Source organism: Phoca vitulina, unplaced genomic scaffold (assembly GCF_004348235.1).
Source record: "Phoca vitulina isolate PV1807 unplaced genomic scaffold, GSC_HSeal_1.0 scaffold7, whole genome shotgun sequence".
NCBI lineage: Eukaryota > Metazoa > Chordata > Mammalia > Carnivora > Phocidae > Phoca > Phoca vitulina.
This window is the reverse complement of record NW_022589710.1, coordinates 14,916,415-15,034,873: the sequence shown is the minus strand read 5'-3', so window position 1 is coordinate 15,034,873 and position 118,459 is coordinate 14,916,415. Positions and strand designations below refer to the sequence as shown.

Below are 118,459 nucleotides of genomic sequence, written 5' to 3'. Positions count from 1 at the left end.
TGAAACAAATAATACATTATATGCTAAAAAAAAAAAAAAAAAGATAGTAGGAAGGCAAAAATGAAGGGGGGGAAACCATGAGAGACTACGGACTCTGAGAAACAAACTGAGGGTTCTAGAGGGGAGGGGAGTGGGGGGATGGGTTAGCCTGGTGATGGGTATTAAAGAAGGCACGTATTGAATGGAGCACTGGGTGTTATATGCAAACAATGAATCATGGAACACTACATCAAAAACTAATGATGTAATGTATGGTGATTAACATAACATAATAAAATTAAATTAAATATATATATATATATGTTTTTGTTTTGAGCTGTAAAGAATGAGAAGTTGTTTTGCTGCATTAGACCCATAATAGGTCACTATAACGATGGCTACCCAGTTGGGCTATTTATGTACCTTTCCAGATTTGTTCTACCTCACCATCCTGGGCCTCTGGTATCTTGTTCAAGGAGAATCCAGCCACCCCACCAGTCCCATCTCCTCATCTCCTAACACTACTGCCTGTCTCCAGGCAAGCTTCCATGTGGCTTCATTGAAGCTACCACAGCAACAGCCACAGTGGCTCCTTTCACTGCATCTAGGTTCAGATGAAGCTAGGCTGGCTCCTTTTTGTCATTCAAGTGTCAAAGTATTCTCTCTCTCTTCTCTCTCTCTCCCTTTCTCTTTTATTTTCATCATAACACATACCAGTACTTGTTCATGTGAGTTCCATGACAACAGGAATTTTATGTCTTGTTCAATACTGTATCCCAGTACCTAGAACAGTGCTCACAATACAAGAGGAGCTCTACAAATGTTTGGTGAATAAATAAAGAAGGGCATTTCCCCACTGGGTTTGGTCACAAAGAGGTGACGAGTGACCTTAGCAATTTTAATAGAATTCTAATGAAGAAGCCTAATTGAAGAGGGTGAGAAGTGAGAAAATGGACAGAGTGTAGTTCTATAGAGAAACATAACTGTGGATGGAGGATTGCTGGAAGGGCAGGTGGATACAGAGACTCTTTAAAGATGAGCAAATGAGGATATTTAAATGCTGGTGGAAGGGGAAGAATTCAAGAATCAGACACTTCTCTACTGTGTTCTTATCCAATCATTCACTCATTCTCCTGGGCTTAGGAAACTAAGTGAAACTAATAAAATGACCAGCATGCACTCTTCAGGAAAAGTGCATGCTGTGGGAAATAGTTTCAATAACCAACATATTTGTGTGACAGCGCCATTTTTTGAGCTCAGTGAAGTGAATAAACAAGCTGAACTTTTTGTCATTAGCCTTCAATAGGATAGCAGTTTTCCAGACAAATTCAATCTTTTCTGACTCTCAAAAAGCAATTTTATGTTGAAAGGGCTCTATATTCAAGAGAGAGACTTTTAATATTAAGCCTGAGACCCGAGGAGACTACAATGGCTAACATGATGAATAAAAAATAAAAATAATAATTGTTTCCTCTTGTAAAATACTTACTTTAGGTAGTAGGAGTAAAAGCAACTAAATATAAAAGCCTTTCAATGTTGATTATTTTCAAATCTTTCATCAACTCCACACAATATGGTAATTTTTAAAGTGGTCAAATTTTGCCCTTTTATTCTTCCAAAGGAAGCTCTACCGATTCAGATAAAATTTCTTAAATAAGATAAAATTTTCATAGTGTAACACAATCATCTTAAGTGAGCCCTTTAAGTAGTCATTTCAGAGAAGACAGTGGATATAAGTGATATATCAGTAAAAGCACTCAGTTCCATACTTTAAATATATGATTCTGTTAATAAAAGTAATACAAGTAAGAAGGCAAACCAAGAATATGCCCCTGATTCCTATCCCTGCCTAAAATATACCCAGATTTTTTTAATATTTTATTTTAAAAAAATAAAAAATCCATAGGCAGTCTAGAGAATAAGAACAAATACACTTAATGTATCAGAAATAACAAAGAAGCCTTAAAAGACAGAAGGCAGGTGGAGTTGGAAGTATGAAGGAAAGCATGGTCCCAACAAAGAAAATACAGAAGCTGAAATAAGATGAAGAAATGCCATGGGTACTCCAAACTCTGAAGTGGCAAGCACTGATACGAGAAGAAGGCCTGGAAACTACTCAGGTTATTGTTAGGAGAACCACATTTAGTGCAGCCAGGTGGATCAGCAACTCTGGGGCAGATTGCTCTATGGTGGTCACAAATCTTTCCCTTCCCTGCATTCACACCCCTGCAATGTGACGTTGCAGCTCCATCAAGAAGTAGAATCTCTCATTCCTTGAATCTGGGTTGGCCATTTGACTTGCTTTGGCCAATGGGACATTAGCAAATATGATGCAGGCAAGGCTTGAAAGTCTTTTTCTGTTGTTTAGAACGTAGAACTGAGACAACCATGTGAACAAGCCCCAGCTGGCTTGCTAAAGAAAGAGTGGTTTCATGGAGGAGAACCAAGGAGTCCAACCAACTACTGGACATATAAGTGAGACCATCTGAGACCAGCCAGCCTCAAACTAACCCACCAACTGACAGCAGAAGAGCAGAATCACAGAACCACCTGCTGGTCACAGATGCATAAACAAGAACAGCAGAGAAAAGCAGAGGTAGCCAAGACCAGTTGAGCTACCTAGCAGAGCCACAAAATTGTCAGTTAATAAACCGTGCTATTAAGTCACTAAGTTTTAGAGGGGTTTTTGGTGGTGTTACAGCCATAGATGACTGATACAAACTCCCCTTCTACTACTGCACCATGCAAAACACAGCAAAACCATCTGTCTCTGGCAAGGATAGTTAATGTGAATGCATACCTTGCCAAGGGAAGTCAAGGCACCTTATGGCTGGCAACATCTATGAGAAAACAGGGAATGTTACAGAATACAGGCCACTGGCTCACCCTTCCCCACAATAACTGAAGTAAGCTGTGGTAAACAGAAGCAGCATTCACTGGTTGTCCACAACACTCTTAAATACAAAGATAAGCACAACCAAGAATCATGAAAATATTTAAGGAAACGGGCACCTGGGTGGCTCAACTGACTAAGTGTCTGTCTTCAGCTCTGGTCATGATCTCAGGGTCCTAGGATTGCGCCCCATGTCAGGCTCCCTGCTCAGCAGGGAGTCTGCTCCTCCCTCTCCCTCTTCACCTCCCCAATGCTCCTGTTCCCTCTCTCTGGCTCTCTTGCTCAAATAAATAAATAACATCTTTTTTTTTTAATTTGATTATGTTATGTTAGTCACCATACACACATCATTAGTTTTTGATGTGATCCACGATCCATTGTTTTTGTATAACACCCAGTGCTCCATGCAGCACGTACCCTCCTTAATACCCATCACTGGGCTAACCAATCCCCCCACCCGCTCCCCTCTAAAACCCTGTTTGTTTCTCAGAGTCCATAGTCTCTCATGGTTCATCTCTCCCTCCAATTCTCCCCCACCCTCATTTTTCCCTTCCTTCTCCTAGTGTCTTCCATGCTATTCCTTATGTTCCACAAATAAGTGAAACCATATGATAATTGACTTTCTCTGCTTGACTTATTTCACGTAGCATAATCTCCTCCAGTCCCATCCATATTGATGTAAAAGTTGGGTATTCATCCTTTCTGATGGCTGAGTAATATTCCATTGTATATATGGACCACATCTTCTTTATCCATTCATCTGTTGAAGGGCATCTCGGCTCTTTCCAGAGTTTGGCTATTGTGGACATTGCTGTTCTGAACATGGGGTGCATATGGCCCTTCTTTACACTACATCTGTGTCTTTGGGGTAAATACCCAGGAGTGCAATTGCTGGGTCATAGGGTAGCTCTATTTTTAAATTTTTGAGGCACCTCCACACTGTTTTCCAAAGTGGCTGTACCAACTTGCATTCCCACCAACAGTGTAAGAGGGTTCCCCTTTCTCCACAACCTCTCCAACATTTGTTGTTTCTTTCCCTGTCCATTTTTGCCATTCTAACTGGTGTAAGGTGGTATCTCAGTGTGGTTTTGATTTGGATTTCCCTGATGGCTAATGATGATGAACATTTTTTCATGTGTCTGTTAGCCATTTGTATGTCTTCTTCAGAGAAGTGTCTTTTCATATCTTCTGCCCACTTTTTGACTCGATTATTTGTTTTTTGGGTGTTGAGTTTGAGAAGTTCTATATAGATCTTGGATACCAGCCCTTTATCTGTAGTGTCATTTGCAAATATCTTCTCCCATTCTGTGGGTTGCCTCTTTGTTTTGTTGACTGTTTCCTTTGCTGTGCAGAAGCTTTTTGTCTTGATGAAGTCCCAAAAGTTCATTTTTGCTTTTGTTTCACTAGTTTTTGGAGATGTATCTTGAAAGAAGTTGCTGTGGGCGATGTCAAAGAGGTTACTGCCTCTGTTCTCCTCTAGGATTTTGATGGAGTCCTGTCTCACATTGAGGTCTTTCATCCACTTTGAGTTTATCTTTGTGAATGGTGTTAGAAAATGGTCGAGTTTCATTTTTCTGCATGTGGCTGTCCAATTTTCCCAGCACCAATTATTGAAGAGACTGTCTTTTTTCCATTGCATGTTTTTTCCTGCTTTGTCAAAGATTATTTGACCGTAGAGTTGAGGGTCCATATCTGGGTTCTCTATTCTGTTCCATTGGTCTATATGTCTGTTTTTGTGCCAGTACCATGCTGTCTTGGTGATCACAGCTTTGTAATATAGCTTGAAATCGGGCAACGTGATGCCCCCAGCTGTTTTTCTTTTTCAACATTTCCTTGGCGATTCAGGGTCTTTTCTGATTCCATACAAATTTTAGGATTGTTTGTTCCAGCACTTTGAAAAATGTCATTGGAATTTTGATCGGGATGGCATTGAAGGTATAGATTGCTCTGGGTAGCATAGACATTTTAACAAGGTTTATTCTTCTGATCCATGAGCATGGAATATTTTTCCATCTTTTTGTGTCTTCTTCAATTTGTTTCATGAGTGTTTTGTAGTTCCTAGAGTATAGATCCTTTACCTCTTTGGTTAGATTTATTCCGAGGTATCTTATGGTTTTTGGTGCTATTGTAAATGGAATCGTTTCTCTAATTTCTCTTTCTACAGTTGCATTGTTAGTGTATAAGAAAGCAACTGATTTCTGTGCATTGATTTTGTATCCCGCCACATTACTGAATTGCTGTATGAGTTCTAGTAATTTGGGGGTGGAGTCTTTTGGGTTTTCCACATAAAGTATCACGTCGTCTGCGAAAAGAGAGAGTTTGACTTCTTCTTTGCCAATTTGAATACCTTTTATTTCTTTTTGTTGTCTGCTTGCTGTTGCTAGGACTTCTAGTACTATGTTGAACAATAGTGGCGAGAGTGGGCATCCTTGACGTGTTCCTGATCTTAAGGGAAAAGCTCTCAGCTTTTCCCCATTGAGGATGATATTCGCTGTGGGTTTTTCATAGATGGATTTTATGAACTTGAATAATGTTCCCTCTATCCCTATACTCTGAAGAGTTTTAATCAGGAAAGGATGTTGTATTTTGTCAAATGCTTTTTCTGCATCAATTGGGAGGATCATATGGTTCTTGTCCTTTCTTTTATTAATGTGATGTATCACATTGATTGATTTGCAAATGTTGAACCACCATTGCATCCCGGGGATAAATCCCACTTGGTCGTGGTGGATGATCCTCTTAATGTATTGTTGGAACTTATTAGCTAGGATTTTGTTGAGGATTTTGGAATCCATATTCATGAGGGGTATTGGTCTGAAATTGTCCTTTTTGATGGGGTCTTTGCCTGGTTTGGGGATTAAGGTAATGCTGGCCTCAGAGAATGAGTTTGGAAGTTTTCCTTCTGTTTCTATTTTTTGAAACAGCTTCAGTAGAATAGGTATTATTTCTTCTTTGAATGTTTGGTAGAATTCCCCAGGGAATCCATCAGGCCCTGGACTCTTGTTTTTTGGGAGGTTTTTGATCACTGCTTCAAACTCGTTACTGGTTATTGGCCTATTCAGGTTGTCAATTTCTTCCTATTTCAGTCTTGGCAGCTTATATTTCCAGGAAGGCCTCCATTTCATCCAGATTGCTCAGTTTATTGGCATATAGTTGTTGATAATAATTTCTAATAATTGTTTCTATTTCCTTGGTGTTAGTCGTGGTCTCTCCCCTTTCATTCATAATTTTATTAATTTGGGTCCTTTCTCTTTTCTTTTGGATAAGTCTGGCCAGTGGTTTATCGATCTTATTAATTCTTTCAAAGAACCAACTTCTAGTTTCATTGATCTGATCTACTGTGTTTCTGGTTTCTAATTCATTGATTTCTGCTCTAATTTTAATTATTTCTCTTCTAATGCGTGACTTAGGCATCGTTTGTTGCTTTTTCTCTAGTTCTTTAAGGTGTAGGGTTAGTTGGTGAATTCGGGATTTTTCTATTTTTTTGAGTGAGGCTTGGATGGCTATGTATTTCCCCCTTAGGACTGCCTTTGCAGTATCCCATCGGTTTTGGACTGATGTGTTTTCATTCTCATTGATTTCCATGAATTGTTTAAGTTCTTCTTTGATTTCTTGGTTGACCCAAACATTCTTGAGCAGAGTGGTCTTTAGCTTCCAAGTGTTTGAATTTCTGCCAAATTTTTTCTTGTGATTGAGTTCCAGTTTTAAAGCATTGTGGTCTGAGAATATGCAGGGAATAATCTCAATCTTTTGGTATCGGTTGAGACCTGATTTGTGAACCAGTATGTGGTCTATTCTGGAGAAAGTTCCATGTGTGCTCGAGAAGAATGAGTATTCTGTTGTTTTAGGGTCGAATGTTCTGTAAATATCTATGAGGTCCACCTGGTCCAATGGATCATTCAAAGCTCTTGTTTCCTTGTTGATTTTCTGCTTAGATGATCTGTCCATTGCTGAGAGTGGAGTATTGAGGTCTCCTACAATTAACGTATTGTTATCAATATGACTCTTTATTTTGGTTAAGAGTTGGCTTATGTAGATGGCTCCTCCCATGTTGGGGGCATAGATATTTACAATTGTTAGATCTTCTTGTTGGATAGACCCTTTAAGAATGATATAGTGTCCTTCTGTGTCTCTTATTACAGATTTTAGTGTAAAATCTAATTTGTCTGATATAAGAATTGCCATCCCAGCTTTCCTTTGAGGTCCGCTGGCATGGAAGATGGATCTCCATCCCTTCACTTTCAGTCTGGATGTATCTTTAGGTTCAAAATGAGTCTCTTGTAGGCAGCATATGGATGGGTCCTGTCTTTTTATCCAATCTGCAGCCCTGTGCCATTTTATGGGAGCATTTAGGCCATACACGTTGAGAGTGATTATTGAAAGATATGAATTTATTGTCATCATATTGCCTGTGAAGACGTTTTTATAGATTGTCCCTGTAAATTTCTGTTGTATATCACTCTTGGGGTCTTTCTCCTCTTATAGAACCCCCCTTAATATTTCTTGCAGGGCTGGCTTAGTGGTCACATATTCTTTCAGTTTCTGCCCGTCGTGGAAGCTCTGCATCTCTCCATCCATTTTAAATGAAAGCCTTGCCGGATAAAGTATTCTTGGCTGCATGTTCTTCTCATTTAGTACCCTGAGTATGTCTTGCCAGGCCTTTCTGGCTTGCCAGGTCTCTGTGGATAGGTCTGATGTTATTCTGATGTTCCTCCCTCTGTACGTAAGGAATCTCTTCCCCCTGACTGCCCTTAAGATGGTTTCCTTGGTTCTAAGATTTGCAAGTTTTACTATTACATGCCGGGGTGTTGGCCTGTTTTCCTTCATCTTGGGAGGGGTCCTCTCTGCCTCTAGGATGCGAATGTTTGTTTCATTCCCCAGATGAGGGAAGTTCTCAGCTACGATTTGCTCAAATATATCTTCTAGTCCTCTGTCTCTCTCCACCCCCTCCGAGATTCCAATAATTCTGACATTGGAACGTTTCATGGTGTCACTTATTTCTCTGATTCTATGTTCATGGATTCTGAGTTGTTTTTCTCTGGCCTCCTCTTTTCCCTTTTTATCTATTAACTGGTCTTCTAGGGCATTAATTCATTCTTCTGCCTCGCTTATCCTAGCTGTTAGATTATCTAGATTAGCTTGGAGCTCACTGATAGCATTTTTAAGTTCTGCCAGTTCAGCTTTCATTTCTGCCCTTAGAGACTCTATGTTGCCATTAATTGATTTCTCCATTCTAGCCATTGTCTTCACAATTGCTAGCCTGAATTCCATCTCTGACATCTTGGTTATATCTGCATCCATTTGTAAATCTACAGCATAAGTCATAATCTCTGAGTCTTTTCTATTTTGGGGGCTCCTCCTCCTAGTCATTCTGTTGATGGGTGTTTGAGGGAATGTATAAAGTCCAAATTATTGACCAGAACCCAAGCAAGATGCACCTGTTTTCTTGGGACCTTAGGGTTGCTGGCCTCTTGTTTTCCCAGCCTGTCTTCTGGGGGAGGGGCCTGCCACGCTGTTACTCAGGCAACCCTGTTTGGGCGGAGTTGCCCTGCCCCCTGTGGCGGAGGATGGGCTCAGCAGGAATCAGTTTTTGGGGCTTTTGTTCTCTGGTGGCTTTCCCTGGTGGCTTTCCGTGTCTGTTCCATGAGTCAGAGCAGAAGAGACCATTTCCAACCCTCTGCCTCAGAGCAGACAGACCGCAGCCTGTTCTTCAGTGAGCTCTCCAGGCCACACTGTCTCCGTTTCTGTCTGTGCTGCTATAAACTGCAGCGTCCTGGGTTGTGTACCCCTCCGCAGCGCCCCCAGTCCTGCTTCCAGGGGCAGAGGCACGTCTCTGCCCTTTGTGCTTCTAAAACCGCCAGCTGCTCCAGTTTGCCCACGCGACCCCGCCGCTCCAGGTTTCTGCCCAGGGCCTGCCCTAAAGTCCTTTCCCTGCCGCTACCGGTCTGCGAGTCTGTGCCCCGTCCCTAGCACGTGAGGCTGTCGCTCACCGGCAGTGTAGGATCCCCACAGCCAGGCACCCTCCTGCTGCCGTTTATCCTCCAATATCTGCCCACGGAAACACGGCTCCCCGCTTCGTACCTTGAAACCAACCGCTTGTGATATTGTTTGTAGAGATCCAGATCTTCTTACATCTCAGGCTGGTTTCGTGGGTGCTCAGAGTGGTCTGGTAGATATCCAGCTCAATTCCGGGGACCAGTTGAAATAGGGTCCCCTACTCCTCCGCCATCTTTCCTCTCCCCAGATGTTTCCAATTAGGTGCAGTGAGTAGGTGTACAATGCAGCAAAAGATGACCCTGCCAGATCTCAAGGAGCTCCCAGCCAGCAAGATGGGGCACCCTGCTCCAGAAGCTAAATAAAATCTTTTTAAAAAATTAAGGAAAAACAACACATAAAAGAGAAGCACTAAATAACAGAAGAAATAAGAACACATGAACTCAGTAAGAATAAATATTAGAGGGAACATAAATTTTAAAGAAATTTAATTAATAATTTTAGTGAAATAAGAAAAGACATACTATCCATGAAACAAGATCAGGCTATGAAACAGAACAAGCTAAGATCTGACAAATGAAAAATATGATTGTCAAAATAAAAACTCAATAGATGGGCTGCAGATAATAGCTATACTTGTGGTGAGCATATCATAATGCAGAGCTGTTAAATCACTGATGTTGTACACTTGAAACTAATGTAACATTGTGTGTCAACTATACTTCAACAAAAAACAACAACAACAAATAATAGATGGGCTGGGAAAAAAATGAATGAACACAGCTGAAAATTAATGATTCCCAAACTGTACCCCAAAAGGAACAAAAAGATGAAATATATAAAAAAATTTAAATCAGATAATACTAGTATCTAATGTTAAATTTCCTGATTTTAATTGATTGTAATATGATCATAAATGAGAATATCTTTGCTCTTAGGAAATTCACACTAAGGTGTTTAGGGATAATAGAGAAGCAACTCTGTGATTTATTCTCAAATGCTTTCCAAATATATATATATACATATACAGAGAGAGAAATGATGAAGCAAATGTGGCAAGAGGTTAACAGTTTCTAAATCGAGTACACAAGTTCCTTGTACTGTTCTTACAATGTTCCTATCAATTTGAAATTATTTCCAAATAAATTATATAAAAACTGTAAACTACATGGAGAATAAATCCAGAAGATCCAGCCTCATCTATCAAAGCTCCATAAGAAATGACCAGAAAGAAAGGAACAGAGAAAAGAACCAAAAAAATGATGGAAGATACACTCTTGTAGCTGAAAAAAGACCCTGACCTTAAAACTGAAGGACCAAAGAAGATGAATGAAAAAGGTCTCATACCTGGACACATTTTTATATAATTTTAAACCACCAAGGATAAAGTCAAAAAGGTAAAAGGTTTGACAGGAAAGATGGGGCAGGGTGGGGGAGGTTGTTATTTACTGAAAAAAAGAAATCAGACTAGTATCACATGTCACGCCAACTCTAGATTCAAGAAGATACTGGAGAAATATCTTTGAAGTTCTAGTGAAAATTAGTTTGAACCTGAAAATTTTTTTCAGTCAAAATATTATTCAAATATGAAGGCAAAATAAATTTATTTTCAGAGATAACATAAAGAAATGTTATCTCCTATAAGCCCTCTACAAACAATATGTGGTATATCAAAACATCATATTGTACATTTTAAATATACATAACTTTTATTTGTCCTCAGTAAAGCTGGGGTAGGGGTCAATATGTGAATGCCAGAAAAACAAACAAAAACAATCTAAGAAAGGGTAAAAAGAAAAAAAACCCACACACACAATGATGAGCAATGAAATCAATAAAACATTAGCTAAATAAATTTTACTATTAAAATAATAATGATCTGGAACTATTATCTCAGATGATCTCAGCATGGGAAGGAGATACCAGGAGGAGGTGGTAGAATGAAGCAGAATATTGAGGTCCCTGCCTTGTTCAGAAAGGACTTACTTACTGGTTTATTTTAGATATTGATAAAAAAAAAAAAATGTTTAAATATATGCCTTAAAAAGTAAAGGTTAATAACCTCTAGAGTCCAAAGGAATAGAACGTATAATTTCCTAACCATAAGAAGGGGAAAACAGAACATAAATATTTCGATCAAAACAAGAGCAGAAAATTGGGAAGATGAAAAAAATCATAATTTGGAAGTATATAAAACATACATTACAAAGTAACATTGCAAGAATAATCCCAAACATATCAACAATGATAATAAATGGCAAGTTAGGTACTCTATTGCTCTATTAAAAGTAGAAAATCATACTGCATTATTAAACCCAGCTATAAGCTGTCTATCCCAGATATATCCCAAACCAAATGACTCAGAATAAAAATAAGTAGATATTAAATGTTTTTAAAAAATAAAGTACACCCCATATGAATTCACTCATATGTGAAATTTAAGAAACAAAACAGATGAACATATGGAAAGGGAAATAAAAACAGAGAGAGGAAAACAAACCACTCTTTTTTTAATTCTTTATTTAAATCCAATTTAGTTAACATATACTATATTATTAGTTTCAGGGGTAGAATTTAGTGATTCATCAGTTGCATATAACAGTGCTCATTACATCAAGTACCCTCCTTATTGCCCATCACCCAATTACCCCTTCACCCCCCCACCTCCCCTCCAGCAACCCTCAGTTTGTTTCCTAGAGTTCAGCATCTCTTATGGTTTGCCTTCCTCTCTATTTTCATCTTATTTTATTTTTCCTTCCCATCCCCTACGTTCATCTATTTTGTTTCTTAAATTCCACATATGAGTGAAATCATATGGTATTTGTCTTTCTCTGATTGACTTATCTCACTTATCATAATACCCTCAAGTTCAATCTATGTCATTGCAAATGGCAAAGATTTCATTCTTTTTGATGGCTGAGTAATACTCCATTGTGTGTATATATATACCACCTCTTCTTTACCCACTCATCTGTTGATGGACATCTGGGCTCTTTCCATATTTTGGCTATTGCAGATATTGCTGTTATAAACATTGGGGTGCATGTGCCCCTTTGAATCACTATGTTTGTATACTTTGGATAAATACCTAGTAGTGCAATTTCTGGGTCATAGGGTAGCTCTATTTTTAGCTTTTTGAGACTCTTAACGATAGAGGACAAACAGAAAGTTGATGGAGGATGTGGGTGCGGGATGGGCTAGATGGGTGATAGGGATTAAGGAGGGCACTTGTTATAAGTATTGGGTGTTATATATAAGTGATGAACCACTGAATTCTACTCCTGAAACCAATATTGCACTGTATGTTAACTAACTAGAATTTAAATAAAAATTTGAAGAGAAAAAAAGTAAAGTACACCCAAAACTAATTTTTCAATTATACCTCAATTTAAAAATTAAAAATTTGGGGCCCCTGGGTGGCTCAGTCGTTAAGCGGCTGCCTTTGCCTCAGGTCAGGTCATGATCCCAGAGTCCTGGGATCGAGCCCCACATCAGGCTCCCTGCTCTGCCAGAAGCCTGCTTCTCCCTCTCCCACTCCCCCTGCTTGTGTTCCGTCTCTCGCTGTGTCTCTCTCTGTCAAATAAATAAAATCTTTTTAAAAAATAAAAATTTTAAATTTAAACAATTCAAAATAAAAAGAGTAATCAGACATATTATAATTAAAGTTCAAAATATCAAGTGAATATATATACATATAATTAGGATGTTTCATATGATAAAGCATACAGTTAAGATATATCATGAAATTAGGCATAGTCTTAAAATATATAAAGTCTGATAGAAATGCAAAAATAAATCTATAATCACAATAGACTATAACATTCTTCTCTCAATTCATGACAAATAAAGTACACAAAAATACTAGAGATATAGAAATTTTTAATAAAACAACTTTGATTTGAACAAACAAGGCCTGATCAAATTGATATGCAGAAAAGGACTATAGCATGATCTGCTTACTAAGTCATGCTGACCAGAATTTTAAAAATGATCTTAGAATTCATATAATTCTACTTCAAATATATTTCTGGCATTGAGGGCTGTTCCAAATCAATCACTCATATCACTGTTGGACAAATATTATAAAGCTCCATATTGTGAGGTCTTGGTGATAGCACCTCCTGAAAGTTAACAAGCACATAAGGAAAGAGGAAAGGCTTGGGTTTGAAGGAATGTTATAAAACAGCAACAGATGGTAAAGCCATCTTTGACACAGAAAATTGGAAAACCAATCCATTTAAAGTAGGAAGTATAACACATACCCTGTATTTATTACTAAGTTTAAAATGTTAAACTATAAAATGGTATGACCTTTTAAAGTCGTGGGCTCATTGAAAACTCTGACATTTGTAAGCACAGCATCTGTTACAAGCCATTCACTTCTTTCCCTTACTATTGCACGCACAAATAACTGTATTACTTTGCTCAGCAAATTTGATTTAACCCAAAGTTGAATGAGTTAAAGTGATACTAATCCATGTTGCAAAATAATTTCTAAAGAAAAAAGCCTGATTTGATGAGTAAAATCCTTGTAAGAGAAAAAAAAAAAACTAAAACTAAGACCAGACTTGTAAAAATTGCTCATTTCTTTTCTTTGGCCACAATTCACCTTCCAAAATTGTTCTTTACACAATTATTAGGGTGTCTGAGTCCTACCCAAACATCTCTTATGAGAAAAACAGAGTTGATGGTGACCCTAAAAGATATCACACAAAGTTATCAATTTATTCTACCAAATATTGTCCCCAAGATCAAAAAAGAACCTTGTGTGTCTACAGGCCAACACTATAAATGTTAAAACATTTGAGTGAGGTAAGAGTAGACAAATTTTAGATTGAAAGGAAGACTCTCAAGCATTGACAAGTAATAACATAAACCTACATATACCTCAGGATGTGTTTACAGTAATGGATATAGCACATCTTTGATAACCATTTACAAAGATTTGTTTTAATTATGCAACATAGGGGTGCCTGGGTGGCTCAGTCAGTTAAGCATCTGCCTTCGGCCCAGGTCATGATCCCAGGGTCCTGGGATCAAGCCCCGCATTGGGCTCCCTGCTCAGGGGGGAGCGTGCTTCTCCCTCTCCCTCTAATCCTTCTCCCCACTTGTGCTCTCTCTCTCTGTCTCAACTAAATAAATAAAATCTTTAAAAACAAAACAAAACAAAAACTATGCAACATAATATAAGCGGTTACTTTATTCATTTCCTGGGACTCCTATACCACAAATTGAGTGGCTTAAACAGAAATTTGTGATCTCAAAGTCTGGAGGCTAGAAGTCTAGTTCAAGGTGTCCATGGGGTTGTTTCCATCTGAAGGCTGTGAGGAACAATCTGTTCCATACCTGTCACCTAATTTTTAGTGATTTCCTGGAAATCTTTGCTGTCCCTTGGTTTGTAACATACCACCCCAACATCTACTTTTATGTTCACATGATATCCCTCCCTGTGTGTCTATCTCTATGTCCAAATTTCCCCTTTTTATAAGGACACCAGTCATATTGGATTAAAGTCTATCCTAACGACATCATTTTAACTTAATTACCTCTGTAAGGACCCTATCTCCAATAAGATCACAGTCAGAGGTACTTGGGGTTAGGACTCCAATGTATCTTTTTTTGGAAATGACACAATTTAACCCATAACAGTTACCTTAAGGTAAGTAGTAAATACACCTTTATTAGCATAATCACACAATGACCTTGGCAGTGAGAAACAGAAGCAATAAATAACTATTCATAATTTACTAATTCCAAAAGACCATACCCTATAATCTGAACTCTTCCCTGCTTTCAATGCATCCATAGATGAATTCCATACAAACACCCTATTTCCACTAGTCCCAAATGCAGGTATCCTACTTGTAGTAAGTCTGGAGGAAAGACCCTACTCTTCCCTTGGCCTCCTCATTACATATACACATGTATGCATCCACACACACATATGCACAGAAAGCCTATTTGGTAGCCTATTATCTGAACACAAATAATCTCTTTTTAAAAAATTTAAGTATCAAAAAATATGATATTTGTACTGTGTAGGCAAATAGTTAATTGGAATTTAAGGAACCCAAAGATGAGCCTGTTTTCCCCTAAAATAAATTGATACAGCAAAAGTGCAGGTCAGGATAAACTAAACATGAAAATAAATGAATTTCTAAACATGTTATTTAATAGTACAATAGAATAAGAGATCATTATTAATAGACAATAGATCCTATATTCTAAATAATTATTTTGCTTTAAAATATTATTTCTAGGAATATGGTGAACTATAAGGCTACTGGCTCTCCTTTCATAGAAACACTGACTTAAAAATATATGTACCAGAATACTTATGTAAGAACTCTAGAGGTAAAAAAGCTACAGCATCCAAGCTACTGGAAAACTAAGAAGAGATTCCAGTGACAGGAGTAGGAAAAATTATACCATTTGGCACACCTGTCCATGTCCCTTGCCCCATGCAGCATAGTACAGAGCATCCAGGAGGAAACTCCATACCAGAGCTCCTTCCTCAGCATGGAAATATGAAGTACACTCCACATTCAAAATTCTGCCTTGTATAAAGGCTTCTGTCATGGTGTCTGTCTTAGTTGACTCTGAGTGCTGACAAGACCAGACCAGAGTTCAGAAGCTGCTGAAAACATTCAAGCTATAGTTCCACAGGCACATGCCAGGAAGAGCAAGAGATCAGAAAAAGTTTCAAAGGTCAGAACTTCTAACCCGGCTGATTGGCAAAGGTATTCCCCTGTACAAAGCCAGTACACAAAGACTGAGAGAGGTGATTGTTTTTTCAAATGTCCAAATCCAATAAGAAATTACAAGGCATACAAAGAAACAGAGAATCATAGCCCAATCAAAGGTACAAAAGAATATACCAGAAACCAATCCTAAAGAAATGCAGATCAAGAGCTGCCTGACAAAGAATTTAAAATATCAAAATAGATGTTCAGTTAACTAAAAAAGAACACAGACAACTAAATGAAATCAAGAAAATAGGGGTGCCTGGGTGGCTCAGTCGTTAAGCATCTGCCTTCGGCTCAGGTCATGGTCCCGGGGTCCTGGGATCGAGCCTCACATCGGGCTCCCTGCTCGGCGGGAAGCCTGCTTCTCCCTCTCCTACTCTCCCTGCTTGTGTTCCCTCTCTTGCTGTGTCTCTCTCTGTCAAATAAATAAAATCGTCAAAAAAAAAAGAAATCAAGAAAATAATGCATGAACAAAATAAGAACATAAACAAAGAAACAGAAACTATAAAAAAAAAAGAACCAAACACAAATTCTAGAGCTGGAAAATACAATAACTAAACTGAAAATTTCATTAGTGGACTTGAACAGCATACTTGATCAGGTGAAAAAATCAAAGAATTTAGACAAGCCATTTCAAATCATCAATTCCAAGAAACAAAAAGAAAAGAGAATGAAAAAAAAAAAAAAGTGAAGAGAGCCTAACAAACTGATAGAACACTAACAAGCAGATAAGCATATATATTATAGAAATCTTTGGAGGAGAAAAAAGAAAGAGGCAAATAGCTTATTTGAAAAAATAATGGGCCAAACTTCCCAAATCTGAAGAAAGAAATGGACACACAAATTTTAAAATCTCAAAAAACTCTAACTAGAATAAATCCAAAAAGAACCACACAAAGACATATTATAACCAAACTGTCTAAAGTAAAAGACCAAAAGATAATCTTGGAAGCTGCAAAAGAAGGTACAAGAGACAATCTTGGAAGCTGCTCGTTCTCTCATTCTCTCTGTCAAATAAATAAAAATAATCTTAAAAAAAAAATAAGGAGAGATATTAACTTATTGTGATGATCATTTCACAATGTATACAAATATTGGATCATAATGCTGTACACCTGAAACTAATACAATATTATATGGCAAATAGATTTCAATTTTATTTTTTAAAAGATTTTATTTATTTGAGAGACAGCACTAGCAGTGGGGAGGGGCAGAGGGAGAGGGAGAAGCAGACTCCCCACTAAGCAGGGAGCCCAATGTGGGGCTCAATCCCAGGAGACTGGGATCATGACCTGATGCCAAGGCAGATGCTTAACCTAATGAGCCACCTAGGTGCCCCTCAAATACATCTCAATTTTAAAGAAAGAAGATATTAAGATGTTCCTAAACAAAAGCTGAGGGAATTCATTACCAATAAACCTGTTTGACAAGAAATGCTAAAGGGAGTTATTCAAGTTGAAACATATGGACAATAGACAGTAACACAAAGCCATATGAAATAAACAAGATTCTCCAGTAAAGGTAAATATATGGACTAATACAGTAGCCTGACCTATTGTAATTTTGGAGCATAGAGTTTAAAGGACAAAAACATTTTTTTTAACCATAAGTCTATGTCAATGAGTATATAATATATAAAGATGTGATTTGTGACAATAACAAAAAAGGGGGGTGGAACAGTAAAGGCTATTTGTATGTAATTGAAGTTGTTATCAGTTTAAAATAGAAGCTATAACTTTAAGATTTTTTATATAATTGGAATGGTGATCACAAAGAAAATACCTATAAAATATACACCAGAGGAAATGAGAAAGGAATCAAAACACATCATTACCAAAGTCAGTGAAACACAGGAAGAAAGACAGGAAAGAAGAGGAAAAAAATGTACAAGATATACAAAAAACCGGGACGCTTAGTTGGCTACTTAGTTGACTTAGTTGGTTAAGCCTCTGACTCTTGATTTCTGCTCAGGTTATGATCTCAGTGTCCTGAGATCAAGCCTGCTTAATAATCTCTCTTTCCAAGGCGCCCGGGTGGCTCAGTTGGTTAAGCAACTGCCTCAGATCATGATCCCGGAGTTCCAGCATCAAGCCCTGCATCGGGCTCCCTGCTCAGCGAGGAGTCTGCTTTTCCCTCTGCCCTTCACCCCGCTCATGCTCTCTCTCTTCTCTCTCAAATAAATAAATAAAATCTTTAAAAAATAATAATAATAATCTCTCTTTCCCTTTCCCTCTCCGCTTTCCTCTCTTCTCCTCCAAATAAACAAAAAAGATACACAGAAAACAATTAACAAAATTAGCAATATTAAATCTTTCCTTATCAGTAATTAATGTAAATGGATTAAATTCCTATCAAATGACATAAATTGGCTGAATGGATTTTTTTTTTTTAAAGATTTTATTTATTTATTTGACAGAGAGAGAGACAGTGAGAGCAGGAACACAAGCAGGGGGAGTGGGAGCGGGAGAAGCAGGCTTCCTGCTGAGCAGGGAGCCCGATGTGGGACTCGATCCCAGGACCCTGGGATCATGACCTGAGCCGAAGGCAGACGCTTAACGACTGAGCCACCCAGGTGCCCCTGAATGGATTTTTTTAAAAGATCCAATTATATACTGATTACAAGAGACTCTTTATTTTTTTATTTAAATTCAATTAACCAACATATAGTACATCATTAGTTCAATATAATGTACTATATGTAGAGTTCAAGAATTCATCAGTTGCATATAACACCCAGTGCTCATCACATCACGTGCCCTCCTTAATGAGCATCACCCAGTTACCCCATCCCCCCACCCACCTCCCCTCCAGCAACCCTCAATTTGTTTCCTATAGTTAAGAGTCTCTCATTGTCTCCCTCTCTGATAACTTCCCATTCAGTTTTTCCTCCCTTCCTCTATGATCTTCTGCACTGTTTCTTATATTCCACATATGAGTGAAACCATATAATTGTCTTTATCTGATTGGCTTATTTCACTCAGCATAATACCCTCCAGTTCCATCCATGTCAATGTAAATGGTAAGTATTCATCCTTTCTGATGGTTGAGTAATATTCCATTGTATATATATACCACATCTTCTTTATCCATTCATCTGTGAATGGACATCTTGGCTCTTTCCATAGTTTGGCTATTGTGGACATTGCTGCTATAAACATCAGGATGCATGTGCCACTTCGGATCATTACATTTTTAACAAGAGACTCATTTTAGATACAAAGACATTCATAAGCTGAAAGTGAAAGGATTAAAAAAAATCCATGCAAATGGCAACCAAAAGAAAGCAGGAGTGCCTATACTAACATCAGACAAAACAGACTTTAAATCAAAGCTGTTAACAAGAGACCAAGAATGACATTATACAAAAGTTGACCAAGAAGATATAACAATTCTAAATATTTATGCACCAAATCTCAGAGCTCCTAAATGTATAAAGCAAAGACAGATTGAAGGGAGAATACAAAGCAATACCCCACTTTCAATAATGTATAGAACCACCAGACAGAAAATCAATAAGGAAACATTGGACTTATAATACATGTTATAACAGATGAATCTAGGATACATAAAGAACATTCCATCCAACAGCAGCAGAATACATATTCTCAAGTGAACAGAGATCCTTCTCCAGGATAGACCATAGTAGGCCACAAAACAAGTCTTAACAAATTCAAGAAGATTGTAATCATACAAGTATCTTTTTCAATCATAATGAAATTAAACTAGAAATCAATAGCACAAGGAAAACTGGAAAATCCACATATACGGAAATTAACACATTCTTAAGCAACCAGTGAGTCAAAGAAGAAATCACAAGGGAAATTAGAAAATACCTTTACACAAATGAAAAAGCAAAACTTATGAGATGCAGTGAATGCAGTGCTAAAGTTTATAGATGTAAATGCATGCATTAAAAAAAGAAATATCTCAAATCAACAACCTAGTTTAAACACCTCAAGAAATTAGAAAAAGAAGAACAAACTAAACCCAAAATCAGCAGAAGGAAGAATAAAATAAAGTTTGGAGCAGACATAAACAAAATAAAAGAATAGAAAAACAAAGGACAAAATCAACAAAAGAGCTGGTTTTAAAAATAATTAACAAAATTGACAGATTATTAGCTAGATTAATAAAAGAGGAGACTCAAATAACTAAAATCATAAGCAAAAGAGGAACATTAACACAGATGCCATGGAAACAAAAAGGATTATAAGAGAATACTATGAAAAATTGTACTCTAAGAAACTGAATAACCTAGGCCAAATTAATGAATTCCTAGAAACACAACCCACCAAAACTGAATCATGAAGAAACAGAAAATGTGAACAGACAAGTAATGAGTAAAGAGATCAAATTGGTAATTAAGAAGTCCAAAAAGTCAAAGACCAGATGACTTTACTGGCGGATTCTACCAAACATTTAAGAATTAACACCATTTTGGGTGCCTGGGTGGCTCAGTCGTTAAGTGTCTGCCTTCAGCTGAGGTCATGATCCCAGGGTCCTGGGATTGAGCCCCATGTTGGGCTCCCTGCTCAGTGGAGAGCCTGCTTCTCCCTCTCTCTCTGCCTGCTGCTCTGCCTACTTGTGCTCTCTATCTCTCTGTCAAATAAATAAATAAAATCTTAAAAAAAAAAAAAGAATTAACACCATTTTTATTCAGCATGGTACTGGAAGTCCTGACCAGAGCAATTAGGCAAGAAAAAGAAATACAAGAAGTAAAACTCTCACTTGCATTTGCAGATGACATGATTATTATATATAGAAAACCCTAAAGACTCCACCAAAAAGCTGGTAAAACTAACAAATGAATTCAGTAAAGTTTTGGATACAAAATTAATTAACAAAAGTCTGCTGCATTCCTATACACTAGTAATGAATTATCAGAATGAAAAATTTAGGGGCGTCTGGGTGGCTCAGTCATTAAGCATCTGCCTTCGGCTCAGGTCATGGTCCCAGGGTCCTGGGATTGAGCCCCGCATCGGGCTCCCTGATCAGCGGGAAGCCTGCTTCTCCCTCCCCCTCTTCCCCTGCTTGTGTTCCCTCTCTCGCTGTGTCTCTCTCTGTCAAATAAATAAAATCTTTAAAAAAAATAATGAAAAATTTAGAAAACAATCCCATTTATGATTACATCAAAAAGAATAAAATATCCAGAAATAAATATAACCAAGGAGATAAAAAACCTCTACACTGAAAACTGTAAGACATTAAGAAAAAAAACTGAAGACACAAATAGATGAAAACACATTCTGTGCTCATGAATTGGAAAATTAATATTTTAAAATGTCCATACAATCCAAAGCAATCTATAGATTCAATTGCAATTCCTATCAAAATTCCAATGGCATTTTTCACGGAACTAGAACAAACAATCCTAAAATTTGTGTAGAACCATAAGAGACCCCAAATAGCCAAAGCAATCTTGAGAAAGAAGAACAATGTTGGAGGCATTATACTCACTGATTTCAAACTACATTACAAAGCGATAATGTTATGATATTGGCACAAAAACAGACACATAGATCAACAGAATAGAAAAGAGAGCCCAGAAATAAACCCATGCATATATGGTCAACCAATTTATGACAAAAACCAAGAAAACACAAGAGGAAAGGAAAAGTCTCTTTAATAAGTGGTGCTGGAAAACCGGACAAGCCACATGCAAAAGAATAAAACTGGATCACTGTCTTATACCATACACAAAAATTAACTCAAAACAGATTAAAGACTTCAGTGTAAGACCTGAAATCATAAAGCTCCTAGAAGAAAACATATGCAGTTGGTAAGCTCCTTGACATTGGTCTTGGCAATGATTTTTTTGGATTTGACACCCAACAGTTCAGTGTTCCTGGAACATGTGTGGATAGGAGTGGTTGGTGAGAAAGAAAACTGTGCAGAAGATATATCACTGAGGACCTTATGATCCTATGTTTGGGTTTTAATCCACAATTGAAAGAGAACTGCAGAAGGGTTTTAAGCAAGAGAGTTTTGCATTTTACGACAATAATTCTGGTGGCAATAGGAAAGGTGAATTGAGATGGAAGATGTCAAGAATGGAAACTGTTGTCTCCAAAATAGATGGTGCAAGTCTGAACTTGGGCAGTGGGAAAGCAGTGAATGGGATGGTTTTCAGAGATATATATGAGACAGGAGTTGATGGCTGTGGAATATGAGACAGAAAGGAAAAATAAGGATGAACTTCAGGTTTCTCTAAAGGAAAAAGAAAAAAAATTGGCTCAAAAGGAAAAAGGCACAAAAGTGAGAGAAACCTGCTAAAGAAGGAATCAATTCTCTTGCCCCATCCCCAAAAGAACTTTTTCTTTTCCCTAATATCATTGAAACAAATTTCAACACAGACACTTTAATTATAAAGCTGAAAAACCTAGAACATTATAATCTAATCATATATATCTTTACTAAGTTTTTACTGACTTTTAAATAAGCAGTTAGATAAAACTACTAAGTCTTCCACATCTAGGCTTATATGTGCCTAAAGGAATCATACAGACTTCACTTTTCTTGAGCAATTAGGAAAGGTTTCCACTTTTAAATGGAAAGGAAAATCTAATTTGAGAATATTTTCTTTCCTCAAGTAGCAGTCAAGCACATAATTATTTTTTAAGTGATGATAGAAAAGCCAGTCACATTATCTTCATGGTAACCATCTCTCAGGCTTACAACACAACCACATCCCAACTGGATGTTCACAATCTCTGAAAGGATGCTGCCCTCTTCAGCATCTACCGTCCTTCTAAAGAAACTTATGCAAAGGACCTGAGTGGCCAAGTGATGAGAAGAACAAACACAGCTGTCCAAATTATAGCAAAGTAATCCACTTTTATGTAATTGAGGCAAGAGAATTTTCCTATTCAAGTATCAAGATAATTATCAAATCTCAGCTTTAATTGTCCCAGTGAAGAACTGGTCTGAAAAAACAAGCTCTTAGAAATTCAGAAAGCAGTTTCCTATACATTTTGTAACTTGAAGAGGGGTACTTTGCAATCCAAGTAGCACTTTCTACAACAGAGTAGAAGAACGTTAGGAGGAATAACAACGAACAACAACGAACAAGGAAGGCATGGTTTCTGGTCAGAAAGCAATCAGGAATAAACAGAGTATGTCCCATTCTTCATTTAATTGGATATAGAAAAGAACATAGACAAGACTTATTACATAGACACAAGTAAAGAGAAATAATATTATAATAATATTCTGAACACTGGATCTGAAATTAATTGGACAAGGTGGAGAAACTTTGCAGGCAAGTGGAAACACTGTGAAATCCTCTCCCATCTCCCTTTACGACTTGGATTATGACCATTTTAAAGCAGAAAGGTCTAAATTCCCAGATTTAGAGGTGCTTTTTTGATCTAGCTTAGTGAATAAGGACATTGCTTTTCTTAGTCTAGCTTAATGTTTGATGACATCCCTGCTTTCCCCCCACATCCTTTTTCAGTTTAGCCTTTCGCAGCCCTGAAAAGGACCTAGATTCCCTTCAGGCTTGCAAATTCTAAACACCATGTGATCCTCAGAACTTTTTTCCACTGCCCGGCATCCAGGCATCCTTGCCAACAATTCCGCCATCTCCTTTGGGAAACTTGCTCTTTCACGGGGTACAGTCTTGGTGGAACTGTAATCAATGCGTCCTACTCTCAACCTTTGATGAAATTCAAAGAAGTCCCTGAAGAGTCCCTCTGAGAGGTGAGATTCTTCTTCTACCTACCACCCCATTATTACATAGACACAAGTAAAGAGAAATAATATTATAATAATATTCTGAACACTGGATCTGAAATTAATTGGACAAGGTGGAGAAACTTTGCAGGCAAGTGGAAACACTGTGAAATCCTTTGCAGCCTTTCAGATTCCCTATCCTAGTTCTTCAATCTCCCATACATTTACTTTAGTTATAGCACCATGTTTCTGAGCTGGGTTCTCCACACTTTCCGTCAATCCTGGGGACTGAGATCCTTCCCAACCAAAAAAAGCTCTTTTGCTTAAGGTGACTAAAATTGGTTTCTTCTACTTGCAACTCAAACACAGTGACAGGTTCATAACATTGGAAATACTGTTTATCATTTTTAAACTTTTCTATTCAATCTAAACTAAACCCAGAACACAATTTGGGTTATAGAAGAGACTCAATGGTAATAACCTGGAATGCATAGAAGGTAGTGTTGCAAGACATTACCACACTTCCAAAGATCTCTCTATAAAATACATCTTCCTTAACAGCAAATATTCAAGCAGATTGAAGAGGATCAGAAAACCCAATGATAGTGGGGCTTCCCAATTAGATGAAACTGTTGTTTATCTTCCCAGCATTAAATTATACCTAAGTCTCTCAACATCTGATAAACTTAAATTATCCTTAAGCCTCCTAGGCAGAGTTTCTACACTTAATTTCCCTTAGCCTTTTCCTGGCAGCTTTTACTTGTCTTCCCTAAGCATCTCAGGGGATGGTCTCAACAGGCAGGGCAGAGCATCCCTCAGAAACCCAGCCGAGTTTTATCAACTGGCAAGAGCATATACCCTTTTTCAATTAACTCACATCCCTTATAGATTAATAATAATTCACTCTGAGCAGGTGTACTGTGTTTTTATTACACAATATTTCCATCACTGTGCAGCTGCACAATCCTTAGATGCCCCAGACTAGAGCCAGGGTTCTCCTACCAGCAGGCTTCACTATGTCTCACTCTAGGTGAAAGGCAGAAATCAGGAAGAAAAAAAGAGTACAATTGTTAATATCCTTCTTCCACATTAATAGGAATCAAAATTTTAACTAAAATTTAAAAGAATAAGAAATAGCAGTGAAACAAACAAAATAAACCATTTGAAGAACTAAAGTCATTACAACATTTAAATAATGAGAGGGGAAATGAAGAAGAGAAAAAGTAAATAAATTATATCTTTTCATTGGAAGTTAAAATTTGTATTAGTGTTCTATTTCTGCATGACAACTTCTTACAAATTTATCAGTTTAAAACAACACAAATTTATTATCTCACAATTTTCTGTGGATCAGGAGTCTGGGCACAGGTTAGCTGGATCCTCTGCTCTGGATCTCATCAGGCTGAAACCAAGGTGTCAGCCAGGGCTGCAATCACATCTGAGGCTTGGAGCCCTTTTCCAAACTCTCTAACGGTTGACAAAATTCATCATCTTGCAGTTTGACTGAAGTCCCCGATTTCTTGCTTCTGTCAGCCAGCGTTTGCTTTCCACAGCTAGGTCCTAGCCAGATGGCCCTCTTCTCTCAAAATATGACCGCTTTCTTCTTCAAGTCTGGTAGGAGAATTTTTTTTTGAAAGGCCTGGTCCCTTTTTAAAGTGCTCATCTGAATAGGTCACCCAGGATAATCTTTGCATTAACTAAAAGTCAACTGACTAATAACCTAATCATTAGAGTAACAGCCCATAATGTTCACAGGCATAACCAACTCTCAAGGGAAAAGGACTATACAAGGCATGCAAACCATGGAGAGAATCTTTGAAGCCATGTTAGAATTCTGCCAAGCACAACAGTCACGATCTAAAGTAGGTAAATCAAAATACAGAGGAACAAGCATACTTATATTTAGACATTTTACAACTAAAAAAAACAGAGTTAAACATAGGCTGCTTTTGAGAAATGGGGATCTGGGCAGGAAGAAAAACTGTTGCTTTTTATCAAATGCTTTTATGTAAAGCATATTTGATTTTTTGAACCCTATACATACATTATCCCAATAAAGGCAAAGGAAAAGGAAAAGGGAAGTTCATTAACAAATTATATGGTTTATTTTTACTTTGTGTGTCATCTAAAGCTGTGAACATCCCTAACTTCTTGACATAACTCTTTCTTGTTTTTCCTAAATTTCATACCTATTGTTTCTTTTCATTTTATTTTATATTACACAAGAAATAATGCTATTGTTGAAAATTAGAAACCACAGATGGGGCAGACTCATTTTCCTCTACTCCTCTTAGGTGTTCAAGTTACTCTGAATTGACTCTAGACTTATTTTCTTAATCCTCCTTTTACTCTCCTTGGATGACTTCATCCATTCCTATGGCTTCAAGTATCTTCTCTGTGCTGATGGTTCTCAAATATATACTTAGAGCCTTGACCTCCCTACCTCCCTCTTGAGTTCCACACACATATTTTTAATTTTCCTAGATGTCACCAACTACTTAATGCACTAGCATCTCAAATCTATTAAGTCGAAAATTTATTATTTGCTACCACTAAGCCTTCTCCTCATATTTCCTCTATCAGTTGATAGTGTAACCATTCACTCAGTCTTTCAAACTATAAATTTGTCATCTGTCACACTTGCCTATTCCTCACCATTCATGGTCACCAGTCCTCTTGACTATATATCCGACTTGTTCCACATGTGACACTGTCTCACCATCACCACTGCCACTCCTTGGCCAACCCTCATTTTTCTTATTTCCATCTACCAATACATTTCCTTCTAATCTATCCTCTATGCCCCCAGGCTCATTTTCCTAAAATGGTTTTCCTAAAACTACTTGCTGATTGGAAACTTTCCTTCTCCCTAATTTCCTTCATAATAAAGCCCAACCCAAATTTCATCCTCATCTTCATTAGCTCCTCATCTCTCCCCTGATGCTCCTTCACACCACTCTCCCATGCAAACACAATCTATCTTCTAGCCATACTGAATTTCTCACCATTGATAAATATACCATGTTCCTTTATAATTACTTAATTCTACACATGTAATCTTCTCTGCCTAAAATGTTCTAGCCTTGTATCCATCAACTCTTGGTCCTCCCTTGTCCTCCTCCCTCTCACCTTCTTGCACACTTCTTCCTAGAGCAAACTTCTCACCATTTTATGAATACATAAATACATACTCTTTGAGAATCCTGTGTCTTTTCACTATTTTTCCTACTACATGGGATGCATTTATCAAACTCCTACTCATTTTTCAAGACCCAGCTCAAATTCTGCCACCTCTAGCAGAGTTTTCCTCATCTCCTCACAGAAAAACTTATTCCCTTAACTCACAACATACAACTTTTAATATGATTACTGTGTTTTTCATTATTATCTCATTTATTATCTTCCTCATTCAATGAAGACCATCTTCAGAACACATAACCTCTATTATTTCTAGCTATATCATTAGTACCAAGTACAATTCCTAGCACATACATCACTTTATAAAACAAAATTAATTTGTACATATATGGCCAGTTGATTTATGAAAAAGGAGACAACATGGTGCATATCCATCTGAAAAAGTGAATCTTGTCCTTACCTCACACCATATGCAAAAATTGATTCTACATGAATTATAAAGCTAAATGTGATTTAAAAATAAAGTTTCCAAGATAAATTTGGAATACATCTCTTTTTTTAAGATTTTATTTTTAAGAAATCCCCACACCCAATGTGGGGCTTGAACTCACAACTCTGAGATCAAGAGTGGCATGCTCTACTGACTGAGCAAGGCAGGCGCCCCTGAATTACATCTTTATGACCTCAGAGCAAGCAAAGATTTCTTAAACAGGATACGGAATGTGTTAATCATAAAAGAAATGATTGTTAAATTGAACTACATAAAAATTAAGACCTTCCAGGGGCACCTGGGTGGCTCCCAGTTGGTCAAGGGGCTGCCTTCGGCCCAGGTCATGATTCCAGGGTCCTGGGATCGAGACTCACGTTGGGCTCCCTGCCGAGCGGGGAGCCTGCTTCTCCCTCTCCCTCTACCTGCCACTCCCCCTGCTTGTACTCTCTCTAATAAAAATAAAAAATCTTTAAAAAAAAATTAAGACCTTCCACTCATCAAAAGACACAACTAAGAAAATGAAAAGACAAGTCACAGAGTGGAAAAGATATTGGCAACACATCCACCTAACAAAGAATTTGCACAACTACAAATTAATTTCTCATAAAAAGAAAACAGACAACCAATAGGAAAAAATATGAGCAAATGATTCACATAAGAATAGCCTATATAGATATGAAAAGGTATTCAATTTCATTAGTCATCAGAGAAATGCAAATCAAACTCACAAATGAGATATCAACCTGTAAATGTTACCTTATAAGGAAAAAAGGTCATTGCAGATATGATGAAGTTAAGGAGCTTGAGATGGAAAGATCATCCTGGATTATCCAGGTGGACCCTAAATGCCATTACATGTATCCTTAAAAGAGGGAAACTTGAGGGGCGCGGGGGTGGCTCAGTCATTAAGCGTCTGCCTTCCGCTCGGGTCATGATTCCGGGGTCCTGGGATCTGGCCCCGTGTGGGGCTCCCTGCTCAGCCGGGGGCCTGCTTCTCCCTCTCTCACTCCCTTGCTTGTGATCCTTCTCTCGCTGTGTCTCTCTCTGTCAAATAAATAAATAAAATCTTAAAAAAAAAAAAAGAGGGAGACTTGCCTACACACAGAAAAGAAGGATATAAAGACAGAGCAGAGAGAGATTTGAAGATGCTGACCCTGAAGATTAGAGTGATGTGGCTGCAAGCCAGAGAATCCTGACAGCCAACAGAAGCTCGAAGAGGCAAAGAATGTATTCTCTCCTAGAACTTCCAGAGGGAGTGTGTCACCCTGCCAACACCTTAATTTCAGCCCAGTGATAAATATTTTGGACTTCAGGCCTCCAGAATTGTAAGAGAATAAACTTCTGATGTTTCCAGCCACCAAGTTTGTGGTAATTTATTACAACAGCTGTAAGAAAATAATACAAGTACTAAATATCAACCCCATCTCAATTTAGCAAAACAAACACTGAAAATTGTGAAATAGCTCTAGAAATAATACCCTTTTTTCAAATTTGTCCAGTAAGTGTATCTTCCCAATTTCCCAACTGATTGTGGCATCTTACGTAACATAGAGATATTCACAGCAAGTGGCAAGATATGACAAATATGGAATATAATGATACATGGTACATCACAAGGATCTTAAAACATATGTTGCAATGTTTCTAGTCCCAAAGTATCTTTTGTCTGTTAAGGGCTGGGCTTTAATACTACTTAAAACTTCAAATGGTGTTAAATATGAAATGTAGCTTGTAGCTCAAAAAACAGACTGAGGGTTCTAGAGGGGAGGGGGGTGGGGAGATGGGTTAGCCTGGTGATGGGTATTAAAGAGGGCACGTATTGAATGGAGCACTGGGTGTTACACGCAAACAATGAATCATGGAACACTACATCAAAAACTAATGATGTAGTGTATGGTGATTAACATAACATAATAAAATTTTTAAAATTCAAAGAGTATAAAGGGCACTTATTTAATTGATTAAGGATTATTTAAAATGCAAGTATACAGGGACACACTGAGATTTCAGAAGGTTCTCAAATAAAACTTAAGTGCCTTATAGTAATTCATTAATCCACTTATCTTCATATGAATGCTTCCGCTAATTATAGCATATTGTATTCTCAATGAATATATCCCAATTCACCCAAAAGATTAATGTTTTATTCAATGCATACTTATCAAGTATGAATATATACAAAGCAATGTGCTACTTGCTGATGTTGGGAGGTAGAGGAGTAAGCCACAGCTAACAAAAACTTTTCAGTGCTGATTTCGACTGTAGAGAAGAAACTATAAGCAATAAAATAAACCCACAGGAAAATAAAAAATACAAGTAACTATATTTATTACAAGATTGTTTTTCTAAGTGCTATATGAGTTTTAGGTAAAAAGGTTAGAGTTTAGAAAAAGGAGAAATTTCTATACAGCTAGGGTGGGCAGAGGGAGAAGGCAATGAAAATGGTTCACAGAAAAGGTAGCCCTTGAATGATCAATCATGTCAAGATGAACAGTCCCAGTGGCGAGAACAGCATACACAAGTACAGAGGTGACAAAGTGCCGTGTGTCCAAATTACTGTACAGAGATCACTTTGCCTAGGACATAACTTTGCAGAAAAAAAAAGATAGATAGGAAACAAATAGGAAAAGCCTTAAATGCCGGCTAAGGTGGCTGAATTTTGTCTATTAGCCAGGAAAACCCACAAGAAGTTCTAAAGCAAAAGAATGATAAGGAAGAGAAGTTGGGGGGAAATGATTCATGTTCTAGCTCTGCCACTTACACTAATCTCAGGCAAAATTACTTGTCCTCCTGGAGCTGTCTTTGTTGCTATAAATGGAGATAACTGAAATAGTGACCTTGTAGGATTGCTGTGAAAGTCAAAAGTAAATAAGGAATGTCACAATACTATATAAACTTTAAAACAGGTAAATAAAAGGTATAAAATACAAAATTCATGCTTACATTGATAATCCAAGTAGAGTTAGTAAGGGCCTGAGAATCCGTTTGGAATCTAGGGACCAGGCATATCTTAGAGCCTGCCAAAATTATTCAAACTATCCAATCCTAAACTTGCTCCGCTGCTTGCTCTGTCTTTCCCATTTCTTCCCACAAAAACAATAATGGCTCTAGCCCATGCTTTCCCTTCACACTTTCTGCATCCTGACAGCAGCCCCACTGCCACCATCCTTCCCCATATGGCCCTGCATAGCACTGAATGCCTCTTCCTCTTGCAAACTGTAACAAACTATTTTTTCAGTGACAACCTTCTCTCATCTATTGGCCTCACTACATTTGAATTTAAAAATTCTGGGTATATTTATAAACAGCCATGGAAGTTTTATGAGAAAAATATTCAGGGAAGGGGGTTAGGGAATGCTGGGTGGTCAGAATGGTCAGGAAAAAGTCTTTCTGATAAGGAGATATCTGCTCAGAAGCCTGTTTTGCATCTCAGTTACAGCATTTTTTATTTGAGCCTCACTAGTTTTTAGTTCTTTTATCTCTGCAGTAAGGGATTCTCTAGTGTCTTCTATGCTTTTCTCAAGCCCAGATAGTATCCTTATGATTATTGATTAAATTCTGGTTCAGACATCTTACTTGTATCTGTATTGATTAAATCCCTGGCTGTGACTTCTTCTTGTTCTTTCTTTTGGGGTGAATTCCTCCATCTTGTCATTTTGCCTGGGTTACTGTTTTTTATGTGTGATTAAGAAAGCCTGTTGTATTCCTGCCCCTGAGAGTAATGGTTATATTAAAAAGAGATAAAAAGAGATTTAAAAAAAAAAGGAAGCTAGATCCTAGGTCTGTTTTGGTCTGCTTGTTAAAAGAAGCTAGATCCAAAAAACAAAAGAAAACAAAAAAGCTGGATCCTATTTCCCTTAGAGCTGAAGCTTTGCAGTACTCTATGATCAGTAGATGTGGTGCATGCAAAGGGTTTGTGCTGGTCTTCTGGGGGAGAGATCTGCTGAGCTGATTCTCAGGCGGACTTGCTCTAGTGGATATGTATTTGCAGGGTGCAGTGGGGTGGGACTTGGGGTAAGTGACTCCAGTCTCCACAGGGAGGTGCTACGTTACTCTCTGAGGCTCCCTGGTCATTGCTGATGGACAGTGGGGAAAATGGCATCATCCCGCTCTCTCCTCCCTGGAGCAAAGAGTTTGAGCCCACCACTCTTTAGGAAGCCCTCACAGAAGAGCAATCACCCCTCTTGTGTCCCAGGCTTCCATCAGATCCCTGCCTTCACCCTATGTCCCACCTGTCTGCCTGCCAGGTGGCACAGTACTCTTGTGTTTTTTCTCAGTTGTGCAGTTTGGTTTCAAAATCAAATTTTATGGACCCATGCCACATAGACCTGCACTGATCCTCTGGGGAAGGGTCTTGCTGCACTTTTGCCATTTGCCAGTTTGTCCCAGAAAAGCAGTCACACAGCCGAGCAGTGGTTCAGAGTCTATGGCAAAGCACAGCAATAAGCTGGCACCAAGGCTTGCTGCCCTCAGCTGGTGTCTTTGTTCCTGTGGTAGGGAATGGGCAGCATGTTGGCGCTGCCAGGTCTTCTGTCCCCGGAGAGGCCGTGCCACCACTCCCAAATGCACTCCAAGAAAGGGTACTCTTTCTCCCCATGCAACCCAGGAGATTCTCAGACCATGCTGCCTGCTCCCGGGTCTCTGCCCTCCTTCCCTGCAAAAGCACCATTTAGCCCACCAGGCACGACCCCATGACTCAGACTTCTAAAACTTCAGACTTTGCACTCTACTGCTTATAATAACTTGAGGTAGGCAGCCCCTCTCCTTTTCCCAGTCAATGGTTTGGGGGAAGTTTTTAATTCTCTGCCTGCTGCTTCACTTTCTCTCTCTCTCACTCCTCTCTCTACAATCAAGTCTCCCTCCCCTCCACAGCACCTGTAGTTTTTCTCCCCCAAATCAACTCTCTGCAGTCCCTATCTTCCACGAAGTGGTTGTTTTTCTACTTGTGGATGTGCAGTTTTCTCAGTCCTCAGACTGATTTCTTGGGTGTTCAAAATGATTTGATATTTATCTAGCTGGGTTCAAGGAACGAGCCAAGTGCAGGGTCCCCCTACTCCTCTGACATCTTAACTCCTTTCCAATCACCCCTTTTGACAAATGTACTTCATTCACTAAGTGCTTACTGTGTATCAGGCAATACTAAGCATTGAGGATAGAGATATGTATAACACTGAACTGAAAAAAATCATAATCTAGTAATCAAAACAATAACAAAGTGCTCAGTGCATGCAATAATAGAAAAATATATGCAGTAATGAAATGGTCAGGAAGATATAAATATCTTGGAAGGGTGAGAGTAGACAAAAGCTTCACAAGAAAGTGGAACTATATCTGTTTGTTGTTAGTGTATAGAAAAGCAATTAAGTTTTGTATTTTGATTTTGCATCATTCAACTTTATAAAATCCGTTTGTTCTAATGGTTTCAGACTGGATCTTTAGGTTTCCTATATATGTCATCCACAAAAAAAGACTACTTGTCCCTTTTCAATTTGGATTATTTTATTTCTTTTTCTAGTCTAATTGTTCTAGCTACGAATTCCAGTACTATGTTGAATAAAAAGCAACAAGAGTGGGTACCCTTGTTTTGCTCCCAATCTTAGAGGAAAAATTTTCAGCTTTTTACTATTTATATTAGCTTTAGAGCTTGTCATATATGATCTTTGTTATGTTGAGGTATCTCCCCGCTACACCTAGTGTGTTGAGTTTTTATGGTGAAAGGATGTTGAATTTTATAAAATGATTTTTCTGCATCTATTGAGATGTCATAGGAGTTTTATCCTTCATTTTTAAAGTGGTGTATGACATTATTTGTGGATGTGGAACCATCACTGCATCCACAGAGTAAGTCCCACTTGATCACAGTGTATAATGCTTTTACTGTATTGTTGAATTTAGTTTGCTAACATTTCATTGAGGATTTTTCATCTACACTGATCAGAGATAATAGCCTGTAATATTCTTTTATTGTAGTGTCAAGATCTAGCTTTGATATCAGGTAATACTGACCTATTAAAATGAGTTTGGAAGTGTTCCCCCCCACCCCTATTTTTTTGGAAGAGTTTGAGAAGGATGGGTATTAATTCTTTAAATGTTTGGTAGAATTCACCAGTAAACCATCTGGTCCTGAACTTTTCTTTGCTGAGAGGCTTTGGATTACTGCCTCAATTTCCTTTTAGTAATTGTTCTACTCAGATTTTCTATTTCTTCATGATTCAGTATTGATAGGTTGTATGTTTCTATGAATTTATCTGTTTATCCATTTCTTTCAATTTGTTGGGGTAAAACTGTTGGTAGTGTTCTCTTATGATCCTTTGTATTTCTGTGTATCAGTTGTTAGGTCTTCTCTTTCATTTCTGATTTTCAATCTTTTTTTCTTGATGAGTACAGCTAAAGGTTTGTCTATCTTTTCAAAAGTCAGCTCTTACTTACAGTGATCTTTTCTATCATGTTGTCAGTCTCTGTTTCATATATTTCCACTCTAATATTTGTTATTTCCATCCTTCTACTAACTTTGGGCTTAGTTTGTTCTGGTTCCTTGAGGTATAAAAGTAGGCTGTTTGAGATCTTTTTCCTTAATGTAGACATTTATCAGTACGTCTCGCTTAGAACTACTTTTGTGGTATCCCATAAGTTTTGGTATATTGTTTCCTTTTTCATTGTCTCAAGATACTTTTATTTCTCCTTTAATTTCTTTCACCCATTTGTTCTTCAGAATCATGCTGTAATATCCAAATACTTGTAAATTTTTCAATCTTCTCATTGTGATTGATTCCTACTTTCATACTACTGTGGCCAAAAAAGATGCTTGATATGATTTTAATCTTCTTAAATGTATTGAGACTTGTTTGTTGCCTAATGTGATCTATCATGGAGAGTGTTCCAAGTGCACTTGAAAATGTGGATTCTGTTGCTTTGGATAAAATGTCCTGTATATGTCTGTTAGGTCCATCTGGTCTAATATGTCATTTAAATCTAAGTTTCCTTATTGATTTTCTGTCTGGACAATCTATTGTTGAAAGAGGGATGTTGAAGTCCCCTTCTATTATTGTACTGCTATTTCTCCCTTCAGATCTGTTAATATTTGCTTTACACATTTAGGTACTCCTATACTAGGTGCATATTATTTACAGATGTTATATCCTCTCGATGAATTGGCTCCTTTATCATTATAATATTGACTTTTCTCTCCCAGTTTGACAGAGTGGTCTCATGTAGATGAAGCTTGTCAATCAGTTCAGCCCAGCCTCCTGTCTCTCAAACTTTTATGACTGCCCAAGCCATCACCTCTGTTCTTAGTGGCTCCCAGTATGGGTATGCAAGACCCATCTGTGTCACAAGGGGGAGGATTATAGTCAGCACTTAGATGCAGGCTAATTACAACCTTGACCTTCAGGCAGCAACTATAAAAGTATGTAGTTCAGCCCCTTTCAGGGAGAACCTGGGTAATGGGCATTTTTGCCTGCCCTCTGTGTGCCAAGCACAGGTTTATAGCCAGAGAGGGGTATTTCTGTACCCATGTAAAAACTGCTTGTTTGCTATAATCCTATGGGATTCATGCATGCAACCCTGTTGGCTATCAGAGCTAGGTGGCTTGGGGGCCCATCCCTCAGGCTGTAGCCACAAAAGCTGGGGGTCCATACATGTGTACAAGCTTCTTCAAGAGAGATCTTGGCCACTAAGTTTAAGGCTGTGGAAATTTCCAACAGCTTCCCCAGTCTTTAGAGGATATCACAGCCAGTCACTAGATACATGCTAAATTAATAAGCCAGACCCTCAGGGCACCTGGGTGGCTCAGTCCTGGGATCAGCCCTGCATCGGGCTCCCTGCTCAGTGGGGAGTCTGCTTCTCCCTCTCCCTCTGCCCACCCCCCCACCCACCCCTGCTGGTGCACACCCTCTCTCAAATAAATAAAATCTTAAAAAAAAAAAAGCCAGACCCTCAAACAACAGCATGTATACAGTCAGACCCTTTTCAGGGAAAGACTAGAAGATGGGTGTTTTTTCCTGCTCCCTCTACTCTGAGCCTAGGGAGACAGTTGTGTCAAGCGGTCACACACCCATTAAGAACTGCTTCTTTGTATGCAATAGTCTTGTGGGTCTTGTAGAGGTAAGCCCTGTTGGCTTTCAGATCTAGATGTCTTGCCTCTGCTGGTTTCTGCACATTAGATATAAAAGCCACCTCTCCCAATTTGACAGAGTGGTCTCAGGCAGATGAACTTCATTAATCAGTTTAGCCCAAGCTCCTGGTAATCTCTCAAACCTTTATGATTATCCAAGCCACCACCTTTGTTCTTAGCGGCTCTCAGCAGGCAAGGGTGTGCAAGATCCATCTGTGTCACAAAGAGGAGGATTGCAGTCAGTCTCTCAGTTGGGAGTCGTAAGTTGGGGTGCTAGATGTGCAGTCCAAAATCTTTGTTCCCCAAAGAGAAGCTGGGATTTGGGGGTTCCCTCTCAATTTTATGACACTCTACAGGGATATGATTTGTGGTGAGTGTGTCTCAGCCCTTCCAACCCACTAGGTATTTTCTCTTCCGCCCAACGTGTGGAGTTGGCTCAGCTAGTTTTTGGATTTCTTCCAGAGGGTACTTCTCTCAGTGTAGCTGTACATTTGGTGCATCCATGAAAGGAAGGATGGTTCAGGAGCCTCCTATATGGCCACCTTGGTCAAATCTCCAAATGCTGGCTATTTCTACTAGACACTGTGGAATGGCTCATTCAGTACATGTTCTAACACCTTCTTCTAGTACTGGGGCTAAAAAGCTTAAAAACTATTGCCCAATCTCTTGCACTTAGGGTTCTAGATTTCATTTAAGTTCCTACAATCAGATGTTAACCTTGACTTCGGCATCCACTTGCATTGATGACTTGAAACAGCAGTGGCATAGTCTGGGACGGCAGCTTTAAGTGCAGCTTCCTAAGTTGGCAGGCTATTTTTTTGTTCATAGCAGAAACACTGGAGCTGATAGTTGTGGTAGTGTCTTTCTGCTTTACCGCATCCCAATTGTGGCAAACGCAACAATCCCTCTTCAGCCAATGTGGGTCTGGGAACCATTCCTGGAAGCTCAACCTACAGTCTGTAAACCATTTAATACTCCATCATGAATCTCTTTCTGCTTAAACAGTTAAGAGTGAATTTTTATTCTCCACAACTGAACACTGACCAAAATACTACTGTTATTTCTTCAGGAGAAAATTTCCATCTGGAAGAAAATGATTTGTGACCAAGATGGCAATTCAGAGACAGAATTCATTAGATACTTGACTTTAAGTCAGTGAAGTGGGAACCACACTCATAAACAAAGAATGGCAAGCAATGGTTTGTAATGTGCTTTGGCGGGCATTTGGGGTATTGAAATTTGGTGTAGCTTTTAAAAGTATATCTGAATTCCTTGACTATAACTTAGTTTAATAAAAAAAAAAAATGCTACTGTTTTTTTGCTATATATTCCTTCTTATAAGCATGTATCAGGATTGTTCCATATAAAAAATCTTCAAGGAGCAGTAACTACTCATCTGCATGCACCGGCAGAACCTGGAAAGGTCAAGCACTGGGTCTGAACTCTCAATAGGAAGCATAAGAGAACTCAGAATCCAGGTCTCTTTATTGCTGGGACTTCAAAGCTGTTCTGTCTGAATTTAGCTGCCCTTCTTTCTTCACCTCTGTGCCCGTGAAAGGCTCTCAGTATCACATCCTCTACCTTTAACCCTACTTCAGTAGTGATTGATGAACAGCTGAGGAAGATGTGTGACACTTTCTGTGGCTTTGACTTCATGATCATTTTCTAGGTGAACAAGCTATAGCTATAAAATAGACCCAGTAAATTTTTGTAGCAGATAGTCTGGAGACAACAAGTATTTATTGAGTGCCAAAGTATAAAGCATTCCAGGTAGTTGAGATGATAGATGATAGATAGATAGATAGATAGATAGATAGATAGATAGATAGATATAGATAATATAAATATAAATATAAATAAATAAAACAAACACATCTAGTTCTTGCTCTTAACTAACAGACACTGACCATTTTGTTTCTGTTTCTGCTTACTTATAATGTCACTGTGATGGAAATGAAACAAAAGGCACAGATGCAGACCTTAATCTGAGATGTGTTTCTGTGTTACACATATAAAATAAAACTCAGCTAAAATCTCTTTTACTGTAATTTCCTCCCAATAATTTATGCAGACCTGAAAAAGTCTACAGAGTTTAACCATTTTATACTCCCTATGTGTGGAAAAACTAACAACCAAATAAATCCTCTATGGAAATTTTCTGTATCTTGACAGGGGTTTGGGCAACCCTGGCTTTTGCATGAGTCAAATTTTATCTAATGGTACACTTAAGATTTGGGTATCACTGTGACATAAATTTTATACCCCCCCCCACACACAAATTGAAAATAAATATTAAACTCCAGTTAATTACATGCATGCTAAAATGTCTAGGAATGAAGTATACTTATACCTGAACTTAACTTTGAAATGCATCAAAAAATAAAATGGATGGGTAGAAGGCAAATATAACACCATGTTAAGAATCATAGAATCTAAGTAAACAGATTCTTTCAACAACTCTTTCAAATTTTCTTTATGTTGAAAATTTTCATGAAAGTTTCGTAGGGGGGGAGGGAATGGTCCCCTACAGCAGACCAATCACAATTTGCAAATTGGTACCAATCCTGGGACCACACTGAGTTGTACAAATAACCCTGTGAAAAAATAAAACAGGGGCGCCTGGGTGGCTCAGTCGTTAAGCGTCTGCCTTCGGCTCAGGTCATGATCCCAGCGTCCTGGGATCGAGCCCCACATCGGGCTCTCTGCTCCGCGGGAAGCCTGCTTCTCCCTCTCCCATTCCCCCTGCTTGTGTTCCCTCTCTCGCTGTGTCTCTCTCTGTCAAATAAATAAATAAAATCTTTAAAAAAAATAAAAAAAATAAAAAAAAATAAAACAGCAGCAGAAAATAATACAAATATGACAGATCATGGAAAGAATGGATTTATTTTCTAGGCATATGGAAAATGGAGGGAGGAGGAAAGAACATAAGAAGTTCATTTAATAACACCCTGCTAAAGAAAAACCTGCAACCACCAGCTGAAAACCCTGATGGAAGTTCTTACAAAAATATCTGCAGGGTGTTTTTTAAAGTATTTTTATTACACTTGAAAACAGAAAGATTGTTTTGCTTTCTACTTCAGGGTCATAAACTGCCACTACTAAAGGAGGGGGATCGCACTGAGTGAAGGGCCCTCTACTGTAGAGCACCTTGGTAGGTTTGGAGGTAGGGGTAAGATAGGGAGAGAAAAGGTGGGAGAGGGAAAGGAAAAGGAACAGAGAAATATGACGGAGATGAGAAATATGAAAAGATGAAGGAGAGAGGGAAAAGAATTTGAAGTTCCAGGGCCAAGAAGAGAAAAAGAGGAACCCACTAGATGAAGTCTGAAACAAATGAATTCAGTAAAACCACATGGTGGTGGGTGGCCAAAGGACATTCTGAAACCTGAGAAGCTGCCTGATTCATTTGAGGTTGTTTGCATTGCTGCTATATAAATTCCGCTTGCTATCCTTTCTTCCAAATCTTCACTAAAGGCTCTTAAACTCATGAATGTTTAATGTGAATAGGCTTTTAGGCAGGGAGTTCAGTTTTGTTTCTGGGTCAATGGAGTGCAGAAATCTTGAGGAGAGCTTCAGATTCCCACAGGCCTTGGAATGAGAGGTGTCTAAGTCAATTTTACAGAAATCTCTAGGGCTCAGGATGAATGGGAAGGAGGGAGAGCAGACATTGGTTTATTCAAGGAAAAGCTGGCCTGCAGAGAAAAAAAAAAACTCAAACCCACTTTTTCTCATCCATTTTTAACCCAGAATACCCTCATTACCAGGTTTGGAAATTCAGGAGTCAGTAACTTTTGGTGATCGTCTTTTTTTCATGGGGCAACACTGCCACCTACTGGTAATTGTAAAAAAAAATTTTTTTTTTTTTTTTAATTTTATTTTATTACGTTATGTTAGTCACCATACATCATTAGTTTTTGATGTAGTGTTCCATGATTCATTGTTTGCGAATAACACCCAGTGCTCCATTCAATACATGCCCTCCTTAATACCCATCACCAGGCTAACCCATCTCCCCACCCCCCTCCCCTCTAAAACCCTCAGTTTGTTTCTCAGAGTCCATAGTCTCTCATGGTTCATCTCCCCCTCCGATTCTCCCCCCCTTCATTTTTCCCTTCCTACTATCTTCTTCTTCTTCTTTTTTTTTTTTTAACATATAATGTATTATTTGTTTCAGAGGTACAGGTCTGTGATTCAACAGTCTTACACAATTCACAGCGCTCACCATAGCACATACCTTCCCCAATGTCCATCACCCAGCCACCCCATCCCTCCCACCCCCACCACTCCAGCAACCCTCAGTTTGTTTCCTGAGATTAAGAATTATAAGGAATTCTTAATCTCAAAAAAATATTTTATAATAGTTTTAAACTTGCAAACAGAGAACTGGGGAACTTTTGTTTTTCATTTACTGACAAACTCCTCCTTTGTGATGGAACCCAAACTTGAATAAGGTTCTTTGTCCTCAAAGACTTTATATTATCTAATGGAAAACTTAATAAAAACACCTTCTTACCTTTAAGGATTCAGGCATCATTTCATCAGGATAATCTTTCTTGACAGCAGGTTCCCACCCTTCTGAGGGAGAAAAGGACTACTCTCCTTCCCTTGGGCTCTACTCCATCCTGTACACATTTCTTTTTTAACACATACTATATACTACTGTACTTATTTTATCACAATTGTCTGTCTCCCAGATCAGACCATAAGCTCCTTAAAATTCAGGTACTGTATCCTTTCCACATTTATATTCCCAGCACCTAGAACAGAACCTGCACCTTATAGCTAATAAATATATGATAAATGAATAAATTAATGACAATCAAAAAGCACAGGCAAGGTAAGTAGCACTCTATAAAACTTTTATTAATTAAAAACAATTTTAAATAAATATTTGAACTCCAGATGTGCACATTATGTACTTGTGTATGTGGTATCTTTTACCTTGTCCAAAAAAACTACATTTTACAAAATCCATATACATGAAATTAACAGAATAAAGAACATAAAGTTACCTTATCAGACAACTTTCCCATCAGTCTATAATCCATAAACTCTTTTTTTTTTTTTTTTTTTTAAGATTTTATTCATTTATTTGACAGAGAGAGAGACAGCGAGAGAGGGAACACAAGCAGGGGGAGTAGGAGAGGGAGAAGCAGGCTTCCCGCGGAGCAGGGAGCCCGATGCAGGGCCCGATCCCAGGACCCTGGAATCACGACCTGAGCCGAAGGCAGACGCTTAACGACTGAGCCACCCAGGCGCCCCTATAATCCATAAGCTCTTAATTATCATAGGATAATCTAAAATAAGACACTACTGGGCTCTGTCATCAGCTCTTAAGAGAACCAAGTTAAGAAGAAACATTCAGAGTAAATAAATTTTATCTGATAATGAGTCAGCACTGCTAAGGTATAAAGCAATCTGAAACATGCTCTATATGAATTATCCATATTAATTACATAACCCAGGATCACAGAGTTGAGTTTGAGATCTATTAAGATCCTCCTATCAATTCTAGGGAACTCCAGAGCACCCAAGTCTCTCCCTGGAAATTAATTTCCCTATGGGGAAAGATAATTGGCCCTTGACTGAGCCTCCTGAGTCTGAATAAGAACTAAAGAACTCTCTCCTTCAGAATTCTCTGGGAACACATTTCCAGGGAACATGGCCACTCACCTTCAGTCAAGATAGGGACAAACAGGGGCGCCTGGGTGGCTCAGTCGTTAAGCGCCTGCCTTCGGCTCAGGTCATGATCCCAGGGTCCTGGGATCAAGCCCCGCATCGGGCTCCCTGCTCAGCGGGGAGCCTGCTTCTCCCTCTCCCACTCCCCCTGCTTGTGTTCCCTCTCTGTGTCTCTCTCTGTCAAATAAATAAATAAAAAATCTTTCAAAAAAAAAAAAAGGGTCAAAGAATATGCAAAAGAAGTGGCAGGGGGCCAAGCCTTATGACACAGCCCTGTTTCACAATGTTTCACAGGGTTCTGCACACATGCATTGTCAAGCAGATAACCTGGACACCTTATTACACTAAGCAAAATCTCATGCAAATTTCTTCATGTTCTTCCCATTTGCTTCAGATTTTCTACTTTCCATCCATTCTTCTTTCCTTCTTGTCTTCCTAAGGTTGATCTCATCCTTTCCCAGTTAAGTTTTGAGACCTTAATTCATAAACCATCTCTTTAGCCTTCCTCCATTTCCTCCACCAGGTCTCCCTACATACTGAAACACCAAATCTCTTCCGTCTTGAAGGAAGAGAGGCCCCATGAGTCCTGTTTCTGAAGACCCCAGTGACATATCTTAATCTCTTCTTCCCTTCACTGTCAACCTTCATAAAAGACTTTACTTGCTGCCACAATTCTCTTCTCCCTCTTATAGTACAATTCCTTGAGATCTGAGTTTTTGCAGATTCATGTGTTGGTACTTTACCCAAAATTACCAATAACCTCCAAGTTGTCATATTCAGTTACTCCTACTCGATTTCTGAAGCCTTTGACAATGATTATTGCTCTTTACTGACACATACTTCTCCCACTTTTCTGCACTCCATTCTCTTCCTCCTTCTCCAGATCAGTTCTTCTCAGTTTCCTTCCCTGGAACTTCCTCTGCCTTCTACCTTTAAAATAGAGGGTAAAAGATGTACTAAGCAGTTTAATCCTCATCTTGTTCTCACATGACATATTCTTAGGGATTTCACCTATTATTTCTGTCCTTCATTGATTTGATAAAGATCTATTAAAGGTCAACCATGTGACAAGTACTTTCCTTAGAGCTTGTGATTTAGCAATGAACAAGAACTAACAAGATCCCCATTATCATCCACTGATACTCTAGTGTGCATGTTTGTTGGAAGGGAAGGGTGGGTAGTGACAGATACTGAACAAATTAAAAAGCAAATGAGTAAGAAAGTATCAAAATACATTTCTAAGCCTGTCAGAAAAAGCGTCTCAGTTTAGTTCCCAAGGTTGGCATAGATCAGCCCCAGAACATCTAGCTAGGGAGCTTGCCAGTTGAGGTTTCTGAGTATGGGAGAGGATCACAGCTCAAAGTGAGTCCACTTAAGCTGAGCTGACTCTAACTTCTGGCCAGCTCTCTAACACTAGAGGCCATGTCAGCCAAGAAACATCACTAGGCTCTGACAAAACTGCAGGAGAGGAGTCCCAAGTGTTGACAGGGAGAGCAGCAACCAACAAAGGACATCGCCACGGCAACATTGGGAGCCTTGAGACAATATGTGAATCTGAGAACCCTGACTTCTTCAAGCAATAAGATCACAGAAGTCACCCCTCCATCACATACCAAGATGCTATCTTAAAGTGACAGGCTAACAGACCCCAAGCAGTTATATTAAGACATAAGCATTGCTGAAAGGAAATTTTAAAATTCTTACATAAGCCTAAGTTTTAAACCTGATTAAAACAATTTCCTTGTATTTTTTGCTGCTGTTGTTTAATTTGCTCCCTCATACTCCCATTCTCCCAGTAAGCAGCTGGTTGAGGACAGTAAATGGTATATTAGAGCAGTGATAGCACATAAACTCCTCCCTGCAGTTGAGTTTTGAAATGGCTATGTAGACTTATGACATGGCTACATGTTTGTTTCTAATTCTGACCTGCTTGAGTTCCAGACCAGGATCTTTATAGTCTGGTGGTCCAAAACAAAATGTCTCTCTCCCACCTACAGACCAACTTCTTCCTAAATCCCTCCCATCATTAAAATGGATTTCTGATCCTCCTAATCAGATTGAAAACTCTGAAGTCTCCAAACTGTCGCAAACCTAACCTGAAACACTGCTCAGATATGCTTATTTATATATTCACTGGCACTCTGCTAACTCAGGACTTCTTTAACTGTCATCTAAAATATTACAGTCTCTTAACTGGTTTTCCTGGGGACAGGGTATGAAGACTGGCGTGTGGGAGTGGACACAAAGTATGAGGATCTTTATGTCACATATTAATACTACACTAGAGAACACCTACCAAAAAAGAGGCACGAAACAACCAAGTATACAGAATACTAACCACCAAAATCATGTAGCTTCTGCCACTGTCACCTTAGTGCTGGTATAATGGACAAAGTAGCCATGGCGGCAGGCTCCAACAGTATGGGTTCCTTCTCACCAAGGCTGATCTAGCCAATTATTACTGCAGATTATCCAACATGCCAGTAACAGAGACCAAAGCTGAGCCCCTAATATGGCACACTGCCTCAAAGAGATCAACCAGACACTTAGTACAAATTGATTACATTGAACCCTTTTCACTCTGGAAGGAAGTGATTCACCTGACAAGAATCAACACATATTAGTAGTATGGATTTGCCTTAGCATCACTTCCTGAGAGCTAACAACATTTCAGGTCCACTTTAACTATATCCTATGTAACATTACTTCAGACCAAGGGATCCTCTTTATAGCAAAGGATATAAGCAAAGACCATGGGATCCACCAGTCCTATCACATACTGCAACATTCAGAAGCTGCCAGCCTATGAGCAATGGAAGAGCATTCTAAAGGCATGACTGAAGCACTCTTTTGGAGATACCATGTGGATAGTATCCACTCTCCTCCAAGATGCAGTTAAACTCTAAATCAATAACCATTATATATGCTGCTGCATCTGTAATAAGTAAAATACACACAGCCATGAAACAAAGAGGGGGAAAGTAGGAATGGCCTCATTTGCCATCATTCCCAGTGACCCATTTAGCAATTTATATGTCCCTTCCCAGCAATGCTAGGTTCTATGAACCTACAGGTCCTGTTCCTGTTCTTACCAAGGGACACAGCCCATTAAACTTTAAGTTACAACTGCCACCTTGGCACTTCAATCACCTTGGGCCAAGAGACCAGAGGGCAAGGAAAGAAGTCACCAATCTGGGAGGAGTAACTGACTTTAGTCATCAGGAAGAGATAGGACTTCTATATTTTTATCAGCCAGGGAAATATATTTTTATCACCCAGATGATAAACATGTTTGTCATAAGAAGAATATATATGAAAGGTGTCTCTTCATACTCCTTTGCCTAATTTTGACAACAAATGGACAAATACAACAGCCACAGTCTGGAGACTATGGTTAGCATGATGACTAGGCCTCAGAACCTCTCAGACATAAGGGACTCAGTGACCTCAGGTAATCTGCCTAGACCAGCAGAGGTGTAAGCCAAAGGTAAGGGGAAATCTAGAATTGGTATCAAAAGGATATAATGAATTATTAGTTGTGGCCCCAAGACCAGGGGTATCAAGAAAAACTGGAGTTAAGGAGTTAAGTCCTACTTACCTACCACTCCTATTTCCAGAAAGAGATCGACCATAATCCTAGAGGAGCTATTCCCAGATGGGATAAACTTATCATATGAAGCAAACAGATGATAATGGAAATTGTCAGGATGCACTATCCAGGACTTTCTTAAGGACCGAGGCACTCTTCCCCAGGTATGAAAATACTGTATGCAGCAGCTCACAACTGGCATCTCCCCAGGAACTGTCCTCGATTGAAGGGAGCTTCCTCACCTGAGGGTATGCCCCCTTTCCAGAGGAAGCCCACATCAAATAAATGGACCATGAGAGGTACAAGAGTCAGCCCCCTTGCCTCAATTCAGAAGAACTCTGAAGAGCCATCTCAGGTCCAGAGTTCCACATTTAGAAGATGAACTGCATCACAGTTCAACTTCTCTCTCTCTTCCAATCCTGCCTTATTCACTCCCTTATGGGTGGGAATTCTTCCCAAAGTACTCCCCAGTAGATCTTCTGCATGCACTCTCTGTCCTTTTGACATGTTCCCATTCATCTTTGAGCAACTCCTTGCTTCCTGGCATGTTAAAACAATGCAGGCTCACCTTCTACCTTTCCTGCCCTGGAATTAGTCATTTCTAAAGAAGTAGTATTCCTGAATTAGAAGAGAAAGACTGTAAGAGAAATTGGTGAATCTAGTTAAAAGCCTTTCAAATCTCTATTTGAAAAATCTTCACATTGAAAGCTGGAGAAATCCGAATGCTTCTTTAGAACTTAACAGTAAGCATTTTCCATTTGTCATTATTCAATGAGACTGAACCATGTATATACTGTCAACTTTATTGCTTACACTATTTCCTCTCTTTTTTATCTTCTCATATCCTACAGTTACTATTCACTTTTGTTAGAGTATTTCCTCAAGACTTCTCTAATCTCTGAACCTTGCACATCTGTAAAAATCTTTCTCCCTGACAAGTAACTGACAGTTTAGCCTACTATAGGACTCACGGGGTATAATTCTCTCACTATTCCATTCATATTATCCTAACAGCTTCTAGTCTCCAAAGCTGCATACAGGAAACTCAATCTCAGTCTGAATTTTTTTCCTTTGCAAGTAACATGGTTTTTTTAAATCTAGAATCCAATAAGATTTTATCATTATCCTTGGAGTTTGAAAATTTTATAGGCATATCATATCAGTTTTTCTCATTAGCCCTAATTAAAACTCAGGTTGGGGTGAGGTAATGGGGTACCCTTCAAGATGCAAACTTAGGTCTTTCTTCTGATACAAGGTCTATTTTCTCTTTTTTTTTTTTTTAGTTTTTTAGTTTTTGTGGAACTCCTAATATTATATCTCTTGGATCTATCAAGTCTGTCTTCTCTCATTATTTCTTTTTAATTTAGGTTTTTGGGGATTTTATTTTTAACAGAGTTACACATGTGCATCATTTAAAACTTTACAAGACTTGTTATAGAAAACATCAGGCCCCAACATTTCAAATCCCCCATGTTCTCTAAAACTTGTGTAAACCTCTTCTCAATACATGCAAACCCATTAGGTATTTTACTAATTTCATCTTCTTAAAGAAGTCTCTCCTTGAGTTTTCTGACCTGTTTCAGTCTAAATTGGTTTATTTTCAGGCCTGCTGCACAGCTGTCATTTGGTATCTCTCTTCACCAACACTCAGTAAATTCCTTTGCCTCTCTTTTCTGTTAGATCCTATTTCTTAAATTTTGTTTTCTTCTCCCTTGGCTTACATCATTATTTTGATAATGCACAAGTTCCAGTAATTTCCATAGAAACAGTATATGAAAATTGAGCTTTTAAGTCAATGTCTTTGTCCTAATTCATTTTTTTTTTTTTTTTGTATGTATTTGTTCTTAGTTTTTAGATATTTCTTCCTCTTGATTTTTCCAACCCACTAATTCAGGCATATCTCCACAGTTAAACTCATCTACTTGAGTGGCCATGGGGTGCCCATATTAAACATTATTTCAGAGTGTATCTGTGAGAGCTGTTTCCAGAGATTAGCATTTGAATTGGTGGACTCAGTGGATTGCCTTTCTCAGTGTGGATGGATTTCATCCAATCTGTTGAGGGTCTAAACAGAATAAAAGATGGAGGAAGGAGGAATTTGCTCCTTTTTTCCTGCTTCATCATTTGAGCTGAGACCTCTTATCTCATCTCCTGACCCTGGACTGGGATTTATACCACTGGCTCCTCTGGTCCTCAGGCCTTCGATTTGGAATGGATTACTCCACTGGCTTTCTAGGGCCTCCAGCTTCAGACAACAGATTGTGGGAATTCTCTGTTTCTCTGGAGAACCTTGACTATGACAGATTCTGGAACCAAGAGTGGGGTGCTGCTGTAACAAATGCCTAAAAATGTGGAAGTGGCTTTGGTACTGGAAAATGGGTAGTGGCTGAAAAGGTTTAGAGATGCATGCTCAAAATATGAGCATTAAAGGGTAATTCTAGTGAGGACCCAGAAAGAAAAGAGGAGAGCCAGAGAGAAAACCCCAATCATCTTAGAAAATACTTAAATAATCCTGAACGGAATGCTGATAAAAATATGGACCACAAAGCCCACTATGATTAGGTTTCAGATGGAAATCAGGAATATGTTATTGGAAACCGAAGAAAAGATGATCCTTATTATAAAGTGACAAAGAACTTGGCTGAACTGTGTTCATGTTTTAGTGTTTTGTGGAAGGCAGAACTTGCAAGCAATGGAACTGGATATTTAGCTGAGGAGATCTCTAAGCAAAGTATTGAAGGAGTGGCCTGGTTCGTCCTGACCACTTACAGTAAAATGTGAGAAGAGAGAAATGATTGGAAGACAGAATTATTAATTAAGCAAAAAAAAAAAAAAAAGGAACTAGAACTTAAAGATTTGGAAAATTTTCAGCCTATCCATACTGCAAAAAATGAAAACGTATTTTTGGAAAAGGATACTAAAAGTATAGCAAAGTGACCATTTGATAAGGAGATTAATACCTAAACCACAGACCTAAAACATCCATCTCAACAGAAGCCAGATGTTGTTCTTTAAGACAAGGAAAGACTACCACCACCACCCACCATCAGGGTAGATCAGAAATCATCAGAGCTCCCACTGCCGTCACAGGCCCAGAGTGCAAGAACTCAGGGGACAGAATGGTTTCAAAGGGTGAGGCTGCCTTTCTTATAGCAGTCTAAACTAAAACAATATGCAATCTTACTTCACTCAATGAGAGAATTTACATTTTAATTTGTTCATAGTTTTATAAAAATTTCCATAAAGCAATCTATAACAAATATTTAAAAGTAAGTATATTACAGGCCATAGTCACTGATCATAATTCAATAATACTAGAAATAATTTTTAAATGGTTTGAAACATCTTAAGACTTGAAAATTAACTTGATCAAAGAGGAAAAATCACAAACTCCCTAGAAATTAATGAAAAGGTAAGTACATAAAAATGTACAGAACACAGCAAAAGCCATACTTAGATAAAAACTGTTTCCCTAAACCCTTTCATTATGAAGACAAATGACTACAACTGCAGGTATGTTACATTTATCTTAAGGTTTAAAAAAAAAAAGGCACAAAATTAACCAAAAGAAAATATAAAGAGTGAATGAATAAAAATAACAGATATAATTGGTGATACAGGAAAAAGTAGGAGAATTGATAATTCCAAAAGATTTTTTTTTAACTGCCTAAAGATATAAAGCAAAACAAATATTAGCAAGACTGGGAATAGAAGAAATGTATGATTTCCTAGAAAATAACAAATAGCCCAAATTAAACTAAGTAGAAAAGCCAAACTGACTAATTACCAATGAAGAGACTGGAAAGGTGACCATTATTTTTTTAATTAATTAATTAATTTATAAAGATTTTATTTATTTGAGAGAGAGAAAGAGACAGGTGCAGCACACGCCCAAGCTGTGGGAAGAGCAGAGGGAGAGGGACAAGCAGACTCCACGCTGAGCACAGAGCCTGATGTGGGGGCTCAATCCCATGACCCGAGATCATGACCTGAGCCAAAATCAAGAGTCCGACGGTAAACTGACTGAGCCACCCAGGTGACTATTATTATTATTATTTTTTTTTTTTTAGAAACAGGGATCCCTTTTAACACCATTTTAAAAGCTACTTTTTTTTATTTTTTTTAATTAACATATACTGTATTATTTGTTTCAGGGGTATAGGTCTGTGATTCATCAGTCTTACACAACACCCTGAGCGTGACAACACATACTCTCCCTAATGTCTATCAACCAGCCACCCCATCCCTCCCACACCCCTCCACTCCAGCAACCCTCAGTTTGTTTCCTGAGATTAAGAGTCTCTTATGGTTTGTCTCCCCCTCTGGTTTCGTCTTGTTTCATTTTTCCCTCCCTTCCCCTATTATTTTAAATAACACAGCCAAAAAACCTTTAAATCTGAGTTCTAACAATTAAGGAACAAATAATTACAATGTTATTTAAATTATTCCATACCAAATAAAAGATGAAATGTTTCCCAATTCATTTCATGAAACCAGCAAAACCTTATTACCAAAACTTAATTAAAAAACAAACTCTGAAACTATATACCTTCCTAATTATTTCAGTTACTATGGCTATATGAAAAAAAAAAAATAACCCTAATACTTACTGACCAAGACACCACTTACTTTGCTCATGAATCTGCAATTTAAAGAGGCCTCAGAGAAGATAGTTTGTCTCTGCTCCACTTAGTATCAACTGGGGTGGTTCAAAGGCTGGGGACTGAAATTAAATAAAGGCTCATTCACTAACACATCCGGTGGCTGATGCGGTCAGATGAAACCTTGGCTGGTTTCACATAGCTTCTCTATGTGGCCTAGGCTTCCTTACACTATGGTGGCTAGGTTCCAAAGGTAAGCATTTTTTTTTTATTATTATTATGTTATGTTAATCACCATACATTACGTCATTAGTTTTTGATGTAGTGTTCCATGATTCACTGTTTGCGTATAACACCCAGTGCTCCATGCAGTACGTGCCCTCTTTAATACCCATCACCAGGCTAACCCATCCCCCCACCCCCCTCCCCTCTAGAACCCTCAGTTTGTTTCTCAGAGTCCATAGTCTCTCATGGTTCGTCTCCCGAGAGAGCCAGCCAGAAACAGTACCATCTTTTATGACCTAGCCTTGTCAGTCATACAGTATCAGATCCTCCACATTCCATTAATCAGTTCGAAGGCCAGCCCAGGTTCAAGAGGAGAGGAAATAAACTCAGTTTCTAAGTGGCATGGTTCTAGAAGAACATGTACGACTACAAATATTGTTGAAACCAATTTTCAAAAATACTATATGCTACAGTCCACCTTCTGGTCACAGCAGTTCACATCCCTCCACATGCAAAAATATATATACTTGTTCCCTCCCCCAATACCCACAACTATCAGGCTCAGGCTTGAGGTCCAGGTATGGATTAACTTCTTGGGTACAGTTCCTTAAATATAGCCCCTTGAGTACAGCTCCTCTTGATCTGAAGAACTATAAACAAAAAAGATAAGTTATCTTTCTCCACAAACATGAATACACAATAATGGAGCAGGCATAGGTCCATTAAAAGTTTAAGACCCAGCTGGGCATATGCTGCTAGTTCCTCAACTAAGGAATGAACCATGTGACTCATGTCTCCCCATTCTGGGCTGTAATTAGCTATGTTCTTGGCATGCTTCTTGATTGTACAACTTTGAGATCCAAAGGCCTTTTTTTCATTTTGTATTGTCTCTGTGCCTTTCAGTCTAAATTGATATAATCCTTTTAAAAACTATGTGGATCATGAGAATGAGAAAACAAGCCACAGACTCAGAGAAAATATTTGCAAAGACTCATCTGATAAAGGACTATTACCTAAAATACACAAAGAATTCTTAAAACTCAACAGTAAGACAATGAACAACCAGATTAAAAACTGGGCAAAAGATCTGCATAAAGACCTACCAAAGAAGATATACAGATGGCAAATAAGCATATAAAAAGATGCTAAACATCATATGTTACTAGGAAAATGCAACTACTATGCACCTACTAGAATGGCCAAAATCCAGAAAACTAACAACACTGAATGCTGGTGAGGATATGAAGTAACAGGACATCTCATTCATTGCTGGTGAAAATGGAAAATGGTACAGAAACTTTGGAAGACAATTTGGCAGTTTCTTACAAAACTAAACATACTCTTATAATACAATACAGCCATCACACTCCTTGGTATTAACCTAAAAGGCTTGAAAATTTATATCCACACAAAAACCACCCTGGGAACAACCAAGAGGTCCTTCAGTAGGTGAATGGATAAACCATGCAGACAATAGAGTATTACTCAGTGTTTAAAAGAAACGAGCTATCAAACCATGGAAAGACAGGGAAGAACTTTAAATGCATATTATTACTAAGTGAAAGAAGCCAATCTGACAAGGCTATTAATACTGTATGACTACAACTGTATGACACTCTAAAAAAGGCAAAACTATGCAAAGAGTAAAGATTAGTTTGTCAGGGGCTGGGGGGAGGACTGGATGAATAAGCAGAGCATAGAAGATTTTTAGGGCAGTAAGAATATTCTGTATGATACTGTAATGGTGGATATATGTCATTATACATTTGTCCAAGCCCACAGAACATACACCAAGAGTGAATCCTATTGTAAACTATGGGCCAGGAGTGATAAAGATGTGTCAATGCAGGCTCACTGATTTTAACAAATGTACCATACCAGCGTATGAGAGGGACAAAGAATATGGGAACTCTGTGCTTTCTGCTCGATTTTGTTCTGAACCTAAAACTGCTCTAAAAAGTCTTTTTTTTTTTTTAAACTGTATGGATTTCTTATGAATCAATTCATAATCCACTCCATTAGACAAAAGCCACACCCATAAATTTCAAAATAACTCCTTGAGCTTCCTATAAGATCCTGAGGGACAGTGCTCTTAAAATTCTTAGAGAACCTTTTGTTTAATAAAGAAGATCTATGAAGCACTGCAGGTCCTCAGGTCCTTAAAGAGAATACTGTCTTTGTGAAGCATGACATTAAATTTCCTAAGGCCTCAAAAAAGAGTTTTATAATCATTCCCTTGGCTTCATTGTTAAATGACAATACTCTAGATTTGATCTCTTCCTGACAATACTCTAGATTTGATCTCTTTTCATTAGACTTTTCTTTTTTCTTTTTTTCTTTTTAAGTTTTTTTTTTTTCCATTAGACTTTTCTTAATTTGAGAATTGTCTGCCATCTGGAGAAACTAGAAAAGAGAGTTTTATTTTTGAACTCAGTAAGTTCTGGTTCCTTTATATTTAACAATTCTCTCCTTAGTTTATCTTTCTTACTCCAATCAGACTACTTTAACAAAATGCCAGAGTGGCTTATAAACAACGAAAATTTATTTCTCACAGTTCCAGAGGCTAGAAGCCCAAGATCAGGGTGCCAAAACGACTGGGTTCTGAAGACCCTCTCTTACACTGCAAACTGCCTAACTGTCACTGTATTCTCTCATGGTGGAAGGGGCTTGTCAGCTTTGTGGGGTCTCTTTTATAAAAGCACTACTCCCATTTATGAGGGCTCCAGCCTCATGACCCTAAGCACCTCCCCAAAGGCCCCAACTGCTAATATCATCACATGGGCATTAAGATTTAACCTAAGAATTTTGGAGGACACAACCATTCATACCATAATACTCTCTTCTATCACATTTTACTATAAGCAGCAAGAAACAGCCAGAAAATACCCCCTGGAAATACCTTTATCATGCAATTCATTGTCATCATGCAAACCATTTCCTATTTTCCACATTACCATAGGTGACAATGTTGCTGAACTTTCTGCTATTACATATCAAGGATCTTTTCACTAACTTCAAATTATATTTTTTCACTTTCCTTTAAACCTTCACTGACTTCCTCAAGGGCTATCAGGTTTCCACCAACCATCTTTTCAAAACCCTCCCATCTTCCGCCCACTGTCTAGTCCTAATTTGGCTTCAGCTACTGCTATATTTTTAGGTTTCTGTTACATGGCACCCCACTTCCAAATACCAGAATTATTTCAGTTTCTATAACTGCATAACGAATTACCCCAAAATTTAGGGATTTAAAAGAATATTATTTATTTTGTTCAAGAATCTGCAATTTGGGCAGGGCTTTCTGCTCCACTCAAAGGAGATATAAACAACAACAAAGAATTATAGATGCTTATAACAGATGTTAGTGTATATATGAGGGGCACAAAGGATTAGTGGTTAATTCCATCTGGGAAATCACAGAAAAAGTAACCTTGAGCCAAAGTTGGGTGCTGACATGAAGAGGAGAAGTAATATCAAACAGGGGATCATATACAAAAAAACTGCAAGTGTATTGATATAAATAAGTCCATTGAGGAAAGAGAACAGAAAGGAAAGAACTAGTAAGAGGTGAGGCTAAAAAGGAAGGCTGGGAACAGACAATGTTTTTATAGGAGTAAGCAAGAGGCCTGGGATCAAATCAGCTCTAACACTACCAGAAGCTACACCATGGGGAGTAGCTGCTACTGGGAACTATTGGGAACTGTGAAGAACTGCAGCTGCTAAAGAAAGGCCCCTAAGTTATAAGAAAGAATGCCAGGAAGTGCTGTCATGGAGAGAGGTTGTCAAAAGATACCACTTTAGTGGTACCTGATAGAAAAGCTACCAGGAAGAAAAGCAAGAAATGTCTTCAGCTGAACAGCCACAAGGTCAGGCTGGAGTTCCCTATGCATTCTGTATTTCTAATTCAAACACCCAACCTTTTCCTTAGAGAGAAAGAAGGCTGCTCCCACTATTTACTTAATAGGCAGAGGTAGTAGTGACTATGAGAATTTCAATACAACTTCTCTCCAAAAAGTCAACAGAAACTCAGTGAGGCCTACAGTTATTTATACAGACTGGATTATTCTCTCAGGTTCATGATGAAAAGCATAAACCTGGAAAAGAAGGTGGTATTTCTCTCTCCCTCTCTTCCCTTTCTCTCTCTCTCTGTCTCTCCATGTATGCACATGAATCTCTCTTTAACCTATTAGATTTCTTTTTTTTAATAGGAACTCTGTGCTATTTTATTTTTTTCATAACCACACATTAATAGCTTACTTCAAAGCCACCAGAAGCCAACAGCATGAACCTTATACTAAATCCTGGCTGTCTAGTACATGTTTTCTCTTAAAAGTGAAGTTTTTATTTGGCAGTGGCACTTTTTGGAATAGAAGTGAGAACAACATTTAAGAAAAGATTATTACTCTATAAAATAAGCACTATCTTAGTGAGCCTTCCTTTCCAGACAGATACAAAATCTAACTGCACTCCCTGTGCCTAAAGGAGTCATGACAGCAACAGAAGATCCTGTCAGTTCTTATAGCTCAAGTGGACAAGAATTATAGTGGAAACTTCAAATAGAATCACTGGTGCAACAACTGTATCCACTAAGATAAGGATTTCAAGTAGATATGTATAGAGAATGGAAGCAGGAAAAATTGTCTCACGTTAAACTGACAAACCAGAGCACTACTCCCCATAACCTAAACCTCACTTATACTTAAAAACAAGCTTATACAAAACTTACGTAGAATCTAATCAGATTAAAAAAAAAAAAATTTCTTTTTTTTTAAGATCTGGATTCAGGCAGCTCTAGCAGAAGTTGCTGGATCTCTATTTTACTGTTTCAATACAGATATGACTCAGTTATTTATCTGTGTTTTTCTGATTTCTGCTCCTGTAACCAACAGCCTTATTGTTGTACTTCTGTTAAAAAAAAAAAAAATCACCCTCAACAAAGTTGAGATGGAGTACATAGCTCAACATCATAAAGGCCATATACGAAAGACCCACAGCTCCACAGCTAACATCACCCTCAACGGGGGCAAACCTGAGAGCTTTTCCTCTATGGTCAGGAACAAGACAGGGATGTCCACTCTCACCATTACTATTTAACATATACTAGAAGTCCTAGCCTCAGCAATCAGATAACAATAAAAGGCATCCGAATCAGCAAGGAAGAAGTCAAACTTTCACTATTCACAGATGACATGATACTCTATGTAGAAAATCCAGAAGATTCCACCAAAAAATTGATAGAACTGATACACGAATTTAGCAGAGTCACAGGATATAAAATCGATGTACAGAAATCTGTTGCATTTCTATACACCATTAATGAAGCAGCAGAAAATGAAATCAAGGAATCAATCCCATTTACAGTTTCACCAAAAAACAGTAAGATACCTAGAAATAAACCTAACTTGAGAGGTAAAAGATTTGTACTCTGAAAACTATAGAACGCTTATGAAAGAAATTGGACACAAAAAAATGGGAAATAATTCCACGTTCATGGACTGGAAGAACAAACATTGTTTTGTTTTGTTTTTAAGATTTTATTTACTTATTTGACAGAGATAGACACAGCGAGAGAAGGAACACAAGCAAGGGGAGTGAGAGAAGGAGAAGCAGGCTTCCTGCTGAGCAGGGAGCCTGATGCAGGACTTGATCCCAGGACCCTGGGACCACAACCTGAGCCGAAGGCAGACGCTTAATGACTGAGCCACCCAAGCGCCCCAGAACAAACATTGTTAAAATTTCTAAACTACCCAATCAAACCTTTAATGCAATCCCTATCAAAATACCACCAGCATTTTTCACAGAGCTACAGCAAACAATCCTAAAATTTGTACAGAACCACAAAAGACCCTGAATAGCCAAAGCAATCTTGGAAAAACAAAACTGGAGGCAACACAATTCCGGACTTCAAGCTCTGTTACAAAGTTGTAGTAATCAAGACAGTATGATACCGGCACAAACACAGACACATAGATCAATGAACAGAATAGAGAATCGAGAAATGGACCCACAACTATATGGCCAACTCATCTTCCACAAAGCAGGAAAGAATATCCAATGGAAAAAAGACAGTCTCTTCAACAAATGGTGTTGAGAAAAGTGGACAGCAACATGCAGAAGAATGAATCTAGACCACTTTCTTACACAATACACAAAAATAAATTCAAAATGGAAGAAAGACCGGATGCCTGGGTGGCTCAGTTGGTTAAGCGTCTGCCTTTGGCTCAGGTCACAATCCCAGGGTCCTGGAATCGAGTCCCACATCAGGCTCCTTGCTCGTGGGGAGACTGCTTCTCTCTGCCTGCCACTCCCCCTGCTTGTGCTCTCTACCTCTGACAAAAAAAATAAAATCTTTTTTTAAAAAAATGGATGAAAGACCTAAATGTGAGACAGGAAACCATTAAAATCCTAGAGGAGAACACAGGCAACAACTTCTTTGACTCAGCCAAAGCAACTTCTTACTAGAACTAAAAGGCAGCCTATGGAATGGGAGAAAATATATGCAAGTGCAAATATCTGATAAAGGTTAGTATCTAAAATCTGTAATGAGCTTATCAAACTCAACACCCAGAAAACAAATAATCCAGTTAAGGAATGGCCAGAAGACATCTCCAAAGAAGACATCCAGATGGCTAACAGACACATGAAAAAATGCTCTCAACATCACTCATCATCAGGGAAATAAAAATCAAAACCACAATGAGATACCACCTCACACCTGTTAGAATGGCTAAAATTAACAACACAGGAAACAACAGGTGTTGGCGAGGATACAGAGAAAGGGGAACCCTCTTACACTGTTGGTGGGAATGCAAACTAGTGCAGCCACTCTGGAGAACAGTTTGGAGGTTCCTCTAAAAGTTAAACATAGAATCATCTTAGGACCCAGCAATTGTACTACTAGATATTTACCCAAAGGATACAAAACTATGGATTTGAATGGGCACATGCACCCTGATGTTTATAGCAGCATTAACAACAATAGCCAAATTATGGAAAGAGTCCAAATGTCCATCAACTGATGAACCGATAAAGAAGACGTGCTCTCTCTCTATATATATATGTGTATGTGTGTATACATATATAATGGAATATTACTTAGCCATCCAAAAGAATGAAATCTTGCCATTTGCAACGGTGTGGATGAAGGTAGAGAGTATTATACTAAGCAAAATAAGTCAGTCAGAAAAAGACAAATACCATATGATTTCATTTCTATGAGGAATTTAGGAACAAAACAGATGAACATAGGGGAAGGGAATAAAAAAAAGAGAGGGAAGCAAACCATAAGAGACTCTTAATTACAGGGGCACCTGGGTGGCTCAATCGTTAAGCGCCTGCCTTCAGCTCGGGTCATGATCCCAGGGTCCTGGGATCGAGCCCCGCATCGGGCTCCCTGCTCCGCGGGAAGCTGCTTCTCCCTCTCGCACTCCCCCTGCTTGTGTTCCCTCTCTCGCTGTGTCTCTCTCTGTCAAATAAATAAATAAAATCTTCAAAAAAAAAAAAAAAAGACTCTTAATTACAGAGAACAAACTGAGGGTTACCGGAGGGGAGGTGGGTGGGGGGATGGGCTAAATGCGTGAGGGCACTTGTTGTGTTGAGCACTGGGTATTACATTTAAGTGATGAATCACTAAACTCTACTCCTAAAACCAATATTACACTATATGTTAACTAACTAGAATTTAAATAAAAATATGAAAAAAAAATCAAAGAAAGAAAGAATCTCATGGACCAGCAACTAGGTCAGGGCCCCTATGAGGGCAGTGCCTTCATGGCTGCATCTTGTAGGCTCCTGACCTGGCTACAGCTGCAGTGAGGAACACTGGATCCAACAATCACCAAGCAGCTATAAATGAGTTGGCAGTTATATGGAACTGCACAGAGCCACCATATACCAGGAACTGCCTAGAACTGCTTCCATGGCAGAGACCGTAACCATAACAAGTTCTACACAAACAGAGCAGTATCCCTCTTTAGAATTTCCAGGCACTAATATATTCTCTTCTCAGCTCTAAGACCTCAGCCCCAAATCAGAGGAAACAGGAAAGTCCCACTTACCAACTTACTGCATTAGTCTCCTCTGAAATTTACATAAAATTATCTTTTAATTATTTATGTAGTAGTTCTATTTAACAGCCTTTTTAAAATGGAAATCTTTGGATAAAATCTTGTAGACTGCTGGGCAGCACAAATCCTTATATTCTTTTGATGTACGCAGTAGTTTCTTTACCCCAAAATTGTCCCTGGAAAAATCCTAATACACCTAAAAGGACTCACATTCCACTCCAAAATAAATAAGCAAAAAGTTCCCCATTCTATCCAAAAGAAAATAAACGAAGATATTTTTCCTTTGTTCAGCTAAAAACCTTTTGAAGGTCTTCTAGCTGCAACAGAGCTACAATAGTTACCATTTGGACTAGATGATTAGAATCTTGCATAATCTATTCTCAGGAGTGAACAAATATATTTTGGTTATTGACAAAAGGATAGACAAGCAGAAAAATAAAAGCAATTGTGTTTGGCTAGTGGTCTGGGTAGGAGGAGGTTGGGAGAAAAAAGGAGAACATTGCAAACTACAGCATTAGACACCTACTACAAAGCACACTCTCCATCACCCAGCTTAAAGATTCTCAAAAAAAAATCTATTTTCTGCAAAATCTTCCTAAGACACCTCACAGAACTGCAATACTCATTTTGGAGGCAAGTGGTCTAACAATAAAGAAACAAGAAAAGGGAAACTACACAACTCCTAGAAGAAAACATAGGGGAAAAGCTCCTTGATATTGGTTTTGGAAATGATTTTATATCACACCAAAAGTATAAGCAACAAAAGAAAAATAAATAAGTGGGACAACTTCAAACTAAAAATTTCTGCACAGCAAAAGAAACAATCAACAAAATAAAAAGGCAACCTACAGAATGCAAGAAAATATCTGCAAACCACGTATCGGTAATGGGTTACTATTAAAATATACACACAAGGAACTCATACAACACAATAGCAAAAAATAATCCAATTTAAAAAATGGGCAGAGGACCTTAAGAGAAATTTTTCCAAAGAAGACATAACAAATGGCCAACAGGTATATGAAGAGATGCTCAACATCACTAATCATCAGCGAAATGCAAATCAAAACCACAATGAGGTAACTAACACCTCACACCTGTTAGAATGGCTAGTAACAAAAAGACAAAAATTTTGGCAAGGATGTGGAGAAAAGGGAAGACTTGTACACTCTTTGTGATAACGTAAACTGGTGTGGCCACCCTGGAAAATGGTATGGAAGTTCCTCAAAAAATTAAAAACAGAAATATCATACAATCTAGCAACTCCACTTCTGACTGTTTATCTGAAGAAAACAAAAACATTCATTTGAAAAGATATATACACACCTATGTTTACTGTGGCATTGTTTACAACAGTAAAAATATGGAAGCAACCTAAGTGTCCATCAAAAGATGAATGGATAAAGAAGATGGGGTAAATATACATATACAATGGAATATTACTCAGCATAAAAAAAGAATGACATCAGGGCGGGGCGCCTGGGTGGCTCAGTCGGTTAAGCAACTGCCTTCGGCTCAGGTCATGATCTTGGAGTCCCGGGATCGAGTCCCGCATCGGTCTCCCTGCTCGGTGAGGAGTCTGCTTCTCCCACTGACCCTACCTCCTCTCATGCTCTCTCTCTCTCACTCTCTCTCTCTCAAATAAATAAAATCTTAAAAAAAAAAAAAAAAAAAAAAAGAATGACATCTTGCCATTTGTGACAACATGGATGGACCTAGAAGGTATTACACTAAGTGAAATAAGTCAGACAGAAAAAGGCAAATACCATATGATTTCACTTATATGTGGAATCTTAAAAAAAAGGGGGGGAGGCAAACAAACAGAACAGAAACAGACTCATAAATACAGAGAACAAACTGGGGGTTGCTAGATTGGAGGGGTGTAGGGAATTGGCAAACAGGTGAAGGAGATCAAGAGATACAAACTTCCATTTATAAAATAAATCACAGAGATGAAAAGTACAGCATACGGAGTATAGTCAATAATATTTTAATAATGTTGTAGGGTGACAGATGGTGACTACACTTATTGTGAGCACTGAGTAACATATATAAATGTCGAATCACTACTGCTTCCTGAAACTAATATTGTATGTCACTTATACATATCCAATTACATATATATATATATATACACACACACACACACACACACACACACAAACGTGCACACACACACAACAGAATATTATTCAGCCATGAGAAGGAAATCCTGCCATTTACTACAACATGGATGGATCTTGAGGGCATTATACTAAATGACATAAGTCAGACAGAGAAAGACAAATACTATATAACCTCACTACATATGGTATCTGAAAAAAGGCAAGCTAATAGAAACAGAGTAGAACGGTGGTGGGCAGGTGCCATAAGGGGCTGCAAGGTGGGGGAAATGGGAAGATGCTGGTCAAAGGTACAAACTTCAGTTATAAGATGAATAAGTTCTGATGATCTAATGTACAGTATGGTGACTATAGTTAAAAATATCATATTATATATTTGAAAACTGCTACAAGAATAGATCTTAAGGAGCACCTGGGTGGCTCAGTCGGTTAAGCATCCGCCTTCAGCTCAGGTCATGATCCCGGAGACCTGGGACTGACCCCACATCAGGCTCCCTGCTTGGCTGGGCATCTGCTTCTCCTTCTCCCTCTGCTCCTCCCCTCCGCTCACGCGCACACACATGCTCTCTCAAATAAATAAAATCTTTAAAAAAAAAAGAATATATCTTAAATGTTCTCACCAACAGACACAAAAACAGTGATTATGTGAGGTGATAAAGGTGTTAACTAACCCTATTGTGGTAGTCCTTTCACAATATATATCTGTATCAAATCACCACACCGTACACCTTAACCTTACACAATGTTATATGTCAATTGTACTTCAATAAAGTGGGAAAAAAAGAAAATGATTAATAGAAAAACAGGTGTCTATAACACACAAATAATGAGCAATTAAAAATATCCATTAATTTTACAAATTTATCCACCTATGTAAAACCTATGTTTGCCTTCACTGACTAAACATTAATTTAGAAGAATATGATCTTTTTTTTATTTTTTTTGAAGATTTTATTTATTTATTTGACAAACACAGAGAGAGAGAGAGCAGTAGCAGCAGAGGGAGAGGGAGAAGCAGTCTCCCCGCTAAGCAGGGAGCCTGATGTGGGACTCGATCCCAGGACCGTGGGATCATGACCTGAGCCAAAGGCAGACGCTTAACCGACTGAGCCACCCAGGCGTCCCTAGAAGAATATCATCTTAACTGTAGGTCCTTAAATGAGTTCAAAACCATGCCATATTAGAAACTGTCTCACACATTTATACATTTCTCAGATCTCAACAATAATAGCATTTCCTTGTAGGCTACAGTAAGAATTATGATCTTCACCTTGAGGGTCACAAAAAGTTATTGACACTTTTTAAAGAGAAGAGGATGTGATCAGATTTGCATTATAAAAGGAAGACCCCAGTTGTAGTATGGAGAATTAACTTCTGATATGTGTAGGGGTGGAGGGGGGGGCTACAAGGGGTAGATGAATGATGCTATTGTAAAAATTGGTTAAAATATTATTGCAATGGTACATGAGTAGAATCTTGGATAATAATCTATGTCCAGATTATTATTATGCTAGTGTGGTAGCAGCAGGAAAAAAAAAAAAAAAAAGGATGAATTGCAGAGTAGTTAGAAAGTAAAACTGACAGGACTTGGCTTTGCATAGCATACAGGGAATGAGGGTGAGGGAGCTCTCAAAGACAGACAGTTGACCCTTAAACAAAATGGTTTCAACTGTGCAAGTCCACCTACATGCGGAATTTTTTTACAGCACAGTAATGTAAATGTATTTTCTCTTCCTTATGATTTTCTTAATAACATTTTCTTTTCTCTACCTTACTGTATTATAAGAATATAATATATAATACATATAACATACAAACTATGTGTTAATCAACTGTTTATGTTACCAGTAAGGCTTCCAGTCAACAGCAGGCTATTAGTAAAGTTTTGGGAGAGTCAAGAGTTATATGCAGATTTTCAACTTTTCAGGGTCAGCACCTCTAACCCCCACATTGTTCAAGGGTCAACTGTATACAGTTTATATAGATACATACATACATACACACACACACACACACACACAAAGGAAACTATAAAACTTTATTTTCAAAAGTAAATTTTTAAATATATAGTGTAATATATCAATTCCTTAGAAAAGATGGCTGAACATAATTCTCTACCTCTCTTTGAATTAATACCCTTTGCAATATGACTTCATAGCTCTTCCCATCAAAAGGTATAGTCTATTCCCTTATTCCCTGAATCTAAGCTGGCTTTTTCACTTGTTTTGCCAAGAGTCCAACAGAAGTGACACTAAGTTCTAAGCCAGTTTTAAGTCTGTATTTCAGAAGTCCTTGCAATTCTGCTACCTTGCTTAGATCCCTGAAACTGTCATGTGAATAAGTTTAGATTAGCCTGCTCAGGATGAGAGAGACATAAGGCCCAACTGCCCCCAATGCCTCAGCCAAGAGTTCATCACTCTCATAAACACAGCCATCTAGTTAAACAGCTGAACAGAAATGCATGAGGGAGCCAGGCTGAGACCAAAACCATCCAGTTGATCCCAGCCTAATCTCCTGATCCACAAGATGGTGAGCTAAGTAAATGGTTGCTGTTTTAAGCCACTAAGCTTCGCTAAACCTTAGGAAGTTTCCTATACAACAAAAGACAACCAATAAATCTATCTAAGCTTTTCAGAGATTTATACCGGCCAGCTAGCTAGATTTAGTGATTGACTGAGTGATAACAACCAGAGTAAAGTCAAAGAGCAATGAAGGAACACTGAGAGCAGCCAGGCCCCTGCCTATACATCCTAAACTAAGCTTTCCAGTTGATGTAACTCACCCACAGAGACAGAGCCCTCAGTCAGCCTTCCACTCAGAAAGGAAACCTATCAGAAGTATATCTATTTATTCAATAACAGAGAAAACTCACATCAGCTTCCAGTAATCATCAATGTATTCTTTATTCTTAAAAACAAGTTTGAAGAATTTCCAAACATATGAAGAAAACTGGGAGCAGGGAAGGAAAAAAAAAAAAAAAAAAGAAAGAAAAAGAAACTAATTTCAGAGATCATTCTCAAAGATTATTAGTCCCAAAGAATATTCAGGAAGAAGACAATGTAAAAAAATTCTAACTAGTATCTTTACAGAATTTTAAGATAATGTATCTATAAAACATGAACAGGATGCCATAGAAACAAAGAACACTAAAGGAACAGAGTTCTTTGAAAATAAATATGACTGCTGAAAACATTTTTCAAAAGAAGGACTGAAAAATAAAGACAAGGACATTTCCTAAAACATACAGCAAAAAGAGAGAAAAATACAGAAGAACAAATGATACAAGAAATGGAGAATAAATTAAGAGATTCAACATCAGACTAAGAGAAGTTCCAGAGAAAGAAAAGCAAGAAAATATAGAGGAAATAATCAATATGAGACAGGAACCCATCAAAATCCTAGAGGAGAACACAGGCAGCAATCTCGTTGACCTTGGCCACAGCAGCTTCTTATTAGACACATCTCCAGAAGCAAGGAAAACAAAAGCAAAAATGAACTATTGGGACTTCATTAAGATAAAAAGCTTTTGCACAGCAAAGGAAACAATCAACAAAACTAAAAGGCAACCTATGGAATGGGAGAAAATATTGGCAAATTACATATCAGATAAAGGGATAGTATCCAAAAATCTATAAAGAACTTATCAAACTCAACACACAAAAAACAAAAAATCCAGTCAAGAGATGGGCAGAAGACATGAACAGACATTTCTCCAAAGAAGATATACAAATGGCTAACAGACAAATGAAAAAAATAAGATCAATATCTAGACATATTCTTTAGATTTCTGAGCATAAGTTGTATAAGGAAAATATCTTAAAACCTCCCAGAAAGGCAAGAAATAAACAGGCATCAAGCTTCTCAGTAACAGCACGAAATTCTAGAAGGCAATATGGCATGTCTTTAAAGTTCTGAAGGAAAAATGTTTCGAATTTAAAATTCTATATCCACAGGTCCATCAAGTATAAGGATCAAAAAAAAAAAAACATTTTCAGACACTTAAGAACCATAAAATTTGTTACCAGGCAATGTTCTGAAGATACTGAAAATGTTATTCAGTAAAATGAAGTGAGAAACAAAGAAAACACTGGATCTAAGAAATAGAAGATCTACCCCAGGATCATAGCAAAGAAACAAAAAATCCAGAATGATAACTCTGCAGCCAACCTAGAGAGTAACAGATCCCAAGTGGATCAGAAAGACAAAAGGCTCTAAAAGGACTGTCACCAAGAAGAAAGTAGATTCTATAACCCAGTATGACAGAGAAGGCAGATAATTTTCAGAATGAAGGTTTCTTATTCTTTTGTTAATCAGAAGAAAAAACAGTTAAGTCCTAACTCTAAAAGGAAAAACAATACATAAGAAAGTCAAGGTTCAATTATAAAGAAAATTAAAATATTACATAATTTTGAGAAATTTACATAGAAGAAAAAATAATCCATTTACCTTGATCCCAGAAGCATTATCCTCAGGGTGATGACTCTGGACACAGACAAAGAAATACAATCACAATATATACTATTTGGTTCTGTATTATATAATCATAATAAGTTAAACAGTTAAAAGTTGTTTAATGGTTTTAACTTTTAGAATAAATTGAAAGCATGGAAGAGTTAACTACAATTACAGAAAAATTTTAACACTAATAGAAATTACTCATATAGTACTTATTATGTACCAAGTCATATTTTAAATGTTTTACATATATTAAATTATTTAAGCATCATAATAATCTTGTGAAATAAATACCACTATTATCCCCATTTTACAGCTGAGGAAAGTGAGGCACAAAGAGATTGAATAACTTGCCAGTTCATACAGTAGGATGTTCTATGGCCTGGATTTGAAGGCAGCCTGGCTCTAATGTTTACATTCTTAACCACAATGTTATATTGCCTTCTTTAAATAGAATACAACTATTATCAACTGATAATTTTAAAGTAAATAGATATCTGACAGAAGTTAAAAGGCAGAAAGGAGGTAAAAGAGTTGAAGTAAAGGGTATAAGTGATAATATCCTCACTTTATAAAATGAGAAATAAGAGATACTGTTAATAGTTAATGGAACATGAAATAGAGTTTTAGGTATACTGGAATTGCAAAGATAGACAAAATAACATCAATAATATATAACTATATAAAATTTGAAGTAGCACAAGGGTAGCGTAAATGAACTAAATCCTCATCTTTAATGGCAGGTCATCAACAGTTACTGCCTTAGATGATGAATCAAGAAACAGTGATGTAAGTATATTATTTTAAATTATAGAGGCATTCATTAGAGGACAACAATAATTAAAACCTGCTTGCAGCATTTCAGACAGGCTAGTATAGTACAGCATTTAAAAGTATAAGCTTGGGACGCCTGGCTTCAGCTCAGGTCACATTCCCAGCTTCCTGGGATCGAGTCCCACATTGGGCTCCCTGCTCAGTGGGAAGTCTGCTTCTCCCCCTGCCTGCTGCTCCCCCCTGTGCTCACCCGCGCGCTCTCTCTCTCTCTCTGACAAATAAATAAAATCTTTAAAAATTTTTTTTAATAAAAATAAATAAATAATAAAAGTATAAACTCTGGGGGTGCCTGGGCAGCTCAGGCGGTTAAGCGTCTGCCTTTGGCTCAGGTCATGATCCCAGGGTCCTGGGATCAACCCGCATGGGGCTCCCTGCTCTGCAGGCAGTCTGCCTCTCCCTCTCGCTCTGCCCTTGCTCGTGCTCACTCGTGTGTGCATGCTCTCTCTCTCTCTCTCTCAAATATATAGAAAAATAAATAAAATCTTTAAAAAAAAAAAGAAGTATAAGCTCTGGATCAAAACTTCCTGGGATCAAAACCCAACTCCTCTACTTAGTATTAATAGCATTACTGAAGAAGGTTACTCACTCTTCTCGATTTCCTTATCTGAAAATGGCTAATTCATTTGGATATTACGGTTAAAAGAGTTAATACTTGTAGAGCATTAAAACTGACTAGCCCATGTAAGTAAGTCCTAAATAAAGATTAGGTAGCAGCTATGAATTAGAAGAAAGAACACAACACATGAATGAACAAAGATGCTCACACAAGTTTAAATTTAGTTTCCAATTACTTAGCCTAATATCCAAAATCTTATCAGTAGTGAGACGGACACTCAGAGCAGGCATAGATGTAGAATATCTCAGCACTGCTTCCACTGGCCTCGAGAGTCCTGCACTACCAGCAGGAGGGCAAGGTAGGGTCTGGCAATATCTGACAAGGCGAATTGTTATGGTTCTACTTCTCTTTTAAATTCAGGGCTTACATCATCATTTTGGGAAGAACCACCCCTAACAAGCCATATCCTTTAATGGGAAGAAATTACAAACATCTGGGTTCCTGCTGGTTCTTGAGCCAAATCCAGTGCCGATAAGGCCGCAACTTTATTTAAGAGGAGAAAACAGAATCAATATCCAGATGTTCCCAAACATCCTTGCTTCCTCCAAGTTTCTAGTGTTTGGAAAAACTGTTTCTCCACAGATTGCCTCTGAGGAGTAGAACTGGGATTCTGATCTCTGTAGAAAACATTGAAAATCATGGCCCCTGTGATATATCTCATTAGCTCACTAGGAAAAAAGGACACATATAAAAATATGACGAACTTTACAACACAGACAAGATAAAGGGAATGGAATAAAAGATACAGAATTTTACAAAATAAAACTGAGTAAAGAGAAGTCAAAGCATTCTAAGTAAAAGGAATACAATGAGCAAAAATAGGAAAGCAACAATGCAAAAGGAGAGCTTAGGCAACATAGGTACTTCAGTTTGACTGAAAGAAAAGATTTATATGAAAATACACTGTGAAAGGCCATGGAGAACCTGCAGCCTTTGTGTGTATGCAACAAGCAGAGTTATGAAGGAGTAAGGTATTTCAAAATGTTTAATCTTTCTTTCTACACTTATCTCTCTAGATGACTCAAATGGTCTCATAATCTTAAATATTATCTCTACGCTGATGACTTCCAGACCTCCTTCCTGAACTTCAGTCTAGTATACCCACATGAACCTAGACAGTCTTACTCAGCATGGATGTCAAGCAGGCATCACAAACTTAGCACATGCCAAGCTTAACTCCCGAAAATCCCCTGCCAAACCTGCTCCTCTCAGAGCCACCTACATTCCCAATTAATGGCAATTCCATCCTTTAGCTGCTCAGGCCAAAGACGTTCAAATGATCCTTGACTCTTCTTTTCCTTTTGTACCTCACATCCAATCCATCAGAAAATTATGTTGGCTCTACTTCAAATATTCCCAAACCAGAATACCTCTCACTACTCCCACTGCTATCACTGAGGTCTGGGCCACCGTTATCTCTGACCAGGATTGATGTCAAAGATCCTAACTGATCTCCCTATCTCCCCTTGCTCCTCAATATGGGTACCACAATGATTCTGTTAACATGTAAGTCAGATGATTTCACTTGTATGTTTCATTAAGAGTAAAACCACACTCCTAATACTGTGACCTACAGTCTGTGTCTTCCCACTCAAATCTCTCTCCCCTTGATTCCTACTACTAATCTTCCACTCTGCTCCTCCCCAGTATTCAAACATGCCAGGCACACCTGTACCTTGAGGTCCTTTGCACCTGCTGTTCCCTTTGCCTGGAACACTCCTTCCCCAGATATTCCCTCCCCACTCAATTCAAGTCCCTATTCGAATGCCACCTTTACAGAAGGGCCTTCATGGCCACTTTATCCAAAATGTCAACCTTTCACCCTTGATACTCCCTTCATACTCCATCATTTTTTTTTTCTCCTTTGCAGTTATCACCATTTAACACACTATATATTTTGCTTACTTGTCATTCTTCTATCCTTACTAGACCAGGAGTCATACATATCTATTTGTTTTGTTTGTTGATTACTCTATCCTTAGCACCTAAAAGAGTCCTTGACACATAATAAGCACTCAATAAATATTTGTTAAATGAATGAAAGAACATGACAATACTGTATAAAATACATTATAAGGAAAAGAAATTATAGTTAGAATACCATATTCTCAAAAACATTTGTTGATTACCAACCATGATGCAAGTCTTTTGTGGGATACAAAGATGAAAAAGACAATGATGAGAAAGAGACACAATCAACTATAATCCAAAATAGCTTTTTACAACTTCCATGTGAAACTTACAGAGAAAGTGGTATGGATGGAAGTGGAGGGAATTATGCTAAGTGAAGTAAGTCAAGCAGAGAAAGACAAGTATCATATGATTTCACTCATATGTGGAACATAAGCAATAGCACAGACGACCATAGAGGAAGGGAGGGAAATCTGAAGGGGGAGAAATCGGAGAGGGAGATGAACCATGAGAGACTATGGGCCCGGGAAACAAACTGAGGGTTTCAGAGGGGAGGGGGTAACAGGGTGATGGGTACTAAGGAGGGCACATGTTGTGATGAGCACTGGGTGTTATACACAACTAATGAATCACTGAACACTACATCAAAAACTACTGATGTGCTATACAGTGGCTAACTGAACATAATTTTAAAAAGATACTATTCATATTAACAATGAAAAAAAGAAAGTGGTATAAAAACTCAAGAGAAAATTCTATTGCTAGGAAACTACTGCACTAATACAAGCATCAGGTGACCAGGCACTATACTAGATAGAGTGCAGTAACAATGGAAAAGAGTCAGATGTGATAATGATCATAACAACGGACAGAAATAGTAGGATTTGGTGACTAGCTGAATAGGGAAAGACATGACCACTAAGTGTCAAGCTTAGATAATATAAAGAATAGCGGTGCCATTTAGAAAGAAGGAAGGAAGGAAGGAAGGAAGGAAGGAAGGAAGGAAGGAAGGAAAGAAAGAAAGGAAAAGAAAAGAAAAGAAAAAGAAAGAAAGAAAAAGAAAGAGAAAGAGAGAAAAGAAAAGAAAAAAATAAATAAAAGGAGGGATGGGGGAGGAAAGGAGGGGGAGAGAAAGGAAAGGAAAGAAAAAGAGAAAAAAGAAAAGAGGAGGTTTAAAGTGGATGGAAAAATGTTAAGTCCAACGTTAGACACATTTTGTTTGAGGTAATAGCAGACCATACAAGAGAAAATTTCAGGACACAGTTCTAGATTCAGAGCTGTAACTCAGGGTTAAGAAATACAGACTTAAAAGTTATTTTCCCACAGAGAGATAACTGAACTTTCTGAAAAAGGTAAGATTTCTAAGCAAAAGACTAAAGGCAAAAGCCATGGGAAATAGGCAAACTTACAGACAGGGGGAGGAAGAGGTACAAATGAACATGACAGAGAAAAACTTGAGAGGAAGAAATAAAACCAGGACATCTCACTATATATATATATGCCACAGCTATAAAAATTTATCCTGGCTTTTAAAAAATAACAAGTTACCATCTATTTTCATATTTAATAATTTTGCAAATATGTTCATTAGGTACTCAAAATCTCAGATGAAATCAAAGCAGTATTTCAGTTCAATTTTGTCTTCAGAATTGTCAGACTAGTGCAATGAGACATTTTCCTGGTAACCTCTGAAACAAAAAAAAACAGTTGTACTTTTGCACATGTAATGGAGCGTGGATGTAAGATAAAGAATATGATACAAGACTGTCACCTAGGAAACCACTTAATATCATGGCAAATTGCTCAGCTTTATAATGTAATTCAACCTTGCTCTGTATCTGCCCCAGTTCTATATATAAAAAGTATTCAATATATATTCATTTATACCGACAGCAAACAGGACAACAAAACAGAGAAATAGGTAAATTTTAAATAATTAGTGAGGGGAAAGAAGGGAAATGGGAAGCCACTGTTTAATGGGTATAGAGTTTCAGTTTGAAAAAATGAAAAAGTTCTAGAGATGGGTGGTGGTGACAGTTGTACAATGTGACTATACCTACTGCCGCTCAACTATACACTTAAAATGGTAAATTTTATGTTATATATATTTTTCTACAGTTAAAAAAGTAACTAGTTCAGCTCATATTTTGTGCTATAAGCTAAATGTTAATTCTCCAGGAGAATATAGTTATATCAATATTTTTTTAATCCTATGTCTCTGAATTCATAACTATAATTCAGCAATGAGGAGAAAAAGCTTTGATCCAAGATGAAACTGACAAAGGAAAATAGAGAACAAGATGAAAACAGGTTTTTTTAGCATTTTTACTTTTTTTATTTTAATTTTTTTTTTTTTAAAGATTGTATTTATTTGACAGAGACAGAGACAGACACAGCGAGAGAGGGAACACAAGCAGGAGGAGTGGGAGACGGAGAAGCAGGCTCCCCGCGGAGCAGGGAGCCCGACGTGGGGCTTGATCCCAGAACCCTGGGATCATGACCTGAGCCAAAGGCAGATGCTTAATGACTGAGCCACCCACGCACCCCTAATTTTTATTTTTTAAGTAAACTCTACGTACACTGTGGGGCTTGAACTCAAGACCCCAAGATCAAAAGTTGCGTGCTCCACTGAATGTGCCAGCCAGGCACACCAAAAACAGTTTTTTTTAATTCAAAATAATTTTTATGAATTATTCTTCCTTATTTTGCTTACTTAGCTTCATATTAAAGCTAGAATAAATTTGGCAACAACATACCAATAAGCCAACCATCTAAGTTCTTAAAGGCTGAATTAAAAAGAAATGTTTCAAAGAGGCAAAATTTAAAATGTACTCACTACTACTAGTGCCATGAGAAATCAGCAACAGACATATGGGAATGAATGATCTTTAGCATACAATAGCTCAAGCAGTCACCAAATAAACAGGAAATGCTCATGGTATCTAGTATCTGGTCAGCTCTCTGTGTGTGCACTTGATTTTTAACTCTGCCGGGGCTCTTCTCCCTCGCACCTCCTCTGTGGTACAAATCATATCAGCACATCTCCTCCATTTATAGTCTAAAACCTTGTTATCCCTCGTAGAAATGATGCAACGCTTTACAACCATCCAAATCCTATTCCCCTTCAAGAAGAAATCTCATCTTCTTCATGAAATCTTCTACCAATCCAAAATACACTGATCTCTTCATTGCTAAATTCTCATATCCTTTGTAGTCTAAATTAGTACTTCCTGAACTATCTGTAGTAAGATGCCATTTTTAAAAATTTTCTAATCCATTTTGGACTGATACTTTCATAAAATGAAATTACCAGGAATTTTTTAAACCTGGAAAATAGAAGTAAAAATTTTTTATTATAAATTCAATAGACATAAAATTACTGTCAAATTTCTTTTTTTAAAGATTTTATTTATTTAGTAAGATAAGAGCGTGCATACAGACAAGTGCGGGGATGGGCAGAGGGAGGGAGGGGGAGAGAGAGAAAGAATCTAAAGCAGACTCCGTGCTGAGTGCAGAACCAGATGCAGGGCTCAATCCTAGGATCCTAAGATCATGACCTGAGCAGAAATCAAGAGTGAGACAACCGACTGAGTCACCCAAGCTCCCACTGTCAAATTTCTATAAATGTTTCTAAAGCTAATTCTCAACTTCCACACTTATATTCCAGCACAGTGATAACAGTTAGTGCACCAGTGGTCTGCAGTCTGCACTTCGAGTAGCACTGATTTAAACAACTCTGGGCTTCAGTCAATGAATCTTTATTATATACTTAGCATAAACTCTTCACTATGCTAAATACTGGAGGGTAATCAAAGAGGTACATACCATAGGCTTTTTCTCTAAAACCATAATTTCTCCTCTATTTTGTGGGAAAGAACAAGTGTGAATCAATGATAAATAATACACATAAATAAGTTTTGTTTCTGTTCAAAGGAAAAGATCACTGAAGTCTGGAGTAGTGAAGACAGTACACTTTAAAAAAAAAGTGAATGGGGCACCTGGGTGGCTCAGTCATTAAGCGTCTGCCTTCGACTCAGGTCATGATCCCAGGGTCCTGGGATCGAGCCCCGCATCAGGCTCCCTGCTCCACGGGAAGCCTGCTTCTCTCTCTCCCACTCCCCCACTTGTGTTCCCTCTCTCCCTGTGTCTCTCTCTGTCAAATAAATAAAATCTTTAAAAAAAAAAAAGTGAAACCTTAAGCCAGCATCTCTATTTAAATAGGACTCAGATATGAAAAAGATGGTAACTCCAGAGAGTGGAGATTACATGTACAAAGGCACAGAAATGAGAATCAATCTTCTATGTTGATAACACAATGAACTGAACAGCTCTCACTAGAAAGTCAGGTATTGACAGGCAGGGAACTGAAAGCCAGGCAGAGTTTACATAGGGAAAACTAAGCAATGCATCAAAGTTTCTCAAGAAGTACCACAACAGAATTAGTGTTCTAGAAAGGTAAGCCATTAGTGGTATCAAAGTTGGAATAGAGCAGGTAGAAATTCTTCACTTGCAGGGATCATATATCATACTTTTTTACATATCCTATAGAACGTAGAGAAGTGCTCAGCCCCTGGTGGATAGTAAATGCATCTCCCTTAAGCAGCACATATCACAAAATATTTAAAATTCTACTAGAAGTACTAATTGAAGATATTCCATCTTTACTTCACCTGACTCCTGAAGATTAAAATAAAAAACAATGGGGGCGCCTGGGTGGCTCAGTCGTTAAGCGTCTGCCTTCGGCTCAGGTCATGATCTCAGGGTCCTGGGATCGAGCCCCGCACTGGGCTCCCTGCTCCGCCGGAAGCCTGCTTCTCCCTCTCCCACTCCCCCTGCTTGTGTTCCCTCTCTCGCTGTGTCTCTCTCTGTCAAATAAATAAAATCTTTAAAAAAAATAAAATAAAATAAAATAAAAAACAATGTATAGATACTTAAGCCTGTATAACAGTAAAGAGAACTCAGCTTGGAAAGAGTTGGTCATTGGCCAGAAAGAGATTTCAACAAGTTTCTGAGAGACAAAAAGTAGACAGGAGTATACTGACAACTTAAACAGAACATAATATACTAGGAGGAAGTTGCAACTGAGCTGATAGCTGACCTGCTCACTGAAAGCCCAGAGAGATTCTAAGCTCAGAGACACGTTGTTTCCTAAGGAATATTAGGAAAGGGGTGAGAAGAGTGGCTAAGAACAGAGATTAATTGAAGATCTCAATATAGAAAAATTGTACCAATCAAATATACTACCTACCCTCCTCTTCCACCTCCACTCACAAAGCATACAAGGAGCCTAATATTTACCCCCGGCCAAAAACAGTAAGAGTCTAATTATTCTTTGCAGCAAAGATGGCCATCTGTTGACCAAAATTCATACATCTCCTCTTACAGTATAAAGTTGTCCCTAAGAAGTAACTGCTTAGCCAAAAACAGCATCTCTCAGACCCTCCTGCATGTAGGCAGGCACACGTGACTAAATTTAGCCGATGGAAGGTAAGGAGAAATAATGTCATTTCCTTACCAAAGCAATCAAGTGCCTTCTCCATTCTTTCCCCCTTCCACTAGGAGACAGAGAATCACAAGGCATTTTAAGGATGGCAGAACCACAAGACAAGAAGGAATTCTCAGCAGGCAGAGAAAAGCTACCTGCTGAAAGGAAGGCCCTCACTGGACCATTACACAAGTGAAAAACTATTTTATTAAAACATGGAAATTTTCAGGTTTCTTTTAGCAACTAGTAGCCTTATTAATTAGAGCCCTTCTCTTAAAAGGAAAAAAGAAAAAAATATCACCATAAAAATTAACTTTACACTATGGTTTTAGTGACTCAGAGACAGGCGTTCCTCTTTGTGGCATCTGGAAGACCAGCAGCCTGACAGCTTTCTGTACACCCACACTAAAGGAAAGACTGCCAACTGGCATGCCCCACCATACATACATATTAAGATGACAAACTAGGCAACTGGAATGGGAGTGACATGAATAATTAGGACCAAGAGGTCAGATGTGGTAGACTGAATTGTTCTTGTACCTTATCCTATAAGGCTATAGGCAACCAAATCATGCTTTCAGTATTCTGCCTTGAAATTTCCTTGCCCAATGCTAACTTCATTAGTTACATCTGCTACCTTCTATGTTACTATAGACAACAATTTTATAAAATGTTTTGCTACTACATAATACAGTTTACCATTTTTTCCAGCCTTCTCTAATAGTTTTCTTGTTGATCACCACCCAGTCCCAAAACAAATGACATATTTTAAATTTCTGTTACAGCAACACCCTACTTCTAGGTACCCATTTTTATATTAATCAGTTTTTTTATGCAAAATAAGCAGGCACAAAATCTCAGTAGCATACATAAAATAAGCATATATTTCTCACTTAGAAATAAATTCTTCAGGTGAATTGAGGCAGCTCTGTTTCAGGCTGTCAGTCAAGTTGACATCCTCTCCATGTCTCTCCATCTGGGGCTCAATGGTGGCCAAAAGATGACTGGGACATGTTTTATTATACAAAGGTTGGAAACCCCCAAATTAGAAACATTTAATGCCTCTTAAGGCCTACATTCAAAACTGGTGCACTGTCACTTCCTACATTCTCTTAGACAAAGCAAGCTGTAAGAGCAAGCCTAAAATCATTAAAAGGGGTATGGGGGAAATTATACTTTTCCCATGACAGTAGATGAGAGAGGAGTAACTGCTGAACAGTTACCTAATCTGCCATAATCTACCCTCCTGTATACAAAAGACTGTGATGCTGTGCAGCAAAAGCTGATTAATCTAAGAACCAAGAGAAAAACTAAACTCGTAATTAACTATCCAAATATTAGTAGGAAGATTAGGAGAGATGGGGGAGTAATTAATTGAACTAAGTCTTCATCTTTTATAAAATGGAGTAGATAGATGATATTTAAAGTTAATCAATCAAGGAATGCAGGAAAAGCATGTAACTTAAAATTACCTAAAGAAAAAAAAATTTAAAAAAAAATTACCTAAAGAACAAAATACCCAAATAGTTTAAAATGTTTGTTTCTGGGAGTAGGCCTCACAGCGGCAGACAAGGAATGAGAAACTGTTGTTTTTCATCAAAAGTATTTTTTGTTGTTATTACCATGTATTACTTCAGTTAAAAATAATTATGAATTTTCTAAATTTCTAATTTTCTAAAAAATTAGAAACTTCTTGCTTAAAGGCTAGATTTTAGAGATGTTAAAATCTTCCTGTATATAAAGTAAATACCATGGAAGAAACTGTATCCTTCAAGTGAATGGAAAACTTATTGTATTTTATTTGTGGTGTAAAAGAATGAGTTCCCCCCACCCCACTCCTCCCCTATTAACATTCAACATATGTGAAGAAGTAGTTCATATTCCTAAAGAATCCAGTTAAGAGCTGACAAATTTTTATATTTAGAAATCTGATATCATTGTGGCTTTTAAAAATTCTTAATTTGAAAAAAAGTTACTTATAAAATTTAATACGTGATATGCCACTACCCGCAATATAAGGAATTGGCACAAATACAATCCACTGAAGAATGTATTATACATACAACAAAAGGAAAGTAGAAAACAAGCACTAATATACTGTATCATTTAGACAATAATTAACTCAGACTAGGGACAGAAAATATAGGTCATTCAGGTCAAGAATTCCAACCATGGCAGATGTCACAATCAAACATGGCACTCTTCCCAGTAGAACAAGAGAATAGTCTCAAAATCCAAAATCCTCAACATAGTACTCCTCAGCCTCTAAAACTGATTACAGTTGGCCTAGCAAGTGGAACCCCTTTGCCCTGGAGCAAAGTAAGACTCCAATTAATGTTACCGTATGAAAATATTCACTTCATTTCTCCTTTTCAGTACCTAATAGCCTTAAAAGATTTTCCCAAAGGATTAAATAATAAATTCCTCAATGAGAATATTGCACTAATTGCACCTATATACCATGAAGTATATAGGTCTTCATGACAAAGTCTTACAGCTATTCAACTAGTATGACCTGGAAAAGTCTGGTGGGTATTCCAGGAGTAAGGAAAACCAAAGAAACTATTTGAAGACTAGTCAATAACTATCTAAAAGATCTGTTATCAACATGGGCCATTTTTGTTCAATACAGAGTTCAAGGCATCTCTGGATAAAAAGTCACTGAGCCATGGTACCCACTGTTCTAGATAGATTTCAGAGTGGTTGCTGGCCCACACCCTTTCTGAAGAAAGCTTCCCCTCTTCATCCTTAATCCCCACATCTATCTGTACAAAGCATCAGCACATTACTCCATCCTCCTAAATTCAGCTAATTGGACTAGGGCAGTGTGAAAATTAATTAATGGAAACCTCACTAAAATAGAGTCAGAGGTTCCACAGAGGAGTTCCCATGCCCTACCAGTCATCATCAATTGCAAATCCAACAGGAAGAGATGGACCTTGCAGGTGGATACCACCCCACTGCCCCAGCAAGAGGAAGAAAACCTTTCCTCCTCCATTCGCAACAGCTCAGCCAATGAAAAGCCACTATACTTCAAATTCCCAGTTTACTATAATGGACTTTTTGTTTATAACTGCCTTTCCAACTTCCCCCCTTCCTCTATAGAAGAGTGTTCCTCTCCTTTTTCAGGTTCTGCCATCAGTTTTGCCATAATTTGCTTGTCCTAGATTGCAATTCTCTGCTATTCCTGAATAAACCTATTGTTTGCTGGTAAAATAACTGTCAGTTTTATTTTTAAGGTTAACAGCAGGAACACTTCGCTGTAATCAATAGGAATGCCACCAACTTTTTAGTATCCTATCTCCCAAAGATGAGCCATTCAGATTCTCTCAAGAATTTCAGGTGGAGACAAAGGACTAATTTGCAAATGAAAGTGAATACTTAAGATAGAAGACCTTGTAGACCAGTAAGAGCCAGCAGTCTGGGGCCCTGGGCAAATGAGAAAGTAAAGGAAGCTTACTGAAAAAAATGAAAGACACACTACTGAACTCAGAGATGAAGAGAGTAAGCTTAACTCATGTTTTTATTTCCCCCTTCTAGTCCCTGGGAGGCTCAGGTATGCTCTGATATGTGTTTATGGATATCCCCTAAACTCCCTATAGTTTCCATTAAAAAAAAAAAAAAGAAGAAGAAAGGAAAATAAAAAAGTTCCCTAATTATTTAAGCTACTTAAGCAACCAAAGGAACCCAATTAAAACGATTACTTAGAGACAGTGCCCCTTGAGTAATAGTCCTATGTACCCCATTGTGGGATACTACAATGTAAGCTGTACAACTCCAACTAAAATAATTAAAATCAGCCAGTTACTGATTTTAACGAGAAGTCAAGGAACTCTATTGGTTGAATCAACTGCATCAAAAACAGCAATACTTAGTTTTTAATATATTTTTAGCAACACAAGTTACCTCTTAAAACACCCATCCTCTAGCATAAAGAAAATCAATAATGCAAATCCTCTCCAAAAGAAATCAATAATGCTATAAAATAAACACACTAAACCTTTTTTTTCCTTTAAATTCTAAAGGTAAGAATGAAAAAAAAAAAAAAAATAGCTCTGGAAGTGGACTTAAAGCACAGGAACTAGCTAGTAGGCCTGCTATTAGAACACAAAGTGACTCCAGCCCACATGTATGAGAGCTCTCAGGTAAAGAAGCTGTAACCTGGTATCCTACAGGTAATCTGGTTTTGTGTAGCCCACAGAATATTCCTAATGTGAATGAGCTAGCAATCAGGACATTTCACCTTTTTTTAAAAAAAATTAGTATTTTAGTGTCTTCTGAAAATCTAGAAACTTTCAACTTTCCCAGTGGGGGAAGCATCCTCTGGTAAGTTACAGTCCTCCCCACTCACTATCACATTGCTCAGGACCCAATTCTTCTCTCACTGCCTCTGTCTCTTTTAGAAACAGATTTTCCAATTCACAAACCTGCACAACAAATTTGTGAGTGGCTTGGTTAGAATCAGTTCTGATATCAGCAACATGGTGCACCTAGGGGGGGAAAAAAAAACTGATCCTTTGTCCTGCAGCCAGCTCACCAGGGCAGACTTTCCCTACCCTAAAGATAAATTCCCTTCAATCCTTCACTTCTTTTTCCTGTAATATGACCTCACTAGGAACCATTCCAATCCATCAGACAAGGGTGGAGAGAAAGGAATCTGGTTCCCAATTCTATTTTCCCAGGAGGCTCCTGTGCCTCTAAGTAAATTTATGGATGCATGCTAAGAGATAATTGGGAGGAAGTTATGTCATCTCTATTTGCCAACAGTATCTGAAACCCAAACCTTGTTCAGAAAAAAACATTTTTTCAAAAGATGTTTGCATTTAGGCAATTTTCACACTTATTGGTAGTCTTAAGCATCTTTTTATGATGTAGCTAAAATAAAATCTGTCATGGGTTTTTTTTCTGCTATAATATTGCAAATGATTCAGCATAATAAAAGTTATATTTTTATAACTACTGTTTGACAACTTGCCAAACAAAAATGAAGAAAAGGCTACAGTACAAATATATTTAATAACCTAACAAGAAAAAGCACCAAGCTTGGCATGTTAGAAAAGGAAGAATATAAGAATACTAAATGTTTAATTTCTCTCCAAAAAAACCCACATTAATACAAATTAAGATAACTTCATAAAACTTGAATCAATCATAATAAATATGAGAAAAATGGAACAAACACTTGACCAACAACAGATCAGACCACATCAACCCACCAGGGCACACATCTATCTTGATGTTATAGTCTTATCCACCATTCGCTGCCCGGGTTTCAGATTCCAAATAAGTACGGGTAGTTGCTATAGTGACAATATGCCACTTTTGGAACCAGGAGCTTAGTACTACTGAGTATTTATGAGCTTTGTAACGTCAGTACTTCCTCCCACACTTTGAATCCTAGTTCAGACATTATAACTTCATAAAATGCAATTTCATTCGGCTGTTCAGAAGTCAATTTTGTTGGTTTATCATGAAGTTTATACTTTAGTATATATGTCAAGAGAAATAGTCTAACTCGTTAAATTAACATGCTAAGAATACACATACTCAATAAATATTTGATTAATGTTAAAGATGTTGGCTTATTAAACAAGTTGTATCCCATCACTGGAATTTTTGGTTTTATTATGGTAACTAGGCAAAAACCATATCTTATTAATTCATGTCTTAGCTTATTTTCATTAATATTAGTATTACCACCATTCTTCATTTAACATGAAAGTAAAAAATAAAAAAAAAAAACCACTGAGAAGCTGACTTATTTTATAGCAGATTGATATATTTTTATTTCCTTTAGGAACAATTCCTAATAATTAAAAACTAAGTATTAATGGTATCCAAGAAAAATGTAGTTTGTTTCTAGCAAAATGCTAAGAATAAGGAAAAATAATCTCAAATCAGAGGATATCTCAAGATCTTCAAAAAGTCAGGGCCTGGAAACCCTCATACATTGCTTCTGGGAAGAAAAATGATACAGCCACTTTGGAAAACAGTTTGACAATGTCTCAAAAAGTTATACATAGAACTGCCATATAACCTACCATACACTTTCCTAGGTATCTACCCAAGAGAAATGAAAACACATGTCCACAAAAGACTTGCACATGAACGTTCACAGAAACGTTATCCATAATAGCTGAAATCTGGGAACTAAATATCCATCAACTGGTGAATGGGTAGATTAAAAAAAAAAAAAATCCATAAAATGGAATACTATTCAGCAATAAAAAGGAACGGATTCATGACACATGCTACATCATGAGTGAACCTCAAAAACGTTATGCTAAGTGAAAGAAGACACAAATCATATATTGTATGATTCTATCAATATGAAATGTTCAGAAAAGGCAAATTTATAGAGACAGAAAGTGCATTAGTGGCTGTCTGAGGAGTGGGAATTAGCTATAAATGGGCACGAGGTATCTTATTAAAGGGATGAAAATGTTCTAAAACTGATTTACAGTGATGGCTGCACCATTTGGTAAAATTACTAAAAATCACTGACTTGTATACTTGAAATGGGTGAATTTTATGATATGTAAAATATGTCTAAATAAGTTTTGTCTTCTTAAATCAGAGAATATCAGAGCTGCAGGGAACTTTGTCAAAATTCTCTATTTGTACAGATGGAGAAAATGAGGCCCAAAGAGGTTAAGCAAATTGTTTAAATGTCACCTAGCTAGATCACAGCAAAAGCAAAAAAGATCAAAATCTAGCCTCACTTTCCAACACAGTCCAGTGTAACATCTACTAAAAATGCTCAAGGAATTTTTTTATTATAATAATAATCACACAGAATTCTTTGAGAGGCACTCTAGAAGCATCAAATTTGAGACTCAAAAATAACTACGGGCACCTGGGTGGATCATCGGATTAAGCTTCTGACTCTTGATGTCGGCTCAGGTCCTGATCTCAGGGTTGAGATCAAGCCCCTCCAGCAGCTCTGCACTTAGCTCAGAATCTGCTTGAGACTCTTTCCCTCTCCTTCAGCCCCTCCCCCTGCTCCCACTATCTCTCTTTAAATAAATAAATATTTTTAAAAAATAATAACTAATTAAAATATACCAAAAATCAATGAGTACATGATATTAAAAAAAATAAATAAAAGCTAGAAAAACTCATTTGTCACTCCTTGAGGCCCTAAAACTTACTTTCAAAATTGGTAATAAAAGAAAAACATCTAAGTATTTTTTTTCTAACTTTCCAACAGAAGCTGTATTTTGGAGTAACTACATGTTGCCAGTTTATGAAAGAAATTCTTTCTATCCAGAAGAATGCAAATTAATAAATATAGATGAAATGAAAGAGTTAGAAACTATCATTTTGCAAACCCTAATAAAATTATGATTCCAGCAAGAATTATCAATTATTATTAAGGGCATTAAGTGAATGGTTGATAGGGGAGTTAGACATTTTTAGGAAGCCAAATAACATGTTACAGATTACTTTAAGGAGAAAACTAAAGCATAAATTTAGGAGGGAGATCAAGATGTCACCAACTTAATCAAGCCATTAACATTAATGTCCAGTTTTATTAGAAATTCAAGGACTAGAGAGGTAAGCTAAACACCAAGAGAAAATAGTCAAAAAATTATAGAAGGGGAGATATTTTACAGGATAATGTCTCCTCTCTTTAGCTAATCAAAGGGGAAAAAATGTGTTGGGGGCATGACTATTCTAGATTAACAGAGACTTGAAATACATAAACAAAAACAAGTGTGGTCTTTAACTGGATTCTGGTTTGGATAAAACGGCTGTAAATGTCATTTGGGAGATAAATGGATAAATATGAAGACTTATAATATTAGATATTAGAATATTAAATAACATTAACATGTTATTTAAAGTGTGATAATATTTTTGTTATATAGTTAAATATGCTTTTATGGAGATGCGTACTGAAGGACTTAGAAATGGAATATCTAGAGGTCTATGGTTTACTTCAAAATACTTCAATGAGTTTAAGAAATAAAAAATTAAAATCCAAGTCTCAACTTCCTAATTCACTGTTGTTGCCATAAGTATTCGTTATTCATTAAGATATAATAATAATTACATAGAAAGAACTCTTGCGGACAGAGGTTCAGAGAAGTGACCTACCAGAACGATAGCTTTTTTTCTTAGAGGTACTTAGCTGATGAGAACTCACAGGTAACACTATATCGTTGGCAACATGTTACGTGCAAGGCACCAAAAGCCATCAAAGCAGCATGAATGGAGAGTTTTGCCCTCAAAGAGCTAAAAATATTTAGAACAGTTTCTTGGTGTTTACTAAGAGAACAAGGCTGTTCCAAGATCATAGTGAAGGCTCTGGAGCGGCAGCCTCACTAAAGCAATCCTCAATTATTACATAAAAATCACTTACTCCTTTCTGACTTCACCGCCCTTTACAACCAGTTAACTACTTCCCAAGTTGTGATCAAGTTAAGGGACACTTTTAAAAATCCTTCCCTGAAATTACGGGCGCCAAACTAAAGAAAACCTTTACCATAACCATCAGCTTCTTTTCAACTAGTGCTTTTAAATCTCAGAACCGGGAACTCAGAGCCTCCCTCAAATCCCGGAGAAGAGGCTGATAATCGACCACAGATCGAACTCATTTGCCTTTTCTTCCCCCTCTCCCTCAAAATCCAACGGGTGGCGCTGTCCTCACTCCTTCCCCACAGACCAGGTGTGCGCAGAGGTCATTTGCACGGTCGGACCAGTGATGAATGTCCACCTAAGGCCTCGGTCTGTGCTCTCGGCCGCCCCGCGCCGCGCTTCTCCTCTCCCGACACAGCCCGCCCGAGTTACCCCGCGAGTCCGCCCGCTCCCTCTCCTTAGTGGCTCTCTCTCTCTCTCACAAACTCTTAACAGTACCCTGCGCGGGTGGGTCCGCCCAGAAACCCCGTGCATGCTGACACTTTGGCTCTGAGTCCTCGGCCCAGCAACTGAGAAACTGCGAGACCCCTCGCACTGACCCGAATTCCGCCAATGCCACCGCCTGAACGTCCAAATTAACTAACTGACTTACACACTTGATGGGACTCAGCCGCCACTAGGAGATGGGACGAGCCGCCTAGCGCCCGCACTAACAGCGCTTCCCACCCCGCCCCGCCGGCCTGCGTGCGTCAAAAGTCACGTGCCGCGTCTCCCTTCCCTACCGGCAACCAGGCGCTCCCCTCTTCCGGAAGTCGCGCTCCTCCTCGCAGGGCTCCTCCCACCACCGCTGACGTCAAACTCAGCTTCTACCACTGCTCTGCCTCCGCTTCCAAGCGCGGGGAGGTCTGCCGTTTCTTTACGATAAGTCCCGCCGCTTCCTGGGCCCTAAACATTACAACCGAGGATTTTGAAGTTACTGAGTGTGTAGGCCTTGGACTCGCGTGAGTACAGTTTAAGGGGCCAGAAGCTGGCTACCTAGAAGCCACCCCCTCAGAGACCTTCCCCCCTCTCGACAACTTCTGCTGCACTTGGTTCCGCCAAGACCCACGACGGTTCCGCCCCCTTCTTCCTTGTCATTGATGTTGTTGTTCTTGTTAGTACCGCAGCCCCGACCGCCGGGAGCTCGAACCCGAGCCGGGGCCGCCCGGGTGGCGCGGTGGCGGCGGCAGCGGCTGCGGCTGCAGCAGCTGCGACGGCTGCGGGGGCTGCTCCGGGGACTGCGGGGGCGGCCGGGGGCTGGCAGCCGGCGGCGGGGCCGGATGGCTCTGTGCGGGCAGGCGGCAGGCGCCGCGTCGCTGCCCAGCGAGCTGATCGTGCACATCTTCTCCTTCCTGCCGGCGCCGGACCGGCTGCGGGCCTCAGCTTCCTGCTCGCACTGGCGCGAGTGCCTCTTCTACCCTGCTCTCTGGCCCCAGCTCCGCATCTGCCTCCGCGTCTCCCCCGCGGAGCAGCCTAGGCTCGAATTCCTCATGCGCAAGTGCGGCTGGTTCGTGCGAGAGCTGCGTGTTGAGTTCGCCGCCGAGAATTACCTGAGCGGTGGCGGCGGCCCGGGCGACGGAAGCGGCGCGGACACCGGGACTGGCGGGGAAGAAGTCGAGGCCCTGCAGCTCTCAACCCGTTGGCTGGAAGTGCTGCGCACCTACTTGGAGCTGGTGCTGTGCGTGCTGGTCAGCATCCGGAACAACAGGTAGGCTCATCATGGACCTTCCATCCATCCTCCTTTCCCCTCTCCCCTTCTCCCGGGGCCCCTTGTCGCTTCCCGCCTCTCACCCCGAAATAGATTAGGTGCGGATACGCCCGGCCGGATTTAGCGTTGCTTTCTTCAGTGACTGCGGGTGTCTGTTCCAACCCGGCGATTTACTTGAGGCGGGAGGGCATAACGGGACTCATCATAATACTTTATAAACAGTGATGGACTTGGTGTTTGTCAGACACCACTCCTGGCGCCTTTCAAGGACTGTCTCATTCATCCTCTCTGTGGCCCCGGGATGAAGCTGACAGGCGCCGTCATTCTTCATTTTACAGATGGGAGAGCTGAAGCTTGTGGGGGTGAGGCCTGTGAGTCTTGAGAGAAAACAAAACATAACCTGGTTTTTCTGACTCTGAACTGTCCATTCAAAATGGTTCGTGGTGGGGGAAGAAGTAGGTATGCTACTAGTGTCTCACAGTTACAAGACTCTCCCTAAAAGAAACCTCTGACAGCCATTTTCTTACCAGGAATAGTTTTCATTAACTGGGCCAGGCACAAAGAGTAGGAGGAGTGTTTGTTAAAGGGATGGGGGAAGAGCCTGATCATCAGGGTTGGAAGTCCCTCCCCTTGCACCTCCAGACTCAACTTGTCCCCAGTGATTCACCTAAAAGTAGCACAGTACAGCTTAGTGTTTGTGTGTGCTAGGGGAACTGCCCAATGTCTGCAAAAAGTAAGCACGTAACTGTCCTGGTTTTGCATCAGGACTTTATTGTAATTCTGGGACTAACTTCCTATGTTCTGACCTATTATCTTTATCAGCATTTTCCTTTATTTGTCGTCCTCTCCAAAATCCTATTAATTTAAGTTTTTTGTATCTGGATGTTCTAAATAACCTTACAATTAAACTGTGAGTCGGAAGAAAGTTCAGAAGTTCTAAAAGGAGCAACTTACGTGGTAATAATAGTTTAGCAGTTTACAAGTACACTATCTTATTTGATCCTTTCAGTGACGCTGGGAGTTAGGCAAGGCAGCTATTATCTCTATTTTATAGAAAGGAAACTGACGCAAGTGATGTACACATTGTCATACAGCATCATTTTTCTGCAAGGGCAGTGTCCTTCCTTTTGCAATAAATACATCGTGTTTAACATCACACATTATATTGAACAGGGTTGAGAGAAGGTACTGATTTAATATAATTTCTGGATCTGAATCAGAAGAGTGGGAGATAAGCATGTAGCTCCAACTTGTACCTGGAGCACGGCTCCATCATTCCGGTGGCCTGTGTATTTCCCCAGCTTTTCACATCAAGTCATTCCATTTTCTTACTTTGGTTGTATGTAGCAAGAGAGGCTGTTTGAAGCTGTAAATTGGAGACTCTCAGGGTTGAATGTATGACTAGAGGACCAAATGATCCAGAGTTTAAAAGATTCAGAGTCACTGAGCACTTAAACTCCTGATGAGACCAAGAGTGGGAGTGAATTCAGTGAGTACTAATTAGATTTTTCTGTTCTGAGATCAGATGGCACTTCTGAGCGAACATCCAAAAAAAAAAAAAAAGCTAGCCTTTGGTCCAAGTACGAACAAGCCTTACAGAGTGCCTATTTCCTTTTAAGTGTTCTAATAATTGGTTGGTTGGATGGATAACGTTATACAGGCGAAATAGTGGTATATCACCTCTTTCCTTTGTTTAATTCTTCTCTTTCTCCTTTTCTTACCCCTAGCACTTTTTTTTTCAGCTTTGTTGAGGTATAAATGACCAAAATGTACCTACCACTTTTATTAGTATCCCAATCTACCTGTCTATAATGCCACCTTATGCCTGCCCATTTGGGTCAGCTCTCACTTCTATGCAAATACAGCACACTGTCATCTCTGATTTTAAGGTTTTCTTGTCATTTACAGTAGGGATGATACTGTGTGTTGTGCTGCTTTGGTAGCACATTCATTGTGTGTGTCTGAAATGAAAATGTAGTATTATTACATGTATTATCTGTACTAGTGATACTTCAAAGGGTTTTTTAAAATAAAATATCTTTATATGTTTGGAAATAAGTTAATTTAACCTTTATTTTTGAAAATGTCTTGAGATATTCTAGTAATATTGAAAGTGCTAACGTGAATGTTAAAAACATAAATGGGACTAGTTTTCTCTCAACTTGAACAAATTTGAAATGTTTTAGATCAAGCTGTTTATTTGGTAATTTTGTTAAAGCCTATACTTATTTCCTTCTGTAAACACTTAAGCTACAGGCTCAGGTTCAGTGAAGAAGAAAACAATTTCATGTGATTTTTGGGTTTTCCAAAACCATTAAATTTAATAACTAATGAGAAAAATGAATATTTGATACTGTTCTTTACACTTCCAAGTTAAATTTACAGTAGTTTTGGGTCTTGATTTCTGCCATTTTTATAAGGACTAAAGGGGGGTATGAAACCTACCAGTTCACAAGCCTGATGCTTCCAGGCTTTGTGGTGAATTCCTTTATATAATCTGTACAACTCAGACTGTTATTTTGTTGTGTTCCAGATATTTTCATGTCCTCCAGAAAAAGAACTAAAACTATAACCTTGGATTGTGGGAACTTTTCAAGGGTACATTTTAGTTTTACTTGATTCCTGGGTTTCATATGCACATGTACTCTCAGAGTGAGTGTAGCCTCTTTACAGATATCTTAGACGTTAGGAACAACTGATGAAGATCAAAGAGGTGCAGAAATGCCTCTCAAAGGGCAAAACACAGTCCTATAGGTTTCAGAGTTCCCTTCCCTACGGGAGTCTACAATATCTGCCAGTATTGTAAGAAACAGAAAGTAAGAACAGAAATGCAGTAGGTATTTCTCATTCAACTGTTTTATAAGTTAAATAGGCTGAATTTCTTCTGCAGTTGTTCCATAAGAAATTGTTCTTAAAAGTTCAAAACAACACATGTAGATATTCATTTTTAGGATTTAATCTGGTTGTTGAGTACTGCCTATTGAAAAGCTGTATTTGACTACTTAGAGAAAATGAGTTCCTGGACAATAAGATTTATAATAATAGCTAATAGACTCAATTACTAAAAATACTTTTTTTTTTTTAAAGGTTTTATTTATTTGTCAGAGAGAGAACAAGCAGGGGGAGCGGCAGGCAGAGGGAGAAACAGGCTCCTTGCTGAGCAAGGAGCCTGATGTGGGGCTTGATCCCAGGACAGGACCCTGGGATCATGATCTGAGCTGAAGGCAGACACTTAACTGACTGAGCCACCCAGGCGTCCCTAAAAATACTTATTTTTAAACAGCAGGCATAGGTATATTGTCATCATCCAGTTTATGCTTTTCTGGACTGTATAAGTATTTTACATGAGCTTGGTTGGATGAAATTCTAAATTGGGGGCAGTACTTTTATTAAAGATAAATATTGCAGTAAGCCATAGAGATTTTGTACAGGGGACATTTTCTTGTTAAAAATCTGGGCTACAACTCCCAACTACATATATGTACATTGACCATTTCATGGCTATGCTGGCTTACATAACCTCTCAGTAGTAGAAGTTCTATTAATAATTCTTAGATTTTGTCTTGTTGATTGGCATGTGCAATGAAGAAAAGCCTTACCTTTGTATTATTTTCTCAACATCAGTCTACCAAGATCCAAAAACAGATAAGGCCATTTAAAAATACATCTTAAAATAGTTTAAAAATTCTTTGGACATTTCATATTATTATCTACCATGATAGGAAATGCCTTGAAGGTGTTGTGTTCAGCAACCCTCAGCCTTATTTTTCTTGAAATATTTTCCCCTCTCATAATGTAGTAAATACATGTAATAATAGCATCTTTCTTATGAGAGCTTTTATTATTTGTGTAAAAAGCCCATTTGCGGGGCGCCTGGGTGGCTCAGTCGTTAAGCGTCTGCCTTCGGCTCAGGTCATGATCCCAGCGTCCTGGGATCGAGCCCCGCATCGGGCTCCCTGCTCCGCGGGAAGCCTGCTTCTCCTTCTCCCACTCCCCCTGCTTGTGTTCCCTCTCTCACTGTGTCTCTCTCTGTCAAATAAATAAAATCTTTAAAAAAAAAAAAAAAAAAGCCCATTTGCAGAATAAATATTAAAATATATTGGGACTCTGGGGCTCCTGGGTGGCTCAGTGGGTTAAGCAGCTGCCTTCGGCTCAGGTCATGATCTCAGGGTCCTGGGATTGAGCGCCATGTGGGGCTCCCTGCTGAACGGGTAGTCTGCTTCTCCCCCCCCATCCCTCCCCCCCTCTGCTCATGCGTGCTCACTCTCTCTCTCTCTCTCAAATAAATAAATAAAATCTTTTTTAAAAAATAAAATATATTGGGACTCTGACCAGTGTATACTGTCCAAGAGGTGATTGCCCATAGAGAGGAAAGCTGAGATAATGCATATCCAACAGACTGCTTACCTTAAAACTGACAATATAAAGTGGTTCCATAGGTCATTGAGAAAGGAGGAGATTCTAACCTGTTAAAGAAACTAACCTCCTAGGAGGGCTGCTGAGAAGAATTAGGGTTCTCTCTAGTCCATAGGTACATTCTTACAATGACTGAGAACTGATAGTTGGAGGAGATGAAATAAAACTCATCAAAAGATTGTTAAAGTAAAATGTTATTTTTTCTGTGTTAAATGAAGCTGTGAAGTAGCTTTTGAGTGAAGTGATTAAATTATTTCCATTTTAATGTGTTAGTTCTGAGGCAGCCTTGAAAGAGCTCACCCAACTTGATCAGTTTATTTAGGGCCTAAAATGATAGTTATAAAAAATTTGGGTTTTTTTCCTCCAAATATTGAGAGCCTACTATGTGCCAAACAGTGAAGACAAACTTCCCTTTCTCATGGAGTCAACATTCTAGAGGGGAAAGAAAGAAACAAGTAAATAAATGAAAGATTATTTCAGTTGTGAAAATAAAAGAGGACTATGTAATAGTGACTAGGTGGCAACAATAGAGTAGCGAGGGAAAACATGTCTGAAAAGGACATTTGAGCTGCAATGTGAATGACACAAGTCACCCATCTGAAGATCTGAGCAAATAGCATTTTAAGCAAGGGGAAAAAAAAAAAAAAACACTAAGCACCAAGGCCTTGGGCCAGACAAATTTTTGCCCTGTTGGAGCAATAGGAAAGAAAGTATGGCAGGACCATGAGAATGAAAATGGGAGGGGTGTCATGATGCTTTCTGAGATGTAGAAGGAGGAAGGAATGGGATTGGTTATGTGGGCTTATGGAATGAAGTTTGAGCTACATTCTAAGAATAGAAGAAATCACTGAAAAATATTTAAGGGCAAGAGTAATGTGATCTAATATGCATTTTAAGACACTCTGGTTGCTGTGTAATGAATGAATTATAAGAGGGAAGAAGAGAGGACACAGGGAAACTTGGGAAACTGTTGGAATAATCTAGACAGAGATGATGGTAGCTTAGAGTATGGTGGAGACAGTGGAGATGAAGAAAAGTGGATAGATTTGGAATATATTTTGGAAGTAGAGACAAGAGGATGTGCTACTTGGATGTAGAGAAAAGGGAGAATCAAATATTTTCCCATCATTACTCTAAGAAGCACTGTTTTCTTATCTTTATATTGTTAAAATGATATTTTAATAGCATGTTCAATAACAATTTTAAATGTCAGTCTTATTTAAACTTTTTTTGTGTAATATCTGGGATTGGAGGATGATGGTAATTCTTAGAAGGTAACTGAGTAAGTGAATTGTAAACCAAATGCTAGGAGATTGCTTTTAGCTACCAGATCCTAATAAAACTAATAAGGAATACTATGAGAGGCTGATGACTTATATCTGGTCCCTAAAATTGTGCTGTAGAGTTTGGTAGCCACTAGTCACATATAGCTTTTGAATTTTTAATTTCTTAAGTAAAATTAAAGATTAGTCCTACTAGCCACATTTCAAGTGTTCAATAGCTATATGTGGCTAGTGGCTACCATTATTAGACAGCATGAACAGAGTATTGCCATCATGGCAGAGAGTTCTGTTGGACAATATTTCTTTAAAGTGTTTGTTTTTGTTTGTTTCATTTGGCTGTAGTCATTCATTAGCATTTGTGAGAGGAGGAAATATGTTATAAAAAGTGTTATGTGGATGTAAATATACTTGGTATTGAACATGGACTAAGAATGGAATTGACCTGAAAGAATTTCTTGCAATGATGTAGATTATTTTAGCTTTTATCAGTTTAGAAAATGAAAACATTACATTTTATGAGCTCCTTTACCGCACTGGGAAAGGTTTTAACCTTTTTAAGAACATTATTTTAAAGTAGCAAGTTTTCATGTATGTAACTTTTCCATAGGGAATTAGACTTGGCTGTACTAACTTTAATTCAGAGTGGCTGTGTTTTGCATTTTTCCACTGATACTATTTATTACATCAAAAAAACAATTTTGGGGGCGCCTGTGTGGCTCAGTTGTTAAGCATCTGCCTTCAGCTCAGGTCATGATCCCAGGATCCTGGGATCGAACCCCACATCAAGCCCCGCATTGGGCTCCCTGCTCAGCGGGAAGCATGCTTCTCCCTCTCCCACTCCTCCTGCTTGTGTTCCTTTTCTCACTTTGTCTCTGTGTCAAATAAATAAATTAAAAAATCTAAAATAATAATCATAATAATAATTTTGGATCCTCTGAAATAGAAGGAAACATGCTAAACTTACTGCCACAGATAAAATTCCCCAATTCTGAACCACGAAAGAGAGAACAAGGTCATTATGACCAAGGTATCAAACTTTTAGGTCCCGGTTGTACTAAACAGTCCAACAGAATCCCAGGAAAAAAGATGAAAGGTCTTTAGCCTTCTGTAGTTAGAACTTAAGGAATATTTCTTCGGCTTATAGGTGGTTAATATTTTTTTCTTTTCAAAGAATTGCCCAAACTAAACCATTGAGTACCACAGGCATACCTTGTTTTATTGTGCTTTGCTTTATTGCACTTGGCAGATAGGTTTTTTTTTTTTTTTTTTTTTTTTTTTGCAATTGACATTTTGTGGCAACCCTGCATGGAGCAAGTCTGTTGACACCATTTTTCCAACAGTACTTGCTCACTTTGTGTCTCTGTGTCATATTTTGGTAATTCCCACAGTATTTTAAGCTTTTTCATTATTATTAGATTTGTTATGGTGATCTGTGGTCAATGATCTTTGATGTTACTACTGTAATTATTTTGGGGTGCCACAAACCATTTCCACATAAGATAGCAAACTTAGTAAGCGTTGTGTTTTGACTGCTCCAGTGACCAGCCATCCCTTGTTTCTTTCCTTCTCGGGCCTCTCTTAATCCCTGAGACACAATATTGAAATTAGGCCAATTAATAACTTTGAAATGGCCTCAAGTGACAGGAAGAGTCACGTGTCTCACTTTAAATCAGAAGCTAAAAATGATTAAGCTTAGTGAGGAAGGCATGTCAAAGGCCAAGATAGGCCAAAAGCTAGACCTCTTGTGCCAAATAGCCAAGCTGTGAAAAGAAACCTTCTTAAAGGAAATTAAAAGCGCTGGGGCACCTGGGTGGCTCAGCCAATTAAGCGTCTGGCTTCGGCTCAGGTCATGATCCCGGGGTCCTGGGATCGAGCCCCACGTTGGGCTCCCTGCTCAGTGGGGAGTCTGCTTCTGCCTCTCCCTCAGCTCATGCTGTCTCTGTCTTTCTCTCTCTCAAATAAATAAATAATAAAGTACTACCCCAGGGAACACACAAATAAGTGGAACAGCCTTAATTGCTGATATGGAGAAAATTTTAGTGGTCTGGATAGAAGATCAAACCAGCCACAACATTCCCTTAAGCCAAAGCCTAATCCAGAGCAAGGCCCTAACTCTCTTCAGTTCTGTGAAGGCTGAAAGAGGTGAGGAAGCTATAGAAAAAAAGTTTGAAGCTAGCAGAAGTTAAGGAAAGAAGTTGTCTCCATAAAATCAAGATACAAGGTGAAGCAGCAATTGCTGATGCAGAAGCTGTAGGAAGTTATCCAGAAGATCTAGCTAAGACAATTAATGAAGATGGCTACACTAAGCAACAGATTTTCAATATAGACAAAACAGCCTACTGTTGGAAGAAGATGCCATCTAGGACTTTCATAGCTAGGGAGGAGAAGTCAGTGCTTTGCTTCAAAGCTTCAAAAGACAGGTGGACTCTCTTAGGAGCTAATGCAACTGGTGACTTTAAGTTGAAAACTGCTCATTGACTGTTCCCAAAATCATAGGATCCTTAAGAATTATGCTAAATCTACTCTGCCTGTGCTCTATAAATGGAACAACGAAGCCTGGATGACAGCACATCTGTTTACAACATGGTTTACTGAATATTTTGAGCCCACTGTTTAGACCTACTTCTCAGAAAAAAAAAAAAAAAATCCTTTTAAAATATTATAGCTTATGGCAATGCACCATTCACCCAAGAGCTCTGACGGAGCTGTACAATGAAATCAATGTTGTTTTCCTTTTTTTTTTTTTTAAAGATTTTATTTATTTATTTGACAGAGAGAGACACAGTGAGAGAGGGAACACAAGCAGAGGGGAGTGGGAGAGGGAGAAGCAGGCCTCCCGCAGAGTAGGGAGCCCCATGTGGGCTCATGACCTGAGCCGAAGGCAGACACTTAATGACTGAGCCACCCAGATGCCCCTCAGTGTTGTTTTCATGACTACTAGCACAACATCCATTCTGTAGTAAAAAACTTATATTTTGGCTCGAGGAGTAATTTTGACTTGGCTCAAGGAGTAATTTTGACTTTCAAGTATTATTATTCAAGAAATACATATTGTAAGGCATTCACTCATGAATTATGATTCATCTGATAATCTGGGCAAAGTAAATTAAAAACCTTCTGGAAAAGAATCGCCATTCTAGATGTCATTAAGAACAATCATAATTCATTTGAAGAAGTCAAAAATACCAACATCAGAGGAGTTTGGAAGAACTTGATTCCAATCCTCATGGATGATTTTGAGGGGTTCAAGATTTCAGTGGAGGTAGTAACTGCTGATGTGGTGGAAAAATAATAAGAGAATTAGAAGTAGAAGTAGAGCCTGAAGACATGACTGACTTGCTGCAATCTCGTGATAAAACTTTAATGAATGAGGAGTTGCTTCTTACGGATGGGCAAAGAGAGTGGTTTCTTGAAATGGAATCTACTCCTGGTGAAGATGCTGTGATGATTATTGAAATGACAAAAGATTTGGACTATGACATAAACTTAGTTGATAAAGCAGCAGGATGGTTTGAGAGGATTGACTCCATTGTGGGTAAAATGCTATCAAACCTTGTATGCTACAGAAAAATAATTTGTGAAAGGAAGAGTCAATTGATGTGGCACACTTTATTGTCTTATTTTAAAAATTGCCACATCCACCCCATCCTTCAGCAACCACCATCCTGATCAGTCAGCAGTCATCAACATGGAGGTAAGACCCTCCACCAGTAAAAAAAAAAAAAAAAAATTGGTGAAAGCTCAGATAATGGGTTTTTAGCAATAAAGTATTTTTTAATTAAGTCATGTACACTTAGACATGATGCTATTGTACACTTGATAGTCTACAATATAGTGTAAAAATAACTTGTATATGTCCTGACTGGGAAACCAAAAAATTCATTTTGACTTGGCTTTATTATAATATTCACTTTATTGTGGTGGTCTAGAACCAGACGCACAATGTCTCAGAGGTATGCCTGTATATGTATAAGTTTTTATAAAAGGCATCATAAAAGTTGTGATGGTTGTTTAATTCATAGGGAAATTTCTATGCTAAAAAGTAAAAAAATACCTCTTTTCAGTGGAATTTTAATATATATATTTACAGTATACATGCTGCAAAACATACAACTTAAATATGTATATGAAAATTATACATATATTGAAACTGTTGTTGAAAAGATAAGTGCACACAACCTGTTTGAGAAAAGAAGGGAGGGAGCAGCCTTCTGTGTCTCTCTGGGAAGAGATTCCTAGAGTAGGTAGCAGTAAGTGGAGAAGCTCTACTGTGGGACTTTGACCAGGGGCATGCTTGAGTAAAATAGTAGGAAATGCCTTGGGATATAGAACACTGTCTACCACATAAAGGGGAAGATGAAGTAGAAATCAGTAGCCCATTATTAGGCTCTTGTAAGGACTTTGATTTTTACTCTGAGATGAGGAGCCATGAAAAAGTTTTGAACCGAGGAGTGACAGGATCTAATATTTCAAAAGGAACATTCTAACAGAACAAACTGATAGTTGCCAGAGGGAAGGGGAATGGAGGGATGTGCAAAATGGGTAAAGGGGAGCAGGAGATACAGGCTTCCAGTTATGGAATGAGTAAGTCATGGGAATAAAAGGCACAGCATAGGGAATATAGTCAATGATATTGCAGTAGCATTGTATGTTGACAGATGGTAGCTACAATTGTGGTGAGCCTAGCATAATGTATAGAGAAGTTGAATCTATTTTGTACACCAGAAACTAATGTAACATTGTGTGTCTACTCAAATTAAAGGATTAAAAAAAAAAAAAAAGAACATTCCAGATGCTCTGTTGGGAATAGTTTGTAGCAGGACAAGGGAAGAAGCAACAGGCTGGGTCAGGAGGCCTTTACAGTAATCCAGGCAAGGGATGATGGTGCTGTGGACCAGTGTGGGAGCAGTAAAAGTGATGGGTAGTCTGATTCTGTATTTTTATCTGGATGCCTTCTAGAAATAGAATGTAAGTATAAAAAATTAGACGTAACTGTTTAATATTACAGTGTCCTTTTAATTACTCCCTAAATATGTCTAAAAATATTTTTCCATTGGCTATTTTTATTCATTTTGTTTTCCTTTTGTGTTAATGATTTATATATTTTTTTTAAAGAAAATACCTAGGGTATGAACAGTTTGCTTTCTGAAAACATGGCTTATCTTTGCTATTTAGCTCCTTGTACCACGAAGTACTTTCAAACAATGCCCTGTTCATATAGGCCTTATGTAAATTTTGATCAGTCTGTTGAATTGCTCCAGAAACTTCCTGGTCTTCCTTACTGCAGTCACTTGGAATTTTCCTTTCCCTCTTTTCTCCTCCCTCACTTCCTGCTTTATATAAACCCATTACTTCTTTGAATTTGCTTAAGTCTGGCCCTCATATGAGTTACGGGCTCAAGATGATGGGACTAAGTGGAAAGGAAGAAGCGGGTAGTACTCTGCACAAGGGTTCTTTGCCCCAAATCACTGGTCTCGTCACCTGTAACTGTAAGCCCAGATAAATCTGTTTTCCTACCCAGACATTCATCATGTGTACTCTTCTATTACATCTCCTCAGTGGCCAAGGAAAAGGGGAGGAAACAAGGGCAGAATTGAGCTACCTTTTATTCAGATGTTGCTAGTTACTTTAAAAAATAATCAGAATCTAACTCTTAGAAACCTCAAAAGGACAGTTTTGGTTCAAGGCTAAGAAGAAAGGTAGTCACCTGAGGCAAGAGACTTTGATCTTCCATAGCTTAGACCCACCTTCTCAAGCCATCACCCTCCTGATACCATCACCCTCCTGATACCAGTTAGAGTCACCACAACAGTCATGGGCCTGGGTAAAGTCCAGGCATATTGCCAGGACTGCAGAGAGCTGAGTAGATGTGTTCTTTTTTTTCTTTTTTTTTTTTTTGCATTTTTTTTTTATTTTATTATGTTATGTTAATCACCATACATTACATCATTAGTTTTTGATGTAGGAGTAGATGTGTTCTTAACAACCCACAAAATGCTAAACTAGTTTTCCCAGAGAAACAACAGTATTAAACAACCATAAGGGTAGGTACCATTATTATTGCTATTTTTTTATTATGTTATGTTAATCACCATACATTACATTATTAGTTTTTGAGGTAGTGTTCCATGATTCATTGTTTGCGTATAACACCCAGTGCTCCTTGCTCTATGTGCCCTCCTCTTTAATACCCATCACCAGGCTAACCCATCCCCCCCACCCCCCTGCCCTCTAGAACCCTCAGTTTGTTTCTCAGAGTCCATAGTCTCTCATGGTTTGTCTACCCCTTCGATTTCCCACGCTTCATTTTTCAGAGGTACAGGTCTGTGATTGCTATTTTACAGACGCTAAAACTGAACCACAGATTAGTTAAGTGAACTTGCTAGTTATACAGAGAAATGACTGCCTGGTTTTCTAATTTTTTTAATGAAATTTTGTAACACACACAAAAAATAGACACAATGAACCAACCTATCACCCAGATTCAGTAATTTAAGGATTTTGCCACATTTGCATTCATTTTATCTTTACTGAAGTACTTTAAAACAAATCCAAGATATCAATGTCCTTTTACACTACACACTTCAGTATAAAGCTCTGAAAATTATGGACTTTTTTTTACATAAACACAATGCCATTAATACACACTAACAAAGTTATTAATAATTCCTTATTCTCATCCAATTTTTTTTAAATGAGTCCTTTTAAAACCTTTATTTCTATGCCAAGAGACTAAACTCATGGACACTGGGAGTTTAACTGCCATAACTTTTCACATCATTGACACATAATACATATTTTAGTAATTGAATGAACAAAGAGTAGGAGAGAAGTCTATAGGCTGAGTTTCTAAGTTGTAAGTACTTAATAATCTGACAGCTCTAGATCTAAAACTGATGGCTTTTTGAAATAGGATTAAAAAAATGCAATTAGGTTGAAGAAATTCATTCTCTTTTGGCAGTAGTATGGCCTATTGCATGGTTCAGGAGATTGATTATCAAACATTGATTATGGTTTTGTGCTTTCACAACACATCTAAGATGTGTTACAGGGGTGCTTGGGTGGCTCAGTCAGTTAAGCATTTGCCTTCGGCTCAGGTTATCATTCCAGGGTCCTGGTATCAAGTCCCGAATCAGGCTTCGTGCCCCGTGGGGAGTCTGCTTCTCCCTCTTCCGTGCCCCTCTTCCCACTGTTGCACGCACTCATGCACATTGTCTTTCTCTCTCTCTCTCTCTCTCAAATAATAAAAAATCTTTTTTAAAAAAAGAGCTAAGATGTGTTGCAAGAAGGACTAGTAATAGTAAGTAGGTTGTATACTATTAATATTACCTTAGGAACAGAGCTAAACTAATTTGAAGAAGTGAGATGAAAGAAAACTTTGTAACCAACTGTAATGTTTTCCCAAGATGTTTTTATTACATGTCTTTTGAGCAAGTGCATGTTATAGACATTGTGCAGGAATAAGTTCATTTGCTGATTTGACAACAAATAAATGAGTAAATAAACTAAATAAATAAAAAGTAGGTCAGATTTCATATTTAAGTAAAAGGATTATGTGGCACAATTCCCTAGTTACTGGTATTATCTCATGGCCTCCAAATGAGGCATCTGTTTATTGCCATGGTTCAGTATATTCTATTCTAGTGTTGTTGCCAGATGTTCTTTTCAGTCCCGTTTTTACCATCTGAAACAATAGCCACCTGGAGGCTATATGCAGTTTTCTTGGCTTCACTATATGATCTATAATCTGATTTCAACACAATATATTCGAAAGCTGCCATTGAGTTGTCAGTGTTTGTTTTTTTTCCTAAAGGGAATCAACAGTAGTTTAGAGGTTTCAGAGAAACATATCAGCAGTCTGGAAGACAGGATAATAGAAAGCACATGAGCCAAACATCCAAAAAGAGGGAAAAAAATTTTAATTTTTAAAATTAAAAAAATTTTTAAATAGAACAGATTAAGAGATCTCTTAAAATCCAGTGAACAAATGTTCACATTATAGGGGTCCCAGAAGAAGAGAGAGAAAGGTGTAAAAAACTTATTGAAGAAGGAATATCTGAAAACTCCCCTAACCTAGGGAGAAAAATAGACGTCCAAGTTCAAGAAGCAGAGTTCCAAACAAGATGAACCCAAGGAGGTCCACACCACAGCACATAATAATTAAAATGTCAAAGGTTAAAGATAAAGAGAGAATCTTAAAACCAGCTAGAGAGAAACACAAAGTTACCTAGAAAGGAAAAACTATAAGACTATAAGCTGATTTTTCAGCAGAAACTTTGCAAGCCAGAAGAGAGTGGCAAGTGCTAAAAGGAAAAACCTACAACCAAGAATATTCTACCTGGCAAGGTTAGCATTCAGATTTGAAGGAGAGATAAAGAGTTTCCCAGAAAAGAAAAGATAAAGGAATTTATCACCACTAAGCCAGCCTTGCAAGAAATGTTAAAGTGACTTCTTTAAGTGGAAAAAAAATGGCCATAATTAAACATAAGAAAAATGAATAAAAACACGTAAAATATGACATATACACAAACGTGGAGAAAGGAGGAACACCTGGGTGGCTCAGTCAGTTAAGCATCTACCTTCGGCTCAGGTCATGATCCCAGGGGCCTGGGATCAAGTCCCACATCAGGCTCCCTGCTCAATGGGGAGCCTGCTTCTTCCTCTGACTGCTGCTCTCCCTGCTTGTGTGTTCTTTGTCTCTCTCTCTTTCTCTCTCTCACTCTCTTTCACCTGCTTCTCCCTCTGCTGCTCCCCCTGCTTGCATGCACACACGCTCTCTCTCTGTGACAAATAAATAAAATCTTAAAAAAAAAAAAGTGGAGAAGGGAGTAAAAAGAGAAAAGAAGGGGAAAAAGAAAAAAATCTTTTTTTTTTTTAAGAATGTGTTTGAACTTAAATGACCATCAAATTAATACGGACTGCTATTTACTTCAGGTAACATATATGAACCTCATGGTAACCACAAACCCAAAACCTACGATAGATACACCAAAAGTAAAGAGAAATAAAGCCAAATAAAACCCTATAGATACTAATCAATCAGAAAGAAAGAGCAAGGAAGAAAGGAACAAAGGAGAACTACAAAAACAACCAATAAGAAAAACTTTTAAGTGGCAATAAGTACATACCTATCAATAATTACTTTAAATGTAAATGGCCTCAATGCTCCAATCTAAAGACATAGAGTGGTGGGATGGATAAAAAAAAAATAGAACCCATCTATATGCTACCTACAAGAGACTCACCTCAGACCTAATGATGCCTACAGACTAAAAGTGAAGAGATGGAAAACATTCACCATGTAAATGAAAGTTTAAAAAAGCTGGAGTAGCAATACTTACGTCAGACAAAACAGACTTTAAAGCAAAGATTGTAACGAGAGACAAGGGCATTCCATAGTGAAGAAAGGAATCAATCCATCAAGAAGATATAACAATTGTGAATATCTGTGCACCTGATACCGGAGCACCTAAATACATAAAGCAGATATTAATGTACATAAAGAGAGAAATTGATGGTAATACAATAACAGTAGAGAACATTAATACTCTATTTACATCAATGGATGGATCATTCAGACAGAAAATTAATAAGGGAATGTCTTTGTTTTTGTTTTGATTTGTTTTAAAGATTTTATGTATTTATTTTAGAGAGAGACTGCACATGAGCGGGAGGGACAGAGGGAAAGGGAGAGAGAATCTCAAGCAGACTCTGTGCTGAGCTCAGAGCCTTACATGGAGCTTGATCTCACAACCCTAAGATCACGACCTGAGCTGAAACCAAGAATTGAACACTTAACCAACTGCACCACCCAGGCACCCCCATAAGGAAGCAATGTCTTTGAATGACATGTTGGACCAGCTGGACATAACAGATATATACAGAACATTCCATCCAAAAACAACAGAATACACATTCTTTTCAAGTGCAAATGGAACATTCTCCAGAATAGATCACATATTGGGCCATAAAACAAGTCTCAATAAATTTAAGAAAATTGAAATCATAGCAAACATCTTTTCCAACACATCCGTATAAACCTAGAAATGAATCACAAGGAAAAAACAGGGAAAACCACATACAGTGGAGACTAAACAACATGACACTAAACAACCAATGGGTCAATGAAACAATCAAAGAAGAAATCAAAAAATACATGATGACAAATGAAAATGAAAACACAATGATCCAAAATCTCTGGGACACATCAAAAGCAGTTCTAAGAGGGAAGTATATAGAATACAGGCCTAAGAAATAAGAAACAAGAAAAAACTCAAATGATCAATCTTACACCTAAAGGAACGAGAAAGAGAGGAACAAAACCCAAGGTGAGTAGAAGAAAGGAAATAATAAAGATCATGGTAGATGTAAATGACATAGAGACTTAAAAACAAAAACCTCAATGAAACCAAGAGCTGGTTCTTTGAAAAGATAAACAAGATTGATATACCCTTAACCAGACTCATTAAGAAATAAAGAGAAAGGACCCAAATAAAATCAGAAATGAGAGAAAAAATAAAGAAATGAGAGAGGAAAAGTAACAACTCATACCACAGAAATACAAAAGATTGTAAGTGAATACTATAAACAATTATATGCCTACAAACTGGACAGCCTAAAAGAAATGGATAAATTCCTAGAAACATATAATCTTCCAAAACTGAACCAGAAAGAAATAAAAAATCTGAACAGACTGATTACAAGTAATGAAATTTAATCAATATTCAAAAACAATCAAAGAATAAAAGTCCAGTACCACATGGATTCACAGGCGAATTCTACCAGACATTTTAAAAAGAGTTAATACCTATTCTCAGAGTATTTAAAAAAAAATAGAAGAGGAAGGAAAATTTCCAAATATATTCTATAAAGCCAGCATTACTCTAATACCAAACCCGTACAGACACCACAGAAAAAGAAAACTACAGGCCAGTATTCCTGATGAACCTAGGTGCAGATATTCTCCACAAAATATTAGCAAACTGCATACAACAATACATTGAAAAGATCATGCACCACAATCAGGTGAGATGTATTCCCAGGATGCAAGGATGGTTCAGTATTCTCAAATCAATCACATCATACACCATATCACAAAATGAAGGATAAAAGTCATATGATCATTTCAATAGACGCAGAAAAAGCATTTGACAAGATTCAAATTCCATTCATGATAAAAAAAACTTTTCAACAAAACAGTGTTAGAGGGAACATACCTCAACATAATAAAGGCCATATATGAAAAGCCCACAGCTAACATCATCCTCAGTGGTGAAAAACTGAGAGCTTTCCCTCCAAGGTCAGGAACAAGATAAGGTTGTCCACTCTCACCACTTTTCTCCCAACATAGTATTAAAAATCCAAGCCATAGCAATCAGAGAAGAAAAATGAGGCATCCATATTGGTAAAGAACAAGTTAAACTGTCACTACTTGCAGACAACATGATGCTATACATAGAAAATCCTAAAGATTCCATCAAAAAACTACTAGAAATACTAAATGAGTTGAGTAAAGTGGCAGGATATAAAATTAATACCCAGAAATTGGTAGCATTTCTATACACTAACAATGAAGTGGCAGAAAGAGAAATTTAAAAAAAACAGCACCATTTACAGTTGCACCAAAAAGAATAAAATACATAGGAATAAACTTAACCAAAGAGGTGAGTGAAAGACCTATACCGTAAAAACTATAAAACACTGATGAAAGAAATTGAAAATGACTCAAAGAAATGGAAAGATACTCCAAGCTCATGGATTAGAAGAACTAATATTGTCAATATGTTTGTATTACCCAAAGCAATCTACAGAGTTAATGCAATCTCTATTAAAATACCAACAGTATTTTTCACAGAACTAGAATAATACTAAAATTTGTATCAAACCACAAAAGGAATCCTGAGAAAGATTAACAAAGCTGGAGGTACATAATTCCAGACTGCAAGTTATAAATCAAAGCTGTAGTAAAAACAGTATGGTACTGGCACAAAAATAGACACATAGACCAATGGAACAGAGTAGAAAACCCATAAATAAACCCACAGTTATATGCTCAATTAACCTTCAACAAAGCAGGAAAGAACATCCAATGGGAAAAAAGATAGTCTTTGCAACAAACAATGTTGGGAAAACTGGTCATCTACATGCAAAAGAATGAAACTGGACTACTTTCTTACACCATACACAAAAATAAACTCAAAATGAATTAAAGGCCTAAATGTGAGACCAGAAACCATAAAAATCCTACAAGAGAACACAAGTAGTAATTTCTCTGACATCAGCCATAACAACATTTTTCTAGATACATCTCCTAAGGCAAGGGAATAAAGGCAAAAATAAACTATTGGGACTACATCAAAATAAAAGCTTTTGCACAGCAAAGGAAGCCATCAAGAAAACAAAAAGACAACCTACTGAATGGGAGAAGGTATTTCTAAATGATATATCTGATAAGGGGTTAATACCCAAAATATATAAAGAACTAAATACAACTCAACACCAAAAAAAAAAAAAAAAATCCAATTAAAAAATGGGCAGAGGATCTGAATAGACATTTTTCCAAAGACATACAGACAGCCAACAGACACATGAAAAGATGTTCAACATCACTAATTAGGGAAATGCAAACCAAAACTGCAGTGAGATATCACCTCATACCTGTTAGACTAGCTAAAATCAAGAAGACAAGAACAACAAGTGTTGGTGAGGATGTGGAGAAAAAGGAATCCTCTTGCACAATTGATGGGAATGTGAATTGGTACAGCCACTGTGGAAAACAGTGTGGAGGTTCCTCAGAATACTAAAAATAGAAATACCATATGATCAGATAATTCCACTATTGGGTGTTTACCTGAGGAAGATAAATATATATGTAGATAGATAGATCTATATAGATATATGCTCCCCTGTGTTTATTGCAGCATTATTTACAGTAGCCAAGGAATGGAAGCAACGGAAGTGTCCATAAATAAATGGATAAGGACACAGCCATAAAAAAGGATGAGATCATGCCATTTGAGACAACATGGATGAACCTGGGGTATTATGCTAAGTGAAATAAGTCAGACTGAGAAAGATACCATATGATTCCACTCACAAATGGAATCTAAAAGAAGTACATGAAGAAACAGTAAATACAAACAACAAACTGATGGTTGCCAGAGGGGAGGGGGCAAGGGGGTTGGGCAAAATGGGTGAAGGGGAGAGGGAGATACAGGAGTCCATTTATGGAATGAGTAAGTCACAAGGGTAAAAAGTAGAGCATAAGGAATATAGTCAGGGATATTGTAATAGTGATGTAATGGGACAGGTGGTAACTATACTTGTGGTAAACATAGCATAATGTATAAACTTGTGAAATCACTAAGTTGTACACCTGAAACTAATGTAATATTGTGTGTCACCTATACTCAAATAAATAAATTTCTTTTGTGAATTCTAAGTAATATTTGTTTGTAAAATAGAATATTTGAAAAATACAAGAGGGGCGCCTGGGTGGCTTAGTTGGTTAAGCGGCTGCCTTCAGCTCAGGTCATGATCCTGGGGTCCTGGGATCGAGCCCCGCGTCCGGCTCCCTGCTCAGCAGAGAGCCTGCTTCTCCCTCTCCCTCTGCCTGCCACTCTGCCTGCTTGTGCTCTCTCTCTATCTCTCTGTCAAATAAATAAATAAAATCTTAAAAAAAAAAAAAAAGAAAGATACAAGAAAAATAAAGTAAAAAATTCACCAGAGATGATCACTGGCAAATACGATGTATCTTTGCAAAACTGGAATAATAATCTATGTGTGGTTTTGTACCTTTTTCCTTTATTATTATATCTTGTTCATTTTTTCACATCATCAAAATCCTGTCATGCACTACAAAGGTAAAAATCCAGAATACTGACAATACCAAATACTGGCAAAGATGTGGAGTGATAGGAACTCTTCTTGTTGCTAGAGGAAGTGCAAAATGGTACAGCTACTATGAAAAAAAAAAAAAAAGTTGGCAGTTTCTTACAAAACTAAACATACTGTTAACCATACAATCCAGCAGTTGTCCTACTTGGTATTTACTAAAAGGAGTTGAAAATGTATGTCCATACAAAAACCTGCTCGCAGATGGTTATAGCATCTTTATTCATAATTGCCAAACCTTGGAAACAATCAAGATGTCCTTCAGTCGGTGAATGTATAAATTAACTTTAGTACGTACAGGCAGTGGAATTATTATTTAGCACTAAAATGAAATGAGCTATTAAGCCATGAAAAGACATGGAGAAACCTTAAGTGCATATTACTAAGTGAAAGAAGGCAATCTGAAAAGGCTATATACTGTATGATTTCCAACTACGTGATATTCTGGAAAAAGCAAAACTGAAGACAATAAAAAGATCAGTGGTTGCCAGGGGTGGGGAGAAGAGAAAGATGAATAGGCAGAGCACAAAGGATTTTTAGAAGAATGAAAAACTGTGTACGATATTATAATGATGGATATATGTCATTATACGTTTGCCCAAACCTGTAGAATGTACAACACTAAGAGTGAGCCCTAAGTTACACTGTGGACTTTGGGTGATTATGATGTGTCAGAGTACGTTCATCCTTGCTTAAAAATGTACCATTCTGGTGAGTGATATTGATAATGGGGGAGGCTATACATGTGTGGGGATAAGGAGTATATGGGAAATCTGTACTTTCTGATCAGTTTTGCTATCAATCTAAAATTGCTCTAAAAATAAATTTTAAAAGATAGGTGTGTGTGTGTGTGTGTGTGTGTGTGTGTGTGTACACAGACACGTATGTTTAAAATTCTCTAAAGGATGACTATATCAATAAAGCATCTTCTGACAATTCGGTTTCAGAGAAGTAAACTCTATAACCCAAAGGATGATTAGCCCTAAAATTGTTTATATTGCAGACACTTTGTGTATTAGTCCATAACATGAAGAATGAGTTGGTTTTATTTGAAGAAAAAAATCAGATTTAAAAATGCCAGGATTTAATTATGACTGTACTCTTAATATAAAACAAAAAAAATTTTAAGTTTTACATGCTTTCCACCCATTTCCCAACTGCAGTCTGAAACAAATGACCCTCAACTTTAGTTGTTGTACTTTGCATTTATAAATACTTTCATATGCAAAGGGCTTCCAGTCAGAAGCCAAGAAGACTCTTCATTAAAAAGAAAATAGCCAGTATTGTTAAAATGTCCATGCTACTCAAAGCAACCTACAGATATAATGCAACCCCTATCAAAACACCAACAGTAGTTTTCACCAAATTAGAACAAATAATACTAAAATTTGTATGGAATCACAAAAGATCCCAAATAGCCAAAGCAATCTGGAGAAAGAATAACAAAGCTGGAAGTATCACAATCCCAGAATTCAAGATATAGTACAAAGCTGTAGTAATCCAAACAGTATGCTATTGGCACAAAAATAGACATAAGATCAATGGAACAGGACAGAGAGCCCAGAAATAAACCCATGGTTTTATGGTCAATTAATCTTCAACAAAGCAGGACAAGAATATACAATGGGGAAAAGATAGTCTCTTCAGCAAGTGGTGCTGGGAAAGCTGACAGCTGCATGCAAAAGAATGAAACTGGACCACTTTCTTAGAGCATACACAAAAATAAATTCAAAATGGATTAAAGACCTAAGTGTAAGACCTGAAACCATAAAACTCCTAGGAGAAAACATAGGCAGTAATTTCTTTTCAGCCACAGAAACATTTTTCAAGATACGTCTTCTCAGGCAAGGAAAACAAAAAATAAATATTGGGACTACACCAAAACACAGAGAAACCATCAACAAAACAAGAAGGCAACCTACTGTATGGAAGAAGAAATTTTCAAATGATACATCTGATAAGGGGTTAATATTCAAAATATAAAAAGAACTTCTTCAACTCAACACCAAAAAAAAAACCCCAAATAATCTAATTGAAAAAATGGGCAGAGGACCTGAATAGACATTTCTCCAAAGACATACGAGTGGCTAACAGATACACATGAAAAGATGCTGAACGTCACTAATCAGGGAAATGCAAATCAGAACCACAATGAGAGAATCACCTTACCTCTGTCAGAAAGGCTAGACTCAAAAGGACAAGAAATAACAAGCGGTGAGCATGTGGAGAAAAATGAACCTTCATGTACTGTTGCATGGAAGATCCTTAAAAAATTAAAAATAGAATTACCATATGATCCAGTAATTCCACTACTGGATATTTATCCAAAGAAAATGAAAACACAAATTCAAAAAGATACATGCACCCCTGTGTTTATTGCAGCATTCTTTACAATAACCAAGACATGTAAGCAATTCAGGTGCCCCGATCAATGGTGAATGGATAAAGAAGTGATACACACACACACTCAACCATAAAAAAGAATGAGATCTGCCATTTGCAACAACGTAGAGGGAACTAGAGGGTATAATGCAAAGTGAAATAAGTCAGAGAAAGATACATACCATGATTTCACCAATATGTGTAATTTAAGAAACAAAACAAATGAACAAAGTAAAAAAGACAAACAAAAAAAACCCCAGACTCTTAAATACAGAAAACAAACTGGTGGTTGCCAGAGGGCAAGTGGGTAGGGGGATGGGTGAAATAGATAAAGGGGATTAAGAGTGCACTTATTGTGATGAGCGTACTAAGTAATATATATAAATGTCGAATTATTATATTGTATACCTGGAACTCATATAATACTGTATGTTTATTATACTTCAACAAATAAAATGGTTTTCTCAAATAAAAATATAAAATACTTAAGACTTCCATTAAGTTTTTTTTTTTTTTAAAGATTATATTTATTTATTTGACAGAGAGAGACACAGCGAGAGAGGGAACACAAGCAGGGGGAGAGGGAGAGGGAGAAGCAGGCTTCCCGCGGAGCAGGGAGCCCGATGGAGGGCTTGATCCCAGGACCCTGGGATCACAACCCGAGCCGACCCGAGCCGAAGGCAGACGCTTAACGACTTAACAGCCACCCAGGTGCCCCTTAAGTTAATCTTATATACCAAGTTATCTGTGAAAGAACCCAACAATGTAAATTAAATTTGCCCATTCGCTTACATTTTTACCTAGGTGTTAATGAAGATTTTACTAGGGTGCCTGGGTGGCTCAGTTGCTTAAGCAACTGCCTTCGGCTCAGGTCATGATAGTGGAGTCCCGGGATCGAGTCTCACATGAAGTCCCACATCAGGCTCCCTGCTCAGCAGGGAGTCTGCTTCTCCCTCTGACTCTCCCCCCTCTCATGCTCTCTTGCTATCATTATCTCTCTCAATAAAATAAATAAAAATCTTCTTAAAAAAATGGTTTTACCAAAAAATACAGTGTGAAAATATAAAAGTAAATTGTCTTTTAAAAATCCTAAATTAAGATTACCTTGTGAGCTAATGTGAACAATACCAAAACAGCATAAAAACCACTTAAAGTGGGGCGCCTGGGTGGCTCAGTCGGTTAAGCGTCTGCCTTCGGCTCAGGTCATGGTCTCAGGGTCCTGGGATCGAGCCCCACATCGGGCTCCCTGCTCAGTGGGAAGCCTGCTTCTTCCTCTTCCACTCCCCCTGCTTGTGTTCCCTCTCTCGCTGTATCTCTCTCTATCAAATAAATAAAAAATCTTAAAAAAAAAAAAATTCCAAAGTAAAACATTTTTATTTCCACCAAAAACTGGGAAACTCCTTATAACTTACATTTTTTTTTGTGGTGGTGGTGGTTGATAGCTGTGACTTGGGTTGGTTGAAAAGTGACATTTCTGATAGAAAAGTGCTTTTCTTAGAATCTGAAGACTTGCCAACAAAATTGACACTCAGCACTCTAGGCCCAAAATAAATTAGGTGTTGGCCCTAACATAAATGTACTTAATTTTGCTTCTCCTTTTACCTACTTTTGTGTGCAAGATTTCAAATAACATGACTAAAGTATCATATTTAGAAGAAATTAGGGTTGCTAATGTGATAGGTTTTTGTCTTTTTAAGTAATTTAAAAACTTTTATTTCACAAATAAGAAAACTGCAGTCAGTGGATTTTTTTGCATTTTGGACACTTGATTTCTCACTCATTGTTCTTTCCACACTACTTTTATTTCTCCTGAGCAACTCTTTAAAAATCTGGATAACATTATTCTTGCTGATTATAATGTGGTTTATGTTGATTGTCTCAATAAGTGACACTAAGTACTTCATTCAGACCAGTGTGGATAGTATATGAAAAAGAATTATAAATACTTAAATATTTGTGCCAAGCAAATGTGATATTTAACACTTTTGAGCATCATTACTTAACAGTGTGAGCTTAGCAATGAGCATTACTTGGTAAATAGATTCCAGCTAGGGAAAGCTATTGGACTGGAGAGGGATAAGTGTGATATGGGACTTAAAATTAATGGACAAAATCTTTCATACACAATTTTGTAGTGGAACTGTGAAGTTCATTTTTGGGTAATATTATCTAGGTTATTTGATTACATACGGAAGCACTGAGTTGTGGTCTGAATGATAAGGATTTTTAAATTGCTGAGTAGCTGAAGAAATTCGGTGCTGCTTGTCAATAAAATTTAGGTGCTTAGGAAAATGACATTGCAAGAATATCTTAGTCACAGTTGAAAAGGAAAGCTGAGGTAGAAAAACTTTTGTTTTATATTCAGTAAATCTAAATAACAGCTGTGAAACAAATTAATTGGGGCAATGTTTTATTAAACTCTACTTTTAATTTTAAATGCTAGTAACTATGATGGAGATACAGTCACCATTATGCCAAGAATTGCCAAAATGTCAAAACTTTGTTAATAGTCTTGGCTATTAGCCATGATTGTGAAAGACCACTCTTCTGCTCTTGTTTTTTTAATTTATGAGGACTTTTATATTCCATCATTAGGAGATAGGTGTTCTTTATTTACCACATACAGTACAGCAAAATTAAAACCACAGTTCATTAAATTAACTCCCTGTTCTGTTGTGGCACCTTGATAAGTAGGGGTCTTTGATATTATACTTAAGGAAGTTTTTGGACTAAAAGAATTGAAGTAGTAGAAAAAGAGGAGATTAGAGGACAGAAGAGAGGATAGATCTCCTGGAGAATGTGGATGATCTCTCTCTCCACTGTAGCCGGGACACCACAATGCAGGAAAAAAGGAACATCCAGACCTGATGCCAGTGATATAGATTAAAATGTTTGGGAAAACTAAAAAAATAAACACCAGCGTAGTCATCCTAAATTCTCTGGGCCTTATTATACTAAATAAGTGGAGAAAAATTGCCCTTTAGAAGAAATATATAATCCATGGTTAATTTCATTTCCCCTGCCTATATGTTTTTCCATTCCTGTTTCTCTCAAGAGAATAAGAAAATGAGGATTCCTCTCTCCTATGGGAGGATTTGCTTTTGAATCAGTCATAGCTGGCAGGCTGCATTTTTCCAGGTCTGAGATACAGACAGTGGAAATTAAATATGATGTCTTCAAAATAAATGAGTTACAGTAAATGGAAAGTCAGAAATGACATCACAGGTGAAGAAAGGTGAGTTTATTTGCTCCATTCATTCAAAATGGTTGTCTTCTTGATCATTTGTACTTTTTTTTCAAGTGATGGATTTGGTTTGTATTTGAGTTAATGGGAGAAATGGGGGAAGACTGTGTTTTTCTATGTGTACTTTATAATATCTGCAACATACATTAGCAGTATAATCAAGATATGTTTGGGATTGTAGGATATTTTTTTAATTATGGAAAACATTTTCTGAAGTCAATTCCTACTTTTTTATAGTTAAAAACTAGTCATTGGTCTTAAGAGTTAGAAAGAAAGAAAGCTGAAAAATAGTGTGGACCTTCTACTAAATATTTTAACCATAAGAACAGTAGTATTAGCTATATATACTCTTAATTATATTTCTGCTGATGACAGTATGTTTTTAAATGAAGCTCACCAGAAAACTAGAATATGTACATTATATTCTTTAGAGCAGCACTGTTCAATAAAAATACAAAATAGACCACACACGTAATTTAAATTTTTCTAGTAGCCACATTAAAAAGTAAAAAGAAATGATGAGATTAGTTTTAATATATTTAACCCAATATATCCAAGTATTACCTTTTCATTATGTGATCAATATAAAAAATTTAATGAGATTTTATATTTTTTTGTACTAAGTCTTTTAAATGTATTATTTTTATTATTTTTATTTTATTTTTACATCATTAGTTTTTGATGTAGTGTTCATGATTCTACTTAGAGCACATCTCAGTTCTGACTACCCACATTTCAAGTATTTAGTAGCTATATTTCCTATATTGAATGATGCAGATTTAGAATATGATAGGAAGAATATTACTACTATGATATTAATAATTCAGGTTGGTGGGGCGCCTGGGTGGCTCAGTCGTTAAGCATCTGCCTTCAGCTCAGGTCATGATCCCAGGGTCCTGGGATCGAGCCCCACATCGGGCTTCCTGCTCTGCGGGAAGCCTGCTTCTCCCTCCCCCCCCCCCCCCCCCCCGCTTGTGTTCCCTCTCTCACTCTGTCTCTCTGTAAAATAAATAGATAAAATCTTAAAAAAAAAAAAATTAATTCAGGTTGGTCCCCATCTATCATGGGTCCCTTAAAAAGTCTTTTTATTTGTGAAAAAATTTTTTATCAATATCTTTTTATAAATAATAAATTTAAATACTTTTATGGGGGCATCTTGGTAGTAAATTTAGTGAAATATTTTCTACTCACCTGGTATTTATCGCCTTACTATTCTGTGGAAATATATGAAGAAGTGTTTCTAAGCCCTTTGAGGTGCTAACCTTTTACTTAGTCTTTTTTTCCCCTTTAAGGCAGATTTAGTTCTCTATTTCATAAAAGAACTCCTGATTAAGAAACACAGTCACAGTAATGGAGGACATAATTATTTGGAATAGCTGTCAGTACTCATAAACTCATCTTTAATTTCCCTTTACATAGATGTATCCAGAAGAAAACTTTTTTTTAATTGAAAACATTGCCCTTAAAATAATGCTCCATATGATGTGATTATCTTTCCAAAATCTATCCCAGGCCCACCTCCCCTTATGTATCTATTTCCCATTGTTCTCATTTATATTATGGTCTTGATTACAATTTCTATCTAGGTAACTCTTGAACTTACCTTCCCAAAGTATTCATTTGTTTAACAAATACTCATTGAACACCTGTCTTGTGCCAAAAACTATTATAAGAAACAGGAGTTTACCCCTCTCATGAGAAAGTTAGGTAACAAATCACAGTAAAGCATATTAGTTTAATAAAAGCATTTTACAAAGTCCCATGGAATGGCTAAATCTAGAGAGGCTGAGAGAATGGACTCAGAAAAGACTTTAGTAGAGTAGGTGGCATTCAGGTATAGAAGGCTGAATAGAGATTTACCAGGCAGACCAGGAGAGTGAATAATATTACATTTAAAAAATAGTAAGTAGAGGCACCTGGGTGGCTCAGTCGTTAAGCATCTGCCTTCGGCTCAGGTCATGATCCCAGGGTCCTGGGATCGAGCCCCGCATTGGGCTCCCTGCTCCCCAGGAAGCCTGCTTCTCCCTCTCCCACTCCCCCTGCTTGTGTTCCGAACTCTCTCGCTCTGTCTCTCTCTGTTAAATAAATAAAGCCTTAAAAAAAAAAATAGTAAGTAGCCCAGTATAGGTTTTTTTGAACCACATTTTGAAGTCTCTCATTGTATCAAGCTAGCCATTTGCCTTTTTCTTATAGCCAGTAGGGGTGTGATCCCTTAGGGATTTTTAATCAAGGCAATACAAAATTCAAGTTTGTGTACAGCTATGATCCAGGAGCATTCCTACTTGCCCAGGAACCTATTGGGAGATACCTATTTGTGCCCCAGGGCAAACCCACCAACATTGGTCTAAATGGATCCTGAAGCAGCCCTGTGAACCAACTCCGTCCTCACTCAGCCATGGTTTAGGGCAGTCGCACACATCTAGAAACCCAGCAGATGGCATACCTGTCAGTGCCCCCGGAGACAGGTCTGCAGAATCTGGTCCCAGCTCTGGACCCTGAAACAACCCTGACACTCAGTTCTAGCCCCTCCCAGCTGTAATCCTGGGCACTCCTGCCCTCCCTGGGACCCACCCAGGGGCAGAACAGGGTCCTTCCCAGGGATCTAGCAGAAACCACTCCTGCCCACACACCTAGTAACAGGCCAGCTGTCTGCGGACCTAACAGCAGACCTTGTCCCAGCACCAGCCCTACTGACCAAGGACTCAGAGGCAATCCTGTCCGCCAAGAGATCAGACACCAAGTGTCTGGTAATGGGGTCCACAAACCATAGACCCCAGTGCAGGCCCAGCAGCAGCCATGTGACCTGGCCTCAGCCTAACTTGACTGTGGTCCTAGAGGCAGTCTCATCAGTCTGGAGACCCAATAGGAGGAGATCTTTACCCGCAGAAACCTACAGAAATTCGAAGAGATGTTTGTTCCTCCAAATTCAGACACCAATTCCAGGCTACATGGATCATTAAAATTATCAGGCAAACATGGAACCACCAAAGGAAACTAATAAAGTTCCCGTAACCAACCCCAAGGAAATAGAGATGAATTGCCTGACAAATAATTCAAGGTAATCATCTCAAAGAAGCTGAGTTACATGCAAGAGAACATAGACAACTGAATAAAATCAGGGAAACAATGCATGAACATTTTTCCATGGTCATTAAAATACTGAGTTCCTGAACTAAGCTTTATACCTCAGTCCTCATTCTATAAAGCTTTTGCTATTTCTCCTGTATTATGTTGTTTTTCATTGTATGTAAAAAGCAATCTGAAAGTACTTAAGTGGATTTTAAGTGAGTTATAAGGTAGAAACTTTTGTAGATATCCCTTCTACATTTCTATTTTTAGTATTTATATTTTTATATATTAGTTATTTTAAATTACTTTTCTTGTAGGAACCTCCAGAAGTTTAGCCTTTTTGGAGACATAAGTGTTCTACAACAGCAAGGAAGTTTGTCAAATACATACCTCAGCAAGGTGGATCCTGATGGCAAAAAAATTAAACAGTAAGTTACATAGTTAGTGGAAGGGGGCTTATACTAATAATAATTTTAGTTTTTTTCTGAGAAATTGTAAGATACAATCAGAAGAGTAGTATTTTTTCTAAAAAGAACATATGTCCTGTAAATTGGAAATGTTTTACCTATGAAATATGCTATTCCACATTATAAATCTTTAAGACAGAGAATTTGCTGGATAATTATTGCTATTTAAAACTGTTATTTTTCTGCTTGCCTTCACTGTAACATAAATTGCATATCATCAGTCTTTTCTACCATACTGGTACAAAATGCTCCTTTCCTTGGGTGAAGAACGTATTTTTATATGATTAATATATCCATGGGTCTGATACAGTTTATTCATTATATTTGAATGTGAATTTTAATGGTATTTATGATAATATTACTTGTGGGTTGGTTAGAAATTAACTGAGAGAAAATGGATCTCAACATTGCATGCCATTTCACTGCCCAGTTTCAAAAGTCGGTGTTAAAAGATTAGCACTAAATGTTAACAGGATCGTTGTGGCATGTGTTTTCCATACAGAATTCAGCAGCTGTTCGAAGAAATACTGAGTAATAGTAGGCAACTGAAATGGCTGTCCTGTGGGTTTATGCTGGAAATAGTAACCCCAACATCACTGTCATCTCTCTCAAACTCTGTTGCCAACACCATGGAGCACCTGAGCTTGCTGGACAACAATATTCCTGGTAACAGCACCCTTATCACCACAGTCGAACTAGAGCGATTCGTGAATCTGCGCTCACTTGCCCTGGATTTCTGTGACTTTACAGCTGAGATGGCAAGAGTCTTAACCGATAGCAACCATGTGCCTTTGCAGCGACTGTCTCTCCTGGTCCACAATGTCTCCGTGATGCACAAGTCTCTGGACAACATGCCAAATGATGAGCATTGGAAAGCCTTGTCACGGAAGAGCACCAGCCTTCGGGTCTACATAATGGCCTTTGATATCAAAAGTGAAGATATGTTAAAGATTCTGAAACCCGGTATACCACTAGAGAGGATTCATTTTGACAGCTACATCACTTGTGTTTCAGGAGCTATTGTTGATCTTATATCCAGGCAGTATGATAAGTTCCTCACTCATTTTATATTAATGAATGATGTAATTGACACGTCTGGTTTTCCAGATCTTAGTGACAACCGAAATGAAGATCCATTGGTTTTATTAGCATGGAGGTGCACAAAGCTCTCTCTTCTGGCAATTCACGGTAGGTGATTTTTGCTCAGTTTAATTTGTTATTTATATTACATCTAAAATATTTTAAACCAGTAAAAAGATAGCAATGACATTTATAGTGTTGAGTAATCTAAAAAGCTGAAATGCAGGTTTTTATACTTTTTAATAATTTATAAGATATACCACTTAACAAGTAGAAAGTCATATTGCTATAGCTCTAAGTGTTTTTTTTTTTTTTTTTTTTTTAAGATTTTTTTTTATTTATTTGTCAGAGAGAGAGAGCACAAGCAGGGAGAGTGGCAGGCAGAGGGAGAAGCAGGCTCCCTGCTGAGCAGGAGCCCAATGTGGGACTCGATCCCAGGACCATGGGATCATGACCTGAGCCGAAGGCAGACGCTTAACCGACTGAGCCACCCAGGCGTCCCTCTACTCTTAAGTGTTCTTGCTCCAGCTTCCGTGTTACTTTTTTCTTCCACCATGTGATTGATGGTATTTCATGAGAATGGCATTTGAAATTAATTGATCTATCGAAGAAAACATATCTACTTGCAGTAGATGTATTTCTTCCTCTAATCACAAGATCTCTTAAAAACATAATACAGAATGAAGAGAAAGTATGATTTCTTTCTTGCTTGCTGCCTCATCTTCTAGATTCTAGATATTAACATTAATTTGTATATTTTTTTAAATGATGATTCCATTGATTGGGTATATGCTTTTTTCTTACTGGTGCCTTTCATCTTAATGTAAACTATTCTCATTTAGAGAGAGTTGCTATTCTGACAAGTTAGAAGAACATTTTACTTCCTTTTCTGGAACATGTAAGATATTTACAGAATACAAAATAGACTAGGGGCGCCTGGGTGGCTCAGTCGTTAAGCGTCTGCCTTCGGCTCAGGTCATGATCCCGGGGTCCTGGGATCGAGCCCCGCATCGGGCTCCCTGCTCAGCGGGAAGCCTGCTTCTCCCTCTCCCACTCCCCCTGCTTGTGTTCCCTCTCTCGCTGTGTCTCTCGCTGTCAAATAAAAAATTAAAAAAAAAAAAAAAGAATACAAAATAGACTATACGAATGTCTTAAACTCTATTAGTTGTGTTTCCTTATTTTTTAAATTAATTTTTTAGCCTGCATTAGTGCAGGAAAGTGTGCGTCTTGCTTTTCAAGTTTTGCTTTATAATTTGGCCAGTCATCAGAGGTAGCAGCAAAGAAATGCATTTCAACTTGTTATAAGATTACACAACACTATATATTAAAGGTTAATTTCAGCCAATCTAAGCTTTTATTTTAAGAAATAAGATATTAGATACAGCTGAAGCCCCTGTACCCATTCCCCTTTATTCATTCCCAGAGGTAATCCATGACTGTTTTATACTTTACATATTTTCTACTGGCAATTAACAGTTTAAAGTGTCAGTTCTTAACTTTGGACTGTGAAGCATCATAGGAGAGGATTTTTTACTCACTAAAAATAAGTTTCCTATGTATCATTAATGGATACATATATGAAATAAAAATTTGTTTATGATACAGCACTATCCAAAGCTATAAAGTTTTACTTTAAATGTCTTCAATCTTACTAAATGTACTGATATCGGAATAGGATTATAGCACCTACCAATTCACCAGCCACAGTGATGTTGGAAACAATATCAAACTTAGTCTTTTTTTTTTTTTTTTTTTTTTTGAGCTAAACAATCATACTTCCTTTTCCAATCTCAGTATATTTTTAAAAGAAAAGGACCAAAGTGGTCAGTGAGATACAAGTTTGTGGAAAAGACTAGCTTATCAAATAGATAAAATAAAATGCAAGGAAATGACAGTGCTTGTCTTTGGTTTATTTTGAAGGTTACACAGTGTGGGCGCACAACCTCATTGCCATTGCTCGTCTTCGTGGCTCTGATCTAAAAGTACTTGAAGTCACTGAAGAAAGCATTGATTTTGACCAAGGTGAACTGGCCGACCAGGATGTGGATCCAGTGCATAACCTTATTGAGCAGGTATCCCTGGGCCTGGGTCAACCTTGGCACGCTGTCATGGACATCGAATCACTCAGTGTCTTCACTGAACCAAATCGTCATTTTTACAGAGAGATGCAAAGCTTCAGCGAAGACATTTAGCTTTTTTTTAAATGTACAATTCCTGTGGTTACATATGCAAGTAGGGTCCTATTATGTTTTTTTTTAGTAGTGTGCATTAATCCCTTTGTGCTGTGTTTAATCAGTATTAGCTTTATAGAATTATATATGTATATTCTACTTCTTGATCAAAGAACGTAGTCGGGTATTGGTTTAGAAGTTCAAAGTGACAATGTGTAGGGCTTTCACGGTTAATGGACTTGTTATCACACCTTAAGGATATACAACCGAAGGTTGTCTGAGGTTGCTGGCTAACTTTATTTTTCACTGAGTTACTCTGCCTTTTGATGTTTTTATTCTTTGTGTGTCAGAGTTCAGAGCTCAGGAGCCAAAATATTTTTATACATATATAGATATATATCCATAGCCTGGTGGATTTGTATGCAATGCACTGCATTCATGCTTCTGATAGCATTTCATTAATTTTTATTTGAAATGGAAGAAGGGAGGATAGTATGATCCCAAATGAGTTCTCTCTAACAGAAAAGCCAAGACTTTAACTTTCATTACATATATAATAGTTGATATCACCAATTACCATTCTGAATTTTGTATAGTACTAGGTTAGAACACTGCTTAATCCTTTTTTTAAAAAAATGCATTTACATAAACATGAATACTCAAATTGTTAGACTTTTTTTAAAACTACATCTGACATAATTTTATTCATCAATTACATTATACATTCAAGTTAGCTTTTTAGCCCAGATTTCAAATAGTGGAGGAAGAAACTGTATTCCAGGGTAAAAACCTCCTTAAGAGAAAATAAAAAAACACAGTTGTAAACACACATGCTTGCAAACACACATTAGTCGTGAAATCCCTAGCAACGAGTCACTGGATTTTTCTCTGTCAGCGCGCGTGTCAGCTGCCAAAGAATAGACTTAACTGAAGAAGTGCCCACATGCTGGCAGGGGCCGGCCCACTCTGGCCAGCCAGATACTGCTAGATTGTAATATTTAAGGTCGAATTTCGACCTGTGGTACACAGCTGTGCTGTGGCTCAGTCAGCAACCTCAGAACTCTGAAAAAACAAAACAAAAAAAAAAGAAAAAAAAACCATGCACCTGTTTCACTGTGAATAGTGAATGTAAAGGAAAGAAAGGAAAAACTGAAAGCTTGTTCTATCACAGGTATGAGCTGCTATGATACATGAAGAACATTCCATGAAGTATGTTTTAAAACCTTGTTATATCTGAGAGGCTTTAAAAGCCGACTTAACTGTTTCAGGGCAACCGCGGTACAGACGTGGTCTCTGTGAGACTTCCACCTGACCCCAGTTTTAAGTGGTACGAATGTTGTGCATTTAATGTTAAAGGACAGTCTGCAATAATAAAGTAAGTAGCCAACGTGGGTGCCCAGCAGTGCTGAGACCTGGCTGCTCTATTGTAAGCTTTGGAAACACAATTTATGCAACAGATGTCCAGATATGATTCTATTTATGGAAAAAGTTTATATGTATTTTACAAATGGTTTTACCATCTTATATTAAAATGACCTTTTGACAGGTGTGCACTGTTTTGTCTCCAGTGAGCACATACCATGAGGATTTTATATGTACATCAGTAGTGTGAATCCACTGGCACAGTGTGTGTAAATGCCAGATGTGGTGAGATTTTATCTTATAAATGTGATCAGATAAAATAAATCCTGACAGAAACTGTAAGGAAACCAGCTGAATGTTTGACCTGATGACTGATGTTGAATGGTTTATGTTAAATGTATATTCTTTTAATCAATGAATAAAGCATTAAAAAGTGACCATTGTAATATATTTTATTGTATACAAAGCATGAAAACTTTGAGTGTTAAACTGTAATAATCCTTATATCATGTGTAATCATGTAAGCTACTGTTGTAGTCTGGTGCAGCAAAGCTGAAATTTGGGAATATTTCATAAAAAGTCCTAGGTTAGGGGCACCTGGGTGGTGCAGTCAGTTAAGCATCTGACTCTTGATTTCAGCTCAGGTCGTGATCTCAGGTCATGAGACTGAGCCCCAAGTCGGGCTCCATGCTCAGTGGGGAGTCTGCTTGAGATTCTCTCTCCCTCTCCCTTTGCCCCTCCCCCCCCCCGCTCACACGCTTTCTCTCTCTCTCAAATAAATAAATCTTTAAAAAAAAAAAAAGTCTTAGGTTAAATAGTTTGAAGGGTTTTAATTTTTTTAACTAACTTTGGCAAAATACAAGCTTAAAAGCAAACAGACTGGTTAGCACAAAACCCAAGTGTATTATACATTTAGAACATTATTGATATGGTAAAACATAATTTATAGACTATAAGAACTTTTTACAGTTCCTATACTGGATGCAAAAATACTTCAGTATGCCCGTATTAAACAGTTCATAAACCCCTATATTGCTTTAGTTTGGCTTTGTAATCTCTGTTCTTGGTTGTTGAGACAAACAGCTATCAGTTATAAGATAGAAAATGGCTCTTTTCCTTCATCTATCCTTAATCATTCCAGACACTCACTCTTCTTCCAGACACTGCCTCCTCACCTTGGAATAATCTAGTGTTCACAAGCAACTGTCATTATACCTACTGCTTCCTTGTTTTCTAGGCATATCTCTTTTGAATGAATCAACATGTTTATTATTTAAAATACAAAAACAGTACCCAAAATATATGAAAAAAGAAAGTCTACTAACATATATGAATAGTACACAAGTGAAGGTTGGTATAGTAAAGCACTAAACTGGGAGGCTCAGCATCTATTATACTGTAAGCTCTAATGCTACATAAGCAGACTCTCCCCTGAGCTTCAGTTTCCTCATCGGTAAAATGAGGGATTGGACTTGGTTATCTAAAACTCTGATTCTTCCCTAAAAGTTTTAACTGTTGACCTAACAGCTCAGAGACATACATAAGATCCTCTCTGAACAAATGTATTAAATAAAATATTTTCAAAACATAGCTTACTAAATTATATGAGATTTACATAGCTAAAACTGTTTCCCCATTTCCCCCACTACCCTAGGAATAAAGAAGGTAAGGAGTTGGTGGGGTGGGTCTTGGGAAGGACAGTGTGCTTATGGCTAAACAAGGATTCAGAAACTAACTTGGCAGGGGCTATGGCATGCATCAGACGGGATCTTTTTGAAGCCAGTAACAAAATGGTGCAAATGGAGTAACACACAAGCAGGGGTGAATAATAATATCCAACCATCAAACTACTCTATACCAATGCTTCCTAACCTTTATCGTGCCCTGACAGCTACAGAAAATATTGTACAGCATACTGGTATAAACTGGAAAAAAAACTGTACAGGGTGGAAAATCATTGTTTATTATATAATTGATGAGACAAAATGCAGATTAGGGGAAATACTAAATTTGTATAGAACTTTCAAATAAAATCTTGTGGAATGTTTTAACTGATAACCTCTTCAAATTTTTAATATTGCCACCAATGAGAAACACCCCACAAATAGGTGATAATTTTTAAACTTTTTTTCACAACCATTCAAAAATTTATGATGCTGAAATTATACTTAAGTCTAACAGCGGGGCGCCTTGGATGGCTCCGTCGGTTAAGCATCTGCCTTCGGCTCAGGTCATGATCTCAGGGTCCGGGGATCAAGCCCCGTGTCAGGCTCCCCACTCAGGAGAGTGTGCTTCTCCCTCTCCCTCTGCCCCTCCCCTCACTTGTGCTCTCTCTCTCAAATAACTAAAATCTTAAAAAAAAAAAAAGTAACAGCT

The 118,459-nt window shown here is 37.9% G+C and overlaps 2 protein-coding genes and 1 long non-coding RNA gene across 3 annotated transcripts in view; 1 reads left to right on the top strand and 2 right to left on the bottom strand.

Moving 5' to 3' along the window:
• The window catches only part of LOC116632639, a 1,010,297-nt gene extending 976,888 nt beyond the window's left edge, over positions 1-33,409 (bottom strand). Inside the window, exons 1-2 of the mRNA XM_032404581.1 lie at positions 33,341-33,409; positions 31,240-31,615 (exon numbers count right to left, since the gene is read on the bottom strand). Coding sequence (XP_032260472.1) covers positions 31,240-31,615; positions 33,341-33,409 — 445 coding nt within the window. The remainder of the gene's footprint in view (positions 1-31,239; positions 31,616-33,340) is intronic.
• Positions 33,410-48,833: 15,424 nt separating this feature from the next.
• Positions 48,834-81,692, bottom strand: LOC116632927. Its single transcript, XR_004299534.1, has 4 exons — positions 81,622-81,692; positions 63,754-63,789; positions 49,669-49,768; positions 48,834-49,015 (listed from the first exon to the last, which is right to left on the bottom strand). It is a non-coding gene; the product is annotated as an uncharacterized LOC116632927 (long non-coding RNA).
• Positions 81,693-81,843: 151 nt separating this feature from the next.
• FBXO33 (F-box protein 33) lies at positions 81,844-116,520 on the top strand. Its single transcript, XM_032405000.1, has 4 exons — positions 81,844-82,716; positions 111,321-111,431; positions 111,973-112,658; positions 114,471-116,520. The coding sequence occupies exons 1-4, from the start codon at positions 82,109-82,111 to the stop codon at positions 114,740-114,742; spliced, it is 1,677 nt and encodes a 558-aa protein (XP_032260891.1). The 5' UTR covers positions 81,844-82,108; the 3' UTR covers positions 114,743-116,520.
• The last annotated feature ends 1,939 nt before the right edge of the window (positions 116,521-118,459 follow it).

Coding starts and splice junctions, on each gene's coding strand:
- FBXO33 (XM_032405000.1), top strand. CDS start 82,109: ATGTTGTTGTTCTTGTTAGTACCGCAGCCCCGACCGCCGGGAGCTCGA. Junction 82,717..111,320: donor GTCAGCATCCGGAACAACAG/GTAGGCTCATCA, acceptor CTTTTCTTGTAG/GAACCTCCAGAAGTTTAGCC. Junction 111,432..111,972: donor GATGGCAAAAAAATTAAACA/GTAAGTTACATA, acceptor TTTTCCATACAG/AATTCAGCAGCTGTTCGAAG.